This window comes from Aquarana catesbeiana, linkage group LG01, assembly GCF_042186555.1.
Source record: "Aquarana catesbeiana isolate 2022-GZ linkage group LG01, ASM4218655v1, whole genome shotgun sequence".
Lineage (NCBI taxonomy): Eukaryota > Metazoa > Chordata > Amphibia > Anura > Ranidae > Aquarana > Aquarana catesbeiana.
This window is the reverse complement of record NC_133324.1, coordinates 955,127,769-955,245,369: the sequence shown is the minus strand read 5'-3', so window position 1 is coordinate 955,245,369 and position 117,601 is coordinate 955,127,769. Positions and strand designations below refer to the sequence as shown.

General features: G+C 41.8%; 7 pseudogenes; all 7 read right to left on the bottom strand.

The window, feature by feature from the left end:
* Positions 1 to 3,614: 3,614 nt before the first annotated feature.
* LOC141128383 (legumain pseudogene) lies at positions 3,615 to 34,081 on the bottom strand (annotated as a pseudogene).
* On the bottom strand, positions 34,082 to 62,362 carry LOC141128372 (cathepsin Z-like; annotated as a pseudogene).
* On the bottom strand, positions 44,007 to 44,982 carry LOC141124098 (legumain pseudogene; annotated as a pseudogene).
* Positions 46,451 to 57,923, bottom strand: LOC141124097 (legumain pseudogene; annotated as a pseudogene).
* A 3,051-nt stretch (positions 62,363 to 65,413) lies between the features above and the next one.
* LOC141126541 (legumain pseudogene) lies at positions 65,414 to 66,496 on the bottom strand (annotated as a pseudogene).
* A 17,288-nt stretch (positions 66,497 to 83,784) lies between these two features.
* LOC141126534 (legumain-like) lies at positions 83,785 to 90,421 on the bottom strand (annotated as a pseudogene).
* Positions 90,422 to 100,451: 10,030 nt separating this feature from the next.
* On the bottom strand, positions 100,452 to 101,831 carry LOC141121968 (legumain pseudogene; annotated as a pseudogene).
* Between the last annotated feature and the right edge of the window lie 15,770 nt (positions 101,832 to 117,601).

Genomic DNA, 117,601 nt, shown 5'->3' with positions numbered 1-117,601 from the left:
ACCGTAAAGTACATACTGGTTGATGGTATTTGTGACAGTAATGTATGTGGATTGGGTACTAAAGGTGTCATCGGGGCTAGTATTTTGTTGACCGCTCTAAGGTCTTGGACCATTCTATACTTAACCGGACTACCGGCTACTGATTTCTTTTTAACCGGGTACAAGGGAGTGTTTGCCGGTGATTTTACCTCTTTTAGAACTCCACTTTTTAAGAAGGATTGGACCTGCATTTCTATGACCGCCTCTTGAGGTGCACTAAGTGGATACTGCTTTTGTTGGGGAAGCACTGCTCCTGGAATCAGCTGTAGGGTAACCGGAGGTATGGGCAAAAGTCCAACATCAGCTGGATGTTTCTCCCATAGTTCTCCTGGAAGGGACGACAAAATCTGATCTAAGTCTGAAGGAGGTGGGCCGGACAATTCTAATTCCTCCTCTAGGTATTGTATCAGGTTACACATCTCCATGTGTTCTTGATTATCCCCTATAGCTAAGGTGACAGTGCCATCTGGGTGATAGGTAATGTTAGCTCCTATTTTCTGCAAAATGTCAGCTCCTAACAAATTAGTGGGGGCTCCTCTGGATACCAGAAAGCGTGAAAGGAACATGTGGTTTCCTACTTTAACTTTCAGAGATTTTGTAAGCGGGGCGTCGGCTAAAATGCCATCATATCCAGTTATTAGTAAAGTGTCAGGTGATTTTTGGCCAGGGAGTAGTTCAGAGTCAGAAAGTAACGAGCGTGAAGCTCCTGTATCGACTAAACAAGAGATTTTCTTATTACCAACCGTTATATTTGTCTTAAGCATTGTTGTTTTGGATTTTTCTAAAACCGGGTGAGTCATGCTCGTGGACCATCTCCCTGCTGCCTGATATGACTATTTTTGTTGTCCCTGGGCTGGTTCCTTCTCTGATTAACTGGAGAATCAACACCTTCCTCTCCTTCATCCCTTATTCTTTTCCTACAGTTGCGTCTGATGTGACCAATCTTGTTACAGTAGTGACAGGTAAGGTGTTTGCGAAAGGAACCTCTACCTTGCTCTTGGGGACCCCCGAGTGCGTTGATAGCATGAGATTTCCTCCCTTTGGTTTCTGCTAAGTCCGCCTCTATGCCTTGTGCTTTTTGTAACAACGTCCCTCTATCTCTAGTTGCCCGCCACTCTGGTGTGCAGGCTTTCAGTCTCTCACTTATCTGTGGAATTAATCCCTCCATAAATTGTCTATTGAAGGCTCGGATTGTGACTGGCAGGGCCAAGTCCAATCCCTCATCTGCCATCATACTTTCCATAGATAAGTAAAATTCCGATACAGTCTGTCCTGGCATTTGTTTCATGGGTGATATGGACCCCCTCTCCTGTTGTTTTGCCTGACAAAAAGCTTCTAATCTAGCAATAAAAGGGGCCCTTGAGTCTATATGTCTGACATGTCCTGCCTCCAGGTTGCCATCCCCATCAACTTGTCCTGCAGGTCTGTGTGGACCTATTTCTGTCATAAACTGATTAAACAGGGTCAGAGTCATTTTGTGTCTGCATAGATCCTCCCCATCCTGCCAGGTCGCTTCATGTGTATTCATTAACTGTGTCACAAATCTACAAAAAGCAGCTGGCTTTGCTACCGGGTCTGGGGCGCTCTGTATTAATGCCATAAGGGTGTCTGCCGACCATGGTGCCCAAGTCCTTATTTGCATTCTACGAGTGACAGTAGGTGGGGCATTTGGATGGGCTGCTTGTCCAAATTCTGGATTGTTTACCTGAACAATGCGTGTATCAGTGCGTACGGGAGCTACAGTTTCTGGATGAGGTTTTTGTGCCCCACAATGCACACATTCTACTGCCCATTCTGAGTTTTGTGCTCCACAATCCTGACAAACCCATCCTCTCCCCTCAAGTACCGGATATATCTTGTGTGGTTTGCGTTCTACGTCAGTGTATGGGGGTGGGATGGCTGAGCTGGGAGCCTCGACATTTTTTGTTCTTCTATCTTTCATATCCCAACCATCACAATCTGGATTATATTTCCACCCCTCTTCTTTCGCTCTATTTGAGACCTTAATTAAGCATTGAACCTGACGCATCCATTGCTTCTCTAACACCTCTCCTTGTCTGTCCCTTTTTATTTCACTCCATACATCCGGGTCTAAGCCCGCTGCTCCTTTCACCTTAAATTTACGAAGGACATCCTTTAAGTCCTGTGCTTCGGTTTTCCCATAAATGTTCTTAATTATCTGTGGCACCGTATAGTGCGCCACAATTCCCTGATGGGGTTTTGTGTTCCTCTGGCCCATTCTAACAGTCCTGCCTAGGTAGAGTGTGGGACACTTAGTGTACAATATAATGCGGCTACAACATATACAAGAATGAATAATTACTTTATATGCTAGCCCAATAACAAACCAGCTAAGTTACACTAGTTCCTCGTTGCCTTCCTCCTAGGGTTCTAGAATAGTAGAAACCTCTTCCGGAATGAGATTTCTGAAACCGAATTACTTTATATGCTAGCCCAAAAACAAATAATTACTTTATATGCTAGCCCAATAACAAACCAGAATGCGGCTACAACATATACAAAAATGCGGCTACAACATATACAAGCATTCCTTTAAGTGGCCAGGTATCCGACTAGATCTCCGGGCTTTATGGAGACTTCATTACCCTCCCCGTATCTGGGAATCCCTCTCATACACTCTTATCCCTGCTTTATGGAGCAGACAGGGCTTATACTCTCAACCCGTCTATGGTTTATGAGTTAGATGTGAGGTTATACATAAGCGTCAGACCCCCAAGCTCACAAGCCCTCAAGTTCCCAATCATGTGAGGTAAGGCGCATTCCGTTGCTTAGTTCGGCAATCCCCTTCTAACTCATACCATCCTTGACAAGGCTCATTCACTTTCTCAACAAGACAGACAAGACAAACACAGATAACAAACACAGATAACAAAAACAAACGAATAATTCCAGCAATATAAACTAAAATATGCAGTAATTCTAGACTCACCACTACAGAGGCTGGTGTTTTAAAACCAGGAGAACCGTAACTGACAGAAAGGATAGGCACAAATCAGGGGAGCACAGAATATAAGAAAAATAAAGCTTTTTCTTACCTGGCCAGGTTTTTTGATCTGTGGTTTCCGGAATGCCTATTCCTTTTTGTTCCGTCAGCCGCGTTCGTCCACCTCGTGTAGTATCATCGGTGAGTCCCTGTTCAGGCGCCAAAATGTTAGGTTCAACTTTTAAATAAGTTGCTTATAGTTTTATATTGCTTTGTCTAATTATTGCTTCATATAGGAATTAAGACACAGAGTCAGGTATGTCTGTATCAAAGTTCTGAGCATAATGGACTGCTGCTCTTTACTTCTTTCAAAGGCCTTTTATAGGCAATTATACAAACAATAGCATCAGCACAGCCCCCCCACAAAGGGCAAGGGTAAACAACAACAGGAGTCACCTGGGCTACGAACACAAGCTTCAACACCATGGCAATACAGTTACAAGAAAACAAAAGCAGCTTCAATTGAGTTCAACAGCCAAAAAGTTACATTCAAAACAGATTTACATGTAGGCATCATATTAAGTGAGAACTCTAAATTAAATCCCTGACCTTATCACTATTACCTACCAACAATAAATATTTCCTACAGTTTTGAGTTGCTTTGGTTAATCTCTCAGCATTTGCAGCTACATGACACTTTCCTTTGAAACAATATTCTATAGGTGGAAAGTTTACACTGAGTTAAGTTTTTTTTTTTTTTTAATTTTTTATTTATTTTTTTTATTTTCTATTTGAATGAGGCTTTCTCATTTTTATTTTCAAATGTATACACCTCAACACCCTTCCCCATAACCTCCTACCACCCCCCGCATAAACACACACCTTACAGTGTACTAGCAGTGCACATATTTATTTTTTTGGTTTACTTTTTTTTACTTTGAAAATAGCATAAAAAACACCCTCCAAGGAAATACCCAACCTGGCGAGCCTTTAAATAGTAACATTAGAACATATCACACAGAGTATACAGGTTTACCAATTCCTTTTATCAAGGCTTTGGCTTCCTGTAGGGCCTTTATCCTGGTCAGTACATCCCGGGTCTCATGAAGTGATAAGCAAATTAGCTGACGAGTTTCACAACAGCATGTGAGGGGCCACTGTTTTAGCTCTACCCTGGAACTTGCTCTCCTTCATCTTGGAAATAGTGTGGTTCCCATACTGCATTACATGACTGGTATTGGTGTGCTGCTTCACCAGTAAAAACTGTTTGTGTAAGTGTCTTATTGGATAGCTCTTCCACTTCTTAGTCCTCTATCCAGCTGACGCTGTAAAGATAGCAGAGGTTTGTGTCTCGCTTCTCGCCATAATAACAGGTGTAAGAGGACTCGTGGGGGGTTGGTGACTGTGGTGGAGTAAATGTCAATGTTTTTGGGTACGTGACTTATGAGGGAGCCCAATTCACAGGCCTCGATGTATAGAACCATCTTTTTGTACTTCTTGTCATACATGTACTGAATGGTCTTGTTCAGTTCCTTGAAGTGGAAGTCATCACTGGGAAAAAGGCCAGCAGACCTGGAGCTCTGTAATTAGTGAAGTACATAAAGATATGGTTCTTAGATCTACCCTTAATCACCTTCCCAGATCCTTTTCCCTTCACCGCCTCTGCGTCACCTCTCAGAACCAGAAAGTTGTTGGGAGTGAGAAACTTATTTGTGTAGTCCTTCAGCACTCCCGCATACACGCCTTTTCTATTCAGGTTTATAATGATTCCTTTGGCTGGATTCTCTTCATTATCTGGGATATTGTCATACATCACCACTACGATCTGCTCGTTAGGGATGCCTTTCTGCTTGACAATTGGATAAGTGTGGCACACTTCAGCCTGATGTCTATAGTTGTACCAGCCATTGGAACTGGCCACCCGGACCACCTACTGCTTCCACCTATCTTCTGGGTCATTGATGGGCAAGACATGGATGTGGCCAGAGTTTGCTTTGAATACATACTTGGTATTCTTTAATATTGCATATCAGCGAGTAAATACAGTGACTAACGTGTTTCGGTGAATAGTCTTTATCACAGCACACGTAAAAATGAAAACCGAAGATATATATGCATCTATCAACAGTCATTTAAGAAAAAGGTCCACATCATAACGATGATTTATACCTAGAAGCATTTTGGTTTGGAGGTTAAATAGCCACTAAACCTCCCGCTCAAGGAGCTTGTGGTGGAGATTATTTTAGCTCTCTCTAAACCCAGGACAACGAGATACCATATTGCCACAATGGACGTATTTAAAAGTGTTTAGGAACATTAGACACATTTTTGTTATTACTATATGAGGCACCATGGAAATGTTTGCTAATCCTGGTTCTGAGGTCTCAAAGTGCATCCCACACATTGTTTATTGCACAGTGTACATTCCACAGCATTGACAAGGCTACTAGTGCCACCATTACTAAATTAATGAATCAAGAATTATTTTACAGTGGCACAAGAAACATTTCTATGCTGTTTGCTATAAAAAGGGCACGTGTTGTTATCACAACTATACGAACTTGTGGTATGTAACTGACAAGTTTACTCAAAAATGAAGATATCATATTTAACCACCTCAGTACTGGGAACTTACACCCCTTTTCCTGCCTGGGCCATTTTTCAGCTTTCAGCGCTGTCACACTTTGACAATTGCACAGTCATGCTACTCTGTAACCATGTGAAATTTTTTATCATTTTCTTCGCACAAATAGAGCTTTCTTTTGGTGGTAATTAATCACTTCTAAGTTTTTTTTTGTTTGTTTTTTCAAAAAAAGACTGACAATTTTGAAGAAAAAAAGTTTTCCTTATTCGGAGAAATGTTGGCTAAGACCCCATACACACTTAGTTTTTCTGCAAATTTTTGTCTTCAGATTGACCAAAACCATATATTGTAAGGGTCAAACCTAAAGAGTTTCAATTTTTTTGCAATCAGGCAGGCCCTTAAACTACATGCTTTTGGTGAATCTGAAGACAGAAATCTGCAGACAATCTAATAGTGTGTATGGGGCTTAAGAGACATGTGGTTGTAATAATAAGCTTGATATAACAAAAGCTTTCAATAATGATGACTGATTGTGAGACAAATTTCTGTAATTATGTCTGAGTCGGCTTAAATCAAACTGTGTTTTATTGTACACACAAAAACTTGAAAAATACTTGCCAAAATAGTACATTCATAATTAGTGTTGCTTCATATATGATCAAAAAGATTCAAGTATAGTTCATTTGTTTCAAAGATCTGAAATGAGTTCTTAAAGTCATTTGACCATGTGCCTTTAAAGATGGCCGATTTAACTCTATGTATGCTGAAGAAAAACCTGTGTGTTGAAATAGAGGTGACGAGGAGAGCAGGCAGGAAGCAAAGAGACTGAACATCTTTCAGCTCTCCCTTACATCAGAAACTGGGTGCTTTGAATTCGCACCCAAAAACTAAACCCTCCCATAATTACTCCCAATATCACCTCCCCTTTTACTATTGACAAGGGTGGGGGCAAAAGAGTAAGTAATATGAACAGCATCTCTAATTAGATACAGACACATGAAGAGTGGAATTCCTTCTACACAGGATGTAGGTGAAATTCCATTTTCACAGGAAATGGGTAAGGGGCAGCCAATCTACAGAAAACACACATTTTCCATGTCAAGATATCATTAACATAGGAATACCCTTAGAAACATATATTTACTATATCCGTAAAAATCCTGACAGTTTCTAGATATTTGTGGACCCAGTACAAAAGTCACCTTCTGGAGGTTATTAACTCTAATTCTGCCATTCATACAATTATAGGGAATTCATACTCTGAATAAAGTATAATAAAGCCAAAAATGTAGATATTAAGAATATAACATTCCCCTCTGAAATATGAATAATCATATTTTTCAAATTTTAATTCATTCATCATCATCCATGTCACAAACACTCTGACTTTGATCCAATAACCCCAAATGTATTTTCATTTGTAACTGATCCTGCAATACCAAAACCCATTCTTCTTTTAAGCTTATTTTGTAATAAATCATCTCCCTTTCCTGATTTCATTTCTAATTCGATAATATTTTTTCATCCTAAACATTAAACATAACTGGAATATAATGAACTAGAAAATGCATTTCCTGGGGAAAATGCATTTCCTGGGGAAAATGCGTGGGAATGCTGAATAGCTAAATTGCTAAAATGGCCGCCATCATACTGCCATCAAAATTGTCCCCATCAAAATTGTCCCCATTAAAACTGCCCCATCAAAACTGCCCCATCAAAACTGCCCCATCAGAATTGCTCCATCAAAATTGTCCCATCATATTGCCACCATCAGAATTGCCCCATCAAAACTGCCCCATCATATTGCCACCATCAAAACTGCCCCCATCATATTGCCATCAAAACTGCCCCATTAGAATTGCCTCATCAAAATTGTCCCCATCAAAACTGCCCCATCATATTGCCACCATCAAAACTGCCCCATCAGAATTGCCCCATCAAAACTGCCCTATCATATTCCTCTATTATAAATCAGTACATGGTGTGTCTGTCCCCTCCCCCGGGCTCTGTAATCAGAGCTGAGATGCTCCAGCCACCTCCCCCCCTGTGTATAACAGAAGCTTTGGTAACCATGGCAACAAAAGCAACACAGTACACTCTAATGGCTAAAATTTCCTGAAATGACCTCTAAACAAACTTTTTCACAAAAACTGTAAAAGATATCAAACTGAAAAGAAATAGCCAGGTAGCTGAATATTTTGTGAACATATTAAAGTTTGTTTGGTGTCTGTAGGTGAAAGTATGAAGGAGCTGAAACTTTTGGGAGCGGAAGAAGATTTTAAGGATCTGAAGCATGCTCCCATTGACTTCAATGTTAAAAAAAAAGTGATAAAAAGCTTAATATTTTAAAAAGTATAAATGGTAGAAAAAAATTGAAAAATTCCCATCATCAGCTGAAAGAGACGAACGTTTTAATAGTTGAATGGTTTTAATAGCTGAAAGTATGCAGAAGTTACGCAGAGCCAAAAAACGTACAGAATAAAATTAATAACAATAAAATCGAATAACAATAGTGGGACTGCTAAAGCATTCCCACTAATAACATAATAATAAAAAGAATAACTATAGGATGTGATAAAATATTTCCTGCTGCTGATTTTATTGAAGTTTTTCCCCAAATTGATACACTATTACTGAATTTTTCCACCAATTACTTCCTGAAAGTTCTGACCATTGATGTGATATCTCTTGCAAATTACCTTGTTCATGTTTAAACAATATTTCTGAATTCTGCAGTTCCTTAACCAAAGCTATCAATAAACCTTTATCCTTCTGAATTACATTTGCCCGTTCTTCCCAAGGAAATTCATCTATCTGAGATATATTGTATTGTGTGGGAAGAGCACTTATATTTTTCATAAGCATATTTGTTAAATTTTGTTCTAAACCCATTAATACTTATTGCTACAATGTCTCCTTCTATACAATACAAGCCTTGATTTAGGTTTTCTGTATTTGTACAAGAATAGAAAAAAGTTTTAACCCTTTCTGTATCTGACATCTGAAAACAAACCTTTTTATCTACATGAGTAATTCAGAAATTGTTTCAACTTTTCTATTCTTGCTGAACATAATGTATGATTATGATACCCTGTTTCCCCGAAAATAAGACCTAGCGTGATTGTCTGTGATGGCTGCAATATAAGCCCTACCCCCCAAATAAGCCCTAGTTAAAGTCCTTGTAGGTCTTATTTTCAGGGTAGGGCTTATTTTCGGGGAAAGAGGGTAGGGCTTATTTGGGGGGTAGGGCTTATATTGCAGCCATCACCGACACTCACGCTAGGTCTTATTTTCGGGGAAACAGGGTAACAAGAATGAAATATACTTTTGTCTTGATTAGGTAAACAGATAACTTTAAAATGAAATTGTAAAGGTGATGACAGATCTAATTGTTCTAATTCAGAATTTTCATTGTTAAATGCAAAATCTGTATACTGTAATTTATAGTATAATAATTGTCTATTGCTGACAGGTAATCCCAAGACAGTGATTGGAACCAAAATTTGTTCTTGTCCCGCTATTGGAATCATAGAAGAACTATAACAAACATCCTGTTTGCATCCTATCCATTTATTTACCCACACATCTGTATGATTTATAGCATATACATATTCTCTGGGTAAATTCTGTAAAATGCCAAGAGGGGTTATTACACTCTGAAATGCTTTCGCAATTATTTTAAAATTAGTAGAATATTCAGTCTGGATCTCTAAGCATGCTCTGACTATATGAGGATGTTGTTCACTTGTCATTAAATCAAGAGTAATATTTTGAAGATGTAATATAGATGAACCCATTATATTAGCCGTTTTAATAACCATTTTTTCTAAAATTTTTCTGTATTTTATCCCATTACTACCCCCTAAACCAGCTGTTACAAGATCAGACTTTAAAGTATTAATATCCATACTATTTGTTATACTCCCAATTGTGCCAATCCCTCCTAAAATACCTTCAACAATACCACACTTATTTCTGTTATGATTTCTACTATTAATTCCAAACCATCTTTCAATACCCAATTCCTTATTAACCAAATGTCCTTGACATTGTGGAAATTTCCCATTCTGAAACATTAAAGTTCCATAATATAATGACAAACTTTCCCTCTCTCAAGAGTTCTGGATTGGAAATGGTTAATCTGAAATAGATTTGCAAAAACACTTTTCTTACCAACACATGGAGTTTTCCTAGGAGACATTACAACAACACTTGCCTTAGCACATTTCATCGGATAATTTCCTATTGATATGCAACATTCATATATACCAGTATCATTCAATGATACGCTCATTTGTTGATAAACAAAAGTATTATTGATCCAATTCACACTACCAAAAATTCCTTTATGAATTTTATGATAGTAGAACTGTGAAGAAAACTACCCAAAAATTCACCGTTCCTTTTCCACGTTAACAATGAATCTTGAGGTAAATAAATATATTTCTGTTTTACATATCCAATGCAAACCATCTTTGTCTTCAATAATTTTTAAAGACTGTGGGAAAATATACATTTCTAGAATAATCATGTTGACCACAGAAATACTCATTTTAACCCTTATTTGAGCCAATTGTCTTGTTACTGTAAAATCCTATGTTCTTACAACGTCCTCTTTTTCATCTCCAATTACATTTAAATATTCTGGATCTAATATTTTTACAAAACTTTGTAATGGGTAATAATATTGATCTAAGGGATTAATTATTTTATCAGATCTTGACATAGTATTAGTAACATCTCCAGACCAAATTGTTGAATAATTACCTTTTAAAAATATAGACCAGAAACTCCTCCACAATATATTACATTCAAAAGTTCCGGTTTTGTTTAGTCTATAAGATCCCTGCATTTTAACAAAATTTGTTTTAGATTCTACTTTACCATTGACTTCAATATTATTGCTATGAATGCTGTATGCAATTGTATTTCAATCATATCCTGGTGCTACACATACATATCCATACACATCTTGTGCTGTATTAATATCAACATATCTAAAATCATGATTTCTGTGCATTGATATCAATATAGATGACAAAAGTGATAGACATTTTATATTATTGTCTAGATCTCTTTTGTTTCTGAATAATGTAATGACTTTGTTTAAATCTTCAATCCTGTTAACCTCTGCATAGCTGGAACGGTTTGTGATATATTTTACCACAGATAAAATTGTCACTAGGGAAAAGATGAATCCTGTGATGATAAATCTTCTCTCTTTAACACTTTTTTTTTTCTTTTGTTGAACTGACATCTTTTCTTCTTTTTGGTTAAATTTTTATAATTCATTCCTAGGAAAAATAAAAGCAGCATCATTTATCTCAGAATATTAAATTTGCTGTACCCATATTTTTATATCTACATGCTTTTTCACTAAATTGAAAAGTCTTTGAACTAGTACCATTGCCCCTTGAACATCCAAGATGTCAAATGGACCTTCTCAATTACTTTGCCATGGTCCAATTCTTCTGAAACTTTAGTTCCGCCTGTGACATGTATCTCACCATCTCTGGGTGTGGCCTTAGACGTGGCAACTCTTTGATCGCCATTTTACTTTCTGTCTAGACTTTTGCTAACAGCATCTAATTTTGGTTTAAATAAACCTTTTCATTCTTGGTCATCACTTTTGATAAACCACTTATCTTGTAGGAAAGATAATTTTGGTTTTAATAATAAAATAACAATGTTACAAGAATCAGATGTGTGTGTATGTAACAGCAGTTCTCATGCTGTATATGTGTCTTGTGTATGCTGCAGAGAAAGTCTCTTGCAGCATCTGCTGGAATGCGTGTCTGCCCAAAAACTCTGTTACAAACATTCTACTCCTAAAAAACCAAACCCCTCCTATTTCCTATACCTATTCAGGCTACTTTAAAAGTTTTTGTCTTGTAGTCCCACAGAAAAACCGGGAACTTTGAATGAGCAGTATTTCCTCCCTCTATTCTAAAAAGGTGGGTGTCACTCACTCTAAAATTCCTAAGGGTGGGGCTATGAGCTATGGGAATAACCATTTAACTTATACAATACAAGTTTCTTTAAACATCTCAAACAAATACTACATATTAGTATATATACAAATTATTTCTTAATCTCCTAAACAAGGAATATTGTAATATAAAGAAATTATGATCTTTTAACGCAAACGTAGAAATGTGTGGAGGGACCATTTTTTTTCATACAAGTAACTGCATGTGGCAAAATACTGTTCAAATTGTCCTGTAACATCTGCAACCATTTTGACTTCTCTATTGCCTCCCTTTGGGGTGTAGACAAAAGAGGTCCATGGGGAAACGCAAGCGGCATTTTCCTTCCTGTCATTAATTCAAAAGGAGAATACTTTGTAGCAGCAGAATCTGTGCTTCTTACACTAATTAAAATGAATGGAACAACATCAACCCAAGTATTTCCTCTGTCTAACAACATTTTTGCTATTCTAGATTTATTAGTTCTATAAATCCGTTCAACAATACTTGCAGATTGTGGCTGATATGGTACATGAAATCTCTGTTCTTTTCCCAAGATTTTACACATTACCTGCATGATTTTACCTATAAAATGGGATCCTCTGTCACTACTGAGGTTTGCTGGTACCCCGAACTGGAAAAACATGATTAATCAACATCCTAGCAGTTGTTAAAATATCTTTGCGTACTGCAAGAATCTCGATAGAGTTTTGACCCTTTGATCTAGGATTCACTTGTGCACAGATTAGACAAGACTTCATTACACTGTCTACCGTCTCTTCTATTTTGTCTCAATAGAATTTCTCTTTAATGTGACCTAAACTTTCATGGTTGAATTTAGTGAATTCCACCTGTAGGTGTTGTGGAATAACGTAATACAGAAAATCCGTCTGAGTCATGATATAGGATCCTGTTTTCACAAACAAAGGAAGATCCCATGTCACCCGATGAAGAAGAAAAGATTGACGTGTCCCTCTTTTGTTCCTCAGACACAAGATTTCCTTTGTTTTCTGTTTTCTTCACAGCATTAATTTTGACCATACTCGGGTTGAAATCACTAATTCTCCATACAAATCTACATCCTTTGCTAATTTAAAAATCTATTGCCTACAGCTAACTCTCTGTTGTCTTAAAATGTATTCAGTAGCTAATTGAGTACAAAGCTGTTAATTATCTCCCTTTTCAGGTGAACTAAACCTCTCAATGTTCCACCTGAACAAAATAAAAAATGAAAAACCAAATCTCTAAACCTCAAATCATAACCTTATTTAAAGCAAAGAAACATTAACTAGAAAATCCTTACCATCCATGCAGTTCATTTAAGGACTGCTAGCATTGTTTTTCACAGTGTTATATGGTACATAATGATACCTTTCCTGTCTTAATGGACTATTTTCAGTTTGCAATCTTTGCATTTGGGTCTTAAAAGGGAAATTAGTTTGATTATTATGGCCTCTATACCTCAAATTACTACACCAGCACACAGAATAAACTTCAAACTTGGCATAGTTTTCGGATAATACAATCTCTTTTGTATATTATTATTAGTCCTTAAACAAAACCTAGTTATGTGATCCTCTCCTTTGCAAGCAAAACATTTTAAGAGTTGCTTTTTTTTCCATATACCTTTTTTTTGAGCATATGGCGATGAAAATTTACATTTCTGTTTAACCACTTGAGCCCCGGACCATTATGCTGCCTAAGGACCAGAGGTCTTTTTCCAATTTGGCACTGCGTCGCTTTAACTGCTAATTGCGCGGTCATGCAATGCTGTACCCAAACGAAATTTGCGTCCTTTTCTTCCCACAAATAGAGCTTTCTTTTGATGGTATTTGATCACCTCTGCGGTTTTTATTTTTTGCGCTATAAACGGAAAAAGACCGAAAATTTTGAAAAAAAATGATATTTTCTACTTTTTGTTATAAAAAAAATCCAATAAACTAAATTTTAGTCATACATTTAGGCCAAAATGTATTCGGCCACATGTCTTTGGTAAAAAAAATGTCAATAAGCGTATATTTATTGGTTTACGCAAAAGTTATAGCGTCTACAAACTAGGGTACATTTTCTGTAATTTACACAGCTTTTAGTTTATGACTGCCTATGTCATTTCTTGAGGTGCTAAAATGGCAGGGCAGTACAAAACCCCCCCAAGTGACCCCATTTTGGAAAGTAGACACCCCAAGGAAATTGCTGAGAGGCATGTTGAACCCATTGAATATTTATTTTTTTTGTCCCAAGTGATTGAATAATGACAAAAAAAAAAAAAAAAAAAAAATATTTACAAAAAGTTGTCACTAAATGATATATTGCTCACACAGGCCATGGGCCTATGTGGAATTGCACCCCAAAATACATTCAGCTGCTTCTCCTGAGTATGGGGATACCACATGTGTGGGACTTTTTGGGAGCCTAGCCGCGTACGGGGCCCCGAAAACCAATCACCGCCTTCAGGATTTCTAAGGGTGTAAATTTTTGATTTTACTCCTCACTACCTATCACAGTTTCGGAGGCCATGGAATGCCCAGGTGGCACAAAACCCCCCAAAATGACCCCATTTTGGAAAGTAGACACCCCAAGCTATTTGCTGAGAGGCATATTGAGTCCATGGAATATTTTATATTTTGACACAAGTTGTGGGAAAGTGACACTTTTTTTTTTTTTTTTGCATAAAGTTGTCACTAAATGATATATTGCTCACACAGGCCATGGGCATATGTGGAATTGCACCCCAAAATACATTTAGCTGCTTCTCCTGAGTATGGGGATACCACATGTGTGGGACTTTTTGGGAGCCTAGCCGCGTACGGGACCCCGAAAACCAATCACCGCCTTCAGGATTTCTAAGGGTGAAAATTTTTGATTTCACTCTTCACTGCCTATCACAGTTTCGGAGGCCATGGAATGCCCAGGTGGCACAAAACCCCCCCAAATGACCCCATTTTGGAAAGTAGACACCCCAAGCTATTTGCTGAGAGGCATGGTGAGTATTTTGCAGCTCTCCTTTGTTTTTGAAAATGAAGAAAGACAAGAAAAAACATTTTTTTTTTTTCTTTTTTCAATTTTCAAAACTTTGTGACAAAAAGTGAGGTCTGCAAAATACTCACTATACCTCTCAGCAAATAGCTTGGGGTGTCTACTTTCCAAAATGGGGTCATTTGGGGGGGGTTTGTGCCACCTGGGCTTTCCATGGCCTCCGAAACTGTGATAGGCAGTGAAGAGTGAAATCAAAAATTCACGCCCTTAGAAAGCCTGAAGGCGGTGCTTGGTTTTCGGGGTCCCGTACGTGGCTAGGCTCCCAAAAAGTCTCACACGTGGTATCCCCATACTCAGGAGAAGCAGCAGAATGTATTTTGGGGTGTAATTTCACATATTCCCATGGCATGTTTGAGCAATATAACATTTAGTGACAACTTTGTGCAAAAAAAAAAAAAAAAAAGTCTCTTTCCCGCAACTTGTGTCGCAATATAAAATATTCCATGGACTCGACATGCCTCTCAGCAAATAGCTTGGGGTGTCTACTTTCCAAAATGGGGTCATTTGGGGGGGTTTTGAATTGTCCTGGCATTTTATGCACAACATTTAGAAGCTTATGTCACACATCACCCACTCTTCTAACCACTAGAAGACAAAGCCCTTTCTGACACTTATTGTTTACATGAAAAAGTTGTTTTTTTTTTTTTGCAAAAAAATTAGTTTGAACACCCAAACATTATATATTTTTTTAAAGCAAATGCCCTACAGATTAAAATGGTGGGTGTTTCATTTTTTTTTTTCACACAGTATTTGCGCAGCGATTTTTCAAACGCATTTTTTGGGGAAAAAACACACTTTTTTAAATTTTAATGCACTAAAACACACTATATTGCCCAAATGTTTGATGAAATAAAAAAGATGATCTTAGGCCGAGTACATGGATACCAAACATGACATGCTTTAAAATTGCGCACAAACGTGCAGTGGCAACAAAATAAATACATTTTTAAAAGCCTTTAAAAGCCTTTACAGGTTACCACTTTAGATCTACAGAGGAGGTCTACTGCAAAAATTACTGCCCTCGATCTGACCTTCGCGGTGATACCTCACATGCATGGTGCAATTGCTGTTTACGTTTGACGACAGACCGCCGATTGCGTTCGCCTTAGCGCGAGAGCAGGGGGCGACAGGGGTGCTTTTTTTTTTTTTTTTTTTTTTTTTTTTTCTTTATTATTTTTCTGCTTTTTTTATCTTATTTTTAAACTGTTCCTTTCATATTTTTTTTTTATTTAATCATTTTTATTGTTATCTCGGGGAATGTAAATATCCCCTATGATAGCAATAGGTAGTGACAGGTACTCTTTTTTGAAACAATTGGTCTATTAGACCCTAGATCTCTCCTCTGCCCTCAAAGCATCTGACCACACCAAGATCGGTGTGATAAAATGCTTCCCCAATTTCCCAATGGCGCTATTTACATCCGGCGAAATCTAAGTCATAAAATGCTCGTAGCTTCCGGTTTCTTAGGCCATAGAGATGTTTGGAGCCACTCTGGTCTCTGATCAGCTCTATGGTCAGCTGGCTGAATCACCGGCTGCATTCTCAGGTTCCCTGTTGAGACAGGAGAGCCAGAGAAAAACACGGAAGACGGTGGGGGGGGGCATTCCCTCCCACGGCTTGTAAAAGCAGTCTAGAGGCTAATTAGCCGCTAGGATTGCTTTTACATGAAAGCCGACCGCTGGCTGAAAAGAATGATACCAAGATGATACCTAAACCTGCAGGCATCATTCTGGTATAACCACTCAAAGTCGTGAATGGCGTACCTGAAGACAAAAAAATGGTTAACAATAAAGCACAGTAAACGGTAAAGTATAAAAAATTGCATACCTGAAAAAGCAAACATGATAAAACATAATAACAATAAAACATTGCAGAATAGAATACAGTAAAAAAGAGCAGAACAATAGAGAGAGAATAGAGAGAGAGAGAGAACAATAAAACGACAACTATTTTTTTTTATTTTATATATATTTTTTTTTTTACACTTTTTTTGTAACTAACTTTTATAACTGTAACCGGTTCCAGGTTCGGGTCTCTCAAAATGCGATGGCATCTTGGGAGACCCTGTGAAAGTGTGCCTAGTCTGTGCAATGCTGTACCCTACGCTAATACTCAACTAGTGAATGGTAGCGTTCAAAACATTCACCAATGCAAAGACCAGGATTGTCAGGACAGGAGGGACAATAATAGCGGGTGTCACGCATATATCCGCGCTTGCTGCAGACACGACATCTTTTTAGGGGGGGTTCGTTGGGTAGGGGTACTCGGGAGGACATAAAGAAAATGCCTCTCATGCAGCCGACTGCATTTGGTTGGGGATGTGAATGGGGGAAGTACGGGCGCTGCAGAAGTGGTGGGTTCCCAATTAGGATTGGCGAATGCAGCAGGAAGGGCACTATGGGCACGACGGGCCTGTGTTTGTCTTCTTGGTGGCAGCGGGACACTACTTGTGCTTGCCACCTCACCAGCTTGAACTGCACTTATGGGACTCGCCACGTCACCAAGTGTTACTGCAGTGCTGGTTTGACTACGACCGGGGTGTACTAGGCCGCTGGTGCTTGCCAGTTCACCAAAACACTACCAAAAAAACTGTTAGTGATCGCAGGGATCAGGCCTGACTCTGCGAACGCTGCAGTTATGCGTTTAGTGTTTTATAAGTGTCAGTGATCGATCGATACTGCACTTGGGTGGGCTGGGCTGGGCCGGGCGGAGGGGCAAAACACAGGTGCTAGCAGGTATCTGGGCTGATCCCGCTAACACTGCGTTTTTGGGAACCCTAAACTGCTGGGGACGCTAGTATAGATCTGATCGGATCAGATATTGATCAGATACTATACCACTAAGAGAGGTGTACGGTGCGTGCGTGGGTGTTAGCGGTACTGGCGCTAACCTGACGCTGACTGGTGCTTGCTTGCCAGTTCACCAAAATGCTACCAAAAAAACTGTTAGCGATCGCAGGGATCAGGCCTGACTCTGCGAACGCTGCAGTTATGCGTTTAGTGTTTTGTAAGTGACAGCGATCGATCGATACTGCACTTGGGTGGGCCGGGCGGAGGGGCAAAACGCAGGTGCTAGCGGGTATCTGGGCTGATCCCGCTAACACTGCGTTTTTGGGAACCCTAAACTGCTGGGGACGCTAGTATAGATCTGATCGGATCAGATATTGATCCGATCAGATACTATACCACTAAGGGAGGCGTATGCTGCGTGCGTGGGTGTTAGCGGTACTGGCGCTAATCTGACGCTGCCTGGGGCGACGCATATCACCGCCGGGCGATCAGGGGGCTAAACCTTTATTCGGTAATAAACGGCGGGTGCCCTGACACTATAAAAAATAAACGAACTAACCAGCATCAACCGTAACGTTTATACGGTGATCAGTGGTGAAAGGGTTAACTAGGGGGCAATCAAGGGGTTAAAACATTTATTAGGTAGTATATGGGGGTCCCTGACGCTATAAAACGCTGACGGCGAACCTAAATATTTACGTCCCTAACTAGCGTCACCAGCGACACTAATACAGCGATCAGAAAAATGATCGCTTAGCAACACTGGTGACAGGGGGTGATCAAGGGGTTAAAACTTTATTAGGGGGGGTTAGGGGGGTACCCTAGACCTAAAGGGGGGTAATACTAACTGTCCCAACACTGTAACTGTCACAAACTGACACTATGCAGTAATCAGAAAAAAAAAAATAAAAACCTGCTGGTGTCAGTTTGTGACAGGGGGGGGGGTGATTGGGGGGGGTGATTGGGGGGGGATCGGGGGTGTTTTGTATGCCTGGCATGTTCTACTGTGTGTGTAGTGTGTTGTGCACTTACATTGATGTCTTCTCCCCTCGGCGCTGGAACGGAAACTACCGAGCTGAGGGGAGATGACATCATTTCCTTTGCTGCTGTTTAGCATACAGCAGCAAAGGAATGTTCCCATTGGCCGGCGGCGATCGCGAGGGGGGGGGCCACGAACGGATGGCCTCCCCCTCATCTCGGATCGCCGGGGAACAGAACGGGACCGCCTCGGGCGGCGGGGGGGGGTCCGATCGGACCCCCCACCCGCGGAAGGCAAATCACGTACATGTACGTGATTTTGCCTGCCCGTGCCGCTTTGCCGACGTAAATCGGCGTTAGGCGGTCCTTAAGTGGTTAATATTACTATTATTCAAATCAACAGACTTCACACTTTCATTGTCTGAGGAAATACAGTGGGGCAAAAAAGTATTTAGTCAGCCAGCAATTGTGCAAATTCTCCCAATAAGAGATGAGAGGCCTGTAATTGTCATCATAGGTATACCTCCAGTATGAGAGACAAAATGTGGAAACAAATCCAGACAATCACATTGTCTGTCTGATTTTTGAAAGAATTTATTTGCAAATTATGGTGGAAAATAAGTATTTTGTCAATATCAAAAGTTCATCTCAATACTTTCTTATATATCCTTTGGCAATGACAGAGGTCAAACGTTTTCTCTAAGTCTTCACAAGGTTGTCGCACACTGTTGCTGGTATGTTGGCCCATTCCTCCATGCAGATCTCCTCTAGAGCAGTGATGTTTTGGGGCTGTCGCTGGGTAACAGACGTTCAACTCCCTCCAAAGGTTTTCTATGGGGTTGAGATCTGGAGACTGGCTAGGCCACTCTAGGACCTTGAAATGCTTCTTAGGAAGCCACTCCTTCGTTGCCCAGGCGGTGTGTTTGGGATCATTGTCATGCTGAAAGACCCAGCCACGTTTCATCTTCAATGCCCTTGCTGATGGGAGGAGGTTTGCACTCAAAATCTCACGATACATGGCCCCATTCATTCTTTCATCTACACGGATCAGTCGTTCTGTTAACTTTGCAGAGAAACAGCCCCAAAGCATGATGTTGCCACCCCCATGCTTCACAATAGGTATGGTGTTCTTTGGTTGCAACTCAGCATTCTCTCTCCTTCAAACACGACAAGTTGTGTTCCTACCAAACAGTTCTACTTTGGTTTCATCTAACCATATGACATGCTCCCAATCCTCTTCTGGATCATCCAAATGCTTTCTAGCAAGCCTCAGATGGGCCCGGACATGTACTGCCTTAAACAGGGGGACACGTCTGGCTCTGCAGGATCTGAGTTACTGGCGGCGTAGTGTGTTACTGATGGTAGCCTTTGTTAAGTTGGTCCCAGCTTTCTGCAGGTCATTCACTAGGTCCCCCTGTGTGGTTCTGGGATTTTTGCTCACCATTCTTGTGATCATTTTGACCCCACGGGGTGAGATCTTGTGTGGAGCCCCAGATCGAGGGAGATTATCAGTATGACTTCCATTTTCTAATTATTGCTCCCACAGTTGATTTCTTCACACCAAGCTGCTTGCCTATTGCAGATTCAGTCTTCCCAGCCTGGTGCAGGTCTACAATTTTGTTTCTGGTGTCCTTGGACAGCTCTTTGGTCTTCACCATAGTGGAGTTTGGAGTGTGAATGTTTGAGGTTGTGGACAGGTGTCTCTTTTTTATACTGATAACAAATTCAAACAGGTGCCATTAATACAGGTAATGAGTGGAGGACAGAGGAGCCTCCTAAAGAAGAAGATGCAGGTCTGTGAGAACCAGAAATCTTGCTTGTTTGTAGGTGACCAAATACTTATTTTCCACCATAATTTGCAAATAAATTCTTTCAAAAATCAGACAGTGTGATTGTCTGGATTTGTTTCCACATTTTGTCTCTCATAGTTGAGGTATACCTATGACAATTACAGGCCTCTCTCATCTTTATAAGTGGGAGAACTTGCACAATTGGTGGCTGACTAAATACTTTTTTGCCCCACTGTACTAACAATAGACTCATCAAAAGTCTCCACTGTTTCAACTCCTGAATTAGCATTGTTAACCCTCGCATCTGACATTGTCACATGTTCAAGAGCATGCATCTGTGCTAAACTCTGAGCATGTGCAGAAAACTGAGCTTCTATTCTGTTCTAAGCAAACTTTTATAATATTCTCTTGTTAAATTTCTTTCTGAATTAAAAAGGTAGTACAACTTTCTTTTTCTTTAAACAATTCCAATAGTGCATTCATTTTATGTTCCAATTCACCTTTCTCAATCAGTAATTGTTCAATATGTAATTTCTCCTGTGTTTGTGCAAATTCTGTTAAACTTTGCCTTTGTTTTCCTGGCATATCAAAAACCATTGCATTGAAAACCATAACTAGCTTCATTACATTACTTAATTTTCTCTTTGATTTAGCTAATGAAAATCTAGCCTTCTCAATTTCAACATTTGCTTGAAAACATTGATTATACATTGACTGCCATAACTCAGCGTCAGAGACGTGATTTGCTAAACCTTCATGTTCTAAATTGCTTTTGTTAGCCAATACATTTATAAAATTCATATTTCGCTACTCAGCGAATATAAAACTTTTTCCGTTTTCCGCTGGACTCGAATTAAACCATCTGTCAAGACTTCTGTATGTCTGAAATTTTCCGGTCTTTCACAATCATCAATTGATTCTAGGTCCTTTCAAAATTTGCGAAGTTAATTTCTGTTCATCACTTTTTCCCCTCTGATTAACGGAAGAAAGTGGGGAAAAAAAAACTTCGGACGATTGATACTGGCTCTGGCTAGCCAATGTAATAAGCTTGATATAACAAAATCTTTCAATAATGATGACTGATTTGTGAGATGAATTTCCTTAATTATGTCTGAGTCGGCTTAAATCAAACTGTGTGTTTTTATTGTACACACAAAAACTTGGAAAATACTTACAAAAATAGTACATTCATATTCATAATTAGTGTTGCTTCATATATGATCAAAAAGATTCAAGTATAGTTCATTTGTTTCAAAGATCTGAAATGAGTTCTTAAAGTCATTTGATCATGTGCCTTTAAAGATGGTCAATTAACTATGTATGCTGAAGAAAAATCTGTGTGCTGAAATAGATGTGACAAGGAGAGCAGGCAGGAAGCAAAGAGACTGAACATCTTTCAGCTCTCCCTTACATCAGAAACTGGATGCTTTGAATTTGCGCCCAAAAACTAAACCCTCCCATAATTACTCCCAATATCACCTCCCCTTTTACTATTGACAAGGGTGGGGGCAAAAGAGTAAGTAATATGAACAGCATCTCTAATTAGATACAGACACATGAAGAGTGGAATTCCTTCTACACAGGATGTAGGTGCAATTCCATTTACACAGGAAATGGGTGAGGGGCAGCCAATCTACAGAAAACACACATTTTCCATGTCAAGATATCAGTAACATAGGAATACCCTTAGAAACCTATATATTATTTACAATATTTGTAAAAATCCTGACAGTTTCTAGATATTTGTGGACCCAGTACAAAAGTCACCATCTGGAGGTTATTAACTCTCTAATTCTGCCATTCATACAATTATAGGGAGTTCGTAAAATATAATAAAGCCAATTACAATTTAGATATTAAGAATATAACAGTGGTCTGGGAAATTCCAAATGTCATTGTTGACACTTATTTAGGTTTTTGTAATCGGCTATTTCGATCGAATGTTTGTATGAATGTATCCATAAGTGTTTAAAATTAAGACTTGGCGATGAAAACATGCTGACGGTTGATATCAAGAAGATGGTTAAAGACCAGTTAGGAAAATCCCATCTCCCTTGATTTGTGTCTAGGGATGAGCCGAACACCCCCCGGTTCGGTTCGCACCAGAACCTGCGAACGGACCGAAACTTTGCACGAACGTTAGAACCCCATTGACGTCTATGGGACTCGAACGTTCGAAATCAAAAGTGCTCATTTTAAAGGCTAATTTGCATGGTATTGTCCTAAAAAGGGTTTGGGGACCCGGGTCCTGCCCCAGGGGACATGTATTAATGCAAAAAAAAGTTTTAAAAACGGCCTTTTTTTCGGGAGCAGTGATTTTAATGATGCTTAAAGTGAAAAAAAGTGAAATATTCCTTTTAAATATCGTACCTGGGGGGTGTCTAAAGTATGCCTGTAAAGTGGCGCGTGTTTCCCGTGCTTAGAACAGTCCCTGCACCAAATGTCATTTAAAACTGTTTTCGGCTTTAATGTAATGTCGGGTCCTGGCAATATGGATGAAAATCAGTGAGACAAACGGCATAGGTACCCCCCCAGTCCATTACCAGGCCCTTTTGGGTCTTGTATGGATATTAAGGGGAACCCCGCACCCAAATTAAAAAAAAAAAAAGGAAAGGTGTGGGGCCACCAGGCCCTATATACTCTGAACAGCAGTATACAGGCGGTGCAAACAAGACAGGGACTGTAGGTTTGTTGTTAGGTAGAATCTGTTTGTAATTTTGAACTGGTACTTTTTTAAAGTGTAGCTCCAGCCAAAAAATCTGTTTTTAAGCTTTTTGGAAAACATAGGGAAGGGTTATCACCCCTGTGACATTTGTTTTGCTGTCTTTCCTCCTCTTCAGAAGATTTCACCTCACTATCTGTCCCAATGACAAATGTTTTTTGAAAATTTGGGTTGAGTGAAACAAGGATTGGTGATAAAGCATCATTGGAGAGGAGACCCTTTTTTTTTCCCATATTAACTCTTACAGGAGAGAATTTCCCTTCCTAGGGGTAGATTTCATCTCACTTCCTGTTGTCTCCTTCCGTTTGCAAGTAGGAGTCATTTGTAAGTTGGATGTTTGAAAGTAGGGGCCTGCCCTATATAATCTGCAGAAATTGGGGCCTTAGGTGTTGGTGTTGCCACAACACTGTAAGTCCTCAGTTACTCTTGGTGGGCGCTGGAACGGGCCCTGCTGTGAAATATTAGATCAAGAATTGTAATTACATGCCATTGTTGAACAGGGTCAGAAAAATTGGGCCTTAGGCACTGGTGCCACAACACTGCAACCCCTCACAGATTAAGATAAAGTGATCTTGCGCAGACTAGCAAATATACAAATTCCAAAAAGTGCAATGTGCAATCAAAGGGAAGTGAAAACTTCATATATTAATTGAAGAAACTGTGCAATAATAGGTTACAACAAGGGACGTGAAAATATAAACAAATGAAGACAAATATCCACTAAATAGGCAAAAAAGTAGAAAAAATCAATAATGTGCAAAAAAGTTGCATGTGCAAGATTAAATAACAATAATAGCAAATATAAAATAGGTAAAAAAAATTAAGAAAGTCTATCAATATATAAAAAAAAATAATAATGTAATGAATCGCATGTGCAAAAATGTGTGTATGGGCACATAAAAATTTGTTCACTTTGGAGGGACAGAGACATAATACTCGTCTTCTATGGAGAACGTTGAGTATAACGGTGATGAATGTTCACGAGGAAGTGCACAGAGATGGTGTGGTAATGTGAAAACAAATCAGTGCTGCTCAGTATCCATGTAAAACTTCATAAATAGATTAATTCCCGAACAGTCAGTCTCCCAGAACTCTCACCTCATATATTATAATAAATCGCATGGAAATGTGAATATAACTCTCCACCGTTCCCCTTTGACTCCTTCTCCAGCTCACATACACTTCAACAAGGATTAGAGGTACCTTCTCCAGCTGCGAATGTCTTAATTCAGCTGTCCGTATCCACTCCGATATTTAAGGTAGTGATGGGGAAGAGAAAGGATAAACATGCCTCCAATATAGTAGTGGGGTTGAAATAACCAAAGTACATTTTATTAAAACAATTGGGTGGACTCTTACATAAAGAACAAAAATAACAGGCAAGAACAGTTTAAAACCAGCACTTTCGGCGCCTCCTTACGTCTGACTCCAGCCACTCCCTACGCGTTACGTGACTTCATCTGGGGAATTTTTTTACCTATTTTATATTTGCTATTATTTAATCTTGCACATGCAATTTTTTACACATGCAATTTGTTTGCACATTATTTATTTTTTTCCACTTTTTTTGCCTATTTAGTGGATATTTGTCTTCATTGGTTTATATTTTCATGTCCTTTGTTGTAACCTATTATTGCACAGTTTCTGAAATTTATATATGAAGTTTTCACTTCCCTTTTGATTGCAAATTGCACTTTTTGGAATTTGTATATTTGCTAGTCTGCGAGAGATCACTTTATTTATCTTATTGGTAGGTGCTGTGTACACCATTAGGTTTTGCTGCAGATTCTTTTCACTTGTTATTACTTCCACTCATCCACCTATTACTCAGAGTAGCGCGAGGGACATCCACAAACTATTCAACCCCTCACAGATACTCTAGTTGGAGTGCAGGAATAAGCCCTACTGCAAAATATTGCATCAAAAATTGTATTTACACGCCCCTGTTAAACAGGGGCTGAAAAATTGGGCCTTAGCCACTGGTGGCGGTGCTCAGAACCAAAAATATTCTTACAAGCTATCAGCATGATCATTTGAGGAGGAAGAGGATAGTAACTCAGCATAACAGGATAGTCACTCAGCATCAGCATAGGCAGTCTTGAAGGGATCTGACATTTCAAAAAAAAATATTTGGTTACATCAGCATCAAGTGCTTGGTAGCTGGTGGTGATCCAAGACTGATTCATTTTTATGAAGGTCAGTCGATCGACCGAGTCAGTGGACAGGCGTAACCTGTGATCAGTTACAAAGCCTCCAGCAGCACTGAATGTGCATTCCGAAAGAACGCTGGATGCAGGACAGGCCAGTAGCTCAATTGCATACTGTGCAAGCTCTGGCCAGTGATCATCAAGACCCAGTAACCCAGAGGATTTCGGTGGGAAAGGTGTCCAAGTCAGATCTTGCCCCTAGGTATTCCTGCACCATGTAAAACAGACGCTGGCGATGGTTGCTGGAACCAATCATACCTTGGGGCTGCGGACTAAAAAATTGTCTGAACGCATTGGTCAGACTGCCACCTTCTCCACCGCCCTGTCTTTGACTGACCGAAGCCTCAGCAACACGTTGCCAGGAACAGGGGTTTGTAACCTCCCAGTCTCTGGGAACGCGTTGCACAGACATTTCTGCAAGGGCAAGATAAGGTCTGCAACCTTACCCTTGTAACGTGGATCAAGGGGGGTTGCCAGCCAGTATTGATCCCATTCTTAGATACCACGAATATGAGAATCCTTCCACAGGCTTTGCAGGATCAGGGAAGCCATGCAGGGTAGGTTTTCTGAGGCATTCGGTCCAGAGTCCTCTGGGTCACTAAGGACGACATGATCCGCAGCCACCACCTCCCAGCCATGTACAAGTCCATGGGTTTCTTGGGACTGTAAATGATCCCTTAAAGACTGCTGCTGATGCTGAGTGCCAGGCTCCACCTCCATGCTGACACAATCCTCCTCCTCTGCCTGTGTGATCAGCGGGCACGCAGGAACACTGTCTGGATAAAGGGGGCCTTGAGAGCTAAGGAAGTCCTCCACTTCCTGCCTCTGTTCTGTCTCAAGTGCCCTGTCCATTATTCCACACAGCGTGTGCTCCAACAGGTGGACAAGGGGGGACAGTGTCTCTGATGCATGCACTGTCACTGCTCACTATCCTCGTGGCCTCAAATGGTGACAGGACAGTGCATGCATCCCTGATCATGGCCCACTGGCGTGGGGAAAAAAAACCCAAGCTCCCCTGACCCTGTCCTGGTGCCATAGTTGCACAGGTACTCATTGATGGCCCTCTGCTGCGTGTGCAGCCGCTGCAGCATGGCCAAAGTTGAGTTTCACCTAGTGGGCATGTCACAGATTAGGACGTTCTTGGGCAGGTTAAATTCCTTTTGGAGGTCAGCCAGCCGAGCACTGGCATTATATGACCTGCGGAAATGCACACAGACTTTCCTGGCCTGCCTCAGGACATCCTGTAAGCCCGGGTACCTGCCCAAGAACCGCTGCACCACCAAGTTAAGAATGTGAGCCAAACAGGGCACATGGGTCAGTTGTCCCTGTCGGAGGGCGGAGAGGAGGTTGGTGCCATTGTCGCAAACCACCATACCTGCCTTAAGCTGGCATGGCATCAACCACCTCTGAACCTGCCCCTGCAGAGTTAACAGAATCTCTGCCCCAGTGTGGCTCCTGTCCCCCAAGCACACCAGCTCAAGCACCACATTGCATCTTTTGGCCTGCGTGCTTGCGTAGCCCCTTGAACACCTACGGAGCACCACTGGTTCCAAAGACAAATCAGCACAGGAAAAGACCATGGAGGACGAAGAAGAGGAGGGAGTGGAGGAGAGAGGTGTGGCAGAATCACCACTAGTAGTATTTTGGAGGCGTTGTTGCGGAACAACCTCCAACACTACTGCACATATAGTGTATATATATACTCTGATACTGCAGCTAGCAGAATCAACTGCCTGCCTGTAGTATTATTAGTATGAGAACACCAGCAATTGTCTCCAGGTAGCTTTAGGTGCACACTGTGCAGAGGACGCACTACACTAACTGTAAATACTGTAGCTGCCTGCCTGTGGTATTAATAGGAGCAGAAGCACACCACTAATTTTCTTCAGGTAGCTTTAGGTGCACACTGTGCAAAGGACACATTACACTAACTGTAAATACTGTAGCTGCCTGCGGTATTAATGCAGGTGCACACTGTGCAAAGGACGCACTACACTCATTTGTAAATACTGCAGCTGCCTGCGGTACTGTACTAATATGATCAGAAGAACACCACAAATTTTCTTCAGGTTGCTTTAGGTGCACACTGTGCAGAGGACGCTCTACACTAACTGTAAATACTGTAGCTAATAGGATCAGAAGAACACCAGCTATTTTCTTCAGGTAGCTGTAAATACTTAAAAAAACACCTGCCTACCTGTCAGGAAGAGAATAACAGGAACGGATCTAGCTAAACTTAATACAGTGTGTGTGTGTGTATATTCTATCTAACTTAAATCAAATGACACTCTCTCTGTCTATCTCTCTCTCTCTCAACGCCGGAACACACTATACAGGGCCGCTGTGCAGGTGGCCTTATATAGTGTGGGGCGTGTACTAAACCCCCTGAGCCATAATTAGCCAAAGCCACCCTGGCTTTGACCAATTACGACTCTTTGTACAGATGGTGCTGTGATTTGGCCAAGCATGTGGGTCATAGTGCATGCTTGGCCAATCATCAGCCAGCAATGCACTGCGATGCCGCAGTGAAATATGGGCCATGACGCGCCACTCGAATTTGGCTCGAACGGCCTATATCGTTCGCAATTTGGCGAACGACCAAACACACGATGTTCAAGTCGAACACTAAGCTCATCCCTATTTGTGTCCAATAGTTTAGAGAGCCAAAATTATGTGTATAAAAAAGTGAATGTTTCAGTCTTGTTTCATCACTCTGCATTAGGTTGTGTTCCGATGATATTGTGTATTCTGAATAAACCATATACAGATTACAAAAGCTGACTGGCATTGATGTTCGTTTTTACTTGATTTGATTGTAGCCGTATTAGTGCAATTGTGACAGAGAAAATTGAGTACTGTCCGTGATACTTTTTTATTTGCACTAACATACAATTTTTCAGGACAAGCTTTCGGGGTATGTCCCCTTCTTCAAGGTCCAAGCAGTACTGATTCACAAATTTTTAAGCAGAATGTTAAAGAAGAAGAAAAAAAAAAAAACATTCTGCTTAAAAATTTGTGAATCAGTACTGCTTGGACCTTGAAGAAGGGGACATACCCCGAAAGCTTGTCCTGAAAAATTGTATGTTAGTGCAAATAAAAAAAGTATCACGGACAGTACTCAATTTTCTATGTTCGTTTTTGAAAGACTAACTTAACATAACCATGTCCTTTTATAGCATCTGGACTGAAACGGGCTAGGAGACAAAATGCCACCCAATGTGTCAGCACAGGGGCTAGCAAATCTGCAGCCCACTGACACAATAGGAGCCAAATCCTTATCAGTAGATATTTTGTTTTGATGTTTTTAACAGAGCCAAGCTCCTATGAGTAGGCAGTCACAAGTTATGGATTGTTTATCACTGGATGTGAAAGAACATTTGTTTCTACCTCTCTTCTGATGGCTGTGAGCAACACCACCCAAAAGAGCAGCCCTGTCTTTGCCAGAGGCCAGACAAAATGCCTTATCAATGTTCCACTTGTCATATTGACATTCTTTTAATCTGGAAGCAATGATCTTAAATTCATTGTCAAATCCTTTCTCAGTAGAACAGTTTTGTCTGGCTCTGACAAATTCTCCTATTAGTATGGATCACACAATGTGTGCCAGGTGGAAGCTGGAAGCCAATAATAATGGGGAATTACTGGCACACTCTTTGCAATACGTGTGGGTGTGGATGGTGTTTGGCACACTGTCCCCCCACCAGGGTTAGATTTAAAAAGTTGATGGTGTCAGAATGACATTCAAAACTAAACTCTACATTTAAAGAGTTGTTAAAGAGATGAAGAACATGTAGCACTAACTCACGGTGGAGCTGCTGATTTAAAGCGGGCTGTTACCGTCACCTTTTTACCTGTAGTTTCACCAATACCAGACTCCGAGTCCACGTTGAGCGTATTATCTGACAATGTAGGCACCAGTCACTTTAGTACTTTTCCAATGCTTTAATGGGAGATAACTGGAAGAAGTAGCACCTTGAGGCGATTCAGTTAACATTTGCAGCGCTTTACAAATCATTCATTCAAGTTGCAGGAAAGAGGTAGCAGAAGTTGCAGGGAAGTTCAAATACCTTTTCTCGGTGTAGCACTAAGGAATTGATCTCAGGGATGAATGAATCTACAGTTCAGGATTAAATCTTTGCCCGCCTGGATAGGTCTCTCTCACTCACCTAGCAGCTGGAATGCAGCACGAACAAAAAGTCTCTGCCACAGACTTTAGTGGAACAAAACTGTACGATCCTCTGCCACAGGATGTAGTAGTTTTCGATGAAAAGCAAACACAGTACACAGAAAGCGGGACCTGCTATGTGCCTCAGCGGAGCTATAAGATTGGTCCCCGCTCAGCGGCGCTATTAATAGAACTGTGCCCACTCAAGACCCGGGGCTTTTTGGGGACCCACTCGGGGCTTCAGCCATGGTGAGCCCCCTGCTGACACCACTACCTGTCACTATGGTGAAGGAAGATACATCCAAGAACCAGACCAATGATTATTTTCTTTCACACTGGGGCGGTTTTCAGACATTTTAGTGCTAGAAAAGGCCTCTAAAAATAGTGCCTGAAAACTGCCTCCCATTCATTGCAGTGTGTCTTTTCACACCGGGGCGGTGCACTTGCGGGACGTTAGGACAAGTCCTACAAGCAGCATCTTTGGGGTGGTTTGGGAACACTGTATTTAGTGCTCCCAAAACGCCCCTGCCCATTGAAATGAATGGGCAGCGGTTCCAATGTGCCTACAAAGAGCTTTGAAATTGCCACAAAACTGGACTTTTTTTTACCCTTTTTCTTTTGAGGTAAAAATATCCACCACTAGTGGCCGAAAAGTGCCACAAAAATGAGCGGCACTTTAGCGCTAACATCCCAGCACTGCAGTGTGAAAGTACTTTTAATGATCAAGGATTAATATTGTGTTGCTTGGGTTAACAGACCCTGTGTGTGTGTGTGTGTGTGTGTGTGTGTGTATATATTATATATATATATATGCACACACTCTGTGTTGATTTACTAAAACTGAAGAGTATAAAATCTGGAGCAGCTGTGCATGGTAGCCAATCAGCTTCTAATTTCAGCTTCTTCAATTAAAGCTTTAACAAAAAAAAAACCCTGGAAGCCAATTGGTCTCTATGCAGAGCTTCACCAGATTTTGTATGCTCCAGTTTTAGTAAAACCCTCTGTATCTGCAGAGAGAGATGGGGTTCTCTGCGGTGTCATTGGCGGGCATCTCGCACCCCATACACCGGGTCTGACCTGGAAGGGATTTACAATAGTTTACAATTATGAAAACTCTTCTGTGCCTTTCACTAAAATGCTGTAAATTCCTCTCCATGTTTTATTTCTCTGAGATGTAGAAGATCACCAGAGGTGCCGACACACCTGAGGAAGGTCTATCGGATTTAATGAATGTGGATCACTCCACCCATACCAGGTGTGACATAAGACCCTTCCCCCACACAGGATCTTAGAATAGAACTCCAATGATAATCCAGGAGTCCAACCAGCCAACTTACTCTAAACGTATAGATTTGCCGTCTTCATGTATTTGTCCCGATCTACAACCCATTACCCCGATCATACTGGAAGTAATGGTGGGAAGCAGCACGTTTCCTCTGGAAAATTGTCCATGATTCTCATGAATTGGTTGAAAATAAAAAGCGATCAGAGGGAAGTTTTGCTCACCAGAAGAACATGAATTTGGGTTCTGAATTGGCACACAAAATGTTGCACAGAAGTAATGGAAGAACAGAAAAGCCTTCTAAGATACTTGCAGGGAAAGTCACATAATGATTAAAGGATGAGTTCACCTTTTAAGAAAAAAAATAGTAAATACACTTTTTTTTACTTGCAAAAAAAGTGCATTTATAATTTTAATTTTTTTTTTTTTCTTTTTTTACTTAGGATTATCAGATCTCTGGTACAATGTCAGGCTCCTGCAGACTGTCAGTGTAGAAACTGCCTGTATTGGAGATATGGGGAGACGTTTTATTCCAGGAAGAATCAATGAACTACAAGGATGTTCACCAGCGCCCCCCTCATATTGCATTGGGAACTACAAGCCGTCATCTGAAAAGGCTTTCCATACTTGTAGTCTATTCATTCACAGTACTCTGAATGAATGGCTTGGCCGTATATATGGGGGGAGGGCAGTTTTCTTAGATTAAGATTGTATTAATCATCCAAGAGAGAGAATGACATAAAATGGTTAATCTGTGAAAGGGAGGAGCTATAGCTCAGTATGAATAGCTAATGAGAGAGGTCATGTGATTAATGAGTGGGAAGGGCTGGAGCACATTCATTGGTCATGTGATGAGTGGGCGGGGTCAGTGCTGACTATATCTGGGTGGAGAGGAGAAGCAGTCAGCCATTTGTGTGTTGGGAGAGGGAGGTGTGCTGTGTGGTGGAGGGGGGATTATACTGAAATAATACAATGACATCTGAAGCTTCTTGTAGGGAAAAATCTTGATTGATATATCGGCACAGAGATGACCTTAATCTTAGTATAGGGGGAGAACCAACTTGTATATCAGGGAGATTTATATATCAGACAGAGCTCAGTCCAGGGAAATCATTCATAAATAGGACTTGGTTGTCTCTTCTGAGCTTCTAGAAATAAGACAAGAACAATAAAGTCCAGTGTTCTGTGTAGGGAGCCGCTGATACAAAAGTTGTATTTGGAAGGAGATCCTAAAGGAAATGTTCTGATATGTGAATGTGTTCAGCCTCAAAAAGCAATCCACCATGTTTGAAGTTGGGGAATGAGGGATAGATTTTTTTTTTTTTCCCTCTCTGCCCCCTCTTGTATTTTTTCAATAACAGTGCATCAATGCCTTCAGTATACAATTTCCTTTACATTCTGGTCAGAGTAGTTCATAAATTTCATTGGCCTTTTCAAGCAGTTAATACAAGGCATCAAAGTCAGAATACGCACTGCAGGCTCTTCCCATATAGTGATTGGTTTTATCCTCAGCTGGGTGATGGAATCATTACCCCCCTGTGTGCTCCTAATTGCCCCCCCCCCTGCTTCTCATTGATCCCTGCCCCCTCTACTTCTCACCATCATATCATTATATTGTGTCCAGGAGCTCCAATAATGTGGAATACACTTGGTGACATCACCTCTTTGGTAACAGACATTGCTTCCTTATAATTTAATAATTGTATGGGGTAGAAAAATTAGATCCCTTATTAGTGTTGGTGTCAGATATAATACATTGGTGTTAGGAATTGCTCTGTCATGATCACCAATGGAGTGAAATCACTTGATACAGACACTGGAAGTTTAGTTTCCCCGGTCTTAAGATGTCTCACTGTCATGTCTAATGACCCCAGCCAATAATATATTAATGTTTATTACTTTGTACCATCAGACACTCCAATTCGGGGCACATGTCCACGTTCTGATCTATTGAAGGTACACAGGATTTTATTTTAACTATTATGGAACTTCATCATACTACACACACCCAAATATCTTCATCTAAATAGAGTAGTAGTTTGCCCCACCTATGTGAAAGAGCCCTAACCTAGGACAATATTCATCCAGTCTCCAAAACTGATATAGTAAATTAAATGTTAAGGAATGCAGCATTGTATTCACTTTTTTTTTTTCTTCCCCCTTATCAATGTACAGCCCAGGGGGTATGGAATATATCTAGTACATACAGGACACATCTGTGTTCAGTACAAACCAGAGCACAGAGTATACACAATGCAGAACAGTGGAAGGTAGACTTTTCATATCATATACTGTTTATATCACCCACAATTTCATCACAATCTGTAAAGCTCAACCTATTAAAAAAAAAAAAAAAAAAATCCCTTACAGAAACAATGGTTATCCAACACCCATAGCGGGTGCGGGGAACCCTTTTTAGGCTTGGTAGGTAGGAACCAATAAAAGTCTTCCCATCACATATGTGGAATATATGCAATGTATCTCTTTCCATTGTGTGTCTTTGGAAATCAACCAGCATTCTGGCAAATTATCAAAGGAGCCTCAAATTCTCTAATACAGACCCAGGTAACAACCACAAAACACACACACTCTAACCTCCCATCAGATGTCAAGGATGCACACCCATGGTAACCTAATACCTGGCGCAAGATCCTTGATTGGAGGTGAAAAGCTTATTATAAGGAATATAAAACCAACTGCCAAAGTTATTACAGCCCGCAATACCATTGGCCACAGATGGAGGCCCTCATCCGAATCTATCTGGCTGGACACATACAGGAAGATATAAATCTTGCATACAATCTGAGGAATCTCAAATGTGTGGGATTTACTTGGCTGCTCCCACAGCCCTTAAAGTGTACCAAACTATTCTGTGAGAATGCTTACATTATTACTTCTCTCTCTGTCCACACACAGATCCCTGTCTGAGCATACAGACCCTGCCTGGTATCACACACCACTTGTACATTGATGGAGTGGTACTGCTTGTGATTATGAAACTCAACTTCGCTTTACCTGGCGGCCCTAATTGCAGCATGCATACAATCAGTGGCCCCCCCAGGATCAGAGGACATTCAGCAGGCTGGTAGCCTCCTTCACATCATTCCACTCATCTTCAGTTTGTGCAAAGTGGATAAACCTGTGACACAAGGGCAAGAATGGAATTAATCACCTTTTATATACACCCTGGACACAGTTGATTAGCTGATCCCAAGTATAGTGGTAGTTTGGAAGCTGCCACGCCCCAAGATGTAAAGAGAAACCAGCAACTTCACCATCCCTGGTACTGTGTGGCATCAGGCTGTAGATGGGGCACATTTCTCCTCAGAGCCCATACACATACATAATTACTTCTCTCTTCAAGCGGAATTTAGAATGGATATCATAGTCCCGCATGTTTTCCAAATAGGCTTGAGATGTGAAGTGACGTGGTTGATGGAAGGCAACAGCAGCATAGGCTTCTTCCTCCAGTACTTCACCTGCAAAGGCTCCTGTTACTATAGTGACCCCTAGCACCATGACATCCTTATAAATCAGAGGATTCAGAGGCTCAACATCATTATGCTGCACCACTTCCATTCACAGGTTCTCATGAAGTTCACAGATAGGAAGTGATAATGTGCACTCGGGCAATAAGTACGGCCATGACACGAGTGTGCACATGTGTGCTGCAGACCATTGCTCTATAAGTGGAGTAATATCAGGCTAAAAGAAAAAAAAAAAAAAAATAGGTACTTGGTAGACGTTAGTGTCATTCTCAAATCTACAGGCTCATTCTCCTTAAAGGGTTCACATACACAAACATCTGACAGCTGTTCTCTTCCCCCTTCTCTCCCAAAAATTAGCAACATTTTCCCCTTTTCCTTGACTTAGTAAAGCCCCAACTAAACTATAGACTGGATAAGAAACACAATGCCTGTCAGTTCTTTATTTCCATCTGTGTTCTTGTTAGTGAGGTCAAAGTTGGTAGCTTGTGGGCAATGCAAGGCATGAGCTGCTTTGTATCATTACTAATGTGTGAATACATAAGTACATGTAAAATACTGGGCTATCGGCTTAGTTCAGGTGGCACATCCAACCTCAGTTATGTGACTTCTGGGGATCAGCAGCTGATAGACCTCTGGCTCCCTCTCCTGGCAGCTCCCAAGAATCATTCCTCGCAAGGCAGATGCTATGTACGATGCAACATGATGATCCTGGCAGCTTCACCCCTGGGAAGCAGATAAACCATATCTTATGACCAAATATGGTCGCCACAATTTCTTTGCTTCTCTGCACGGCCTTTGTTGTACCTGAGCTACTGCTTGTCCTGGAGGTGCCCAATTGCAGCCATCAGCCACGTCAGCTGTGGGTAACCTGCATTCCATGGAAAAGATAACAAAACAGATACTGGTCATTTTACTGGGACCTTAGTGCCCATAAAACATGTTTGTGTCAGGTCTATTCACAAACATGGTCATGTCTGTGGCTAGGGAATGCTCTTTTAAATCTTTCAATAAAAATGTAATTTTTCATTCTGCTAAGTCAAAAATTAATTGTTAGATGTTCTTTCCACTTCATGTTCACATGTTCAGGAAATGATGCCACAGAAGATCAACTTGAAATGTGCCAGTTAACACACCCAAAACACAAAACTTTACCAACAAGACAGCCTTGTGGCATTTGTCTGATCTTGAACTCTCAGAATAGCCCGGTCTGCCTGAAGATGTTGGCGTTGCGAATAGGAGACCATTCTATCCAGAGGCCATAGGGTCTTGGAGAGCAGAAAAATAAAGTGCTAAATTATTAGGCAGAATGCTAATTTTTTGAAGAGATTATCAAAATGTGTAACATATAAATATTGTTACCCTCAGTTATTTTACATATAAATATGAAATGCTCAATAGACCTCCACATCTACTGTATGTCTCAGGAATAAGATTTGGCCGCTAAATATAGAGCTTGAACACGATAGAAATGTATTGAAGACTAAATATGGAAAGCCGGCAATCCATTTATAAACAAGAAAGTTATCATGCAATAATTTAACTTGATCAATTACAAAAGCTAATGGAAAATCCAAGACGTATATAGCAATACATAAATAGGTGCCAGGATATAGCCAATAGTTACCAGTTCTGTTGTGTGTGTGTGTGTGTGTGTTAGTTAATAACGTGGGATCAGGACTCATTTTTTGTTGAAGATTACTTCAGGAAGGAGATGTAACAAACTTTGGCCAGCATTGATGGAAAAGTATATGTGCTGCTAGAAGCATCTTGGTGACCCCAATATTTATGGCAGATACTGCAATGAAAAAGATGAAACATTCCATAAGGATGAACTACAAGAGATACTCTGCTTTTTTGTTGCAAGCCAGGTATGTCAACTTTCCAGTTTTGGTTACATAAACACAGAGCTCAGCCGGGTAAGAAGTGTATTTTAATCAAAACGATTGTGTAAAATATGGAAAATGGTTGCCTCACTTTTTTGTACCTACAATACGTCAGAGGCCATGCTAAAGGTCATCAGAAGATATTAGTGACTCTTAAAACATTCTCCCTAAAACTGTGAAGTCCCAGAATGACCCACAATAACTATAAGTGATGTCATAACATAAAAACTCTCAATTGTCACAACTTAAAATAAAATCCAAGGCATTTTCCTGCTCAATGTCATCTTTTTATGTTCTCAGCAAGACCTCATGGCATTAGAATGACAGACATCATAAAATGAATTGAAGGGAATGCTTAGTGAGATCATTATGTGAAATTTTGTACTTCTGTTTTAGTGAGAGGTAATCTTTCATAGCAAATAATTCAACGCTGTTCAATCATTCTTTATGTACAGATTGGTATATACTTGTAATAGGAGAATAATAAAAAATATATATATTTTTTTTCTTAATTGTAAAAGTCTAAAAATAATCCTATATAAACAAATGCGGGTCCCTGAGTAGTTTTGAGGTTCTTAGGTTTATATACACTGACCTTCTTTGGTCTGCAGGTTACACTCCAAACTCCTCTCGATGCTCCCTGACGTCACCTGCCAGGTCATCGTGGAGAACGCCGATCCTAGCTACTTCTGCTTCATTAAGCCCTAAGCTTTGGGCAAAGTCTGTACTTAAACTGTCCGCAGCCTTCAGAGCATAAGCCATCCCCACTTTGTAACTAATATGCAAAGTTATTTCATCTCCAGGGAGGTAGTAGGTCATGGATGGGGTCTGGATGATTGCATATCTGAACAAGTCTACCTGGTCTCGATAAGAGGATACAGCAAGGATTGGAGACCTGGTCCCGATGACGTACTGACATAACATTTGGAAATCCTGTAAGTCCTGCCATCTTCAGGTATGTTCCTGCATGAGCCACGGACAAATTCAAATTGGACATGGTGCTCCCTGCATTGTCCACTGCGACAATGAGAGTAACAATGGCTCTTCTGATGATGATGATGTGGTTCCTTACCAAATGGCTAGCCTTATTGGCAGCATCTCTCAACAGAAACCAATGTTTCCTCACTGTATAAGATCTGTCCATGGCGTCCATCTTCTTCTTGGCGGTCTCAAGGCAACTAACATGAGCAGTCACAGCCTTACTAGCTATCATAATTTATATACGAGATTATCATTGTGTAGCCAACTTCCTCTATAAACTCTGTTTTCCAGACAGGCTCTGTTTCAGCAAACAATGCGTGAGTATGCCTTCCATTCGATCATCTCTATGATTTGTTGGCCCTGCGTCGTATTACTTGCACATCGTGTGTGACACTAAGAGGTACCACAGTGAGTGGAATCCCGTATTGCTTCCCTAGGTGTGTGATTGATGCTTTGGCAGATGCTGCAAATAGGAGAGATCATGACCCCCTGGATAATTTCACTGCTTATGTTTTGATCAATAAGACAGAAGAGAGAGGCACCTCTAAGTGCAGAATTAGTAGCTGTTTATTTCCCCAAACAAGATTAAAAACACTTAAAAAAATCTGGTGAATTAAAAAGCGTGTAGTCATTAATAATGCAAATGGTCCTGCAGGCTGGTGGGTCCCCAGCATGTAAAGACTCTCACAAATTGTGTCCTGTGCTGTACCAAAAACATAGAGCTACCTGTAAGCTGATGAATGATTACACACACCGAGTTTATGATGGACAGAGATCCCGGAAGTGATGTCAGCAGTGAGACTGACTGAATTTTTTTAAAATGTAATTGCCTATTCCCAAAACGTAAATTGAAGTAAAACACATAGCCAAGTATTATTCTACACAATTTTTTTTTTTATTGTGCATTAAAAAAAGAAAACAAAATTATACATGCTATCGGCCAATAGAACTTAACTAGGGATGAGCCGAACACCCCCCTGTTCGGTTCGCACAAGAACATGCGAACAGGCAAAAAATTAGTTTGAACACGCGAACACCGTTAAAGTCTATGGGACACGAACATGAATAATCAAAAGTGCTCATTTTAAAGGCTTATTTGCAAGTTATTGTCATAAAAAGTGTTTGGGGACCTGGGTCCTGCCCCAGGGTACATGGATCAATGCAAAAAAAAATTTTAAAAACAGCTGTTTTTTTGGGAGCAGTGATTTTAATGATGCTTAAAGTGAAACAATAAAAGTGTAATATCCCTTTAAATTTCGTAGCTGGGGGGTGTCTATAGTATGCCTGTAAAGGTGCACATGTTTCCCGTGTTTAGAACAGTCTGACAGCAAAATGACATTTCAAAGGAAAGTCATTTAAAACTACTCGCGGCTATTAATGCATTGCCAGTCCGACAATACACATAGAAGTTTATTGATAAAAACGGCATGGGAATTCCCCACAGGGGAACCCCGGCCAAAATTAAAAAAAAGTGGGGTCCCCCCAAAAATCCATACCAGACCCTTATCCGAGCATGCAACCTGGCAGGCTGCAGAAAAAGAGGGGGGGACGAGAGAGCACCCCCCCTCCTGAACTGTACCAGGCCACATGCCCTCAACATTGGGAGGGTGCTCCCCAAAACACCTTGTCCCCATGTTGATAAGGACAAGGGCCTCATCCCCACAACCCTGGCCGGTGGTTGTGGGGGTCTGCAGGTGGGGGGCTTATCGGAATCTGGAAGCCCCTTTAACAAAGGGACCCCCAGATCCCGGCCCTCTCCCCTGTGTGAAATGGTAAGGGAGTTCATCATCTCCATCTTCTTCTCTGGCCGCTCCGCATCCAAGCTGGCATGGAGGGAGGCTCCCGCTGTGGGGACATGACGGGACTTGCTACAGGCAAGTCCCGTCAAGTCACCGTGCGTCAGAGGGGGGCGGGGTCACCGGGTGACCCTGCTCCCCGTTATTTAAGAACCGTCAGAAGAGAAGCGTCACACAGCGGGAGCCTCCCTCCATGCCAGCATGGATGCAGAGCCGCCCGAAAAGAAGATGAAGAGAAGAAGATGGAGAAGAAGAGTGGGAGCCTCCCTCCATGCCATGGATGCAGAGTGGCCCGAGGAGAAGGGAAGAAGACGCAGCGGAGGAGATGCTGGACGAGAACACCGGAGGAAGATTCAGAAGAACCAGAAGAAGATGAAGGAAGATATGAGAAAGAAGAATTTAAATAAAGGAATTGTCAAAAACTGTGTCTTGGCATTTTTAACATTTTTGACAGTTTTTAACTGTCTGGGGGTTTCCAGATTCCGATAAGCCCCCTGCCCACAGACCCCCACAACCACCGGCCAGGGTTGTGGGGATGAGGCCCTTGTCCTCATCAACATGGGGACAAGGTGTTTTGGGGGGCTACCCCAAAGCACCCTCCCAATGTTGAGGGCATGTGGCCTTGTACGGTTCAGGAGTGGGGGGGGGCACTCTCGTCCCCCCTCTTTTCCTGCAGCCTGCCAGGTTGCGTGCTTGGATAAAGGTCTGATATGGATCTTTGGGGGGACCCCACGCCGTTTTTTTTTTTTTTTTTTTTTTTTTTTTTTTTTTTTTTTGCGCGGGGTTCCCCTGTGGGGAATTCCAATGCCGTTTTTATCAATTAACTTTTATGTTTATTGTCGGACCGGCAATGCATTAATAGCCGCGAGTAATTTTAAATTACTTATTTTCCTTTTGAAATATCATTTTGCTGTCAGACTGTTCTAAACACTGGAAACATACTCCCCTTTACAGGCATACTATAGACACCCCCCAGCTACGAAATTTAAAGGGATATTACACTTTTATTGTTTCACTTTAAGCATTATTAAAATCACTACTCCCGAAAAAACGTCAGTTTTTAAAACTTTTTTTGCATTGATACATGTCCCCTGGGGCAGGACCCAGGTCCCCAAACACTTTAATGACAATACCATGCATATAAGCCTTGAAAATTAGCACTTTTGATTCCTCCCATAGACTTTTAAAGGGTGTTCTGTGGCATTCGAATTTGCCGCAAACACCCCAAATTGTTGCTGTTTGGTGAACTTGCGAACAGCCCATGATCGAGTCGAACATGAGTTCGACTCGAACTTGAAGCTCATCCCTAAACTTAACCAAAAAGTGCATTCTATGCATCCAAAAATATAGAAAATATACCAAATCAAATCATTATTCAACCAAAAAAATGTCAAAGCAATAACGCCAAGGCCAATAATAAATAACATGTTATCTCCTCCGATTCCGCAACATGTCTGGTTGGTGAATGGCCGTTCGGAAACTAACTGAAAAGCACAAAATAAAAAGCGCTAATCAACACTCACCAAACTTCCACTAACACAAAATTAGCAGAATGAGCCCAAAGGGTGACACGAAAGAGCTGAAAAACTACGTAGTACGTCAGTTTTTGTTGGCCAACAATCCGATCGTGTGTACGAGGCTTTAAACTGTGGCTTCTGTGTGCAGTGCAGCAGGAGGATGTCTGCCGGAGGTCTGCAATGCCGAGTCTGAGTGTCCCGGGACTCCCAGGTCCCCTGGGTAGTCTCTGATGGTGTCTGCTCGCCTGAGATCGCACCCCCTAAGGTGCTATGCAGTATGTACCATGGCGTTTTTAATCTATATCGGTGCACGCTATTTTCACTAAGGTAGGATAGGGTCTTCAAAATGTATTACATACACCTCATAAACCTCTGCAGGATTATTATCAGAATGGTCATTAAATAATAAAGATTCATTGATTGATTAGATGAAAGTGACCTTACCTTAATGTGGTGGGGATTCAGCTGTGATTAAGTCGGATTAGTTTCTCTCAGTATTCGGATTCACTGCCAATCACCACCGGACAACGTCACCAAATCTCCAGATATGCTGTAGTAGATGAGTATACCGGAATCTCTGGAAGTAGAATCACTGATCAGAGGAGGGAGAGGCCCGCTTTATACAAGTGAGATGGGAGGTGAAGGCAGAGAATGAAGGCTTTCTTTTCTGTCTAATGGATATGTTCTATAAATAACCCCGGATTGTTCTTGCTGATTTGCATATAAACAGGTTTTCTAGAGAACAGGTGATGAGATTAAACATGCTGAAACCCAAATACCTTAAAACTTTACTGAGTTTTAAAATTAAAATGGGTGTCCTTGGGAGACATCCCTTTTTTTTTTTTTTTGGATGAATTTGGGAGGAATTGTGCCACTCTTTGGGTGTCCTTGGGAGATATTAGGCCTGTTTTTATAGGGGGAACTGTGCCATGGAAGCAAATCTTGAACACCAAATGTCCACTCAATCACAATTCAGATTCTTGAATGTGCTGTGTTGTACCTGGATTTGGGCACAAGTGGTACAGTATGAAATCGGTGTGAACAGCCAGGGTAGAGAAGGATATCCTGAATCACCGAACTACTACTTTACTACTAATTACTAAAGTTTTAAGGCCACATGGAAATGACACACAAGACATGGAGCTTAAAAGTAAATATATACAAAAAAATGCATGCATATTCATGAGGTTCAGATACATCAGATACATATTGTGTGTGTGTGTGTGTATATATATATATATATATATATATATATATATATATATATATATAATTGTGTATTTGACACTGACATTACTGATCGACTTACCAAGTAGACAGCTGCCATCAAATGTTCTCTTCTCAAAATTTTCATAAAGCTGAGACTGGCGTAGTATATGGGCGTTGTGTACAGATCCAGGGAAACCGGTCAGTAAGGATGAGCTCTGGCGTGTTCACACAGCCCACATGCAGAGCCCACCAGGAAGTCGGAACTGCGCTGTGCTAATCATAGGCAGTGAGACATTGGCCTGATGCGCGGCTGCAGAGATCGGGAAATGTCTCACTGCCTGTGATTAGCGCAGTACCGACTTCCTGGTGAGCTCTGCACGTGGGGTGTACGAACACGGCGAAGCTCGTCCTTACTGGTTACCACATCGTCGATCAACATTTTGGGTTTCAAACACCACATAAGTGTTCATGGAAAGATATCCCTTTCTATTCTGATAGATATGCTCCTTGTGACTGGGTGCCAATAGGGGTGCAACCGATCCATAACATTTGGGATCAATGCCGTGGCATAAAATCTGCTTTTAATTTGTTCCCACTCCTGCCTTGATGAGGGCATGTAGATGTAGGTCAGTACAATGGAACTAAAGCCCTGTAGCACCCTTCCCAGCATTCTTGAAAAAAATGCCTGCAACATTCTGGCCACCTCACCGGCTACTATCTCGTAGGAGATCTTTCCCAGAATAAGTACAGTAAGCAATTTAGTCATACCAGATATTGCATGACTCCACTGGATGGTGGTCTCTGACACGACACACAGCCTCGACGTACAGTAGGAAACTGAACTTTTGCAGAGCTTCAGCTTCCGTAAAGCCATCTAGAAGTGTGTTCTGGAAAATGCCTTTGGAGCCATGAAGACCACTCTTCTCCTCCTAACACGCCTTATTAGGAGGTTGAATTGCTGGAAATTGTATTCGAACAACTCCATGGCTGATTTTTGCACTAAATCCAATCCCCCCTCAGAGGATCAGGAAATACCGCTTGTGATACCGCCAGCAAAACCCTGGTGATAATTATTGTAGGTTTTTTTTTCCGTATGTGAATTGAACTTAACAGCTTACCGCATGATTTCTTGCAATATTTACTAACACGTTTTTCATTAAAGGGGTTGTAAAGGTTCGCGTTTTTTCACCTTAATGCTTCCTATGAATTAAGGTGTCAAAACATCCCAAAATCCCCCCCCGAGCCCGTTCACCTGCTGCGCTCGCCCACGATGTCCGCTTCGCTGCTCAGCCTGGCCGTTGATTGGCTAGAGTGGATGGATTGAAAGCAACGCAGCCATTGGCTCATGCTACTGTCAATCACATCTAATGATTCGGCACGCGGGGGTGCAGGGCCGAGTTATACAGTGAGCGGCTATAGCCACGGGCTGTGTCACGGGAGCGTGCCCGCAAGAACTAACTACCATGCGAGAGAGCTTGCATGAAGATGGTTAGTTCTTGCGGGGAGGAGCTGAGACAGCCGCCGAGGGACCCCAGAAGACCAGGTTCAGAGCCACTCTGTGCAAAACGAGCTGCATAGTGGAGGTAAGTATAACATGTTGGTGTTTTTTTTTTTTTTTTAATTGCTTTTACAACCCCTTTTAAATATCACAGAATTGTGTGTGTTTGTTTTTTTTTTTTTTTTTTTTTTGTGAATTGGATTTTTTTTTACCTCCGTGATAATTTTATGCAAATGAGTCACGTGACCTTATCACATGCAATAACCTTTTATTGATTTGACCCTTATGATTCTTCGTGCCACTTGGCTGGTACTCAGCATACAGGCCTCCAGTGTAGGTATGTAGGTTTTCTGTAGCCATCATACCACAGCTGATTTGTTCCATTCTTGTAGATCTCAGTCATCATATGCTCTCTAACAAAACCAAAGAAACATTTGTTCGTGGGACTTTTGAAAGAGTGGTGCTCATTAATAGGTACAACAAGGTTATATAAAAGTACAAATTTTATTAGAATTTAACAACATGCCTGACCTTTTGAATATTCGGCATACCCCTATGCTGGGGGTTTCTGTGTTTTTTATAATTGATGTATAGAGAGCATAGAGACTGCAGCTTCAGCAATACAACAGTGTTTTATTAGGCTGATATTCAGAATGTACTTTTGGTGAACAATTCAATTTTATTCTGCTTTTTTTTTTTATATGCAGATATATACTGTGTTACTTGTACAGATTTTCTTTGTTAAATTCTAATACTATTTGTACTTTTATATAACTTTGTACCTATTAGTGAGCACCACTCTAACGAAACCAAAGAAACATTTGCCCGTGGGACTTTTGAAAGACAGTTTTTGGGTCTGAGTGCTGCTCATGTCTGAATATATGGAGGCTCTCTCTTCATCATCTGCTCCCTCCCCTTGACATGCTGTAATCTCCAACCTTCTACAGTGTAGTTGGACGGGTAGAACCATTGCCCAAATGTCATACGAGTACCACACTGGTTGAATTTGTTGCAGTTCTGATCCTTCGCCAGGTAATTGTGTACTTGCAGTGCACACCCTTTATGCTGTTTTCATTAAAAAAAAATGCCCTCCAAGAAAACGCCCAACCTGGAGAGCCTTTAAATAGTAACATTAGAACATATCTAACAGAGTATACAGGTTTACCAATTCCTTTAGCAAGGCTTTGGCCTCCTTTAGGGCCTTTATCCTGGTCAGTACATCCTGGGCCTCAACAGCATCATTGGTAGCCAGGAACTTCCTCTTTAGGATGGCCAAGGGAACCATTTGGGCTGGGGATCAGGTCCATATTGTGTACCTGCTCCAGGGTCAATGTGAGGGGCCACTGTTTTAGCTGTACTCTGGAACTGGCTCACCTTAATCTTGGAAATAGTCCGGTTTCCATACTGCATCACATGACTGGTATTGGTGTGTTGCTTTACCAGTAAAAACTGTTTGTGTAGTGTCTCCTTGGACAGATCATCAATGTCCTCTATCCAGCTGACACTATAAAGATAGCAGAGGTTTGTGTGTTACTTCGTGCCATAATGAAAAGCATAAGAGGTCTAGAACCATCTTTTTTGTACTTCTTGTTGTCATACATGTACTGAATGGTCTTGTTCAGTTCCTTGAAGTGGAGGTCAGCACTGGGAAAACCAGCAGACCTGGAGCTCTGTGATTAGTGAAGTACATAAAGATATGGTTCTTACTCTTAATCACCTCCCCAGATCCCTTTCCCTTCACCGCTTCTGCATCACCTTACAACTGCCGTTAGGAATTTGTCAAGAGTGAGGAACTTATTTGTGTTTTTCCTTCAGCACTCCCACATACACTCCTTCTCTGCTGGTATGGTTTATAATGATTTCTATGGTTGGATTCTCTTCATTATCTGCAATATCGTCATTCATCACACCACAATCTGTTCTTCAGGGATGCCTTTCTTCTTGACAATTTGATAAGCGTGGCACACTTCAGCCTGATGTCTGTAGTTGTACCAGTCATTGAAGCCGGCCACCAGGACCACCTAGTGCTTCCCCCTATTTTCAAGGTCATTGATGGGCATGGATGTGGCCAGGACAGCAAGGCTGATGATTTGTGTCACTGGAAGCATCTTTTAAGTAACAGGACCCTGCTCCCCTCCAGTGGTCTGCGGTCCAGGTTTTATGGTGATAAGACCACAGATTGTAACTGCTCAAATGAATAAAAATGTAGACATGGATGTATCGGGAAGTTTGCTTTGTATACATACTTGTTTCCTTTATTATTGCATATCAGCGAGTAAAAACAGTGGCTAACGTGTTTTGGCGAATAGCCTTGATCACAGTACACCTAACAATGAAAACAGAAATATATATATATATATATATATATATATATATATATATATATATTATTATACAGTATAGTACACCCCTCACTTTTTTGTAAATATTTTATTCTATCTTTTCATATGACAACACAGAAGAAATGACACTTTGTTATACAAGCTGTACACTCACTACTTTACGTTGTAGCGGTGTACATTTGCTGTCCCTTCAACATAACTCAACACACAGCCATTAATAACTAAACCGCTGGCAACAAAAGTGAGTAGACCCCTAAGTGAAAATGTCCAAATTGGGTCCAAAGTGTCAATATTTTCCAGCAATGCCTTAACCCTCTTGGGCATAAAGTCATGGAGCTGTTGATGTTCGAGACCTTGCGCTCCTCCACCTTCCGTTTGAGGATGCTCAATGAGGTTTAGGTCTGGAGACATGCTTGGCCAGTCCATCACCTTTACTCTCAGCTTCTTTCGCAAGGCAGTGGAGGTGTGTTTGGGGTCATTATCAAGTTGGAATACTGCCCTGCACCCCAGTTTCCGAAGGGAGGGGATCATGCTCTTCTTCAGTATGTCACGATATATGTTGGCATTCAACTAACTGTCCACGCCTCACATACAGGACTGATGACTTGGCTTGTTACATGTGGTAGTCTGAACCTCTCATGATATCTCTTTAAGTCATTTTCCACATTGTAAATGTTCTGTCCCAATGATGATACAAGGAATGTGTTCTCTGCAGAGTCTTTTCCAGCAAGGTTGGCTTTGTTCACCCAAAATATACCTTGAACTCCATTTCTTCTTTTTCTCTCAAAGCGAATGCTGCTACTTGGTTCATCGATATCTATCCAGCTTTGACCCTAATGATTGTACAAGGCACTGTGTGCTCGGAAGTTATATTTTGGTGGTCCACTTTCTCTCCCCACTCCTACACAGTCATATTCTTGACCACCCCTGGTCCCTGTAGATGTTGAAGTACCAAAACAGCTTCCAGATAATATATAATGTCCAACTTGACATTCAAATCCAATATTTGGTCGTTTTGGGCTTTACCAATAGCGTTAAGAAAGGTCTCCTTTGCTGTCTCCAGAAGCCTGTGGCATGTAGCTGGAGTTCTGGAGATGATCATCAAGGATTCAAACCTTTTATCGACAATGTCATGGGATATCCATTTCATTTTCTTTGGTACATCATTGGTGATTTGCATAGTAAACAGAGTATTGAAAAAGTTTTGCACGTGCTTTAATTATTTACTGGCTCTTGAAGTATTTCCTGGCATTTAAAATTGATTAATCTTTTTGATGTCCTTAAAGTTTATATATTATATTTTATATTTAGGGTCCTTTAAAATATAAAAACCAGCCCAGGTCCTCAACCTCCTGATTATAGTTTGAAAATGTTAGGCTGCATTCACCTTTGAGCAGAGTGACTTTCATGCAACTTTTCTAGCATTTGTTTTTTCAGCATTTCAAAAATGTTTTTCTGTTTTTATGTGCAGGCGTTATGAGCTCAATGTTCTGACAAGTGGCAATTGAAAAGCAGTTTTTTTTATTTTTTTACATCATCAGAGTGATCCTTCTCTGCCTGGTTTTGCTGTATGCTTGTTCTTTCACGCTCTTCCGTGTGCCTTTCCCTGCATTTCTCCAAGTCTGGTGAACACGTCTATCAAGGACAGTTCCTGGCATGTGCAGCAGCTGCATTACTAATGCTGGAGAAAGAAGAGAGAGAAAGCAAGCGCAGATACTGGGTCCATCCTGTTTAATGTAAATAGAGAACCGCTAGGCCAGTTCTGGGCAATGTATAATGATCTCAATATGCATGAGGAGAAATTCTATGATTTTATAGATGGATGTTCATCTCCTCATCAGCACAAAGCTTGTAATGTATTAACACCGTCACAGAGCTCTCTGGTTGCTATAACCAAGTCCAACATTTTTCTAACAATCTCCTCTACCCCATTCACCTTTGTTTGCGACAGCTGAAAGTAAATCACAAGGGTGGGCATGCTAGCTGACATTGTCCATGTGCGTCAACATTTTTTGGACTATATCAGCCACCACCCCTATCCCCAGCTGCTAGATTAGTGAATATCCCATCCAGAAGAAGAATGGGGCCACGGATAAAGATCTGTTGCTATGACATGATTAGCCACACAGCGGACAGAGTTCTAGCAAGATGAACCGGCACAGAGGATAAGAGTGTCCACAGAATTGCCACCTCAGTTCATACAAGAGATAAGTGTACTTGTTCCTGACAGCTACAGAAATCAATCATCCCCCTGAAAATTGTGCCATAGGATCAAGGGAATTCATTGGTAGTGTCTATGGAACTCTCAGTAATCCATCAGCATATTATTCTGTTACCTACCAACAACAAATATTTCCTACAGTTTTGATGAGTTGCTTTGGTTAATCTCTCAGCATTTGCAGCTACATGACACTTTCCTTTAAAACAACATTGTATGAGTGTAAAGTTTACACTGAGGTATGTTTTTTTTTTTTTTTTTTTTTTTTGAATGAGGCTTTCTCATTATTCTTTTCAAATGTATACACATCAACACCCTGCCTCCATACCCTTCCCCATAACCTTCTACCCTCCTGCATAAACACACTTTTTTTTTTGGTTTAATTTTTGTCTTTGAAAACTTCATAGAAAAATACCCTCCAAGGAAACGCCCAACCTGCCGAGCCTTTAAATATTAACATTAGAACATATCACACAGAGAATACAGATTTACCAATTCCTTTTATCAAGGCTTTGGCTTCCTGTAGGGCCTTTATCCTGGTCAGTACATCCCGGGCCTCATGAAGTGATAAGCAAATTAGCTTTTAAGTTTCAGCAACAGCCTTAGTGGTAGCATGTGAGGGGCCACTGTTTTAGCTCTACCCTGGAACTGGCTCACCTTCATCTTGGAAATAGTGTGGTTCTCATACTGCATCACATGACTGGTCTTGGTGTGTTGCTTCAACAGCAAAAACTGTTTGTGTAAGTGTCTTATTGGATAGATCCTCCACTTCTTAGTCCTCTATCCAGCTGAGGTTTGTATCTTGCTTCTCGCCATAATAACAGGCGTAAGAGGACTTGTGGGGGTTGGTGACTGTGGTGGAGTAAATGTCAATGTTGTTGGGTACGTGACTTATGAGGGAGCCCAATTCACAGGCCTCGATGTATAGAATCATCTTTTTTTACTTCTTGTTGTCATACATGTACTGAATGGTCTTGTTCAGTTCCTTGAAGTAGAGGTCATCACTGGGAAAGGCCAGAAGACCTGGAGCTCTGTAACTAGTGAAGTACATAAAGATATGGTTCTTAGGTCTACTCTTAATTACCTTCCGAGATCCTTTTCCCTTCACCACCTCTGCGTCACCTCTCAGAACAAGAAAGTTGTCGGGAGTGAGGAACTTATTTCTGTAGTCCTTCAGCACTCCCGCATACACCCCTCTTCTGTTCCAGTTGATAATTCCTTTTGGCTGGATTCTCTTCATTATCTGGGATATCGTCATACATCACCACCACAATCTGCTCTTTTTAGGGATGCCTTTCTGCTTGACAATTTGATATGCGTGGAACACTTCAGCCTGATGTCTGTAGTTGTACCAGCCATTGGAGCTGGCCACCAGGACCACCTACTGCTTCCCCATATCTTCTGGGGTCATTGATGGGCATGGATGTGGCCAGGACAGCGAGGCTGAGGATTAGTGTCGCTGGAAGCATCTTGGATGAAGTAACAGGACCCTGCTCCCCTCCAGAGGTCTGCGGTCCAGGTTTTATCATGGTGATGAGACCACTGATTGTGACTTCTCAACAAAATAAAAATTGAGACATGGACGGGGGGGGTTTGCTTTGAATACATAGTATTGTTTGATATTGCATATCAGCGAGTAAATACAGTGGCTAACATGTTTTCGGTGAATAGTCTTGATCACAGCACACATAAAAATGAAAACAGAACATAGATAGAGATATATATATATATATATATATATATATAGATAGATATATCTCTAAATCTCTATCACCATATCAATAGTCAGTCCATAAATCACCAAGAGGTAAACCAGGGCGGTCTAATATACACCAAGGGGGATTAGTGCACCTCCACCACACAGATTGTAAGCTTACCAGAAAGAAAGCTTAGAAAAACCTGCGACTATAACCCAGCCAAGGTCCTTTATCCAGAGTAACAGCAACAGCACCTCCAAGGTATTTCAAATAGACAGACCACGTTGAGGTTTGCACGGGTAGATCACCACTTCGACAAAAAAAAAAAGTCTTAAACTCTGCTTTCTTGAGCTTCTCGGTCCCGGTCTCTCCCAGTCGTATATAGATATAGAGTTGGGGGGGGGGGGGGGGAGAATAGAAGAAGAAGAAAGAGAAAAAGAATTAAAAAATACTAAATATATATATATATATATAATTTTTTTTTCTTCCATTCTCTGTGTGTGTGTGTGTGTGTATGTGTGTATATATATATATATATATATATATATATATATATATATATATATATATATATATATATATATATATATATATATATATATATATATATATATATATATATATGTATATATATTGAACTAGTTGACCATGTAATTTCACTATATCTCAGAAGAATACAGGCAGCCCATTTGAAACCTTCTCCTTTATTATACCACTAAAAAAGCAAATTTTAGACTGATAAAAAGGCAGCCTAGGTGGCAGTGGGACTTCTATCACATGGGATGCCCTTTGGGAACTATGTATACATGGACAATGAAGCTATATAATTAGTGGGGGATCCCCTGATTAATCCAGACATTGCCACATTAGTTGACCATCAGCACTTCCTATTTACAAGCCACTATCAATCGCTCCTAAAGCTTTTTGTGTGAGGTGGTCTCACAGATTGATCTAGAAGCTACGTGAAGATACTTCTCCCCTCATCCCCAGCTGCACTGCGGAATTTATTCTCTGCTTTTTCTCTTTTTGACTATAAAACTAACACGCCATGAGCTCCTGGTGAAATGTCTTTTAAATACGTGCAACATGTAGAGCTGAGCTGCATTACGACATACCACCTCTTTCACTCATACACTAAATCACCAAGTATTGGAGAGTGACCCGTTTGGTCCCTCATTTTCAGTATATTACTGTATATGTTACGTAGGTGATGTGTTGTTGTTTGCTTCTAGGCATATTTGTGAATAGCCAATGATTTTTAATGTAATTGTCTTGTATGTTTTTTTGTAATTGACTTTTAATTCATACCTGTGTTATGCCTATAAAGTCCATCTGCAAACGTATTCTTTAAAATCTAATTTATTGGGACGTGGCACTATATACTTAATTCTCGTATCCACAGCACCACTCTGTGGTGATATGATCCCCAATCATCCAAAATAAAGGAAAATCAAATCATGCCGTCATTCATTCACAGCACCCGCTGTCACATACAATTTTTAAAAGATGCGGCTGAACGGGGCTCCACCCACCCGGCCACGTCCTCCATTCACAGAGTTCAGTGAATGGAAAAAAAATACAACTACCGTCATCCATTGCGGATGTTGCCTTGTAGTTCTCAATGAATTAACAGGGTGATAGTGAGCGCTCTAGTAGTTCATTGATCCTTCCTGTGATTGCCTGCCCGTATGAGGTACAAGCAGACAGATACACTGACAGACTGCAGGAACCTTGTATTGCACCCCCCCCTCCGAGGATAATCCAGGAGTCCAACCAGCCAATTTACTCTAAACTTCTAGATCTGCCATCATCATGTGTTTGTCCCGATCTACAACACATTACCCCGATCATACTGGAAGTAATGGTGGGAAGCCGCATGTTTTTTGTGGATGGTGGAAAGTTGTTCATGATTCTCATGAATTGGTTGAAAAAAAAAAATAAATCAGCAGGAAGTTTTGCTCACCAGAAGAACATGAATTTGTGTTCTGAATTGGCACACAATGTTGCACAGAAGTAATGTAATAACAGAAAAAAGCCTTCTAAGATACTTGCAGGGAAATTCACATGATGATTAAAGGATAAGTTCATCTTTAAGAAAAAAAAAAATAGTAAATACACTTTTTTCTTTCTTTGCAAAAAAAGTGCATTTGTGTATTTTTTTTTTCTTAGGATCATCAGATCTCTGGTACAATGTCAGGCTCCTGCAGACTGTCAGTGTAGATGTCTCCCCATAGCTCCAATACAGACAGTTACTTAATTCCGGGAAGAATCGATGAACTACAAAGATGCTCACCAGCGCCCCCCTCATATTTCATTGAGAACTACAAGCCGTCATCTGAAAAGGCTTTCCATACTTGTAGTCTCTTCATTCACAGAACTCTGACTGGGGCCGTGTATATGGGGGGGCAGTTTTCTTAGATCAAGATTTTATAATTCATCCAAGAGACAGAATGACATAAAAGGGTTAATCTGTGAAAGGGAGGAGCTATAACTCAGTATGAATAGCTAATTGTAGAGATCATGTGATTAGTGAGTGGTAAGGGCTGGAGCATATTCATTGGTCATGTGATGAGTGGGCGGGGTCAGTGCTGACTATATCTGGGTGGAGAGGAGAAGCAGTCAGTCATTTGTGTGTTGGGAGACGGAGGTGTGCTGTGTGGTGGAGGGGAATATTGAAGCTTCTTGTAGGGAAAAATCTTGATTGATATATCAGCGCACAGTTAGAGAGAGACAGAGATGATTTTTATCTCAGTATAGGGAGAGAACCAACTTGTATATCAGTACAGAGAGATTTCTATATCAGAGACAGAGCTCAGTCCAGGGAAATCATTCATAAATAGGACTTGGTTGTCTCTTCTGATCTTCTAGAATTAAGAGAAGATCCATAAAGTCTAGTGTTCTGTGTAGGGAGCCGCTGATAAAAAAAAAATGTAATTGGAAGGAGATCTTGAAAGAAAAATGTTCTGGTATGTGAATGTAACAATCACCCAGTGTGTGTGTGTGTATAGAGCTCTATGGGCTGTGCAAACTCTAATTTGGTTGAGCGTCCAGACTCAAAAAGCAATCCACCTTAAAGTTGGGGATTGAGGTAGTGTGTGTTTTTTTTTTTTTTTTTTTTTTTATTTCTCTCCCCCCTCTTGTATTTTTGCAATAACAGTGCAGCAATGCCTTGAGTATACAGTTTCCTTTACATTCTGGTCAGAGTAATTCTTAAAACTGGAAACCAGAAATGAAAGAAGTAAATTTTTTGGTCTCATTGGCCTTTTCACGCAGTAAATATAAAGCATCGTCAGAATACGCACTGCAGGCTCTTCCCATATAGTGACTGGTTTTGTTCTCAGCTGGGTGATGGAATCATTACCCCCCTGTGTGTTCCTATTTGCCCCCCCCCCCGCTCATTGATCCCTTCCCCCTCTACTTCTCACCATCATATCATTATATTGTGTCCAGCAGCTCCAATAATGTGGAATACACTTGGTGACATCACCTCTTTGGTAGCAGACATTGCTTCCTTCTAATTTAATAATTGTATGGGGTAGAAAAATAAGATCCTTTATTAGTGTTTGTCAGATATAATACATTGGTGTCAGATATAATACATTGGTGTCAGATATAATACATTGGTGTCAGATATAATACATTGGTGTCAGATATAATACATTGGTGTCAGATATAATACATTGGTGTCAGGAATTGCTCCATCACTGATCACCAATGGAGTTAAATGACCTGATACAGACACTGGAAGTTTAGTCTCCCTGGTCTTAGAATGTCTCATGGCCATGTCTAATGACCCTAGCCAATAATATATTCATGTTTAATACTTTGTACCATCAGACACTCCACACTTCAGTATGTCCAGGTTCTGATCTATTGAAGGTACACAGGATTTTATTATAACTATTATGCATCTTCATCATACTACACATACCCAAATATCTTCATCTAAATAGAGGAGTAGTTTGTCTCATGTGAAAGAGCCCTTACCTAGGAAATATTATGCTAATCTCTAATACTGATATAGGAAAGTAAATGGTAAGGAATGCAGCATTGTATTCACCATTCTCATTTTTTTTTCCCGGACTATCAATGTTCAGCCTAAGGGGTATGGAATATATCTAGGACATACAGGACACGTCTGTGGTGTTCAGTACAAACCAGAGCACACAGTATATACAATGCAGAACAGTGGAAGGCAGACGTTCCATATCATATACTGTGTATACCACCCAAAAAGTTCATCATGATCTGTAAAGCTCAACCTATTAAATACTTTACAGAAACAATGGTTTTCCAACACCCAGAGCGGGTGCGGGGAAACCTTTAGGCTTGGTAGGTAGGAACCAATAAGTCTCCCCATCGCAGATGTAGAATATGTGCAATGTTTCTCTTTCCATTGTGTGTCTTTAGAAATCAACCAGCATTCTGGCAAATTATCAAATGAGCCTCAAATTCACCAATACAGACCCAGGTAACAACCACAAAACATGCACACTCTAATCTCCCACCAGATGTCAAGGATGCACACCCATGGTAACCTAATACCTGGAGTAAGATCCTTGATTGGAGGTGAAAAGTTTATTATATGGAATATAAAACCAACTGCCAAAGATATTACAGCCCGCAATACCACTGGCCACAGATTCGGGTGAGAGCCTCTATCTGGCTGGACACACACAGGAAGATATAAATCTTGCATACAATCTGAGGAATCTCAGAAATGTGTGGGATTTACTTGGCTGCTCCCACAGCCCTTAAAGTGTACCAAACTATTCTGTGATATAGAATGCTTACATTATTACTTCTCTCACTATCCACACACAGATCCCTGTCTGATCATACAGACCCTGCCTGGTATCACACACCACTTGTACATTGAGGAATTGGTACTGCTTGTGATTATGAAACTTAACTTCTCTTTACCTGGGGGCCCTAATTGCAGCATGCATACAATCAGTGGCCCCCCAGGATCAGAGGACATTCAGCAGGGTGGTAGCCTCCTTCACATCATTCCACTCATCTTCAGTTTGTGCAAAGTGGATAAACCTGTGACACAAGGGCAAGAATGGAATTAATGACCTTCATACACACCCTGGACACAATTGGTTAGCTGATCCCAAGTATAGTGCCAGTGGTAGTTTGGAAGCTGCCACACCCCAAGATGTAAAGGGAAACCAGCAACTTCACCATCCCTGGTACTGTGTGGCTTCAGGCTTTAGATGGTGCACATTTCTCCTCTGAGCCCATATACATAATTACTTCTCCCTTCAAGCGGAATTTAGAATGGATATAGTCCAGCATGTTTTCCAAATAGGCTTGAGATGTGAAGTGACGTGGTTGATGGAAGGCAACAGCAGCATAGGCTTTTTCCTCCAGTACTTAATCTGCAAAGGCTCCTGTTACTATAGTAAGCCCTAGCACCATGACATCCTTATAAATCAGAGGCTCAACATCATTATGCTGCACCACTTCTATTCACAGGTTCTCATGAAGTTCACAGGAAGTGAAAATGTGCACTCGGGCAATAAGTAGGGCCATGACACGAGTGTGCGCATGTGTGCTGCAGACCATTGCTCTATAAGTGGAGTAATAGGCTAAAAGTAAAAAAAAAGGTACATAGCAGACATTAGTGTCGTCATTCTCAAATCTTCAGGCTCATTCTCCTTAAAGGATACACAAACATCTGACCGCTGTTCTTATCCCCCTTCTCTCCCAAAAATTAGCAACATTTTCCCCTTTTCCTTGACTTAGTAAAGCCCCAACTAAACTATAGACTGGATAAGAAACACAACGCCTGTCAGTTCTTTATTTCTATCTGTGTTTTTGTTAGTGAGAGCGGTCAAAGGTGGTTGGTTGTGGGCAATGCAAGGCATGAGCTACTTTGTATCATTACTAATGTGTGAATACATAAGCACATGTAAAGTACTGGGCTATCAGCTTAGTTCGGGTGGCACATCCAACCACGTTTATGTGACTTCTGGGGATCAGCAGCTGATGGAACTCTGGCTCCCTCTCCTGTCAGCTCCCAAGAATTATTCCTCACAAGGCAGATGCTATGTAGGGTGCAACATGAAGATCCTGGCAGCTTCACCCCTGGGGAAACAGGTAAACCATATCTTATGACCAAATATGGTCTCCACAATTTCTTTGCTTCTCTGCACGGCCTTTGTTGTACCTGAGCTACTGCTTGTCCTGGAGGTGCCCAATTGCAGCCATCAGCCACGTCATCTGTGGGTAACCTGCATCCCCTAGAAAAGAAAACAAAACAGATACTGGTCTTTTTACTGGGACCTTAGTGCCCACAAAACATGTTTATGTGTCAGGTCTATTCACAAATCAACACTCATCAAATTTCTACTTATACAAAATTATCAGAAGGTGCCCAAAGGGTGGTGCTAAATAGCCGAAAAACCACGTAGTACGTCAGTATGTTCATTTTTGTTGGCCGACAATTCCTTGCCGTTTGTATGCAAGACAAGTTTGGGCCAACGCTCTTTAGACAAAATTCTATGGTTTTGTTGGCCAACAATCCGATCGTTTGTACGAGGCTTTAGACTGTGGCTTCTGTGTGCAGTGCAGCAGGAGGATGTCTGCCGGAGGTCTGCAATGCCGGGTCTGAGTGTCCCAGGACTCCCAGATCCTCTGGGCTGTCTCTGATGGTGTCTGCTCGCCTGAGATCGCACCCCCTAAGGCACTATGCAGTATGTACCATGGCATTTTTAATCTATATCGGCACACATTATTTTCACTCTGTTTACAGGGTGAAAAATGCGTGTTATACGCCAATAAATACAGTAGGCTCTTCAAAATGTATTACATACACCTCATAAACCTCTGCAGGATTATTATCAGAATGTTCATTAAATAAAGATTCATTGATTAAAGTGACCTTACCTTAATGTGGTGGGGATTCAGCTGTGATTAAGTCGGATTCGTTTCTCTGAGTATTCGGATCCACTGCCGATCACCACCGGACAACGTCACCAAATCCTCAGCTATGCTGTAGTAGATGAGTATACCGGAATCTCTGGAAGTAGAGTCACTGATCAGAGGAGGGAGAGGCCCGCTTTATACAAGGGAGATGGATGGGGAAGGCAGAGAATGAATGTTGTATAAATAACCCCAGATTGTTCTTGCTGATTTGCATATAAACAGTTTTTCTAGAGAACAGGTGATGAGATTAAACATGCTGCAACCCAAATACCTTAAAACTTTACTGACTTTTAAAATTGGGTGTCCTTGGGAGTCCCCTTTTTTTATTTATTTTTTTTTTTTTGATGTATTTGGGAGGAATTGACACTTTTTGGGTGTCCTTGGGAGACATTAGGCCTGTTTTTTTTTTTAGGGGGAACTGTGCCGTGGAAGCAAATCTTGAACACCAAATGTCCACTCAATCACAATTCAGATTCTTGAATGCTCTGTGTTGTACCTGGATTTGGGCACAAGTGGTACAGTATGAAATCGGTGTGAACAGCCAGGGTAGAGAAGGATATCCTGAACCACCGAACTACTACTTTACTACTAATCACTAAGCAGTTTTAAGGCCGCATGGAAATGACACACAAGACATGGAGCTTAAAAGTAAAGTTAAATATACACAAAAAAAAAAAGCATGCATATTCATGAGGTTCAGAGACATACGGTATATATGATTATTTGACGCTGACATTACTGATCAACTCACCAAGTAGACAGCTGCCATCAAATGTTCTCTTCTCAAAATTGTCATAAAACTGAGACTAACGTAGTATATGGGCGTTGTGTACAGATCCAGGGAAACCGGTTACCACATCGTCGATCAACATTCGGGTGTCGCACACCACCTAAATGTTCATGGAAAGATATCCCTTTTCTATTCCAATAGATGTGCTCCTTGTGACTGGGTGCCAATAGGGGTACAATCGATCCATTACATTTGGGAGGGCATGTAGATGTAGGTCAGTGCAACGGAACTAAAGCCCTGTAGCACCCTTCCCAGCATTCTTGAAAAATATGCCCGTAACATTCCGACCACATCACCGGCTACTATCCGGTAGAAGACCTTTCCCTGAAAAAGTACAGTAAGCAATTTAGCTGTGCCGGATATTGCCTGACTCCACTGGATGGTGGTCTCTGACACGACACGCAGCCTCGACGTACAGTAAGAGACTGAACTTTTGCAGGTCTTCAGCCTCCGTAAAGCCATCTAGAAGTGTGTGTTCTGGAAAATGCTCCTAACACGTCTTATTAGGAGGTTGAATTGCTGGAAATTGTATTCAGACAGCTCCATGGCTGATTTTTGCACTAAATCCAATCCCCCTCAGAGGATCAGGAAATACCGCTTGTGATACCGCCAGCAAAACCCTGGTGATAAATATTGTGGGTTTTTTTTCCGTATGTTTACCGCATGAATTCTTCCAATATTTACTAACACATTTTTCATTAAATACGACAGAATTGTGTTTTTTTTTTTTTTTTTTACTGCATGTAATAATCTTTGCAAATGAGTCACGTGACCTTATTATCACATGCAGTAACCTTTTAGTGAATTGACCCTTCTATGATTCTTCATGGTACTCGGCATATAGGCCTCCAGTTTAGGTATGTAGGTTTTTTTGTAGCCATTGTACCACAGCTGCTTGTTCCATTTTTGTAGATCTCAGTCATCATCTGCTCGCTAACAAAACCAAAGAAACATTTGCCCGTGGGACTTTTGAAAGAGTGGTGCTCATTAATAGGTACAACAAGGTTCTATATAAGTGCAAATTTTATTAGAATTTAACAACATACCTGACCTTTTGAATATCCGGCATACCCCTATGCTGGGGTTTTCTGTGTTTTTTTTTTTTTTTTTATAATTGATGTATCCACACTGGCATTGAGGACAAATTGGTACAGGGTGTCTGCAGTGGGGGATCTTCTCGTGTGTACCTCACCACTCGGCTGCCCACCCACCCTCGGCTCCCGATGGGGTGGGTGGACTTTTGTTATGCTGGATTCCAGCCTCAGGATCCAGATGAAATTGTTTCACATAGCCTTTGATTCACTATTTTTCTGGCTTTGGGTCTGCAGTTAGGCAGATTTTACCTGTGATTTCATCGCTATATGGATACTTATACCAACGTGGGCTCTGTCCTGCAAAATGCATGGAAACTGCAGCTTCAGTAATACAACAGTGTTTTATTAATTAGTCTGGTATTCAGAATGTACTTTTGGTGAACAAGTTTATTTTATTCTGCTTTTTTTATATGCAGATATATACATGTTACTATTTTTCTATGTTAAATTCTGATACAATTTGTACTTTTTATATAACTTTGTTGTACCTATTAGTGAGCACGGGCAAATGTTTCTTTGGTTTTGTTAGACAGTTTTTGGGTCTGAGAGCTGCTCATGTCTGAATATATGGAGGCTTTCTCTTCATCATCTGCTCCCTCCCTTTGACATGCTGTAATCTCCAACCTTCCACAGAATGTAGTTGGACAAGTAGAAGCATTGCCCAAATGTCATACAGGTACCACACTGGTTGAATTTGTTGCATTTCTGGTCCTTCGCCAGGTATTGTTGCAAGTTTCATTGGGGATACCATGGATGTTTCCATATTGCCAAATCCCTCTACCTTCGCAAGACCCGGCCTCATGGCAGTTAATCACTTTCTATACAAACAGGTATGCAGATGGCCATGCCCCTTTCCTCGATGTTATTGTGATCTGCATTGGTACTCCCATGTGCCCAACATGATCATCAGTACTGAGGGATGTGTTTGGTTTTGCGTAGCGCTAGTTTGAGCCATTGACATTATGCCAGTCCCAAGCCTTTGGCAGGTTATTTATAGAGAGGTATTTATGTGGCCTTGGGTATGTCCTAACTACAGTCTTGTAGCCACGCTGCCTGGGTTGTAGTATGGCACATCTCTTGGAAAATACTGTATATATAGAAAAATCCATAAATTGCTCAAATTTGGAATCAGACTTCGATTGGGTATAATTATAGAAAACAGGTCACCAACTGGTGTCACCTCCTGGGCAAACATGAAGTGGTCTTGAAGGTCATGCCAGAACTCCCAATGATGTTGGGATGGGATGAAATGTAGGAAGACACATTGAACTTCTTCATCATAAATTTCTTTTTACTTGTTCTTTTGCATAATCTTCCATGCCATCCTCTCATCTGTAAATGGGAAATGTTCAGTATTGATTTATTACAACTTTTGTGTGAATATGTGTAACCTAAAATGAATCCAAGAAAAACATCCAAAACACAAAATATTTTGTCACACCTAACTGTTTCTGTGTCCTTCAATATCACTAACCTGTATCCTCCACCTCTATTTTTTTTATGACAGGGGTAGGCAACCTTGGCACTCCAGCTGTGGTGAAACTACAAATCCCATCATGCCTCTGCCTCTAGGAATCATGCCTGTGATTGTCAGGGTCTTGCAATGTCTCATGGGACTTGTAGTTTCAAAAAAGCTGGAGGGTCGAGGTTGCCTACCGCTGCTTTTATGAGGTGAAATTTCTCCTGTAAGTCTATCCTCTAGAGGCTCTGTGATGAGGAGGAGAGGAGTCCTATTCAGGAGGATCTCCACATCATGAGCAGCAGAAGCCTTTTTGATCTGGATGAAGAGAGAACAATGTTTGGCTCCTATTAAAATAACTCCTATGCATATTTCCTTAATTTAATAGAACAAAACACACCATATAATAAAATACATACTTCAATATTCAAATAGGGTTTGATGGCTGGGGGGTGGGCTGGGGGGTAAAAAGAAAATCATGGTATTACCACCCAGCCAGATGGAGCTGTACACATGCCATGGCCTGGGCATCTTTACCTCAGAAGTACAAGAGTGACAGGTGTTCATCGCCTGTCAAGCTTGCCCATTGAGTTTAACGGGGCCGCACTGCAAGTCAAACGCTCAGCTCACAGTTGTATAACTAAAAAAAGCTTCCTCTCACTTCTTGTTGCATCTCCAGGAGCGAAGTTGAAGATAAATTCCCCCAAAAGGACTGACAGGAGTTTTACCCTCTTAACTCCTCATACTGTAACTCTATCCAGAACTAAGAGAACTAATTTGGCCATATGTATACCTATTAATGTATTTACATTTGGTATAGTCAGAGATTACAGATCACCAACAGGAGACAGTTATTGGGCAAACACAAAATAGTAAGTGGTTTTGAAGATAATATTGCAGCATCCAATGATGTTGGAATGAGACAAAAGAAAGAAATGCTGAACTCTTGGAGGAAAGACTCCTGACTGGTTCTACTTTTATTCGTGAACTACAAAGCTATTCTTTAACCTGTGAAATAAAAAAATGTACTTAAATCAAGAATTGGAAAATTTTTAGCTGATAATTTTTGTATGTTCACTTGCAAATCTCAAAAACTTTAATAAGATCTGCTGCTCCTGGATTGATGTATTATGTAAAGCTAAACCTCAGCCTTACCAGCAATCAGCTGGCACATTTCAGTACTGGAGAGGTGCCTGTAGAGCTCCTACTCTTTCACTGCACACTGTGAGATTTTCACAATGTGCGTTAAAAGCTTCAGTAAGTAAGATAGAAACCCGCCTCACTTTCTGTCTGGAGGACATCTAGCATTGTTAGCATTACATCTTTCCCAGCCTGACTGGTACTAGGTGGTTCCTTGTATTTTTTATTTTTGATATTTTTTATAGACTATAGAAATGTAATAAATTCTGGCATTGGGCCATATTCTTTGATTGCATATACCTGCTATTCTAAATTAAGATTTGATAGGATTCTATTTTATGTTCTTTTTAATTTATAGTAAGTCTACAATTAGCTCTTGTGAAAAAAGTCTATATTGTACCGGTCAAATTTACATAGATATACATACATTTTTGTAGAGAATATATTTTTTTTTTTTTTTCAATTGAAAATGTTTGAGATTTTCAACAATATGCAGAAAAATGAGGAAAATAAGGAACAAAAAGAAGCACATAACCAGAGTAAATGTACTTATACATCCAGAATTGTGAGAAACTTGGAAAACGTGGATTTGGAAGAGTATTCTTCTCAAAATGAACTGCTGACCACCATTTTAAGTTATTATTATTATATTATTATTATTATACAGGATTTATCTAGCGCCGACAGTTTACGCAGCGCTTTACAACATTAGGGCAGACAGTACAAGTACAATACAATACAATTCAATTCAATACAGGAGGAATCAGAGGGCCCTGCTCGTTAGAGCTTACAATCTAGGAGGGAGGGTCAAGTTATACAAAGGGTAATAGCTGTGGGGGATGAGCTAATGGAGAAAATAGTGCAGTTGTTAGATGGAGGCAGGATAGGCTTCTCTGAAGAGGAAAGTTTTCAGGGATCGCCTAAAAGTGGATAAAGTTGGAGACAGTCTGACAGATTGGGGTAGGGAATTCCAGAGGATGGGCGAGGCTCGGGAGAAGTCCTGGAGGCGGATATGGGAGGAGGTGATGAGGGAGCTAGAGAGCAGGAGGTCTTGGGAGGAACGGAGAGGGCGATTTTAGGTTGGTATTTTGAGACTAGGTTAGTGATGTAGCTGGGGGCAGAGTTGTGGATGGCTTTGTAACTTATTGTTAGTATTTTGAATTTAATTCGTTGGGCGAGTGGTAGCCAATGGAGGGATTGGCAGAGAGGGGTAGCAGACACTGAGCGGTTTGTAAGGTGGATGAGTCTGGCAGCAGCATTCATGATGGACTGAAGGGGGGATAGTCTATTTAAAGGTAAGCCAATGAGGAGTGAGTTGCAGTAGTCAAGGCGAGAGATAACCAGGGAGTGAATCAGGAGCTTTGTGGTTTCATTGGTTAGGAAGGGACGTAGTTTAGAGATGTTGCGGAGGTTGAGGCGGCAAGCTTTGGAAAGTGATTGGATGTGGGGCTGAAAGGAGAGTTCAGAATCCAGGATAACACCTAGTACCCTGACATGTGGGGACGGGTGGATGGTTTTGCCATTGCTCTTGACAGAGAAGTCGGGGGAGGAGGAACGTGGGGGAGGAAATATTATAAGCTCGGTTTTGGACAAGTTGAGTTTGAGGAAGTGGTGTGACATCCATACAGATATGTCGGTTAGTAAGTTAGTGATGCGTGAGGAGACTGATGGAGTGAGTTGAGGGGTGGAGAGATAGATTCCTTCCCCATGATGAAGTACCTCCTGTATGTCTGCCTGTTGTAGTTCTTGTGAATAGAAGGTGAACATTCTATCCAGAAGAACTTCCACATCATGCTCAACAGAGGCTGGGAGCATGGATAAATCTCATACTAGTAAAATGAGATACTGGCCTTCCACTTGGGGGAAAATCAGACAGTAGGTGTATAATATGTATTGTCTTGACTCTCTGGCACATTGGAGAAAATATTTTTCCCAACAAACCAGAGGGTGGAGGAGAACATGTTTTCTCTGTGTCCCTCTGACATATTAGCAAGCTAAAGGGAGGCAGGCAAAATATTTTTTAGAATGACCAGTGACAGGAAGACAACAAAATAGCCAAATTATTGGTCTTCTGCAAGCTTAAAAAAAAAACAAAACAAAAGCCCTGACCAGAACACTGGTGATCCCAAGTATTTCTTTGTACATCTTGCAATGTAGCTCTCAGGAAATGTTTTCCACTTTTCATTTAGTACTTTTCCCTAATATCTCTGGATCCTGGTGGGATGTCTAATTTTCTTTTAAGGTTGCATGGAGACACATGCAGGTTCTTTTTTTAGTTCTTGAGGTTTTTGCGTGGATGTTGGTTGTATTGCTCAAACCGACTTGTGTGACAAGTAGAGATGTGACAGGTGCCCATTATTGTTGTCTCTCTAACACTGATCTGCTGTCTTATTTGAGTGTAAAAGATATTTAGCAACCAAGCACCTGTCGACATCCCAACACTCATAACATTGTCCACACCTCACATACAGGACTGATGACTTGGCTTGTTACTTGTGGTAGTCTGAACCTCTTATGATATCTCCTTAAGTCATTTTCCAAACTGTAAATGTTCTGTCCCAATGATAAATGGAAAGTGTTCTCTGTTTTCCAGCAAGATTGGCTTTGTTCACCCAATATATACCTTGAACCTCATTTCTTTTTCTGTCAAGGCGAATGCTGCTACTTCATCAATATATATCCAACTTGACCCTAATGATTGTACAAGGCACTGTGTGCTCGAAAGTGATATATTGGTGGTCCACTTTCTCTTCCCACTCCTACAGTCATATTCTTGACCACCCCTGGTCCCTCCAGATGTTGAAATACCAAAACGGCTTCCAGATAATATATAATGTCCAGCTTGACCCTCAAATCCAATATTTGGTCATTCTGGGCTTTACCAATAGCTTTACAAAAGGACTTATTTGCTGTCTCCAGAAGCCTGTGGCGGGAGTTCTGGAGATGATCATTGAGGATTCAAACCTCAAACCAATCATTGGATATGCTTCTCATTTTCTTTGGTACAGTGAAACCTTGGTTTGCAAGCATAATTTGTTCCAGAAACATGCTTATAATCCAAAAAACTTTTATATCTGTAGCGCCCACCTACTTAGGTGTGTGCTAAAAGGTTAGAGAGGTTTAGAGATGAGTGTAAATGTCAAGCGTTACCCTGTTTGGTATAGGCCTGGCTGGGTTTGATTTATTGGGGAGGAATGATAGTGTAGGATGGGGAGGTGTGACCACCTGCATTCTGCTAAAGTGACGCCTAGTCTGACCAGTGAGAGGTGCTGGAGGACAGGTTGATTTGATAAAGGATGTAGTTAGTGGTATAGGTCACCCTTAGCCTAACAGGCCTATGTAACTGTGGGTCACATGCTTCCTGGGGCTTCGTGCTTGCTGATGGGAAGAGGACAGCAAAGGAGTACAGAATGTAGCCACTGATACAGTTAAAGAACTCTCCCCTTTTGGGGAGAGGAACCTGCCTTAACAGGAGGAGGGATGGAGGAAACAACTGCGGGAACCTGCAACATCTAAAAGGAGAGGCTGCTACCCCCAACAGAAAAAAAGGAATTGGGAGAGGACCTTCTTTTGGCAAACATGGATGGTCGCTCAAATGTACACATGAGTGCATACCCATAGAAGCATTTATCTTCATAGGCTGAGGGTGCTGGTCCGGGAACTCTATTCAGAGTATAGTTCTTGGGATTTAAATTGAAGATTCTGTGTCGGTTGGGAGGTAGTGGTGAACAGGAGGGAGAAGATGTGCAGTCCATTACAGGAACCAAGTGAATAAGGCAGTTCATATCTCTAAAAGAATTTGTTATACATTCTTTCTGCAGCGTGATATGGGAAAGAATAAAGTTATCGTTCTTTTTGTTCAAGACTGTTTTCTGTGTGATTAATGCAGGGGAGTGTGGGGGGGGGGGGCAATGGAACCAACTGGGAGAAAGGAATGAACTACCCAGCAGCTCCTACGGGGGTAGTGCGCTTAAAATCAAAGCATTTTTTTACAGGGTATAAAAGAGAAGAGAGGCACCTCTAAGTGTAGCAATAAGTTGCTAAACGTTGTACCTTCATTAAATGTAACCATATTGTTACACTTAGAGGCTCCTCTATTATTTTTTTACACTCTAGTTTTCACATGACAAAACTCTCTCAAACCAAGGTTTTACTGTATATCATTGGTGATTTGCATAGAAAACATACAGTATTGAAAAAGTTGTGCACGTGTTTTAGGTATTTGCTTGTTGTTTTTCACTTTTAAGGTAGCTTTTAATGGCATTTAAAAATGGATTAATCAGCTCTAAAAGTGAGATTTGGAACACGAGCATGCTTGGAACATTAAGGAGAGAAATACAAGATCTGAATAAGCCCAGAAAGGTGGACCAGAGCAGATATGAGCACCTTAAATAAGAATCCTCCTCTCCTTCGGCAGGTACCAGTAATCCGCTTACCTTGGCCACCATCTCCTTCAGGTCATGGGTTTGATCCTTCCTCACCGTGAGCCCTGGCATACAGTGCTCCTGATTCACATCAGAAAACTCGATCCACTCTTTGAGAGCGCAGCCTCCTTGCTTCCTAGGGTCTCCCTGTGACCTTCACAATGTACCAACGTGTCGGTCTGTGCTGAGTTTAATGCCTGTGACGTGGAAGCATATAACTTCCAGGTGTCTAACCTGCAAACACCCCTAGGTTCCTTTGAAACATCATTCTATAGGTGGAAAGATTACACTGAGTTAAGTTGTTTTTTTTTTTTTATTTTTATTTTTTTTTTTTTTCTATTTGAATGAGGCTTTCTCATTTTTCTTTTCAAATGTATACACCTCAACACCCTGCCTCCATACCCTTCCCCATAACCTCCTACCACCCCCCCCCCCCCCCCCCCCCGCATAAACACACACCTTGCAGTGTACTTGCAGTGCACACATTTATTTTTTTGGTTTAATTTTTTTTCTTTGAAAATAGCATAAAAACCCTCCAAGGAAATACCCAACCTGGCGAGCCTTTAAATAGTAACATTAGAACATATCACACAGAGTATACAGGTTTACCAATTCCTTTTATCAAGGCTTTGGCTTCCTGTAGGACCTTTATCCTGGTCAGTACATCCCGGGCCTCATGAAGTGATAAGCAAATTAGCTGACGAGTTTCGGCAACAGTCTTAGTGGTAGCATGTGAGGGGGAACTGTTTTAGCTCTACCCTGGAACTGGCTCACATTCATCTTGGAAATAGTGTGGTTCCCATACTGCATTACATGACTGGTATTGGTGTGTTGCTTCACCAGTAAAAACTGTTTGTGTAAGTGTCTTATTGGATAGATCCTCTAGCTGACGCTGTAAAGATAGCAAAGGTTTGTTTCTCGCTTATCGCCATAACAGGTGTAAGAGGACTCGTGGGGGGTTGGTGACTGTGGTGGAGTAAATGTCAATGTTGGGTACGTGACTTATGAGGGAGCCCAATTCACAGACCTCGATGTATAGAACCATCTTTTTGTACTTCTTGTTATACATGTACTGAATGGTCTTGTTCAGTTCCTTGAAGTGGAGGTCATTATTGGGAAAGGCCAGCAGACCTGGAGCTCTGTAATTAGTGACGTACATAAATATATGGTTCTTGGATCTACCCTTAATCACCTTCCCAGATCCTTTTCCCTTCACCACCTCTGCGTCACCTCTCAGAACCAGAAAGTTGTCAGGAGTGAGGAACTTATTTCTGTAGTCCTTCAGCACTCCCGCATACACGCCTCTTCTGTTCCAGTTTATGATAACTTTAGCTGTATTCTCTTCTGTATCTGGGGTATCGTCATACACTACCACTACGATCTGCTCTTTAGGGATGCCTTTCTGCTTGACAATTTGATAAGCGTGGCACACTTCAGCCTGATGTCTATAGTTGTTCCAGCCATTGGAGCTGGCCACCAAGACCACCTACTGCTTCCCCCTATCTTCTGGGTCATTGATGGGCATTGGGTGTGGCCAGGACAGCGAGGCTGAGGGTTAGTGTTGCTGGAAGCATCTTGGATGAAGTAACAGGACCCTGCTCCCCTCCAGAGGTCTGCGGTCCAGGTTTTATCATGGTGATGAGACCACAGATTGTGACTTCTCAACAAAATAAAAATGGAGACATGGATGAATGAGGGAGTTTGCTTTGAATACATAGTTGGTATTCTTTAATATTGCAGATCAGCGAGTAAATACAACAATGGCTAACGTGTTTTTGGTGAATAGTCTTGATCACAGCACACATAAAAATGAAAACAAATACATACAGTATTCTATCAAATATAATTTAAAAAGGTCCACATCATAACAATGATTTATACCTAGAGGCATTTTGGTTTGGAGGTTGAATAGCCACTAAACCTCCCGTACAAGGAGCTTGTGGTGGAGATAATTTTAGCTCTTTCTAAACCCAGGACAACAAAAGATGTCATATTGCCACAATGGATGTATTTAAAGTGTTTAGGAACATTAGACACATTTTTGTTATTACTATATGAGGCACCATGGGAATGTTTGCTAACCCTGGTTCTAAGAGATCTCAAAGTGCATCCCACATATTGTTGCACAGTATACAATCCACAGTGTTGACAAGGATACTAGTGCCACCATTACTAAAGTCATGAATCAAGAATTATTTTCCAGTGGCACAAGAAACATTTCTATGCTGTTTAGAATGTTTGTTATAAAAAGGCACGTGTTGTCACAACTATATGAACTTGTGGTATGTAACTGACAAGTTGACTCAAAAATGAAGATATCATAGTTAACCACCTCAATATTGGGAACTTAAACCCCTTTCCTGCCCAGGCCATTTTTCAGCTTTCAGCGCTGTCACACTTTGAATTGCGCGGTCATGCTACACTGTAACCATGTGAAATTTTTTATCATTTTCTTCACACAAATAGAGCTTTCTTTAGGTGGTATTTAATCACTTCTGGGGGGTTTTTTGTTTGTTTTTTCAAAAAAAGACTGACAATTTTGAAGGAAAAAAAGTTTTTCCTATTCGGAGAAATGTTGGCTAAGACCCTATACACACTATGGGTTTTTCTGCAAATTTTTGTCTTCAGATTTACCAAAACACCATATATTTGTGAGGGTCAAACCTTAAGAGCCCATTCACACAGGGGCAACTTTGGATCCGACTTCAAGTCGCCTCAAGTCGCGCTACATGAATAAATCAATGTAAGTGAATGGATCTGTCTTAATGCACACTACTGCAGTCGCTCCGACTTCAGAAAAGGTTCCTGTACTACTTCAATCCGACTTGAAGGCAACTTGTACCCATTGATTTCAATGGAAGTTGCCTCCAAGTCTGATCACTGTTCATACTGAGGCAACTTTACAGGAAGCAGAAAGGAAACAAAGTAATTTCCTCCACTAAACAGCCAGCCTCCTCCTTCTCACAAACAGCTGCTAAGCTCTGATTGGCCACTTGTAAAGTTCCCTGTCCTGGAGGCGACTTCAAGTTGTGTTGTAAGTTGCCCCAAGTCGTGCTGTGATTCATACTCAAGTCGTGTCCAAGTTGCCTCCCAAAGTCGTGCTGGAAGTCGTGTTGCCCCTGTGTGAATGGGCTCTAATGCCGCGTACACACGGTCGAACTTTTCGTCTACAAAAGTCCAACGGACGCCGACGGACTAAAGCTGGCTGGTAATCCGATCGTGTGTGGGCTTCTCCGGACTTTCAGCAGACTTTTTCAGCCTCAAATCCGACGGACTTTAGATTTGAAACATGCTTCAAATCTTTACGTCGTAACTACGACGGACCCCGAAATCCGCTCGTCTGTGTGCTAGTCCGACGGACAAAAACCCATGCTAGGGCAGCTATTGGCTACTGGCTATGAACTTCCTTATTTTAGTCCGGTGTACGTCATCACGTACGAATCCGTCGGACTTTTGTGTGGTCATGTGTAGGCAAGTCCGTTCGTTAGAAAGTCTGCTGCAAGTCCGCGGAAAGTCCGCCGGAAGTCCGCCGGAAGTCTGTCGGACAGGCTGTCGGACTTTTGTAGACGAAAAGTCTGACCGTGTGTACGCGGCATTAGAGTCTCAATTTTTATGCAATCAGGCAGGCTCTTGAACTACATGCTTTTGTTATATCTGAAGACAGAAATCTGCAGAAAATCTAATAGTGTGTATGGGGCTTAAGAGACATGTGGTCTAGGAAATTCCAAATGTCATTGTTGACACTTTGTTTAGGTTTTTGTAATCAGCTATTTTGATTGTTTGTATAAATGTAACCATAAGTGCTTAAAGTTAAGACTTGGCTATGAAAGAAGCAATGAGAACATGCTGACGGTTGATATCAAGAAGATGGTTAAAGGTCAGTTGGGAAAATCCCATCTCCCTTGATTTGTGTACCAATAGTTTAGAGAGCCAAAATTATGTGTATAAAAAAAAACGTATGTTTCAGTCTTGTTTCATCATATTGCATTAGGCTGTGGTCCGATGATATTGTATATTCTGAATAAACCATATACAGATTACAAAAGCTGATTGGCGTTGATGTCCGTCCTTGATAGACTATAACCATGTCCTTTTATAGCATTGGGACTAAAACAGGATAGGAGACAAAATGCCACCCAATGTGTCCGCACAGCCGCTAGAAAATCTGCACCCTGCTGACACATTAGGAGCCAAATCCTTGTCAGTAGATATTTTGTTATGATGTTTTTAACAGAGCCAAACTCCTATGAGTAGGCAGTCACAAGTTATGGACTGTTTATCACTGGATGTGAAAGAACATTTGTTTCTACCTCTCTTCTGATGGTTGTAAAGAGCACCCCTGTCTATGACAGAGGCCGGACGAAATACCCTATCAATGTTCTACTTTTTATATTGACATTCGTTTAATCCGGAAGCAATGATCGTAAATTCATTGTCAAATCCTTTCTAAGTAGAACAGTTTCGCCTGGCTCTGACAAATTCTCCTATTAGTATGGATCACACAGTGTGTGCCGGGGGGAAGCTGGAAGCCAATAATAGGGAATTATGGGCACACTCCTTGCAATAAGTGTGGGTGTGGATGCTGTTTGACACACTGTCCCCCCACCAAGGTTAGATCTAAAAAGTTGGTGTCAGAATGACATTCTAAACTAAACTCTACATTTAAAGAGTTGTCAGAGATGAAGGACATATGGTTCATTGTTGAATTATCCCAGATCAAAAGCAGGTCATCTATGTAGCATTCATACCACTGGATATAACCCAAACATGGGTTGGTACAGGAGAAAAGTACATTTTTCCTTCCACCAACCCATGTACAGGTTCACCACGGAGGGGGAAAACTTGGCACCCATAGATGCACCTCTGCATTGCAGATAGCTATTTTAACACATAGTATAACTAAAAATTCCCTCAAATCTATGCCATATGTACTGTAATGTGTGAGATGAAGAGTCTCAATAGCAAGAACATGGGGAATACATGGAGGACTTAACATTCATGGTCAGTGGTTGAGAACTGTTCTTCCATTTCACATCCAGTATGTGTGCCAACACTGTGTTGTTTCCTTAATATGGCCTGGCACTCTCAAAACTAAGGGTTGCAGATATTGGTCAATCCATTGACCTAATCTCTAAAACAAGGACCCAATGCCCGCGATAATGGATCATCTCAGTACCGCAAAAACTTTTTTTTATGCAATTCTGGCAAATGGTTAAAAAAAAACAGATCACCCAGGAGTCTACCAAGAGAAAGTGAGCTAATTTAGAACTCCAAAACTCCCATTTCAACTCCTGTATCTAATAAACTGGATAATTGTTGTTTGAAATGGGGCAGTAGGGTTACCTTTCAGGACATGGTATGTGGAGGGATCTTGTAACTGGCGTAAGGCCTCATCTCTATAATAATCTTCTTTTAAGAACACCAACCGAGCTGCCCTTGTCTGCCTCTCTTCTCACTATGCAAGTGTACATATTGGCCAGCACACCATGGATCAACAATCACCATCTAAAGGTTTGTTTTATTGGGAGAGATCACATCACAGAAATAAGTGCAATGTTTCGGAGCTGCGCAGGGCTCCTTCGTCAGGCATGTGATGAGATTTGAGGCTGGTAATGGCAGATCTTTCTGCCTTATGTAATTTGTCTTTACCAAAATACGGATCGGTTTTCATTTTGGCCTTAAGCTGTACAAGTTCCTTCTCCCCTATTGTCTGAAAGTACTGCAGTACTTCTGGTGTTCACTGGACAATACTATTTGTCACCCTTTTATATGTAACATCTTTGTCGATGCCAAAAACACCCCCAGTGATCTCTGACTGAAAGCCTCTCAAGAGTGGATCTTATTGTCTGATCCTGAAATGAGTGATAAACAGTACTCTTCATTAGGGATGAGCTTCGAGTTCGAGTCAAACTCAGGTTCGACTCGAACATCGGCTATTCGCTAGTTCGCCAAACAGCGAACAATTTAGGGTGTTTGCGGCAAATTCGGAAGCAGCGGAACACCCTTTAAAAGTCTATGGGAGAAATCAAAAGTGCTAATTTGAAAGGCTTATATGAATGGTATTTTCATAAAAAGTGTTTGGGGACCTGGGTCCTGCCCCAGGGAACATGTATCAATGCAAACAAGTTTTAAAAACAGCCATTTTTTCGGGAGCAGTGATTTTAATGCTTAAAGTGAAACAATAAAAGTGTAATATTCCTTTAAATTTTGTACCTGGGGGATGTCTATAGTATGCCAGTAAAGGGGTGCATGTTTCCCATATTTAGAACAGTCTGACAGCAAAATGACATTTGAAAGGAAAAAGTCATTTAAAACTACTCGCGGCTGTTAATGAATTGTCAGTCCGACAATACACATAAAAGTTCATTGATAAAAACAGCATGGGATTTCCCCACAGGGGAACCCCGAACCAAAATTTAAAAAAAATGCGTGGGGGTATCCCTAAATTCCATACCAGGCCCTTCAGGTCTGGTATGGCTAGTTAAGGGGAACCCCGGGCCAAAATAAAAAAAATGGCGTGGGGTCCCCCCAAAAATCCATACCAGACCCTTATCCGAGCATGCAACCTGGCAGGCCGCAGGAAAAGGAGGAGAAAGAGCGCCCCCCCTCCTGAACCGTACCAGGCCACATGCCCTCAACATTACCAATTCACACAGGGGGTGGGATCTGGGGTCTCCTTGTTAAAGGAGGCTTCCAGATTTTGATAAGCCCCCCCCTCCCGCAGACCCCCCACTACCACCGGCCAAGGGTTGTGGAGATAAGGACCTACTCCCCATCAACATGGGGACAAGGTGCTTTGGGGGGCTACCTCAAAGCACCCTCCCAATGTTGAGAGCATGTGGCCTGGTACGGTTCAGGTGGGGGGGTGCGCTCTCTCGTCCCCCCCCCTCTTTTTTCCTGCGGACTGCCAGGTTGCATGCTTTGGATTTTTGGAGGGACCCCACACCATTTTAAATTTCGTAGCGGGGTTCCTCCTAAAATCAGGGTCTGGATTTTGAGGGGGACCCCCACACCATTTTTTTTATTTTGGTGCGGGGTTCCCCTGTGGGGAAATCCCATGCCATTTTTATCAATGAACTTTTATGTGTATTGTCGAACCGACAATTCATTAATAACCGCAAGTAGTTTTAAATGACTTTTTTCCTTTGAAATGTAATTTTGCTGTCAGACTGTTCTAAACATGGGAAACATGCACCCCCTTTACAGGCATACCATACACACCCCCCAGGTACGAAATTTAAAGGAATATTACACTTTTATTATTTCGCTTTAAGCATTATTAAAATCACTGCTCCAGAAAAAACAGCCGTTTTTTAAAACTTCTTTTTGCATTGATACATGTCCCTTGGGGCAGGACCCGGGTCCCCAAACACTTTTTATGACAATAACTTGCATATAAGCCTTTAAAATGAGCACTTTGGATTATTCATGTTCGTGTCCCATAGACTTTAACTGTGTTTTGCGTGTACAAACAAATTTTTGCTGCTGCGAACCGAAGTTTTGCTAGAAGGGCGAAATGAAGGCCATGCACCGAGCCGTAACCTATTCATTCAGGTATATATCTTTAGGCCATACTCCTCTGAACAGAACTTCCCAAGTTCTTACTAAAATGTTTGATTCATTATCACCTTCCTCCAGTGTCCCATAACCCTACTGGGCTTCAAACCTAGGAAATGGTTCTGGCATCCCTGAATGTAAGGGGTCGAGGCTTTCTGACATGTGACGTCTGCAGCCAGAACTCCTGGCCCCTCCACGGAAAAGAAGGCTGAAATACAAAAGGTGATACATGTATTAATATCACAAATAAAAAGACCATAGATTGTGGGCAAAGCACAATAGATTTAGACAGGACACAAGTATAGACAACAATGTTGTGCATCTGAATGTGACTAGCTAAACTGACATATCAAATATGGGAAGAGACCCAAATCTGAACCTCAATGTAGACAATTAGTCCTCACAGCCTGGTTTTCTGATGTGCAGCCAGGATGTAAGCATTAAGACAAAAACAAACCCTAAATGCTGCGTATTTAAGTGCAGCTAGCTAGGTCATAACTTTCTGAAATACAGAAAGCACGGGAACCCCCTTTTACTGTGGTGTTTTACTGATTGTACAGCAAAACAAGGCCATAAATATAAGACAGACACAAACTTTTATGTTGCGTATTTCTTTTTTTTTTTTTTTACAAAAAATATTTTTTTTTATTAAGGAAACGATGGCACAAAAGCAGGGTTAGGTCAATACAATGAGCATAGAACATCTTGACCTTTCAAGACAGGAACAGAAAACAAAACAATAAAAAAAAAAAAAAAAATTGCCATATATAACAATAAGGTAAGTAATCTCCTGTGCGACCCCCGAACCTAGATCACAGCAAAACATGCAATTTATCACATTAATTTTATCGACATATCCGAGCCCAAAGCCAGCACAATGAGCCATACATAAAGGGGAGGAGGGAAGGTGGTAGACAAAAGTAAGGGACCATGACAGAAGGTCCAAGGGGAGAGAGCCTGAAAGAACGGATTTATCATTAGAGTGGGTATGGAAGTCGTAATAACCTTAATAAGAGACAGTGATATCAATCTCATCCAGTGGTGAACTCTGAACTTTAAATCAGTGTTCCAACCTACTATAGGTGTTAAAGAGATGCAAGCCAGGCTGGAATGTTGTTTTCAACCAGTATCAAGTTGTTTATAATGATCTGAGTACCGGAACATTACCCAAGGGGACCAAAACTAGTTGAATTTTTCACAGGATTCTACGGTCTCTTCCTTGTGCTTTATATATCCTACGGAGTGGAGCCATTCAGGAATAGAGGGAATATCTTTTGATTTCCAGCACCTGGGAATCAGGATTTTTGCTGCATTTAACAGGTGTCTTGTCAAAGACTTTGTATTGTTTCATGGAGCACTCCACAATGTGCAATATACAACACGTAGGTGTGAGAGGGATATTTGTGTCTGTGATGAGTGTAATCAGTTTGCATACCTTTTAATGCAGAAGGGCCTGCAGCAGAAGGCAGTCCCACCAGATGTGTGTAGTAACGTGCCCCGGGCTTGCTCACATCTCCAACAGGAGTCCGAGAACAGTGGGTACCATTTTTTTTTTTTTTTTAACCTTTTACTGGGGTGGCATACCAATATGTTAATAGCTTTATAAGACATTTCTTGTAGTCTTGTGCTAATAGAACATTTGTGTGCAAAAATTAATGCTTGTCGCTATTGTTTATCAGTTCGGTTTACTTCAAGAGCTTTGTCCCACTGTGCTCGTGCTCCATGAGTCTCCCTGCCTCTGTCCCCCTGAAGCCAGGAATACAGTAGAGAAGTAGATTTAGCTATCGGGGATCCAGAGAGGCAGACATATTCAAAGAGGGTAGTGTGTCTAGTTAGCTGTTGTTTAGCCGGAGATGTGTGAATCTAGTTGTGTACCTGGCGATAAGTCCAGTATGAGAGACAGTCTAGGGGGCTCAGATCTTGCTTTAGAGAGGTGAAGGGTTTTAACTTGCCATCATCAATACAATGTGTTATAAGAAGGGGCACCCGTTTGGTCTGAGGGTGAGGATAATCGTAGATCTATCCCGGGTGGGAAGTCTGGATGGCGGGTGATGGGCGAGAGAGGACCAGGGGATGTAGATAGTTTGAAGTGCCTTGTCATCGCATGAAACATTTTTAATGTCGCTCCTATGAGTGGGTGATGTCGCAATTTGCATGGCACTTTCTTCAAAGGAACCCCAGGTGCAATGTAGACGATGTCTCCTCCAAGGTCACCCAGTCTTTCTGCTCCCTGTGGCAATTCCAATCCAGGATTCTGGGTAAGTGTATCCCGAAATAGTAAAGTTTAACGTCCGGAAGCCCTATGCCCCCTTCCTCTTTTGATTTAGTAAGTGTGTCTAGTTTTATGAGTGTTTTTTTCCACATCAAATATGTTGCGTATTCCTGCGAACCACCAAATACAGTTTTAAGATCAATATGAACACGGGAAAAAAACACCAACTCCCATGTTGTGCATTTCTGCTGTGCCACAGGGTAAAATAATATGGAACGCAAGACAGTATATGTACTACCCCTGGCACAGGTTCAATTTGTATTTCTGCTATGGAGCCCAACAAATCAGCACCATCAATCTTCACTGCTGCCTTTCAACCAAAAAGGCAGTAATACAGGACACAAAACCCAACAGACAGACCTCAATCTTGTGTATGTCTGATGTGCAGCAATATAACAATTATGAGCAGAGATGTCACCAGACTCAATGATGTGCATTTCTGCCGTGCAGCACAAAACCAGAAAGTACAGACCACCTTCACCGTTGTATTTTTCTGATCTGTAGCCAAACAAAGCAGTACCTATAGGATATAAAGGTCACCAAACAAGCTTCAGTGCAGTGCATTTCTTATGTACAGCAATATACCACTTATGAGCAGAGATGTCACAAATCTCAATGTGTATTTCTGCTGTGCCACAAAACATCCCAGCAAGGACAAACCTTCACTACTGAGGTCTACTGGTGTGCAGCCAAGAAGGAGTCATAGTGCATCCTTTTATGAAATAACCAAACGGGCAATTTATTTCATAGGCATAGCCTGGGCTGTAGATACTAACCCTTCACCACCAGTGAAGGAACAAATCCCAAAATGGTTGGACACCTTACTATAGTAGCTGTTGTCCTACCTTACCTCCGTAGGCTGAGCAAACGCTAGCCAGCTCATACACAGGTGGAGCTGATCAGCAACTCAAGTCTCAATGAGCCCAGCCCTAGAGACCAATTTAAGACAGCCTCTAGAAGAGGTGTTTACCAATTTAGCCTGGAGGTAAATGGCTACCTGCAGGCCTTAAACAAGCAATCATGTAGCTCTAGCATTGGTTTGCACAGAAAATCCTCAATTAAAGGATATAGGAAGCGATTTATGATAACTCGCCTTTAGATCTGCCACTGAGTGGCTGTAGCCCAAACCAACAAAAAGGTTTTTCATACCTCCTGCACTGTAATATAACCACAGTGTAAAGATGGGAGGTTGGAGCTTATGAAAAGTTACCCATAGCAAGCAACCCCCAAAAGGAGGATTTGTCACAAGGGAACCTCTACTGTGCCACGCAGAAGCTTGGTTCCTGCCCATCGTTGAAAGTTAGGTCAGCTTTTTCTTTTTTTTTTTTTTTTTCAAATATATTATTGACGCCATTCAAGAGTTCAGATTACAAACATTGACATCCTATAAGATTTACAAACTCATCAAATGTATTGTGTTAAGATAGAGGTGAGGTGAGAAGGTATTGAAGGTAAAAGAGGGGAAAGGTTTAAAAGTGGGGAAAAGGGGGCGAGAGAAGGAGAACTGGAAATAGAAGATTAAAAGGGAAGTGTAGGGGGGGAGGCCGAAAGGAAACGTTTGGAGAATATCTCCTCGGCACCCCCGACATTACCCTGAATACCAAGTGTCAGAAATAACATACAACTCATGAGAATAACCTCACAGCGTTAAGGGAATTATACGGGTTACAGCTATGATATTAATGTACACATCCAGACAGTAACCGTAGGGTATAAAAGCAAAGAGTCCACTCCAAAGAGAAGCTTGACCAGGTGTAGATGTGAAGTTAATTATGGAGGTGACTTTTTGCTAGGTAAAAGATCCTTTTTCAGTGAATGAGAAAGGGGACGGTTCCAAGTAAGTCTTTCTTTCTGATGCTGTTAGGCAGTTAGCGACGAAGGAGGACCATCTCTTATCAAACATTTGATTGGACCTTGCAGGATGGGTTACGGTATTTAATTTTTCTTGGCATAATAAGACTTTGAGATTTTTTTATTGTTTTGGATAGGGTCGGAAGTTCAGTGTATATCCAGTGCTTGAAGATGTTTCTGCGGGCTATGAGTAGCGTTAGAAGTATCCATTGTGATTGATTCTGTGGTAGTACTTTGGAGGTCATTGGGGAATCCTTTCTTTGTGGTGGGAAGCCGAATAGCAGAAGCATAGGGTCCTTGTCAGGCATAAACTTAGTCACTCTTTGTATGTATTGGAGGATTGTAGACCAGTAGTTGTCTGTCCGTGGACATAGCCAGAGACGGTGAATTAAAGATGGTTTGGGAAGTGTGCACCATGGGCAGGTATTTACCAAGGTGGAAGGATGATTTGTTGAAAACGGATAAAAGGCCCTATGCAACAATTTAAACTGAGTTTCCCTCCAGAATTCGCATGTTGTAATGCGTCTGGTTATCTTGTAGCCCGTTAGGATGTTGTCTAAGTCTGCTTGACTCGGAAGGTATTTTAACCAGGATGCCATAGAGGTGCTGTGTAGAGATTTTGTGAATTTTCCGAGTAGAGGGCGGTATATGTCCGATATGGAGTGTCGGTTGTCTGCAATTAACTTATCTATGAGTGAAGGTTGGAATCTTAGAATTCTCTTTGGGCAAGTTTTACTGATGACATCCGCGTATTGCATAATATGCAGAAAATGATGAGGAGGTAGATTGAATTCTTTTGCTAGAAGTTGAAATGGTTTGAGGGTATTGTGCGCTCCATGGTAGAGAGCATATGCGTTGGTTAGACCTTTGTCTCTCCATTTGGAGAATGGTTCGTATAGGAGACCTGATGAGAACATTGGGTTACCTTGGATTGGTACCTTCCATACTGGAAGCTGCAGAAGGTGTAGTGTGTGTTTTGCAGAAATTTTACCAGGATTACGCTATGGTGTTTCCCTTTCTTTTCTTGGGGAATTTCTGAATGGGAACCATCCTGTTATCTTGGAGTTGCATTTACATCCCTCCATGGTGTGACCGATCCCTTGTGGCTTGGTGGAGCAGTGGTTTTCATCATCCCTTCTGGATAAAGGCAGTGAAGTATTGTTGTCCAACCATTCCATCCAAATAAAAGCCCCGACCGAGTTAAGGTCGCAAGTTCCTTTGGGCTTGCCTTGTGGTAAGCGCGCATTTTTTACTGAGCTATCACGGTGGTGCGGTGGAGGAATTATTCACTTAATCATTATATTCATTCCACTTAGAAGACCGGGATTTGGGCCTAAGGCCTTTTCACACACTTTTCATGGACTAATTTTCATTTAATTAATGCTGTATAATTCATTCAGTGTTGGTTTATTTTATTAGGTTCATGGGTATATACATTTTTTTTATGGTTAATCTTATTTTTAAACACCAATTACTCACTTCTTGGGATATCAGCGCTGCTACCTTTGTTATTATTTATGTTGTTGTGTGTATCTCACATATGGCGGCTGCTTTTTTAGAATTTTGTAATCATTGATTTGAGAGTTTGTATGGTTTTTCACATCATTTAATTTTCTGTGTCACGATTTGCAAGAAATCATTTGTTCACTATAGCGCGGTATTTTTCCCATTATAACCTCTAAATACATACTTTAATTTTACAAATAATTACAATACAGAAATTACTACTAAAAATGTTAAAATACTAAATTTAAAATTGTTTGGGGCACATAACTGTGGTCTACTCATTTTTATAATTGAATTTAAATATAGCTGAGATTTCCTCTTTATGCTCCAAACATCTTTCACTTTAGGGCTCAACACGTCTCTTGGTTAACGAACCACTTCATCATGAGCTTTGGTTTAGGTACAGACTACTAATACAAACAAAACAAAAATGTAATAATCACAATAATATTAACCATAATTAATACTATATGTAGTTGCATGGATGAGCCATCCGATTTTACCTAAAAACCCATCCAGGGTGGAGTCGGTGGAATATATACTCAGGTCTCAATACCAGGGGGAAAAAAAGAGGGACGAAGGCGACAAGCGCCATGCACAGGGTACAAAATACACGCAATGAAATACATGCAATGAGGGCACACAGATCCAAAGTACCAGACTGAGGTCTCCAAGCTATGCCAGAGTAGCAAAAACAAAGTACTATAAATATTTCACAATTGCATCCCTTTAAAATGCTGGGAGAAACCCGCTGGTGGACACTGGAATTACAACCCTCGGCTTCGGAAACCACAGTGCCGCCAGCAGATCATCCAGGTCCTGACCGCTATTGCTAACAAAGCCAGCAGACTACTCTCATGCAGTAAAAAGCACATACATTCCAGTGATACAGTAAATCAATAGTTCTATCCCTTTACAAAACACTGGTTCACCCTCATCTGGAATATCCAGTTCAGTTTTGATCCCTTCGAAGGGCAACATAATTAATAAGGTATGCAAAGGAGTTCAGCTATGAGGATCAAGGACGTTACAGTTATTTTTTCTTTTTCTTAATTTTTTTGTTCTCTGTCCTCCTACAATATTTTTTAAAGTGATAGCAATGAATATAAGGATAAATCGCTATCACAGAATGAACTGAGTTTCTCCTTGATGGTTTTAATTTCCTCATCCAAACATGAGAGCTTAGCACTTTCCCTTGCAATCAAAAATCTGAGGAAATTGACTCCTGCCTCATTAAAATATTTAAACGAATCCTCAAGCTATATGTCACCTTTTTTTGGGGGGCTAACCTCCCATCTGAGGCTCCTGGGAACCGTGCTATTTTTAACATAGGTTTCCAGGTATGCAATATCCCACTGGGTGTGTGTTTCAAACATTGGAGCCGGCCACCAGGACCACCTAGTGCTTCCTCCTATCTTTTGGGTCATTTGATGGGCATGGGTGTGGCCAGGACAGCGAGGCTGAGGATTAGTGTTACTGGAAGCATCTTGGATTAAGTAACAGGACCCTGCTCCCCTCAGGTGGTCTGCGGTCCAGGTTTTATTGTGGTGATGAGACCACCGATTGTGACTTCTCAACAAAATAAAAATGGAGAGATGGATGGATGGGGCAGTTTGCTTTGTATAAATACTTGTATCCTTTGATTATTGCATATCAATGAGTAAAAACAGTGGCTAACGTGTTTTGGCAAATAGCCTTGATCACAGCACACGCAAAAATGAAAACAGAACATATATATAGATCTCCATTGATTCATCAATCAATATAATTACTAGCAACGTAATAGCAGATGTGGTGGTAAAGGGGCGAGTTGAGACTTAGGCCCCTTTCACACATGCGGACAGTATGTCCGTATTTCATCCATCCGTTTTCGGATGAAATACGGACATACATGCATCCCTATGGGATAGCGGGTGTCAGCGGATGTACATCCGCAAACACCCGATGTTGTCCGGATCCGCTCTCGTCCGATTCTGCGGACGGAAGAAAATCCTATTTTTCTATCCGTCTGCAGAGCGGATCGGATGAACACGGACAGACGGTCCGTGTTCCTCCGATCGGCCATAGGGGAGAGCGGAGATCTGACAGGGCGGTCCCTGCACGGTGTGCGGGTCCCGCCCTGTCATCTGCCTGCTCAGCTGGGGAAAACGGAGCGATCCCCGCTGAGGGGCGGATCAACACGGATCCGTCCCGTGTGAAAGGGGCCTAAGGCTACTTTCACACTGGGGCGGGCAGGCGTCGGCGGTAAAGCGGCGCTATATTTAGCCTGGCCAAGTAAAGAAACCGGGACTTAAGTAGGCCAATAGTAAGCTCAACAATGCCCCGGCTTCTTTTCAAGGCACTGTTATAGCGATGTTGTGGCTGGCCCTGGGGGTACCTGATTGGAGCCATCAGCTATGGCAGCTGTGGATAACCGGCATCCCCTGGAAACACAAAATAAATACATTAGTCCTTCCCATCCCTTCATGTGACCTTAGATGCCTGTAAATAAAATGACAATGAAGAATTTATTGACCCAACCTGGTCATCTGTGTGTCCCCAAAACAGCCCACATATTTCTTTTGTAACATATCTTGCACCATGTTTAGTCCATGACAAAATTGACTCATTCCTGCGTCAAAAAACTCATTGATGTGGGAATACCATTGTAATGGGACAAAGATTGGGACAAAAGATGTATGCACGCACTGCTCCAGGAGTACCCTCAATGTGCAAACGCTGCTACTTTAAATGAAATAAAAAAAAAAAATATATATATATATATATATATATATATATATATATATATATATATATATATATATATATATAGTGTGTGTATATATAATATGTATTTACAGTATAAGTTAAAGTAAATAGTGCTGACTAAATAATATAAATTAGTAAACCCGGTGATAGTGATTAAAAACTCATACATTAATGAACAAATGAAGTCTGTGATTTAAACAGTCCATAAATGAGACCAGAATGTCTCAAATGAAAAGTAAAATTACCCTGATGTGAGATCTTCAAAGCTTTCACCATACCACGTGCAATCAGTGTTTCCACTCCCCTTTGGTTATGCACTCACCAAATAGTGATGCCTTGCACTCTCATGTTTGGCCAAACATCCAACCAAATCCAGACGTGACACTCGATATCATGGAAGATCAAATAAAAGCATCTACTTGCAGCAGCAAGTACTGGCGTAGTGTGGTCACAGCGGACAAAGCATGTAGGGACGTTGGCTGTACGGCAACCAGTTATTAACGCTTGACACTATACCGGAAGTGACGTTCTGAGGAGGACAATTTCTTGTTGGTGAGGTTCAGTTCACACATGCTGAGTCCACTGTGACCGCACTAAGCCAGTACTTGCTGCTGCAAGTGGATGTCTCTCTGCTTTATTTGATCTTAGCTTATATGAGTGCAATGTTTGAAGCATTTTAAAAGAAATACATTTTTCACAATGATACTGCACTATTGGAATACTTTGTTTTATTATATATGGAGAGTCATGATATCACTATTTGGTGAGTGGAAACACTGATTGCATGTGGTATGGTGAAAGCTTTGAAGATCTCACATCAGGATAATTTTACTTTTCGTTTGAGACATCCTGGTCTCATTTATGGACTGTTTAATCCCAGGCTTTATTATTTTTCATTTGTTTACTAAAGTATGAGTTTTTAATAACGATCACCTGTCACTGGGTTTACTGATTTATATTGTTTAGTCAGCACTATTTACTTTAACTTATATTGTAAATACTTTTATAAATACCATTGTAATGACTGGTGTGTTCAGCTTGTATGGAGGGGGTAAAGTCTTTACAGCTTGGTTTACACCATGAATGTTGCTGGCTATAGACAACCTCTCTAACGTTCCTGGGATGAGCTGACAGGCTGGGTGAACACAAGTGGATTAAGATTTAGGCTTGTGTCCAACCAAGGTGGACATACATTGATTCTAAATCTGTTTCTCCCTGTAGAGCCGCAAAATTATCCAACCATGTATGCCTGTATGTGACATTACAGTTTATGTTCTGCCAAAAAAAAATACTCCTACCAATAAACCACCCGGGTGGCATTTGGCCACCTTTTTAAACTTCTAGAAGAGGCCAGTCTGCTTTAGGATGTAGGCATCATGGCACAACCCTGGGAAAGCCGTCTGAACACTCATGATCCACTGTTTGGCGTCACACACAATTTGGACATTGAGGAAGTGGTACTGCTTGCGGTTCTGATAGCCAGCTTCACTTTTCCTGGGGGCCCTGATTGCCACCTGTATACAATCAATGGCCCCCAGGATTCATGGCATTTGCACACGGCGGTAGAAAGCCATCTTCACTTCATTCCACTCATCTTCATTTTGTGGCCAGTGGATAAATTGTGGTACAAGGTCAAGAATGGCATCTATGATCTGCTTAAACACCCTGGACACCGTGGGTTGGCTTACACCCATAATACTTCCAAAGGTGGCTTGGAAGCTGCCCCGACCCAAGATGTACAAAGTTGCAAGTAACCTGACCATGCCTGGCACAGCATGACTGCTGCCTGTGGATGGTGAAATTTTATACTGTATGAGCTGATAGAATTGCATAATTGCGTCTAACCCTAAGCAAAACCTGCTACGGATATCAGAGTCCTGCATGTTTTCCAAATATGCCAGTGGGGCAAAAAGCCATGGCTGATAAAGGCAAACCACAGGTGCATCCTGCTCTGCTGCCACCTGCTGTGCTGCCTCGCAAAAGGCAGCAACAAATACTGCCACCATCAACATAAGCTGATCCTCCACCTCTGCCATTTTGTGATCAGAGGGGCTCGCATGCGCACATAAATTTGGGATTGGAAACGAGCGTGCGTGCCCAAATAACCTATATATAGACCACATTGCACTGTGGGCCGTTGTGGGTGTGCAGAAGAGTGTTGTGGAGTTGTCCCTCTTTGCTATATTTGGTAAGCCATTTCTAAGAGATTGTACTAACGTATAGTTTGAATAACGCACTGTTACTTGTTGATGTAAATTAGTAACTTTAATTTAATTAGTCAAAATTTCAACGTCAAATTATTAATAATGACAATCCTCATTAATGTGATCTGAAGGTAACAATCCTTTCCAGCCTAAAATATCCATTAAACAGACAGGTAGTTTTGTGGTTCGGAATTCGAGCCAACTTAGATGGACTTGGCTGTGTAAGTGAAGGCTGGGGCTTGTACTAAAAGTTTGTGAACGAGGAGCCTTGGTTCACATTGAAGCAACTTGACATTTCAAATTGCATGCCAAATCAGCGGCAATTGCCAGAAATGGCACCGTCCGAATTGGTGCGACACCATATAGTTCCTGTACTACTTTTTGGTAATTTCGGGGTGCGATTTCCACCCCAAAATCAGGAACCTGCACAGATGTCTCTGAAATCACCCCCGAAGTCGGCACTGACACACGCAGGAATGAAATTGTGCAAGTTCCTCTGAACACAATTTCATTCCCGCTGTCAGTGGGAACCAGGGCTTAAGGCAAGTAAACGTTCTTAGAGTAGAGATTAGGTTTGAAGCAGCAGCAAATCTCAGAGGGGGCAAATCTCAGAGAGGGTTAATCATCACTTACTCATTTCTCCCTCTACTAGAAGACTTGGTGTCACCAGCTGTGTTAGTGCAAATTTTGGGAGACATTAATCATAGCATGGGTGATGCTCTCTAGTGAGTATCTGGATTCACCAGAGTGTTCAACTGTCTCATGGAATATTTATACGGAGGGTTGTGACAGTTGAAGTACTGGTTCTTGAAGTGCTCAGCTGCTGCGGAGTTACACATTTGATCATTATTTCAGTCTGATCGGTGAGAAGCTCTGCTAACTCATCAGACTCTGTCACCACAAAAACACTCTTCTTCACTGATTCCTTGATCAAGGCTGTGGCCTATTGTAGGGCCTTTATCCTGTTCAGTATTTCCCGGGCCTCAATAGCATTGTTGGTAGCCAGGAACTCCCCTTTTAGGATAAATAAGAAAATTCGGAATGAGAGGAAAATTCAGAAGCACCACATCCCAAATAGTAAGTTTAAAAATTGGAGAGGGGCATTGAGGCCATTATGTAGGCCTCAGGGACTTTTAACGGTGCTGAGATCAATGATATACCGAGCGTATCATAAAATAATATTTTATTAGACAATCTCATTAAAAAAGACAGACATTAATAAAAGGCAATATACAAAACAGAAAAAAAGAAGGGATAATCCTTTGACACAGAAATTAATACCACTTTCTCAACATGTTTCGCTTTCATAAGCTTCTTCAAGAGATATATTTGTGATATTAGAGTCAACTATGGAAGAATAGAAAGAATATATATATATGTAAACAATACATGTACATGTCTGCTTATCCATCATACAATCATAATATTTAAATATGAGCAAAGTACAAAATGAAAAAAATAATAAGCAAATCTGTATATATATGTAAACATCATATATTAAGATAAGGATATATAATATACAATATGTATCTTAAAAAAAAAAAAAAAATATTGTAAGAAAGGTTTGTAACTCAAGGTATCATTTAGGCCAGGATGTTTCAAAGCATTGAGGGTGACAATCCACTTGGTTTCACGTTGTAACAAGATTTTATCGTAGTCACCCCCTCTTTCATTTGGGGGGACATGTTCCAAAACATAAAAGTGCATCATCCTGTCATCAAATTGGTGATGGAGACCCATATGTCGACTTATAGGGGTCTCCATCTTTTTTTTACACACTAGAGAGACATGGTCTCTGATCCGGTGGAAGAAGGGGCGTTTGGTTTTCCCCACATAATATGCATTACATTCGCATGTCATTATATAAATCACGCCTATGGATTGGCATGTAGCCAGGAAATTAGGATTATACAACTGACCATTAGGAAGAGTGATATTGCGAGATGCATAAATATATCTGCAAAAGTCACATTTGTGGCAGGGTTTGGTGCCTTTGTTCTTGGTATGCGTTGTAGGTGGTGGGGCACGATGACTATGGACTATATGATCTTTAATTGATCGGGATCGTCGGAAAGTAATCTCGGGATGGTCTTTGAGATGTTTGGACACCCTGGGATCTCCCATCAGCAAATACCAGTGCTTTTGCAGCAGTTCCCGCATTTGCCGATGTTGTCCGGAGAAGGTGGTAATCATTCTCAGGCCTGGGGCTAATTTTGGTTTTGTGGGTCTATAAGTTAGTTGACTACGTTGGATTCTTTTAGCTCTAAGGTAGGCTCTTTTTAAACATTTATTACTGTAGCCCCGTGTCTTGAGACGTTCCCTCAGTGCCCTGGCCTCGGATTCAAAATGGATATTCTCACTGCAGTTTCTCCTTAATCTTAGATACTGTCCATAGGGAACATTATTTATAAGTGGTTGGGGATGGGAGCTGGCAGCATGCAGGAGTGAATTTCCCGCTGATGCTTTTCGAAAAAGAGTGGTTCCTATGGTTCTATCTGGGTTGATAAAGAGGGTAACATCCAAGAACGTTAAAGTGGTTTGGCTTGCTTCCATGGTGAAGGTTAAGTTATAGGGATTGGTTTTCAGGCCCTCAAAAAAGGATGAGAGATCCTCTCTACTTCCAGTCCATATTAGGAAAACATCATCAATATATCGTTTCCATATTGATATGTTTTCCGTCAAGTTTTCCAAATCTTCCCCAAAGAAAAGACTCTGCTCCCACTCCCCCAGGTACAGGTTCGCATAAGTGGGGGCACATCTGGTCCCCATAGCGACCCCCTGCACCTGGAGGTAGTGGGAGCGAGCAAACAGAAAGATATTGTTCATGAGGATGAACCTCAGGAGGTCCAAAATGAAGCTCCTGTAGGTATCGGGGACATCCCCATCTCGAGAAATGAAGCCCTCTACAACTGCCACCCCCAAATCATGGGGGATGGAGTTGTAGAGGGCCTCCACATCCAGGGCTACAAGCCACGCTCCCTTTGGGATAGTCAGACCATCCAAAACTCTAAGAAGTTCACTGGTATCTTGTAAATAAGATGTCAAACCCTCCACATGCGGTCTAAGAAATTCATCTATTAGTTGACTAGCATTTTCCGTAAGGGATCCGTTTCCGGACACGATCGGTCTGCCAGGGGGGTTGTTTAAATCCTTATGTACCTTGGGGAGGGCGTACAGTGTGGGAATCCGAGGACAGGGCACATTAAGGAACTCCCATGTCGATTTTGTGATTAGGCCCTGATTGTATGCGGTCCCAATCAACTTTCTATAACGTATGGTCATGTTGGTAACATGCGTCTCTGAGACTTTCTTATACCAGTCTCGGTTTTGTAAAAGGCGTAAGACCATAGATTCATATTCAGTTGTCATCACTACTAAAAGTGAGACCCCTATAAGTCGACATATGGGTCTCCATCACCAATTTGATGACAGGATGATGCACTTTTATGTTTTGGAACATGTCCCCCCAAATGAAAGAGGGGGTGACTACGATAAAATCTTGTTACAACGTGAAACCAAGTGGATTGTCACCCTCAATGCTTTGAAACATCCTGGCCTAAATGATACCTTGAGTTACAAACCTTTCTTACAATTTTTTTTTTTTTCCTATGTATATAATTTATTTATGTATTGATTGATGGATTAATTTGTTTGGTTATCATAATTTCTGATATTGAATGTGGTATGAGCTTATGCTTTGTCCTCGGTCTCCTTTCCTCTATATTCTTTGGTATGCACGGACACCCCGGGCACTTAGCTAATCATTTCCTAATCAATGTTTTGACTGCTACGTTGCCCGCTTTTTGGACACCAAGTGCTGCTCTTTTCGTTTCTGATTCACTCATACACACGGCATTATTATACTACAATATCTTTGTTATTATCTTTGGGCTCCTTTAATGCAAAACTCAGAGCATAGAATCCCCAAACAGGGCCGTGTGACAGCTACGCTATATCAGAGGCTATTTACTCTGACCGTGTCATTATATACCATGTATAACTCAAATTTATCTTTTTTTGAGCCCTGTGAGCCTTCTTAGTATCAGACTCAGGGCATAGGATTTCCCAAGATGGCCTCGGGTCCGCCTGCAGTACCCGACGTCACTTACGCTGCTTTCCGAATGGGAATCGGATACGTGCACATGCGCAGGTGTCTCTCTCGGTCCGCAGCGTGACGATGAGTCAGACGTCGTCACGCTGGAGAGGCTTAAAAGCGGGGTTTTTTGTTTCCCCGCCAACTTCTGTCATTTTCCTGTTTGACACGTGGGGCAGATGGATTCTCCTGACGGGCAACTTTGTTCAATAGAAATCTTGATTACCAACAGTAAGTCTTTTCATCCACCTTCTTTTTTGTAACAATTATGCATTCCAATATATACGATACTTAGAGATATCCTCTCACTATGCTCATACCCTTCAGGTTCTCTGTGAGAGTTTGCAGTAATATCTCCAGGTCTAGCTCATCCATCAGCTGTGTATGGACGTATACTGCCCCCTTCTTTGACTGCTACTCCACTGCAATATAAGAACCGTTCCTTCATATTTTCAGCAATTTTGCAACCCATCATCCTTTTGGATGTAACTTCTTGTCATTTTCAATTGATTCTACTAGAGGTATTTTTTTATTTCTTTTTACCCTCATACATAATGCTACTGATAAGTGCATTTTAATTAAATTGACCTTATTCATTCAGACTTACGGTTTTCAATTTTTCTCTTTTTAAAGAATTCTCATTTTTAGGGATTTTATCCCTCTCTGCATGCCTTTTATAGTGAGGTGGGGACTGAGGAGAAAGCATTTGCCATCACACAAAAATCCCTCCTTTTTAATTATATATATTTTTTTCTACAGGTAAGCTTTTTCAAGCTAAATGATGATTATATACATGAAATATGTCTCCTTTTTTTTTTTTTTTTTTTTTAAGATACATATTGTATATTATATATCCTTATCTTAATATATGATGTTTACACATATATACAGATTTGCTTATTATTTTTTTCATTTTGTACTTTGCTCATATTTAAATATTATGATTGTATGATGGATAAGCAGACATGTACATGTATTGTTTACATATATATATTCTTTCTATTCTTCCATAGTTGACTCTAATATCACAAATATATCTCCTGAAGAAGCTTATGAAAGCGAAACATGTTGAGAAAGTGGTATTAATTTCTGTATCAAAGGATTATCCCTTCTTTTTTTCTGTTTTGTATATTGCCTTTTATTAATGTCTGTCTTTTTTAATGAGATTGTCTAATAAAATTATTATTTTATGATACGCTCGGTATATCATTGATCTCAGCACCGTTAAAAGTCCCTGAGGCCTACATAATGGCCTCAATGCCCCTCTCCAATTTTTTTCCCCTTTTAGGATGGCCATGGGCACCTCTGGGCTGGGGATCAGGTCCATATTGTGTACTGGTTCATCATGTGAGGGGGCCACTGTTTTAGTGTTACCCTGGAACTGGCTCACCTTCATCTTGGAAATAGTGTGGTTCCCATACTGCATCACCTGCTGCTATTGATGTTTTGCTTGACCAGTAAAATATATGAAGTGTCTCCTTGTCTGAGTCCTCCATCCAGCTGACGCTGTAAAAATTGCTGAGGTTTGTGTCTGACTCCCTCACCATAATAACAGGTGGAAGAGGCCTCGTGAGGGTTGGCGGTTGTGGTGGCGTAAGCTTCATTGTTAGGAATGCGATTCATTATGTAGCCTGATTCACAGGCCTCAATGTCTAGAACCATCTCATTGTACTTCCTGTTGTTGTCATACATGTTCTGAACGGTCTTGTTCAGTTCTTTGAAGTGGCGGTCATTACTGGGAAAAACCAGCAGACCTGGATCTCCAAGATCAGTGAAGTAGCTAGATATGGTTTTTAGGTCCACTCTTAATCACCTTTTGTGTTCCCTTTCTCTTCATCGCCTCTGTGTCACCTCTCAGTACCACCAGGAAGTTGTCAGGAGTGACGAACTCCTTTTGTGTAGTCCTTCAGCACTCCAGTTTAGAATGATTCCTTTTGTTGGATTTTCTTCATTATCTACAATATTGTTGTACTTAATCACCCCGATCTGCTCATCAGGCATACCGTTCTTCTTGACTATTTGATAAGCTTGGCACATGTCAACCTGGTGTCTGTAGTTTTACCAGCCAGTGCCTCCCCCTATTGTCTAGGTCATTGATGGGCATGGATGTGGCCAGGACATCGAGGCAGAGGATTAGTCTCACTGGAAGCATCTTAGATAAAGTAGCAGGACCCTGCTCCCCTCCAGCCGTCTAGGTGTTATGTCTCTGCCCACCCACAATGGTGAGATTTCCCTAAAGTAGTTTGTATCTCGGCCCCTCCCACAATAGTGAGATTTCCTCTCAGTAGTGTGCATTTTCCCCTCTTACCTTCCTACAAGGCCATAATGAAGGTTTTACTATTCTAGCTGGAGCACACATTTATCGCTCTATACTGAAATTTAAAGTGAATGCATTTGAGTGGGTTATGGGGTTGAGGAGATGCCATGTTATAGCTTGGTACTGGGCACAAAAATGAGTCAGATTTTGGTAAAGTTACTAAATGTTGAAGTCATCACAGGGAAAGGCCAGCAGACCCTCAGCTACGAATAAGCATCCGATGATGTAAAACGCGTTAGCGTATCCGCTACCCTGCATTTTCCTTGTATTTGACTGTATTTTGGATTTTTATTTCAATAAAGATGTCCTCACTCCACAGTGCGGCTATCCAGGATTTCCTTTACTTCACTGCAATTCATGCAAAGCCAGCACCTGGAACAAGTTCTTACTAGGGCGGTGTCATTTCGGTTTAAGGAGTGTTTGTGAGCTGCATCTCCTTTTTCTCCAGCAGACCCAGAGCTCTGTGATTAGGAAATAAGATTAAGATTGGAGCTAACAACCATATCTTCATCACCTTCCCAGATCCTTTTCCCTTCATCTCCTCTGTGTCAGCTCTCAGAACTGCTAGAAAGTTGTCAGGAGTGGCAAACTCCTTTTTGTGTAGTCCTTCAGCACTGCTGTATACATGTCTGTCCTGTTGGGCCAGTTTAGAATGATTCCTTTTGCTGGATTCTCTTCATTATCTGCAATATTGTACTACATATACCCCCCGATCTGCTCATCAGGGGTGCCGTTCTTCTTGACGATTTGATAAGCTTGGCACACATCGGCCTGATGTCTGTAGTTTTACCAACCATTAGAGCCAGCAGGATCACCCAGTGCTTCCCCCCATTATTTAGGTCATTGATGGACATTGATTTGGCTAGTACAGCGAGGCTAAGGATTAGTGTCACTGGAAGCATCTTGGATGAAGTAACGGGATCCTGCTCCCCTCCAGCGGTCTGCAGTCTGGGTGTTCTGAAATTAAAAAGAAAACAAATCGGCACAATAAAACAACCCCTGTTGGCCTAAAGCAGCTGAACACCAAGGGTCAACTTTCAAATCCCTGAGAGAAAATATGAAAAATAGTAGTGCAGCGCTAAAATATATCATCACAATGAGTAATGTCCATATAAAATGAAGGGCAATCAGTGAAATCTTCAGTGGTGAGCTGATATATCATGCAAGTGACTTTGTGGGTAAAAGAACCTCCACCAATGGTTGAAATGGCTGCTCACCTCACAGAATGGACCCTTTAATTATGGAGGGTCAAACATGCTTTCCCACACAGGGTGTATACTAGATAACACCTCCAAAGAAGTCCTTCATATGAGTGGTGGCATCACAAATCCCATAGCGTTAAGATCATGCAAATAAAAAGCAATGCATAGTGCTCTCCGCTAAAACAATATTTAATAGTAAAATTAATTAAAAACTTACAAAACAGGCACTTAAGTGCCGAGTGTGTACAGCATAAGGAACACAAGCGGTGATAGCTACGGGTGCCGTCACGTGACTTCCGTCAGTATGCGTTACGTCCCTATGGGTGGGACTTCATCAGTGTATACAGAAGTAATGTATCTAACCGCTTTACATAATGTGTAAAAAATCACCATGGTAACAGCACGTCCTATTTAACACGGAAACCGCATCACATGACACCACGTTGCTCCACCTAACACGACATAAGGCGCAACAACTAAGGCTATTCAAGGAGTGTCCCCATAGGCGAGAATACATAAATACTGAATCAGAATGTGGCCACACCGGCTCATAAAAATACATGCTGCATAGTATAATATTGAGAGAATATAAATAGCAAATATTAAAAACATTTGCGGACAAAGCCAAATGTAAAAAACTCAGAAAAATAAATAAAATCTTTCTAAAAATATAAAATCAAACATGACATCGCTCGCAGCCATCAACTAAAACATGTTCAATCATTGATCAGTAATGAAACAATTTGTGTCAAAATCCGCATTCAACCCTCCCGGGGTTAATACATTGGTCTCATATATCCAGTAGGATTCCCTGTGACTCAACTGACTAATGAAATTACCCCCCCTCCAATGTTTGGTCACCCTTTCAATCCCCCAAAATTTAAAACCCTTAGGGTTTTGATGATGGAACAGTTTAAAATGGCGGGATACGTTATGTTTTTTCAAACCTTTTTTAATGTTGTTTATATGCTTGGCTATACGAACATGTAGAGGTCTAGAGGTTCCTCCTATGTACTGCAACCCACATTCACACTCTAACATGTAAACCACTCCTATGGTATTACATGTAATCAATTGTTGAATGTTATATTCTTCGTTGCAGAGGCTAAAAACTTTTTGCGTTTTTTTATTACTCACTTTGGAGTGCTTACAGGGAACACAACGTCTACAGGTATAAATACTCCCCAAGTCTGGGTGTTCTGCCTCTGCCCCTCCCACAATAGTGAGATTTCCTCAACACTTTTCTAAAAGAACATCGATTGTGACTTCTACCTTTAATACTCTTCGTCCTTTAATGAATACACAGTATCCACAAGTTTTCATCAATTTTTGTGAACAACTTCGTATCAGTCTTGTTCTCTTGGTTCTTCGTGATGGGAGTTGTTTTTTTTTTTTTTTTTACATCATATTCTATGGATGCTTATGGAATACACCATTCAGTGCCTGCAGTTGGTACAGTTGCATCAATGCAGTGGCATAAACTCCACCTTTAATTTTGTTCCCACTCCTGCCTTAATGAGGGAATGTGGATGAAGGTCAGTGCAAAGAAACTAAAGCCCTGTAGTACCCTTTCCAGCATTCTTGAAAAAGATGTCTGCAACATTCCGACCACATCACCGGCTACTATCAGGTAGGAGACCTTTCCCCGAAAAAGAAGTACAGTAAGCAATTTAGTCATACCTGATATTGCATGACTCCACTGGATGGTGGTCTCTGACACGACATGCAGCCTCAACGTACAGTAAGAGACTGGACTTTTGCAGATCTTCAGCCTCCATAAAGCCATCTAGAAGTGTGCGTTCTGGAAAATGCCTTGGAGCCATGAAGACCACTCTTCTCCTCCTAACACTTATTAGGAGGTTGAATTACTGGAAATTGTATTCAAACAACTCCATGGCTGATTTTTGCACTAAATCCAATCACCCTCAGAGGATCAGGAAATACTGCATGTGATACCACCAGCAAAACCCTGGTGGTAAATATTGTGTTTTTTTTTTTTCCATATGTGAATTGAACTTAACAGCTTACCGCATGCTTTCTTACAATATTTACTAACACATTTTTCATTAAATACCACAGAATTGTGTTTTTTTTGTGAATTGGATTTTTTTTTTACTGCATGTGATAATTCATGCAAATTAGTCACGTGACCTTATTATCACATGCAGTAACCTTTTCGTGAATTGACCCTTATATGATTCTTCGTGGCACTTGGCTGGTACTCGGCATATAGGCCTCCAGTGTAGGTATGTAGGTTTTCTGTAGCCATCATACCACAGCTGATTTGTTCCATTCTTGCAGATCTCAGTCATCATCTGCTCGCTAACAAAACCAAAGAAACATTTGTTCGTGGGACTTTAGAAAGAGTGGTGCTCATTAATAGGTCCAACAAGGTTCTATAAAAGTACAAATTTTATTAGAATTTAACAACATGCCTGACCTTTTGAATATTCGGCATACCCCTATGCTGGGGGTTTCTGTGTTTTTTATAATTGATGTATAGAGAGCATAGAGACTGCAGCTCCAGCAATACAACAGTGTTTTATTAATTAGGCTGATATTCATAATGTACTTTGAACAATTCAATTTTATTCTGCTTTTTTTTATATGCAGATATATACTGTTACTTGTACCAATTTTCTTTGTTAAATTCTAATACCATTTGTACTTTTATATAACTTTGTACCTATTAGTTAGCACCACTCTTTCAAAAGTCCCACGGGCAAATGTTTCTTTGGTTTTGTTAGACAGTTTTTGGGTCTGAGTGCTGCTCACGTCTGAATATATGGAGGCTTTCTCTTCATCTGCTCCCTCCCATTGACATGCTGTAACATCCAACCTTACACAGAGTGTAGTTTGACAGGTAGAACCATTGCCCAAATGTCATACAGGTACCACACTGGTTGAATTTTTTGCAGTTCTGGTCCTTCGCCAGGTAATTGTGTGCTTGCAGTGCACACCCTTTATGCGGTTTCCATAAAAAAAAAAAAAAAAAAAAAAATGCCCTCCAAGGAAACTCCCAACCTGGAGAGCCCTTAAATAGTAACATTAGAACATATCTAACAGAGTATACAGGTTTACCAATTCCTTTATCAAGGCTTTGGCCTCCTTTAGGGCCTTTATCCTGGTCAGTACATCCTGGGCCTCAACAGCATCATTGGTAGCCAGGAACTTCCTCTTTAGGATGGCCAAGGGAACCATTTGGGCTGGGGATCAGGTCCATATTGTGTACCTGCTCCAGGGTCAAGGTGAAGGGCCACTCTTTTAGCTGTACCCTGGAACTGACTCACCTTAATCTTGGAAATAGTCCGGTTTCCATACTGCATCACATGACTGGTATTGGTGTGTTGCTTTACCAGTAAAAACTGTTTGTGTAGTGTCTCCTTGGACAGATCATCCACGTCTAAGTCCTCTATCCAGCTGACACTATAAAGATAGCAGAAGTTTGTGTGTTACTTCGTGCCATAATGAAAAGCATAAGAGGAGCTTAAGAGGTCTAGAACCATCTTTTTTTTGTACTTCTTGTTGTCATACATGTACTGAATGGTCTTGTTCAGTTCCTTGAAGTGGAGGTCATCACTGGGAAAACCAGCAGACCTGGAGCTCCATGATTAGTGAAGTACATAAAGATATAGTTCTTACTATTAATCACCTCCCCATATCTTTTTCCCTTCACCGCTTCTGCATCACCTTAGGACTGCCGTTAGGAATTTGTCAAGAGTGAGGAACTTATTTGTGTTTTCCTTCAGCACTCCCGAATACATGTCTTCTCTGCTGGTATGGTTTATAATGATTTCTGTGGTTGGAGTCTCCATTATCTGCAATATCGTCATACATCACCACCATAATCTGCTCTTCAGAGATGCCTTTCTTCTTGACAATTTGATAAGCGTGGCACACTTCAGCCTGATGTCTGTAGTTGTACCAGTCATTGAAGCCGGCCACCAGGACCACCTAGTGCTTCCCCCTATGTTCCAGGCCATTGATGGGCATGGATGTGGCCAGGACAGCGCGAGGCTGATGATTTGTGTCACTGGAAGCATCTTGGATTAAGTAACAGGACCCTGCTCCCCTCTGGTGGTCTGCGGTCCAGGTTTTATCATGGTGATAAGACCACATATTGTGACTGCTCAAAAAAATAAAAATGTAGACATGGATGGGGGAGTTTGCTTTGTATACATACTTGTTTCCTTTATTATTGCATATCAGCGAGTAAAAACAGTGGCTAACGTGTTTTGGCGAATAGCCTTGATCACAGTACACCTAACAATGAAAACAGAAAATATATATATATATACACACACAGTATCTCACAAAAGTGAGTACACCCCTCACTTTTTTTTAAATATTTTATTCTATCTTTTCATATGACAACACTGAAGAAATGACACTTTGTTATACAAGCTGTACACTCACTACTTTACGTTGTAGCGGTGTACTTTTGCTGTCCCCTCAACATAACTCAACACACAGCCATTAATGTCTAAATCGCTGGCAACAAAAGTGAGTACACCCCTAAGTGAAAATGTCCAAATTGGGTCCAAAGTGTCAGTATTTTGTGTGGCCTCCATTATGTTCCAGCACTGCCATAACCCTCTTGGGCACAAAGTCATGGAGCTGGTGATGTTCGAGACCTTGCGCTCCTCCACCTTCCGTTTGAGGATGCTCAATAAGGTTTAGGTCTGGAGACATGCTTGGCCAGTCCATCACCTTTACCCTCAGCTTCTTTAGCAAGGCAGTGGTCATCTTGGAGGTGTGTTTGGGGTCATTATCATGTTGGAATACTGCCCTGCACCCCAGTTTCCAAAGAGGGGATCATGCTCTGCTTCAGTATGTCACGATACATGTTGGCATTCATAGTTCCCTCAATGAACTGTAGCTCCCCAGTGCCGGCAGCACTCATGCAGCCCCAGACCATGACACTCCCACCACCATGCTTGACTGTTGACAAGACACACTTGTCTTTGTACTCCTCATCTGGTTTCCACCACACACGCTTGACATCTGAACCAGATAAGTTTATCTTGGTCTCATCAGACCACAGGACATGGTTCCAGTAATGTCCTTAGTCTGCTTGTCTTCAGCAAACTGTTTGCAGGCTGTCCTGTGCATCATTTTTAGAAGAGGCTTCCTTCTGGGATGACAGCCATGCAGACCAATTTGATGAAGTGTGCGGCGTATGGTCTGAGCACTGACAGGCTGACCCCCCACCCCTTCAACCTCTGTAGCAACCTACAACACTACTGCACCCTGTCCTGCATCCTTCCCAGCTGCCAGCAGAGTCACCCAGTGCACGGTGAAAGATAGGTAACGTCCCTGTCCATGCCTGCTGGACCATGAGTCAGCAGTAATATGCACCTTACCGCTGACCGCCCTGTCCAGCGAGGCATGGACATTGCCTTCCACATGCCGGTAGAGAGCCGGAATCGCCTTCTGTGAAAAAAGTGGCATTTGGGAACCTGCCACTGAGCTACCGCACATTCCACAAATTCAAGGGAAGGTGGGCAGAGTCTACCAACTGAAAAGGCAGCAGTTGAAGTGCTAGCAATTTTGCCAAGCTAGCATTCAACCGCTGGGCATGTGGATGGCTGGGAGGGAACTTCTTTCGGTGGTGCAGCAGCTGGGGCAGGGAAATTTGCCTGCTAGAATCGGACGTTGATGTACCGATTAGCAGATTGCCTACAAGTACTTGGCAGTGGCACACCTAATTCCTCTCAGGTTTCTGAGAGGACTGAAGGTATAGTGGGGTTGGAGATCCCAGCTGATGAAGAAGAGTAAGGATAGGTCCGCCTTGTTCTTTGTTGTGGGTCTTTTAGGTAGTGTTGCCAATGGGCTACATAGGGATCTCGATATATGTCTGATTTAAGCATGTGGTGCCCAAGCGCTTGCTGTCTAGTCCATGCTTGATACACTTCAGACATATGTTGCAAATAGCAACGGTGCAATCTGCTGCACATGTCTCAAAAAAGCCCACACCAAAGAACTTTTGGAATAACACGCGGAGTCACCAGCAGCCTGCACTTGCAGAGCTCTGCGGTGTGATGCAGGTGGTTGGCTGCCCTTAAGCTGGCCCCTGGAGGGCATCCTGCCTCGTTGGAGATGTGCCTCCTCCTCCCTCGCACCCACGTAGAGTCAGTGAGCTCATCACCCCCTCCCTCCTCATCACTGGAGCAAACCTGGCAGTATGATGCAGCTGGGGGAAGATGACTGCCAGTTGTCCTTCTGGGGCAACCCCTCTCTTTGGGCTCACGTTACTGCCTTCCTCAAGCTGGGTAACATCATCGGAGCCTTCATAACGCTGCACATCCTCCTGCAGCATGTAACCAACACTGTGGTCAAACAGTTTGGGGGACTCCTCCGGTGGGTCTAGGGAAGGAGTAACTGATGGTGACCTCGAGTCCAAGGAATAGGCCACTTTGGCACGTGCATTGGCAGCCAAGGTAGCCTGGGTGACAGAGGATGAGGATGGCTTTCTCATCCACTCTACCAACTCTTCAGCATGTTGTGGCTCAACAATGCCAGCTGCTGAGAAAAAGGACACGCATGCCCAACGGCCACGTGCTGATGAGGATGCACGATGTCTATGACCAGCACTGTTGCCTCTAGAGACAGAGCCTGCTTGCCCTATTTTATTGGCCTGTGACTGTCTGCCTCTCCTTGTTGGCCTTCCAGACATACAGTCTTTGATGTATTGGAATAGGTACAAAAGGAATGGCCTGCAGTGAGATGTAGCTGCACAAAGCTGGGATGTGTGTGTTTATACTGCAGCTAGCTGAATCACCTACCCACATGTAGTATTATTAAGAAGAATTGTCTGCAGTTAGCTTTAGTTGCACACTGCACAGGATACAGTACACTAACTGAAAATACTGCAGCTGCCTGCCTGTAAGAGTATATTAGTGAAGCACTAACCCCCGAAGGAGCTGCGGAATAGATTTGGGCTTACCGTTACCATCTTCACAGTGTTCATCATAGGGGTCCCATAGTAGATATTCAATTGAAGACACTGGCTCCAAGTCACTGGCTCCAACACTTAATCCTTTTTCCAAGTTTTATCGAAGAAACAAAATATGCAATAGAGGGTAGACTTCCAGGCGGCCTTATATAGTGTGGGTTGTGTACTAAATCCCCTGCGGCATAATTGGCCAAAGCCACCCTGCGTTTGGCCAATTACGGCTCTCCGTTCTTACTGTGCTGTGATTGGCCAAAGCGTGCGGGTCATAGTGCATGCTTGGCCAATCAGTCAGCAATGCACTGCGATGCAGCAGAGAATTATGGGCCGTGACGCGCCACTCGAATTTGGCGCAAATGGCCCATAATGTTAGTAATTCAACGAACGGTCGATATTCGAGTCGAACTCAAAGCTCATCCCTACATCTCACATACAGGACTGATGACTTGGCTTTTTACATGTGGTATGATGGTAAAAAAATATATTCAAAATGTATTGCACATTGATAATAAATAGCAACATAAACATGGGGATATACGCAACAAACACAAATATTGGGAGCAGCAATGGAAACCAGCTGCAAGGAAAAGCCCAGAGCTTTGTCAGACAGACAACGTCCAACGCATTTAGAAAAATAAAATGCAGATCATCTTCAGGGACAGATGGCTTGCAGATTCTGGATCTGTAGATTATATCTATGATAATAGAATGTATAACATCAGGGGTATGCAGATATACACAATATGCATAAAAAAATATACATGTATTTTACAGTTGTATGCAAAAGTTTAGGAACCCCTGACAGTTTCCATGATTGTCATTTATAAATATTTCAGTGTTTGGATCAGCAATTAAATTTTGATATATAAAATAACTGAAGGGCACCAGTAATATTTCAGTAGTGAAATGAGGTTTATTGGATTATTTGTATGTAAAAGATATTTAGCAACCAAGCACCTGTCAACATCAGAACACTCATAACATTGTCTACGCCTCACATACAGGACTGTTGACTTGGCTTGTTACATGTGGTAGTCTGAACCTCTCATGATATCTCTAAGTCATTTTCCACATTGTCAATGTTCTGTCCCAATGATGATACAAGGAATGTGTTCTCTGCAGAGTCTTTTCCAGCAAGGTTGGCTTTGTTCACCCAAAATATACCTTGAACTTCATTTCTTTTTCTGTCAAAGCGAATGCTGTTACTTGGTTTATCGATATCTATCCAGCTTTGACCCTAATGATTGTACAAGGCACTGTGTGCTCGGAAGTTATATTTTGGTGGTCCACTTTCTCTTCCCACTCCTACACAGTCATATTCGTGACCACCCCTGGTCCCTGTAGATGTTGAAGTACCAAAACAGCTTCCAGATAATATATAATGTCCAACTTGACATTCAAATCCAATATTTGGTCGTTTTGGGCTTTACCAATAGCGTTAAGAAAGGTCTCCTTTGCTGTCTCCAGAAGCCTGTGGCATGTAGCGGGAGTTCTGGAGATGATCATCAAGGATTCAAACCTTTTACCGACAATGTCATGGGATATCCATTTCATTTTCTTTGGTGATTTGCATAGTAAACAGAGTATTGAAAAAGTTTTGCACGTGCTTTAATTATTTACTGGCTCTTGAAGAAGCATTTTATGGCATTAAAAATTGATTAATCTTTTTGATGTCCTTTAAAGTTTACATATTATATTTTATATTTAGGGTCCTTAAAATATAAAAAAACAGCCTAGGTCCTCAACCTCCTGATTATAGTTCCAAAATGTTAGGCTACATTCACACATGAGCAGAGTGACTTTTATCATTTTTTTTTTTTTTTTTTTTCAGCATTTCATAAGTGTTTTTCTGTTTTTATGTGCAGGCGCTATAAGCTCAGTGTTCTGACAAGTGGCATTTGAAAATGAGTTTATTGTTTTACATCATCAGAGTGATCCCTCTCTTCCTGGTTTTGCTGTGTGCTTGTTCTCTCAAGCTCTTCCGTGTGCCTTTCCCTGCATTTCTCCAAGTCTGGTGAACATGTCTTTCAAGGATGGTTCCTGGCATGTGCAGCAGCTGCATTACTAATACCGGAGGAAGAAGAGATAAAAAGCAAGCCCAGATACTGGGTCCATCCTGTTAATGCAAATAGAGAACGTCTAGGCCAGTTCTGGGCAATGTATAATGATCTCAATACGCATGAGGAGAAATTCTTTGAATATAGATGGATGTTCATCTCCTCATTAGCACAAAGCTTGTAATATATTAACACCGTCACAGAGCTCTCTGGTTGCTATAACCAAGTCTAACATTGTTGTAGCAACCTCCTCCACCCCATTCACCTTTTTGACTGCGACAGCTGAAAGTAAACCACAAGGGTGGGCATGCTAGCTGACATTGTCCATGTGCATGGATGTTTTTTGGACTATATCAGCCACCACCCTTATCCCCAGCTGCTAGCTTAGTGAATATCCCATCCAGAAGAAGAATGGGGCCATGGATAAAGATGCTATGAGGCAATTAGCCACACAGCGGACAGTGTTCTGGCAAGATGAACCGGTACAGAGGATAGAGTGTCCACAGTATTGACACTCCAACCTCATTGCCACCTCTGTTCATACAGGAGTTAAGTGTACTTGTTCCTGACAGGAACAGATATCTTTCACCCCCCTGAAAATGGTGCATAAGATCAAGGGCATTCATTGGTAGTGTCTATGGAACTCTCAAAAATCCCTCAGAATGCTTATTCTATTACCTACCAACGACGAATATTTCCTACAGTTTTGATGAGTTGCTTGGGTCAGTCTCTCAGCATTTGCAGCTACATGAAACTTTCCTTTTGGAACAATATTCTATAGGTGGAAAGGCTCAGAACTACACTGAGGTAAGTGTTTTTTTTTTTATATTGTTATATGAATGGGGCTTTTTCATTTTTCTTTTCAAATGTATACACATCAACACCCTGTCTCCATACCCTTCCCCATAAAAGCCTACCACCCAGCCCCCCGGCATAAACACACATTTTGCAGGAAGTATACTTGCAGTGCACACTCTTTGTTTTTGGTTTTTTTTTTGTGTGTGTGTGTGAAAACAGCATAGTCTCCAAGGAAACGCCCAACCTGGAGAGCCTTTATATGGTAACATTAGAACATATCTAACAGAGTATACAGGTTTGCCAATGCCTTTATCCTGGTCAATACATCCCGGGCCTCAACAGCATCATTGGTAGCCAGGAACTTCCTCTTTAGGATGGCCAAGGGAACCTTTTGAGCTGGGGATCAGCTCCATATTGTGTACCTGCTGCAGGCTCAATGTGAGGGGCCACTGTTTTTTAGCTGTACCCTGGACCTGTCTCACCTTAATCTTGGAAATAGTCCAGTTTCCATACTGCATCACATGACTGATATTGGTGTGTTGCTTCACCAGTAAAAACTGTTTGTGTAGTGCTTCCTTTGGACAGATCAACCACGTCTGAGTCCTCTATCCAGCTGACACTGTAAAGATAGCAGAAGCTTGTGTCTTGCTTCTTGCCATAATAACAAGTGTAAGAGGACTCGTGAGGGTTGGGGACTGTGGCAGAGTAAATGTCAATGTTGTTGGGTAGGTGATTCATCAGGGAGCACGATTCACAGGCCTCGATGTATAGAACAGCCTTTTTTGTACTTCTTGTTGTCATACATGTACTGAATGGTCTTGTTCAGTTCCCTCTAGTGGAGGTCATCACTGGGAAAGGCCAGCTCCATAATTAGTGAAGTACATAAATATATGGTTCTTAAGTCTACTTTTAATCACCTTCCCAGATCATTTTTCCTTCACATCCTCTGCGTCACCTCTCAGAACCACCGCCAGGAAGTTGTCGGGAGTGATGAACTTATTTGTGTAGTCCTTCAGCACTCCCACGTACACGTTATTTCTGTTGATCTGGTTTTTAATGATTCCTTTGGTTGGATACTCATCATTAACTAACTGTGATATAGTCATACATCACCACCACGATCTGCTCTTCAGGGATGCCTGTCTTCTTGACTATTTGAGAAGTGTTGCACACTTTAGCCTGATGTCTTTAGTTGCACCAGCCATTGGAGCTGGCCACCTAGTGCACAACCCCTATCTGGGTCAATGATGGGCATGGATGTGCCCAGGACAGCGAGGCTGAGGACTAGGGTCACTGAAAGCATCTTGGATGAAGTAACAGGATTCTGCTCCCCTCTTGTGGTCTGCGGTCCAGGTTTTATCATGGCGATGAAGACCACAGTTTGTGACTGCCCAACAAAATAAAGAGACATGGATTGCTTTTGAATAAATGCTTGTATCCTTCTTTATTTCATGTCAGTGCGTAAAAACAGTGGCTAATGTGTTTCGGCCTTAATCACAGGACACATAAAAATGAAAACAGAAGTGTATGTATGTGTTTGTGTGTGTGTGTGTGTGTGTGTGTGTGTGTGTGTGTGTGTGTGTAATATATATATATATATATATATATATATATATATATATATATATATATATATATATATATATATATATATATATATATATATATATATTATATCTTTCTATCAACAGTTTAACCCCTTCCCGACTCGCACACGACGATGTACGTCCGCAGAATGGCTCGGCTGGGCAAATGGACTTACAGGTACGTCCATTTGAATTTCCCGCCGTGCAATTGCGTGCGCGCCGGCTGGGATTTCCGTGAGTCGGGTCGCGCGGGTCCCGCGGACTCGATCGCCACAGGGACACCCGCGATCGCCTCACAGAGAGGACGAACAGGGAGATGCTAATGTAAACAGCATCTCCCCGTTCTGCCTAGCGACAAGTGTCACTGATCTCTGCTCCCTGTCATCGGGAGCAGTGATCAGAGTAGTGACACAGCTAGCCCATCACTCCCTAGTACTGACTTAACCCCTCCCCGCCCCCTAGTGGTTAACCCCTTCACTGCCAGTGTCATTTACACAGGAATCAGTGCATTTGTATAGCACTGATTGCTGTATAAATGACAATGGTCCCAAAAATGTCCGCCATAACATCGAAGTCACAATAAAAATCACTGATCGCTGCCATTACTATTAAAAAAAAATTAATAGAAATGCCATAAAACTATCCCCTATTTTGTAAATGCTATAACTTTTGCGCAAGCCAAACAATAAACACTTATTGCAATTTTTTTTTTTTTTTTCCAAAAAATGTAGAAGAATACGTATCGGCCTAAACTGAGGAAAAAAAATGTGTTTTGATATATTTTTGGGGGATATTTAATATAGCAAAATGTAAAAAAAATGCGTTTTTTTTCAAAATTGTTGCTCTTATTTTGTTTATAGCGCAAAAAATAAAAAAATCGCAGAGGTGATCAAATACCACCAAAAGAAAGCTCTATTTGTGGGAAAAAAAGGACGTCAATTTTGTTCGGGTACAACGTCGCACGACCGCGCAATTGTCAGTAAAAGCGACGCAGTGCCGAATCGCAAAAAGTGCTCTGGTCAGGAAGGGGGTAAATTCTTCCGGGGTTGAAGCGGTTAAGAAAAAGGTCCACATCATAACAATGATTTATACCTAGAGGCATTTTGGTTTGGAGGTTAAATATCCACCACACCTCCCGCTTGTGGTGGACAGCTCCTCCCTGTGGAAATAATTTAACTTTCTAGACCCAGGAAAACAAAAGATGCCATATTGCCACAATGGACACATTTAAAGTGTTTAGAAACATTAGACAAGTTTTTGTCATAATATGAGACACCATGGAAATGTTTGCTAATCCTGGTTCTAAGAGGTCTCAAAGTGCATCACACATATTTGTTAATTACACAGTGTACATTCCACAGCATTGACAATGCTGCTAGTGCCACAATTAATAAAGTCCTAAATCAAGAATTATTTTCCAGTGGCACAAGAAACAACATTTCTATGCTGTTTGGAATGTTTGTTACAAAAAGGACACGTGTTACCACAACTATATGAACTTGTGTATGTAACTGACAAGTTGACTCAAACATGAAGATCTCATACTTAAAGAAAATATTGTTTTAAACTTTATATTGCATGATGCTAGGTGTTAAAGATTTTTTTTTCTCTATGCATAAAAGGATATATGGGCGGCACAGTGGTGTAGTGGATAGCACTTTCGCCTAGCAGTAAGAAGGGTCACTGGTTTGAATCCCAACCACGACACTACCTGCTTGGAGTTTGTATGTTCTCCCTGTGGCTGTGTGGGTTTCCTCCGGGTACTCCGGTTTCCTCCCACACTCCAAAGACATGTTGGTAGGTTAATTGGATCCTGTCTAAATTGTCCCTAGTATGTATGAATGAGTTAGGGACCTTAGATTGTAAGCTCCTTGAGGGTAGGGACTGATGTGAATGTACAATGTATATGTAAAGCGCTGCTTAAATTGACGGCGCTATATAAGTACCTGAAATAAATAAATAAAATAAATAATATATAATGTTGTATTGAAGCTACTTGTGTCTTTCTGAAATTCATGAAATAGATTTATGCCCCGCACACACAATCGGACTTTCTGACAACAAAACCGTGGATTTTTGTTCGAAGGGTGGTAGCTACAACTTGTCTTGCATACACACGGTCACACAAATGTTGGCCAACAATTATGAACGTAGTGACGTAAAAGATGTATGTGATGTCTCCATTACAGACGCTACTTTTACAAGACCGAGCGCTTCCGGCTCGTACTTGATTCTGAGCATGCATGGACTTTCGTCCGACGGACTTGTGTACACACGGTCGAAAGTCCGACAACAAACATTTGTTGGTGAAAAATTTGAGAACCTGCTAGCCAACAGTTGTTGGCGGAAAGTCAAACAACAAATGTTCGATGAAGCGTACACAGTCAGACTTTCCGCCAACAAGCTCACAGCCAACATTTGTTGTCGGGAAATCCGATTGTGTGTGCGGGACATTAGAGTGACCCATGTTCTAACAGTACTCAGAATTGTCAAAGTGACGTTCTGTTAATCCCGAAGCAAAGATCTTGAATTCATTGTCAAATCCTTCCTCAGTAGAACAGTTTTGTCTGACAAATAACCCTATTAGTATGGATCACACAATGTGTGCCGGAGGGAAGCTGGAAGCTAATAGGGAATTACCGACACACGCCTTGCAATAAGTGTGGTTGTGGATGGTGTCTGAGACACTGTCCCCCCACTAAGGTTAGATCTAAAATGTTGATGGTGTCAGAATGACATTCAAAAAAAAATTCTAGATTTAAAGAGTTGTCCTTCACAAAATAGATGGAGGACATATGGTTGGTTCATTGTTGAATTATCCCAGATCAAAAGCAGGTCATCTGTGTAGCATCCATACCACTGGATAGAACCCACATATGGGTTGGTACAGGAGAAAAGGGCAGCATTTTCCTCCCACCAACCCATGTACAGGTTCACCACGAATGGGGAAAATTTGGCACCCATAGATGCACCCCTGCATTGCAGATAGTATATCTGGTCAAAGATAAAATAGTGATGTGTTCAAATTTACTGTCATAACTAGAAATTCCTTCAAATCCTTCAAGACCATGGTTAATACACAAGTATAATGACTTAACATCCATGGTAAATGGATACATTTTCTTCCATTTCACATCCGGTATGTGTGCCAACCCTGTTGTGGTGTCCCTAATATGGTATGGCAGTCTCAAAACTAAGGGTTGGAGATATTGGTCAATCTATTTACCTAATCTCTCAAACAAGGACCCAATGCCCACAATTATGATCATCTCCATAATGCAAAAACTTTTTTATGCAATTCTGGCAAATGGTGAAAAACAGGGATCACCCAGGAGTCTACCAAGAGAAACTCGGCTAATTTAGAACTCCAAAACTCCCATTTCAACTCCTGTATCTAATAAACTGGATAATTGTTGTTTGAAAGTGGCAGTAGGGTTACCTTTCAGGACAGGTATGTAGAGGGATTTTGTAACTGGCGTAAGGCCTCATCCCTATAATCATCTGCTTTAAGAACACCAACCGAACCTCCCTTGTCTGCCTCTTATCACTATGCAAGTGTACATATTCGCCAACACACCATGGATCAAAAATCACCATCCAAAGGTTTCTTTTATTGGGAGAGATCACATCACAGAAATAAGTGCAGTGTTTCGGAGCCACGCAGGGCTGCTTCGTCAGGCATGTGATGAGATTTGAGGCTGGTAATGGCAGATCTTTCTGCCTTTACCAAAATACGGATCGGTTGTCATTTTGGCCTTAAGCTGTACAAGTTCCTTCTCCACTAGGGTCTGAAAGTACTGCAGTACTTCTGGTGTTCACTGGACAATACTATTTGTCACCCTTATATGTAATATCTTTGTCAATGCCAAAAACCCCCCAGTGGTCTCCGACTGAAAGCCTCTCAAGAGAGGATCTTAGTGTCTGATCCTGAAAGTTAAAGTGACTCTAAAGGTGCTCGTTTTTTTTTTTTAAAAATAACAAATATGTCATACTTACCTCCACTGTGAAGTTTGTTTTGCACAGAGTGACCCCGATCCACCTGTTCTGGGGTCCCACGGCAGCTCTCGCGGCTCCTTTCCACATTAGTTAACCCCCTCTGGGAATCTCTCTCCTGATGAGCAGGACATGCTCCTGTTTCATGCACTCGGCATGCCCGTGTCATTGGATTTGATTGATAGGAGCGGGAGCCAATGGCTGCTCTGCTATCAATCTATCCAATCAAAGCTGGGACTCCAAGGAAAGAAGGACGACGGAGACGCGGCCACGCAAATTTGGGGCTCAGTTAAGTAAAACTGGGGGGTTGGGGGGGCCGGACACTGCAAGGTGTTTTTCACCTTCATGCATACGATGCATTAAGGTGAAAAAACATGTAGGTTTACAAACCCTTTTAAAGGTAATATTATTTTCTGAGATTCATCTACATGGGAGACCTCAGACGGACCCTTTTCTCCATTCTTCAGGAGGATTATCCATCTGGAAATAGTTTTGCCATTCAACAAAATGTTTATATCCATCATCAAGTATGCCCACTTGCAATTGAAACACTCCTGTGAGTAGGCAAAATATGATGACACCAAACGCCCACACACATTGAGGTTGCCATCTACAATTAATCCACCTGAAATGGTCACGTCATACATTTCTGGGGCCATGTAGGATTTGCTTCCACACCTGGATCTTATCACTGTTGCTCTGACCTTAGCAAGGCCAAAGTCTGTGATCTTGATGCAATGGCTATCCTTGTGAAATACCAAAACATTTTCTGGCTTCAGATCTATGTGTACAAGTCCTTCCTCTGCTTTGAATTTGAAGGAATTGAAAATCTGAACAGCACATCTCTTTATCACATATTCAGAATATTTCACCAACAAAAAATAATTAAATTAAAATGCAATAGATGTTAAAAACAGTAGGGTAGAATATAAGGAGACATTCAGAATACACATCCAGAAACAGGTAAAGTGTGTGAATAGACATAAATTATTTCGTTTTAGACTAGAGATGAATTCTTTGTCATATGTCAATGTGTTTGCCATATATGCACCCTCTTTAATTGTTCTGGTGACCACCGACATTGAGACAAAGTGATGGAAAATCCAAAACGTTTAACTTTTCAGTGTAAACTTTCCAACATAGACACCTCCTACTAATGTCAACTAAAAGTGCTTCCTCTCACTTCCTGTTGCATCTCCGGGAGGGAAAGTGAGGAGAAATCTTCCCAAAAGGACTGACAATTGTTTTACCCTCTTAACACCTCATACTGTAACTCTATCCAGAACTAAGAAACTAATTTGGCCATATGTATACCTTAATTTATTTACATTTGGTATAATCAGAGAGCACAGATCACTGAAAGGAGCCAGTTATTGGGAAAACACAAAGTTGTAAGTGGTTTTGAAGATATCGCAGCACCTGATGTTGGAATGGGACAAAATTAATGAAATGCTGAAATCTCAGAGGAAAGACTCCTGGTCCTATTTGTATCCATGAACTTCAAATCTATTCTTTAAACTGTGAAAAAAAGAAGAATTCAACTTAGATCAAGAATTGGAATGTATAGATATGTAATAAATTCTGGCATTGGCCAATATTCTTTGACTGCATATACCTGCTATTCTTCATTAAGAGTGTTGATCCAGGATTCTGTTTTATAAATTTAGAGTAAAGCTGGCTATACACTTATAGATTATCTGCAGATTTTCTATGGTTAGATGGAAAAAGTGCAACAGATTTCTCCATGTTCGCTAAACTGTGTGGATGGAGGAATCTTCCACTTTTTCCATCTAACCATAGAAAATCTGCAGATAATCTATAGTTGTATGGCCAGCTTAAGTCTACACTTATATACTTTTTCACAAGCGCTCACTATCTTGCAGATCAAATTATTATAGATATACATAAATATTTGTAGAGAATATTAAAATTGTGGTTTAGATTAATTCACTGACCTGTTTTCCCTTCATTTGCCAAGAATACTCTTCCCAATCCACCTTTGCCAAGTTCCTTTGCCAAGTTCCTTTGCCAAGTTCCTTTGCCAAGTTCCTTTGCCAAGTTCCTTTGCCAAGTTCCTTTGCCAAGTTCCTTTGCCAAGTTCCTTTGCCAAGTTCCTTTGCCAAGTTCCTTTGCCAAGTTCCTTTGCCAAGTTCCTTTGCCAAGTTCCTTTGCCAAGTTCCTTTGCCAAGTTCCTTTGCCAAGTTCCTTTGCCAAGTTCCTTTGCCAAGTTCCTTTGCCAAGTTCCTTTGCCAAGTTCCTTTGCCAAGTTCCTTTGCCAAGTTCCTTTGCCAAGTTCCTTTGCCAAGTTCCTTTGCCAAGTTCCTTTGCCATGATGAAGTACCTCCTGTATGTCCGCCTGCTGAAGTTCTTGGGAATAGGAGACCATTCTATCCAGAAGAACTTCCACATCATGGTCAACAGAGGCTGGGAGCATGGATAAATCTCACCTAGTAAAATCTCAGAAAAATGGCCTTCCACTTGGGGGTGAGTGCAGGGTTCACATTAAAGAGATTGAAAGTCAGCTATTCAATTTTTTTTTTTTTTTTTTTTTACCGACTAGACTACCACTAGGGATGAGCCGAACACCCCCCGGTTCGGTTCGCACCAGAACCTGCGAACGGACCGAAAATTCGCACGAACGTTAGAACCCCATTGACGTCTATGGGACTCGAACGTTCAAAATCAAAAGTGCTCATTTTAAAGGCTAATTTGCATGGTATTGTCCCATTTTTTCGGGAGCAGTGATTTTAATCATGGTTAAAGTAAAAAAAAAAAAGTGAAATATTCCTTTAAATATCGTACTTGGGGGGTGTCTATAGTATGCCTGTAAAGTGGCGCGTGTTTCCCGTGTTTAGAATAGTCCCTGCACCAAATGTCATTTTTAAAGGAAAAAATCTCATTTAAAACTGCTTGCGGGTTTAATGTAATGTCGGGTCCTGGCAATATGGATGAAAATCAGTGAGACAAACGGCATGGGTACCCCCCAGTCCATTACCAGGCCCTTTGGGTCTTGTATGGATATTAAGGGGAACCCCGCACCCAAATTAAAATAAGGAAAGGTGAGGGGCCACAAGGCTCTATATACTCTGAACAGCAGTATACAGGCGGTGCAAACAAGACAGGGACTGTAGGTTTGTTGTTAAGTAGAATCTGTTTGTCATTTTGAACGGGTACATTTTTAATGTGTTTAGCTCCAGCCAAAAAATCTTTTTTAAGCTTTTTGGAAAACATAGGGAAGGGTTATCACCCCTGTGACATTTGTTTTGCTGTCTTTCCTCCTCTTTAGAAGATTTCACCTCACTTTTTGTCCCAATGACAAATGTTTTTTGAAAATTTGGGTTTTTTTGTGGAACAAGGATTGGAAAGCATCAGTGAAAAGGAGAAATGTTTTTCCCATATTAACTCTTACAGGAGAGAATTTCCCTTCCTAGGGGTAGATTTCATCTCACTTCCTGTTGTCTCCTTCCGTTTGCAAGTAGGAGTCATTTGTAAGTTAGATGTTTGAAAGTAGGGGCCTGCCCTATATACTCAGCAGAAATTTGGCCCTTTAGGTGTTGTTGTGGCCACAACAACGTAAGCCCTCACAGGGCCCTGCTGTGAAATATTAGATCAAGAATTGTAATTACATGCCCCTGTTGAACAGGGGCAGAAAAATTGGGCCTTTGGTGGTGGTGCTGGTGCCACAACACTGCAACCCCTCACAGACACTCTAGTTGGAACGCAGGAACGAGCCCTGCTGCAAAGTATTGCATCAAAAATTGTAATCACACGCCCCTGTTAAACAGGGGCTGAAAAATTGTGCCTTAGGCATTGGTGGTGGCGCCCAGAACCAAAAATGTTCTTTCAAGCTATCAGCGTGATGATTGAGGAGGAAGAGGATAATTACTCAGGGATAGTCACTCAGCATCAGCATAGGCAGTCTTTGAAGGGATCTGAGATTTCAAAAAAAATTATAAGGTTACATCAGCATCAGGTGCTTGGTAGCTGGTGGTGATCCAAGACTGATTCATTTTTATGAAGGTCAGTCGATCGACCGAGTCGGTGGACAGACGCACCCTGTGATCGGTTACAAAGCCTCCAGCAGCACTGTGCGTTCCGAAAGAATGCTGGATGTAGGACAGGCCAGTAGCTCAATTGCATACTGTGCAAGCTCTGGCCAGTGATCCATCCTCAAGACCCAGTAACCCAGAGGATATTCGGTGGGAAAGGTGTCCAAGTCTGATCTTGCCCCTAGGTATTCCTGCACCATGTAAAACAGACGCTGGCGATGGTTGCTGGAACCGATCATACCTTGGGGCTGCGGACCAAAAAATTGTCTGAACGCATCGGTCAGACGGCCACCTTCTCCACCGCTCCTTCTTTGACTGACCGAAGCCTCAGCAACACGTTGTCCAGAAACAGGAGTTTGTAACCTCCCAGTCTCTGGGAACGCGTTGCACAGACCTTTCTGCAAGGCCTCCCGAAGATGTTTCATCCTCTGCTCCCTCTGCGATGGCAAGATAAGGTCCGCAACCTTACCCTTGTAACGTGGATCAAGGAGGGTTGCCAGCCAGTATAGGTCCTTCTCCTTGATACCACGAATACGAGGATCCTTACGCAGGCTTTGCAGGATCAGGGAGGCCATGCAGCGTAGGTTTGCTGAGGCATTCGGTCCTGAGTCCTCTGGGTCACTAAGGACGACATGGTCCACAGCCACCTCCTCCCAGCCACGTACAAGTCGATGTGTTTCTTGGGACTGATCCCTTAAAGACTGCTGCTGATGCTGAGTGCCAGGCTCCACCTCCATACTGACACAATCTTCCTCCTCCTCTTCCTGTGTGATCGGCGGGCATGCAGAAACACTGTCTGGATAAAGGGGGCCTTGAGAGCTAAGGAAGTCCTCCTCTTCCTGCCTCTATTCTGCCTCAAGTGCCCTGTCCATTATTCCACGCAGCGTGTGCTCCAACAGGTGGACAAGGGGGACAGTGTCACTGATGCATGCACTGTCACTGCTCACCATCCTCGTGGCCTCCTCAAATGGTGACAGGACAGTGCATGCATCCCTGATCATGGCCCACTGGCGTGGGGAAAAAATACTAAGCTCCCCTGACCCTGTCCTGGTGCCATAGTCGCACAGGTACTCATTGATGGCCCTCTGCTGCGTGTGCAGCCACCGCAGCATGGCCAACGTTGAGTTCCACCTGGTGGGCATGTCACAGATTAGGCGATTCTTGGGCAGGTTAAACTCCTTTTTGGAGGTCCGTCAGCCGAGCACTGGCATTATATGACCGGCGGAAATGCACACAGACTTTCCTGGCCTGCCTCAGGACATCCTGTAAGCCCGGGTACCTGCCCAAGAACCGCTGCACCACCAAGTTAAGGACGTGAGCCAAACGGGGCACATGGGTCATTTGTCCCTGTCGGAGGGCAGAGAGGAGGTTGGTGCCATTGTCACAAACCACCATTCCTGCCTTAAGTTGGCGTGGCGTCAACCACCTCTGAACCTGCCCCTGCAGAGCTGACAGAACCTCTGCCCCAGTGTGGCTCCTGTCCCCCAAGCACACCAGCTCAAGCACCGCATGGCATCTTTTGGCCTGCGTACTTGCGTAGCCCCTTGAATGGCTACGGAGCACCGCTGGTTCCGAGGACAAAGCACAGGAAGAGGCCATGGAGGAAGAAGAAGAGGAGGGGGTGGAGGAGAGAGGTGTGTCACAATCATTAGCATTTTGGAGGCGTGGTGGCGGAACAACCTCCAACACTACTGCACCTTGTCCTGCATCCTTCACAGCTGCCAGCAGAGTCACCCAATGCACCGTGAAACTTAAGTAACGTCCCTGTCCATGCCTGCTGGACCATGAGTCAGTGGTAATATGCACCTTACCGCTGACCGCCCTGTCCAGCGAGGCATGGACATTGCCTTCCACATGCCGGTAGAGAGCCGGAATCGCCTTCCGTGAGAAAAAGTGGCGTTTAGGTACCTGCCACTGAGGAACCGCACATTCCACAAACTCACGGAAGGGGGCAGAGTCTACCAACTGAAAAGGCAGCAGTTGAAGTGCTAGCAATTTTGCCAAGCTAGCATTCAACCGATGCGCATGTGGATGGCTGGGAGCAAACTTCTTTCAGCGGTGCAGCAGCTGGGGCAGGGAAATTTGCCTGGTACAATCTGACGTCGGTGTACCAAAAGCAGATTGCCCACAAGTACTTGGCTGTGACACACCTAATTCTACACCTTCATTCCTCTCAGTGCAGGTCTCAGAGAGGACTGAAGGTATAGTGGGGTTGGAGATCTCAGCTGATGAGGAGCAAGGAGAGGTCCTCTTTGTTCTTTGGTGTGGGTCTTTTAGATACGCTTGCCAACGAACTGCATGGCAGGTCAACATATGTCTGGTCAAGCATGTGGTACCCAAGCGGGAGATGTTTTGGCCACGCGAGATACGCTTGAGACATATGTTGCAAATAGCAGCGGTGCGATCTGATGCACTCGTCTCAAAAAAGGCCCACACCAAAGAACTTTTTGAATGACGCGCAGAGACTGCAGCGCCCTGCACATGTGGAGCTTTGGGGTGTGATGCAGTCAATGTGCTGCCCTTAGGCTGGCCCCTGGAGGGCATCCTGCCTCGTTGGTGATGTGCCTCCTCCTCCTCTCTATCAGGCACCCACGTTGAGTCAGTGACCTCATCATCCCCTCCCTCCTCATCACTGGAGCAAACCTGGCAGTATGCTGCAGCAGGGGGAGCATGACTGCCAGATTGCTCTCCTTCTTGGGCACCCCCTCTGCGCTCATGTTACTGCCTTCATCGAGCTCAGTATCATCATCAGAGCCTTCCAAACGCTGGGCATCCTCCTGGAGCATGTGCCCAACACTGTGGTCAAACAGTTCGAGGGACTCCTCAGGAGGACATGGTGGGGCTAGGGAAGGAGTCACTGATGACATTGAGCCGAGGGAAGAGGCCGCTGCTTTGCCAAAGTACCCTGGGCATGGGTGAGAGAGGATGAGGACGGCTTGGTCATCCACTCGACCAAGTCTTCCGCATGTTGTGGCTCAACACGGCCAGCTGCCGAAAAAAGCCCAAGCGTGTCCCACGGCCACATGCTGATGAGGATGCACCGTCTCCATGACCAGCACTAGACACAGAGCCTGCTTGCCCTCTCTTATTGGCTTGTGACTGTCTGCCTCTCCTTCTTGGCCTTCCAGACATACTAATGGCCTGTAGCTGCACTAAGCTGGGATATATAGATATATATGTACTGATACTGCAGCTAGCAAAATCAACTGCCTGCCTGTAGTATGAGAACACCACCAACCTTCTACAGGTAGCTTTAGCTGAACACTGTGAGGTGGACGCACCCCACTAACTTGTAGATTTAGCTGAACACTGTGAGGTGGACGCACCACACAAACTTGTAGGTTTAGCTGAACACTGTGAGGTGGACGCACCACACAAACTTGTAGGTTTAGCTGAACACTGAGGTGGACGCACCACACAAACTTGTAGGTTTAGCTGAACACTGTGAGGTGGACGCACCACACAAACTTGTAGGTTTAGCTGAACACTGTGAGGTGGACGCACCACACAAACTTGTAGGTTTAGCTGAACACTGTGAGCAGGACGCACCCCACTAACTTGTAGGTTTAGCTGAACACTGTGAGCAGGACGCACTGCACTAACTGTAAATAGTCTAGCTGCCTGACTGTGGTACTAATAGGATCAAAGGAACACCAGTAATTTTCTTCAGGTAGCTGTAAATACTGTAACAAGACAAGCCTGCCTGTCAGTAGGAAGATAACAAGAACGGATCTAGCTAAACTGAATACAGTGTGTGTGTGTATGTGTGTATATATATATATATATATATATATATATATATATATATATATATATATATATATATATGCAACACCTGGGATGCATATATATATACACAATACACTGTAAGTGCAGCTGACTGACTGTTCTGCCTAATCTATCTAACTCAAATCAAATGTCACTGTCTGTGTCTCTCTCTCTCTCAATGAACGCCGGAACACACACTACACAGGGCCGCCGTGCAGGCGGCCTTATATAGTGTGGGGCGTGTACTAAATCCCCTGAGCCATAATTGGCCAAAGCCTCCTTGGCTTTGGCCAATTACGGCTCTCTGTTCAGGCGGCGCTGTGATTGGCCAAGCATGCGGGTCATAGTGCATGCTTGGCCAATCATCAGCCAGCAATGCACTGTGATGCCGCAGTGAATTATGGGCCGTGACGCGCCACACGAATTTGGCGCGAACGGCCCATATCGTTCGCAATTCGACGAACGATCGAACAGCCGATGTTCGAGTCGAACATGGGTTCGTCTCGAACACGAAGCTCATCCCTAACTACCACTTTATAATGTGCCCCAAATCAGACAGCGGGTGTAGAACAAGTATTGTTATGTCTCTCTTGCAGAAAAAAAGCATTTCCCAACAAGCCAGAGGGTGGTGGAGAATGTGTCTCTCTGACATATTAGGAAAATCCCAACAAGCTAAAGGGAGGCAGGCAACACATTTTGTAGAATGGGCCGGTGACAGGAAGACAAAAAATAGCCAAATCATTGGTCTTCTGCAAGCTTTAAAAAATAATACTGCAGCTGCTGACTTTTAAAATAAGGACACTTAACTGTCCCAGGGTCCAGCGATGTCGGCACCCCGAGGCCGAACCGTCCCTTGGTCCTCTGATGCTGCCGCTGCCATCTTCGGTAAGGGAATCAGGAAATGAAGCCTTGTGGCTTCACTTCTTAGTTTTCTACTGTGCATGCGTGAGTCGTGCTGCGCAATCCGAATGGTCCCTGCTGTCTCTTGGACCCGTGTGCGTCCCAGCAGACAGCGCGGGGGGACGGGAAGAGGCGTAGACTCCCGTGGGAGTATATGCCCGGATGTAGGTGCAAATACCTGTTTTAGACAGGTACCTGCACCCCCCTCCCCCCTGAAAGGTGCCAAATGTGACACCGGAGGGGGTCCGAAAAGCATAGGTTCAATTTATGTGTGAACCTCCGCTTTAAGGTTGCATGGAAACACATGCAGGTTCTTTTTTTAGTTCTTGAGGTTTTTGCTTGGAAGCTGTTGTATTGCTCACACCAACTTGTGTGACAAGTAGAGATGTGACAGGTGCCCGTTACCATTGTCTCTCTAATGCAGGTCTTATTTGTATGTAAAAGATATTTAGCAACCAAGCACCTGTCAACATCAGAACACTCATAACATTGACCACGCCTCACATACAGGACTGATGACTTGGCTTGTTACATGTGGTAGTCTGAACCATGAAATCTCCTTAAGTCATTTTCCACACTAAATGTTCTGTCCCAATGATAAAAGGAATGTGTTTTCTGTAGAGTCTTTTCCAGCAAGATTGGCTTTGTTCACCCAAAATATACCTTGAACCTCATTTCTTCTTGTTCTGTCAAAGCGAATGCTGCTACTTGGTTCATCAATATCTAACCAACTTGACCCTAATGATTGTACAAGGCACTGTGAGCTCGAAAGAGATATATTGGTGGCCCACTTTCTCTTCCCACTCCTACAGTCATATTCTTGACCACCCCTGGTCTCTGCAGATGTTGAAGTACCAAAACAGCTTCCAGATAATATATAATGTCCAGCTTGACACTCAAATCCAATATTTGGTAATTTTGGACTTTACCAATAGCTTTACAAAAGGACGACTTTGCTGCCTCCAGAAGCCTGTGGCAGGAGTTCTGGAGATGATCATCAAGGATTCAATCCTTTTACCGACAATCATTGGATATGCTTCTCATTTTCTTTGGTATATCATTGGTGATTTGCATAGAAAACATTCAGTATTGAAAAAGTTTTGCACTTGTTTTAGGTATTTGCTTGTTGTTTTGCTCTTAAGGTAGCTTTTAATGACATTAAAAATGGATTAATCAGTTCTAAAAGTGAGGTTTGGAATTCGAGCATGCTTGGAACAGGAGGAGAGAAATACAAGATCTGAATAAGACCAGAAAGGTGGACCAGAGCAGATATGAGCACCCTAAATGATCCTCCTCCTCCTTCTTCTGCAGGTACCGGTAATCCGCTTACCTTGGCCACCATCTCCTTCAGGTCGTGGGTTTGATCCTTCCTCACCATGAGCCCTGGCATACATTGCTCCTTATTCACATCAGAAAACTCGATCCACTCTTCGAGAACGCAGCCTCCTTGCTTCCTCGGGTCTCCCTGTCACCTTCACAATGTACCAACGTGTCAGTCTGTGCTGAGTTTAATGCCTGTGACATGGAAGCATATAACTTCCAGATGTCTAACCTGCATTATTTTCTATTCATTTTACATTTAAGGGACAGATGGGTACTATCAATGTGTTTTTTTCCATTGACACCATGGATTTATTAAAGGTTTACACAAAAGAAAATGGATTAATCTTTTTGATGTCCTTAAAGTTTACGTATAAATATTTATGGTCCATAAAATATAAAAACCAGCCCAGGTACTCAACCTCCTGATTATAGTTCCAAAATGTTAGGCTGCATTCACCCCTGAGCAGAGTGACTTTTCATGCAATTTTTCTAGCATTTGTTTTTTCAGCATTTCAAAAATGTTTTTGTTTTATGTGCAGGCGTTATGAGCTCAGTGTTCTGACAAGTGGCAATTGAAAAGCAGTTTTATTTTTACTTTTTTTACATCATCAGAGTGATCCTTCTCTTCCTGGTTTTGCTGTATGCGTGTTCTCTCAAGCTCTTCAGTGTGCCTTTCCCTGCGTTTCTCCAAGACTGGTGAACACGTCTATCAAGGACAGTTCCTGGCATGTGCAGCAGCTGCATTACTAATGCTGGAGAAAGAAGAGAGAGAAAGCCCAGATACTGGGTCCATCCTGTTAATGTAAATAGAGAACCTCTAGGCCAGTTCTGGGCAATGTATAATGATCTCAATACGCGTGAGGAGAAATTCTATGATTATAGATGGATGTTCATCTCCTCATCAGCACAAAGCTTGTAATGTATTAACACCGTCACAGAGCTCTCTGGTTGCTATAACCAAGTCCAGCATTTTTCTAGCAACCTCCTCCACCCCATTCACTTTTTGTTTGCTACAGCTGAAAGTAAACTACAAGGGTGGGCATGCTAGCTGACATTTGTCCATGTGCATCAACATTTTTGGACTATATCAGCCACCACCCCTATGCTAGACTAGTGAATATCCCATCCAGAAGAAGAATGTGGCCATGGATAAAGATCTGTTGCTATGACATGGTTGGCCACACAGCGGACAGAGTTCTAGCAAGATGAACCGGCACAGAGGATAGAGTGTCCACAGAATTGCCACCTCAGTTCATACAGGAGTTAAGTGTACTTGTTCCTGACAGCTACAGAAATCAATCATCCCCCTGAAAATTGTGCCATAGGATCAAGGGAATTTATTGGTAGTGTCTATGGAACTCTCAGTAATCCATCAGATAGCATATTATTCTGTTACCAACAACAAATATTTCCTACAGTTTTGATGATTTGCTTTGGTTAATCTCTCAGCATTT